Source organism: Falco punctatus, assembly GCF_963210335.1.
Source record: "Falco punctatus genome assembly, chromosome: 8".
Lineage (NCBI taxonomy): Eukaryota > Metazoa > Chordata > Aves > Falconiformes > Falconidae > Falco > Falco punctatus.
In genome coordinates, this window is record NC_137588.1 from 44,375,476 (window position 1) to 44,519,654 (window position 144,179).

Sequence of the window (144,179 nt, forward strand, 5' to 3'; positions counted from 1 at the left end):
GATGAAGAAGAGATGGTGTGTCTATGATGCTGAAATGCCAGAGCATTGCCAGAGAGTGTCAACTAAAGCTTCTTTGATTTCTTTCACTAGAGCAGTCACTGTATCATACATGTCTACAGTTTTGCTCATGTAATTTCCTAGGTAAAATTGTGCTCATTGATCTAGTCCAGGAGCGCAAAGCATCGCCGGTTCATCCCCCCATGCATGCGTTCCTTGTTAAGTGTTCTGCTCTAAAATGTCCTTTTCTGCCTTACAGCTGATGGACGTGTGCCCTTGGCTTAAGGAAGGGCTTGAATGTGTCTTCCGCAAAGCAATGTCGTCAGCTTCCACCTTGAAGAAACTGGTTTCAATTCTCTCCAGGTCATCGGTCCCAACTTTTATCTTCATGCACAGCAGGTTGATGTATGTCTCATAGCGGCTCTTCTGCAGGGAAAGAGGGAACAGAGAGCTTTGGAATGGGGATAACCCACGGTATACATGGAAAGCAAGAGGCAATGCCATCTGCTGCTGCAGCAAAACCCATCCCATATTGTCAGGATCCCACTAATCACAACTAATCAAACTGTTTAAACACAGCACAGTTCTTGGTCTATGCAAAGCCTGCAAAGACGATCAACCCATTGCTGAAAGGGTTGAGGAGCAAGGGGAAGGTTATGCAAGATTCTTACAGTTGCTCTTACAGGTCTTGACTGCCACTCTGACTGTGTAAGGCAGATACTGGAGGCAAAACAAGACCAAAAATCTGCTCCCTCCTGATTTAGGAGTGCCTCTCGACTGATTCAAATACTTCTTGATGTTGTCTCCACCCAGCGATTCACTTGTTACTGCTGAGTTGTGCCCCCATTGCTCCTCACAGAGCACAGCATAAAGGGAGGCATCTCCTCTCTGCCTGGCCCACACCATTACTTCAAGCTTAGATGGGGCCTCTTTTTACAGACGTGTCTAATATTTGTCCTTTCCCCTAACGTCTCAGAGGCAGCCTATACTTGCTTCTCTGTCAGCATAGAGAAACAAGCATTTCTAGAGCACATCTCACAAGACAGATGAGATGCATTACACTCTGGAAGTGCCAACTTCTTGCAGACGTGAAAAGGCAGCCTAGAGAAAATGCTCAGATGGAGACTTCTCTGCAGGCATCCAAAACAAGATGTCTGGAAAACAGGAGGCAGCTGCAAGCAACTATTTGAAGGGTTCATACAAAGACAAGGAACCAGCAGGCAGAAATTGTGTCTTTGGACAGTTAGGCTAGGCGTCACCCGAAAGGGTGGTGCAGCCCTGGTATGCAGGAGGTGGGACATTTCTGTCCTTGGAGATAGTTCTGAGACTCAGTCACAAAATGACACATTTAGCTGGGGCTAATACTGGGAGCAATCCAAGCTTCTGCTGGAAGCAGGACCAGAGGCCTCCAGCTGTCCCTTCTCACTGACAACTATGTGGCAGAAATCACACCTTCTGCTCAAATCTCACTGCAACAGATTATCCCGTTTCTCCCACAATTAAACACTTCTTAGACTTTGCAGAGAATTTATAGTTAGCTACATGCATCCTTTGTCTGTTACCAACTGTAATGGTTTTCATGCTTTTTAATGGTTTTTAACTTTTTTATCATTATTTACAGAAATGGTTGCAGCAAAACAAGATTAATTCTCCTAAGGATTCCCTTAGCTTTTTATTACTGTTGCTGAAAAAGACCGATGCACACCAAGAACTGAACCACTTTCTTACTTGGGACCTGAGGAAATGTCAAGTTTCAGCACAGTAAAGGAAGATTTTCTCTCATCAGTTTTCCCCTCCTCTGGTTAGAAATCACAGAGGGGAGGAAATATCTGTTGTTTCTTTTTTTTTTAGCTTCAGTGTCAAACAGTGAGGCTTGCTGCTGCCCCAAGATACCCATCCAGCCTGCAAGCCCTTTCAGTCTTTCTCTCTTGTTTCACACTCTCCGAGGCTCACAGCATCCTCTCCAGAGTTCTTAGTTCTCCTCAATCAGCCAAGGTATCATTTATCACAGAAAAGATGAAAGTTCCTTTACCTCAAATATTAGGTAATGTTCCTTGAGCCTGTATTCCTCAGCCTCTTTTGACTTGAGGCTCTTCTCTACAGGATGTAATTTATGCTCTGCTAATTCGTCTGCAATCTGCTTCATTTTATTTTCATGAGACCTCAGCTGTTCCTCCTGCCAAGAGAAGTGTGTCAGGTATTAAAATGCAGGAGTGCAACACCCGAGTGCACCGCCTGCCTGTTGATGTGGGGATCTGTCTCTGCAAGGATGTAAGCACAGCTATTGTGCTGGAGCCAAAAGTGTGCAGTACGTTTGCAGATGCATCTGATAAGGAGTAGCTGAAACACAGGTATTTGAGTAAGATCAAAACTCATGTATTACAAGTGCCAAGAGTAGATTTCTCTGGCACCTGGGCTTCTTTAGCATCATAAACACAAAATGCTCTTTAACATTTAAATACCTTTAACAGCCAGGTACAGCCACCAGTGTCCCCAGAGCTGCTCAGATTGCACTTTTTTGAGATAAAAGTACCCTCCCCATCTGGGCTCTGAGAAAGGCGATGTCTGGCCACATTTGTTTCAGAAGATAGATAGGAGCTGTATCTCTGCCCTGACTTATCACACTGCCCTCCCATTTGCTGGGGCCCAGCAGCAGTGTTTCCTATTTTTTGGAGGTGCTAAGGCACGGTGGGCTTTCCCTGGAGAATGCAAACAGCAGCTACTCTTTGGATGGCAGCTGCTCATTGCTCTTGGTTAACTGAGCCTTAAGCAGCTGTGTTCTGGTGCACCAGCGCCCCCCCCCCCCCCCCCCCCGTTTCCAGGAAACCTTCCCCACCAAGTGGCACTCGGACTCCCCCTTTGTCAGTGGCTTTTCGGCTTGAGAAACAACAACGTGCCACCTCCAAGTCCCGTGTTATAACCCAAGGATGTAGCCATCTTTTGGGCTCAGTAGCACCAACTTTTGCGACTCTGGCAACAGAAAGGTGCCAAGATGTGATAAGCAAAGAGTAATGGACAAGCCTGAATCAACAGCCCCTCAGGCAGGGGTGTATGCGTAGGGCTGCTTTATAACCACTGCAAAGGAAGCACTGACCAGACACTGGGATTTGCCATAGTCTGTCCAAGGCGCCCACCCTACTGCCCTGTTCCTGCCCTGAGCACCTGAACGTGTCCAACAGGCAGGGCCAGGGGAGCGGCAGACAGGCTCAGCCCGAGCTGCTGAGCTATGGGCTGCAGGGCTGGCTGAGCCCCAGGCACCCCTCCATCGCTCCATCTCTCACACGTTACCTGGCACAGCTTGGTCATGGATGAAGGCAGGAGCGGGCGGCAGAACTTCTTCATGGAGCAGATTGCAGCCGGGAAGGCTGGGGCAGAGAAAATGGCAGCAACAAGGTTGATTCGCAGGATCCAGGAGAGCATTTCTTCCTTGCTTCTGTCATGGAGGATGGAAGAGGAGAGGGGGTGTCTGTAAATGCTCCTGACCCAGGACCAGATGGCTGAGAACAGCCCTGGAACCACCCGCTCTCAGGTGGCCACCAGTGGCCTTGCTTTGAAGTCATTTCTGTGCCATCCTGGGCTGTGAGCAGAGGGAAACACTGGCTACCTTGGCTTCCTATGGTGCTCTAACGATTTCAGGGCTGTTGTCTGCCTCTTGAAGCCCTGGCAGTCCTGCCTTCCTCACCAGGTGACTGCATTCCCTGAGGAGCTGGGGAGAGGTAGCATGGTGGCAAGGGCTGAGGATCTCCTGCTCCTTGGAGAGCAAGAGCCACCATCACAGAGGTCCCACAGAGCAGGGTGGACCCCTAATCTGTGTCATTCATGGGACACTGCCCAGGGTCCTCCAACAGATCTGTTCAGGCACTGCTCCCCCCAGCCTTCAAGTGGGCTTTGACTGCACAAATTTGGGTGTCAAGCCATAGCTTGACGTTAGTACCCCAGCCCAACTTACGGACAATGTCGCCTATCTCAGCAGGACACAAGAAACCATCAGACAGAAGATGACTCAGCTACACCTGACACTAGCACAGCAGCTTTCCTCTGTAATAGACTAAGGAAGAAAGAAGATACAACCTGGCTGGGGAGACTTCAATGAGCTTTAGACAGTTTCCCCATCAAAAGCCTCTGAGAGGAACCACCAGCTCCTTAGTTCAATGCACCATACAGATTTTCTCCCTTCCCCAGACTGGCAATAGAAGTTAGTAAGTGAGCCCTCTACTCAGCCCTTTAAATGCCAGCCCATCCTGCTCAGCCTACCTCGGTGACAGATGAGAAAGGACCTCCAGGGCTGACACGCAGCTACCAAGTGACAGGTAGAAACTGTGACCCCATGACCGAGCCCTTGGCACAGCCCTACAGCCCTCACCCTCAGCCCTCCTGCCCAGAACCTTCCCCCCCCCCAGTTTGTCCCCTAACATGTGTGTTGGTCTGGCCAGGTTGGAGGGAGGCTGGCAGTGGCTGGAGGTCAGGCTGCCAGTGCAGGTGCTGCACGGAGAGCTGGCACTTACGGGGCCTGGAAGAGGAAGACTCTCCAGTCAGCTGTCTTCAGCTTGAGCACGTTGGACTTCTTGCTGTAGTCAGAGGCTTTTGTGGCTAAGGCGTGGTGCACACGGATGGCATTTTTCAGATCCACTTCAGAGAGGTCTTTGTCAGGTTTATATTCATCCTGAGAAGAGGAACGTTAATTGGATAATGACAACACTAACATTTGTGGGCTATTTTAATGATCCTGCCTTTCTCTGTGTGCTATAATCACAGAGTGCCGAGACCAGGAAAAGCACTGCTTTGTACAGTAAATGCTAGGAGCTGATAATAATAATTAACATCTGGCAACTTCTTCTATCATTAAATTTACTGAGAAGATGTGAAGAAGGAGATGAAAGTTTTAAGCATAATTATCAATAGTTATCTCTAATACAGCACATGCCTGAGGCTTTGGGGGAAGACACAAGACAGGGCCAGGTTTCTTCAGATCTTTACCCACAGCACAGAGCTCAAGCCGGGATGCAGCTCCTGGTCAATGGCAGGTATGAGTGAGCGCCTGCCCCGGTGCTCCAGCTTCGCGTGGCAGCAGATCTGGGCTCAGGCTTTGCACCGTCTCGGGCAGCCCTGGCACAGCAGCATTCCTGCAGCCAGTGCACCTCCATGCAGGTGTGGGGCTTGCTGGGCAGTGGCCAGACTGAGCGTGGCCCACCTGAACCATGCTTGGTCTCTCTTTAGTAAGTGTGCCCCCCTGGAATGGTCTCTCATGTAATTCATTAGGCTGGCACTTGCAAACTGCAGCAGAATTCCCTGTATTCCTGCTTGACTTTCTCCCTGAAGGACAATTTCATACAAGCAGGCAATGTAGCAATAACTACATATGTGTATATTTAATAAACAGAGAGAAAATACCAAACATGGTATTCTGAAAGGATGACCTTGGCACAGTAGTTCTTAGGAAAGAAAGGAGTTCAGTGCATCCTGTGCTTATCCTTTGCTTTCCCAGTGACTGAGCTCCTGGCCACTTAAAGCAATACTGTCCCTCTCACTCTGCTCCCTTGCCAGCTCAACAGCTGGTCCAGCTGGGTGGTGGGATGGAAGGATGGACAGATGAATGGATGCATGGGTAGGTGGATGTAAGGAAACCTGGCCCTGGCTAAAACAAACCACCATCCCCAGGCCATGTTAGAGGCCATGTCAGGACAGGGTGTCCCTGGAAGGGCCTGCCTTGCCCTCCTGATTACAGTTCAAACCTACAGGACTAATCCACTTTTATGTTCTGCTTTCCTTGACTCCTCCTTGGTTGTCAGCACAGGGATGGCTCTGTCCAATAGTGGTGGTCTACATGTCCCTGCCCTTCCTTAGCTTTCAAGCTTGAGCTTGGTCTGTTCTGCAGATCCACAAAAACCTGGGTTTTCTTCCTATGTCCTGGTGGTATAAACCCAGCCATTCAGGAAAAGCCATGCTACAGCCTCCTGGTTGCTAACCCTAGTCAGTAAGGCTGTTCTCTGGTGTAGGGTCTGAAAGGTCTCCCTTCTGTTGCTCTTCAGAACACCAGGGACCAGCACTGCCCAGCCCATGGATGTGGCTCACCCAGACCCTTGCTGCTGATGACAAATAAGCTTCTGAAGCTTTTCCTTCCTTCCTTTTTTTAAGCAATCATCCCATCCGGGAGAGGGGTTGCCATACTGTGTTCACTGGCATGTGACACCTGGTCTTGTGCAAAGGAATTCCATGGGGCCCAAAGCCCAGAAATGTCTGGCATGGACTCCTGGCTCACCCAACTGCCTTCTTAAGAGTGAACCCCAAAGAAAAGCCCTGGCTTTCCAGCAGAGGAGGGGATCGGTGCCACAGGCACCGCATTCTGGGTAACACCCAGATGGGCTGTGCTGCAGGGCAGAATAAACAGCTTTTCCACAGTGGGGACTTCAATAACCAAAGGAATGGGGTATTCGCCTTTTAACAAAGAAAAAGGAATGCTTTGACTTATGGGGACCTAACATGTTAGCCTACTTGGAAAGTTGCTTGGTGAAGACACTGTTGCTCAGGCCTCATATATTGTAGGGAGACTTCCAATTCTGGCTGGTTTTCCAAGCTGAAGCTCTTTGGATCTGAATAAATCTGGCTGTGATGCCCACGATCTCTTATTTCAAGACAAGCTTTCTGAAAATGCAGTGCAAACATGTAGGCTTAATGGCATGCAGCAAGGAGAAACTGGTTTGACTAATGCAGATCTTCACCTCAAATGGTATCTCCATCTATTGTCTCCACCAGTTTCAGGCTCACAGGCATCAATGCAGGTGTAAGGACAAGCCAAATCTTTTTCTTTTTCTAACACTGGGCCCAGTAAATCAGCGTAAGGTTGAATCAAGCAGATTGTCTCTCTACCTTCTGCCTTCCAGCTGGTGGAAACAGGCTGTGTTTGCAGGAGTGCATGGTGCTGGAAGCTCACTTTGCACTGGCCGGCTCTGCCAGGAAGTTCCTCTTAATGCCTGTGCTGCAGTAATCACCACACGTACGGCTGCCAATGCTGGGAGACCTCTGTGTGCTCTAAGCAGGCCCCCTCTGCAAACTGCACACATGACTGGAGCTATCACAGTTCCTGGCACTTACACTGTAGTGCAGGCAGGCCACACCACATAGCCTTCCCCTGGGGAATAACCCCACTACCCTTCAGGAAAGCACATCAGCTCTGCTCCAAAGCCTCCAGCAGGTTCTCTCCATTTTGCCTTACTCCCTTTCTGAGCTTTGATGTAAGTTTGTGTGCATAAACTGCTGCCAAGGAAGAGATATGTCCAAAACCGTAATGGTAACACAGTTGCTTTCAGTGACAAGATTCTGGTTTAAATCTCAAAAAAATGATTTATACTAAAACATAAGCAGTATCATCTTCGGAGGAACTGCAGGCAATGTTTCGTCCATGCTATAGTACTGCTAACCTCACTCTCACCTTTTTCATGGTGTTATCTTGTCATACACTTCCTGGCAAAGGGGTTAATTTGGTATCACATGGCTGTTGATTGTTTGTCTTCTGTGTTCTGCACTGTTCATGCAGGTACTTGCCACTGGTAAACGGGCAAGGTGTGCTGTGCCACACCATACCACCATCACCCTCAGCCCCCAGCCCTTGAATGGTTCATTTTCCCCTTGCTTCTCCAGGTGTAGGATGGTGGGGCTCAGCAAATTTTGGGGTCTGTTTTGGGGATATCTTCCACATTAACTGAGCCCAAGTGTGGACACTTTGTTTCAGAATCCTTCCCAATTAATTTCATTCATTTTCAGCTGTTAATGTTGATGGTGTAGACAGACTGCCCCATTCATGTGCCTCTCCTGTCTGCGCCAAGGCTCTGCTTAAACATGCACAACTACCCCCTTGCCTGGGGTTCCTTTCTGCCATGGCAATGCTCCATGGTGCCTTTGGCTTACCCTCCTGATGCCAGCTCTCCCCTACTGCCCATCCCTGTGGGCAGGTGGTGGGAGATCCACAACTAATATGGGCTCTCCAGCTCAAAGCTCGTTTTGTCAAGAAAAGGCATCCAGCTCTTGTGCCTGCCTTCCTTCATAGGGGACCCCGATAGGGTGAGAGAGCCCAGTGTCCTGTTGTCCTCTTCTCTGGACTCAGCACCAGCCCTGAGCAGTAATGTGAATATGGACATGGAGCTACAGACATTTCTCATGCTCTGGCTTGCATGGGTTTTCCTCCTTTACCTTTTCTTTGGCTCACATCTACCAGCCCGAACAAACCATTTAATAGGGAAAACTAACAACTGTACCCTTTTCAGTCTGGTCATGAACCTGGTGCTCCAAGGAGCACTACCATGGCAAGGGCCTGCCTGCATGGTACAGCACCCATGGCTTGGGGCTGTGCTGGGAACCCCTTCACAGCTGGGGGCTGCAAGAGCAGACCCTGTGGGAAGACCTGCACCTTTTCCAGTACTTCTATATAAAAGCACCTCATGCTTTATAGCTCTCCATCATTCCTCTCAACACCCCTCTGTGTGTGGTGATTAAAGGTTATTATCCCCATTTCACAGAGGTGAAGTAAGTTGCCAAAGGCCATGCAGTGAATCAGTGCCCAGTGCAGATTAGAGCGCAGGAGGGGTGCGCCCTGCTCCCAAGCCTGCATTTCTTCCTCGAGAATGTGCTGCATCCCTTTAGGGGATCAAGAAATTGCTTCAGCAGACTATGCTAGAACACGCTAATCCAGCAATTAACACTGGCGAGTCAATGACATGTGACATCTCTACATCAGCAGGTTTATGGCTGCTGCCTGAATTGCTTCTAACAGACTGACTTCTACTTGTCCACCCAGCCACCTACTCTTCTGCCTATCTTCTGTTCACCTCTCTCTGTATCTGCCCATTCCTCCTTCCTATATATGTATCTCCCCAAGCCTTCACACACACACACATGTGCATGCGCGCCTTCCCTCTCTCTCTTACTCTTATTTCTAGTCAGCTTGCTCCCCAAAACGAAATTGAGAAAAGTTTCCCATTAAAATTATGAGAATTTTCTATTAAAGCCTAGAAACTCGATTTGGTCTGAGCAAAAAACTGGAACAGGCTGAACTTGTGCTCCTTGGCATCAGGTGGGTCTTGAAGCAGGTACTTGCTCCTCTACCTCCACATCAGAAAAACTTTTCCCAGTGATCTGTGTTCAAGCCAGGTTCTACCTTATGTTTATCTGCAGGCATCTTCCGCTGAGAGCTTGGGAGGCTGGCACACCATCTCCTTCCTGCACTGTGTAACTCTCTTGCTCTGCAAACCATTCCATAGGCAAGAAATTGCACTAAGAATCAACAGGGCAGGTGAATGTTTATCCGCTCTCTGTTGTGGTGCTGGAAATGTTTGGAAGTGGCAGGGCGAGGACTTTGTCTTCATGGTCTCATCCTTCTGTCCTCTCTCTGCCAGCCTGACAAACACTATCTACAGCCAAGCCCAGCCCAAGAAATCCTCTGAAGAGGACCATTTACAGTCTGGCAGCAGCTCATATCTAAGAAATCCCTCTGCCCAAATCCTTTGCCCAAACATTCCTCAGGTTAATTTTTGCTGTTGTTCCAAATGCTACTTCCTTGGGGCACCCTTGGCAATTCCAGTCCCTCCTGCTAATTACACATCAGTCATGGGTGTTATTTATCAGATATTTCCATAACCTAGCCAAATCTTAGGTGTTTTGCTTCTTCAGTCCTTGGCCATAAAGAAAGCCTTCAGTTAAGATGTTCATGAAGGTCATCTAGATAAGAACACTGGTCTTCTAATTGCCACATCAATCTCATTCTCACTTTTTTTCTGAATTCTAAACACCCAGTACTAACACAACAAAACTATGTTAATATAACAGTCTGGATGGTTACTGCTGCTAGACTTGTACAGCAAAGAAAACCCAACGCCATCAGCAGCAATGACACTCAGTGTTGGCTTCATGGCTCCTTCTAGTGCTGTCCAAGCAGCCAAGAACATCTTCAGTAAACTGGATTTTGGTCCAGCATGGGAAAAAATTCTGTTCTGAAAGTATATTTAATTCCAAATATATACCCCACAACAGACGCACCCCGAGAGACATGCCCTAGAAGTCCTTGGTGAAAAATTCATCTGGATCCAAATGGTTCCTGGGATTTTGATGAAATTGCATATTTTTTTCCATAGAAAAACTGTCATAAAATAAAATGTTGATGGTAGCTCTGCACAAGTTAAATCCTTAGGCATCACCCATGGTCAACATCAGTACCTCTTTGGTGTACTCCATGTGAAGACTCATAATGAGACAAGAGACTGGATTGTAGGAAAAGTGCCACTGACTTGAAGAACGCCACACTTAGAGGGCTGCAGAAGATCTGTGCTCTCCAGTACGCTGCAGCTTCCCTCAGCTGCAGGGAAGAGTGGTAAGGCTGTAAAAATACCACTTGGCTAAAAGCAGCCCATACTGTAAGTTACGATCGGCTGCTGCCAGATTTCTGTTGGCTTTGTGACATGTGCCATAGGATCTGGCAAAACACAAGAATCATTGGGGTGTGCTATGAGCTCTGAGTCATAATTCCGTGCTGCCCTGAGGATCTTTCTGCCTTTCTTATATAATCCAATGTTTGTTTACTGTCATTGCTTTGGAGATAATACTGCAATACATAGGAACATCTATGCACAGGGAGTGCTGTTCCAGCAAGGTGAGTTCAGTGGGTTACTGCACAGCATGTGCTACTAAGGTAGTTCAGACCTAGTTCAGTGGGTTATGCTGTTTCATGATGAACAGACGTTTGGCATCTCTGGCTGGCTCATGCTGACATTCAAGTGAGCCCCTATCCAGACTCCTTGGATTTTCCCACAGAAAAGACTATCCATGAAAATCTTCCTAGCATCCAAGTGTCCTGAAAGGTAGAGAGCTGAACGCTACAGCATGCAGGGAAGCTCTTCTGTAGTGACTTTGCCTCCCATGAGGACCTGGGATCTATACTTGTGCTGACTAGAGGTGACTATGAAACAAACCAAGATGGAGACAGAAAGTGTCACTTGGCAACCCATGGAAGGACTCAATAAGGTCCTGAAGGAGAAGATAAACTTTAAGCATTTAAGTCCATACCAGCTTCATGAAGCTCCTCATAATCAGAACTATGCCAGCAAATAAAACAATAGGCAGGATAAGACTGGTCTGATGATCTGCCTCTTCATATTGCATGTCTCACCAACATCCTATTTCACCTATTCCATATCATCTGTTCAATCACCCTCCCCAATAGCTCCTACTTGCTGGAACACTTTTGTTGAAATCTTGTCTCAGCGTTCCCTCTTTCATACTTCTTCCTGTATGGTCCTCTTTTGCAGCTATGAATAGCATCCTTAGCATGACCCCCACTACCACCAAAGTTGACAGTATCCTCCAGTTCTGTATGCTGGTCTCTGGAGGAGTGCTGTAGATGTCCATGCATGAATTAGGGCATGGATTCACCTCTACTTGCATCTATGGGTCTCCTGCTTAGGAGAGCATGACTACTTTGGAGACAGAATGAAACAGCAAATGGAATAGTCCACCACAGTTACCTTTTGTAAATAAAGGACAGTCCCTTTAAGCACAGCATAAAATTTCTTCCAACCTCTTCTTCCTCTGGGAGCTAAAAAAGGAAGAACATTTAATGATACATGTCTGCTTCTGCCAGTGCTGCCTGACCTTCATATTTCTGGCCAAAACTAACCCTTCTTCTGACCCACTGCAGGCATGCACTGATGCTCGGACCTCACACACCTCCAGGCTATTGCCTATGAGTGGCTTGTCTGCAGGGGCACATGTCTGAGAGACACAGGCTGGGAGATGCAGCCTCCCAACAGGAATACAGGCAGGTCAAAACCAAAGAAAAGCTGGTATAGGGGTACCAGTGGACATGTGCAGAAAGTCTCTGCTCCTCCAAACCCATTTCATGTTCCTTGGACTAAATGCTTGAGGAGCAGAGACATTTCCTGAGCTCCTTTGCTTCAGATGAGTTAGGCACACATACCCTGGATAAGGCAGCTTCTGTTCCACTTAGAAGGGAGCATTACCACTAGCCATCTTGATGGATTCGGGGACAAAGAGCTTGCTGGAAGCTGGAGAGGGGTGGGAGGTGAGGGGGGAGCCATCTGCATCACCACAAGACAGCCGATCCTCCAGGCATGGGCTATTAAGAAAGTGCTGGAAGCAAACAAGGCCTTCGGTGGTAATCTCTACTCAAGACTTTTAATTGGTTTCAGTGACTGGGCCAATCATATCAATTAGCAAAAGGGGTTATCCAAAGTTTCATTAATCTCTGCTCATTAACAGTTCCCAGATACATTTTCCTTTACCATTCCTGTAATCCCATATGCTGGCAGCAGAGCTATGAGGCATCCTGTTGCCCAGCTAGCACATGGCAGCTGTGTCCAGCACATGGCAGCATATGGACAGGAACAAAGCTTTGAGGACCAGACTGTCCCCAAGGTCAGGGCTGGGGTGACAGCTGCTGTGGAACCAGCCTCACCCCACTGCTCAGAGTGTGGAAGTCAGGATTATGCCCATGCACAGGATGGAAGACCAGATCTATCTGTGTGGGACAGGCACTGTTAGGTTCCTTGGCAGTGAGAAGGGAAGACTGAGGCCTCCTGAAAACATTCATGTCTACAAATACCTCACAACACCCTCCTTTCCCTGTGCCCTGGCACTCGGGGATCTGGGAATCTCTCTTGTGTTCCCTGGGAAGCAGTGGGGAAACGCCTTCAGCAGGAGAGCCAGGAAGGTGGCTAGGGCAAAGCTCTGGGACCACCTGGGGCACACCTCCTCCTACCCCATTAACACGTACTTCTCTTCCCATCCATGTCTGCATGGGTTTTACGCGTGAGGACACCGTGCTTGTAGGTGACTGCGTTCAGTGCTTGGGGGATGTCCAGGAAGGGGTTGCTGCTGTCAACAATCCTTGTCATTTTCTTCGCACTGGCTCCAAATTTGTCATCTACCAGCTCGGAGAGTGATTTCCTCAACTCGTCCTCATCACTTGGAAACAAAGTCAGAGAAGAGATTGAGTGGAGGACACGTGGGTTGGGTCACAGTGTGCCCTATCTGCTTTGGTTCTAAAGAGAGTTATTTATTAGGAGACTAGTGAGAGAAAGAAAATGAAAGGAGATGCAGGGACTGTAACACACAGAGTGTGCCAGTGGCGGTGATCTGGACATAGCTGGGAGGAGCACAGGTGACAGGTAACTGTCCCAGTGGTCCCACTGCAAGGTTACTCAAAACAGGTAAGGGAGTAAAACTGCAGGCACACCACTGCTGAGGACTACAAGCATCTCACAGGGTGAGTCTCCAATTCTGTACCCTAAAATCAGAGCTTAATGAAGTCTTTTGCTGAAGACCAGGTACCACCGGGGTGTCTCACTCCCTGAGAGGCAGTCCCTGGGGAGATAGTTAGTAGATACTAAACGAGCTTGAAGAATATCCTCTGCACCTCTGAGGAACAAAAGCTCTTCAGACATTAGGGAAATAGGCCACTTGATCAAAAAATCACAAACCCTGGAACAGGTTACACATCAGCTCCCCATTTGTGTCCTCAGGATGGGCCAGCAGAGAGTGAGAAATGCTGCTCATTTCCATAAAAACTGCTTCTCCCCACAGATCTTCTGGTCCTGGACAGAGAGGGCTGAGCAACTTAGGGAAGCATCCGATGATTCCACCAAGCCTGCCTCTTCCCGTTTGGTGTAAAATCTACTCTGGCACATAGGAACTACAGCCTGTATGGGAAGTTACATTTCCCAGTGTCCCTGGGACACTAAGGAGGGAGAGAGCAAACGGAATTTCTGCCCTGTGTGATATGTGCTAACATCTAAATGGTATGAGTGGTCACCTTAGGCTGCAGATTAGACTGGGACCAAACCTCAGCTGAGGAGTGACCCAGGAATGATCCACCAGCTGGGATGTGTACAGTAAAATGCCACACTTCTCTCCTGAAGCAAGTAGATGGCCAAAGTATTAGACACCTCTTGGAGGAGAAGGATGGTTTCTCAGCCCTCAGCACCCACAGGAGTCCTGGGGCTCAGGCAGAGCCCAGACACTATGCCTGGGTGGGAAGTTAGTGGGGCTCAGTTCTCTGAGCTGTACTGGAGGGACTCCTCTGAGCTCCTGCTTGCTGCTCGGATGATGGTTGTCCACCTGCCTGTCCAACTGGGCTTTGTGAGCAACGGCACTTCAGTCCCCAGGATGGACAAGGGCAGAAGGCAGAGGCAAGCAGGGAGAACAGGGTCTTGCCTGTGCATGGTTACGACTCAGCACCACTTGGTGCCTTCTGAAAGAGAACCAGGTACCCCACGTCTGGGAGCATCTGTCCCATGGCAGAGCAGCCCCTCCTTGCAGCTTGTCCCTCTGCCAACAAGCAGGACAGCCTGCAGCACAGCAGGTCCCAGGCTGGCATGAGGTGAATGAGGAGGTGCAAGGATACCAGCAGGCTGGGTGGAGGAGGGCTGACGCAGGGCTAGATGCTGCTGACTGGAACCACACCGCTGCCACAGGATGCGGGGGTGCTGGCATCCCTTGCCTGTGCCCGAGCCAGGGAGTGTGCACTGGCAGGCATTGTGTAACCACTGCCCGCACCCAGCCAGCAGATGCACTTCTGCTGAACTCTTACATAAACCATCCCACCGGCACCTTCTGCCGAGCCACAGAGCTCCCTCTCACGACTACCGCCCCGCCAACCCGGCTACAGGGCTGGCGTGGCTGCTCTCCTCTCCCACAGTGGCCGCGCAAGATTATTTTTAAAGTGAAACTGATGCTACGTGACCTGCTAGGAAACCACTGCTCTGCCAGGGCCACTGGCTGGCTGCATCCCTGCCAAAGGAGAGACCAGCCCGCAGCAAGCACTGCTGCCGTGGGGGCACGGCTGGCAATGGAGGCTGCTGCTCTGCAAAGCTTGACGCGGGTAGCTGGGGAGGAAGGAAGGGTCAAACTGTCTCCAGACACATTTCTGGCTAGGACAACATGAGAAGAAGAGCAGGTGACGGAACTAATGGCCCAGAAGGTTCTGCTCAGTCCCATGACCCTCTGGAGACAAGACAGGTCTGAGGCTAAGAAGGGGCAGAGAGGAGAGATGTTTACTGCGTTAGCTTAAGGCCCTGGGGTCTGTCATGGGCTTTCCCATGGCAGCGGTGGGGGGGCGCTGGGGCTGGGGAGAACAGCACACCCCTCCCCGAGGGCCCTGTGCTCAGGGCAGGTGGTGGGTGGCACAGCAGGAGGAGGACTGAGGAAGGTGCTGTGTCAACTTGTCATGGAGGCCAGCTGTCCCCAGACTTGCTTCGGGGTTAACAAATGATCTGGAGGAGGAGACAGAGTGCACTTCACGTTGAGTTTGTGGATGACATGCAAGTGAGAGGTGCAGGGCCAGCGCTCGGAGGGGCAGAGCTTTACCCCAGTGCCGCACTAGGCTGGGGGGGCTGCGGGGGGGCGGCCGGGCTGCCCGGCTGAGGAGCAGCTCTGCAGAAAAGGCCCTGGGGCTCCTGGTGAAGACGAGGTTGAAGAGGAGCCAGCCTGTGTGTCCTGGCAGAAACAGAGACCAAGCGCATCCCAGGCTGTGTAACAGCGGCACAGCGAGGAGGCTGGGAGAAGTGACCATCCTTCTCTGCTCTGCGCTCACTACATTATGTCTTGATACAGCAAACGGTACTGGGTGCCCCGTACAGGAAAGGGCATCAGCAAGGTGGAGAGAGTTCAGCAGAGGCTGCCAAGATGCCTGAGGGCTGGAGCGCTTGCAATATAAGAAGGGACTGGACTTGTTCAACCCAGAGAAGAGATGGCTTTGGGGAACCTCATGGCAGCCTTCCAATATGTGTGAGGAGGTTATCCAGGGGACAAAGCCAGGCTCTTCAGTATGGTGCGTGGCAGGAGGACAAGAGACAGTGGCCATAAGTCAAAACAACAGCAGTTTCAAATGGGTAAGAAAAAAATGTCAGTCTCAGAATAATTAAGCACTGGTTCATGGATCCAGAGGGGCTGTGGGTTCTCTATCCTTGCAGGTTTTCAGGATCAAACTGAACAACAACCTGAGCACCCTGGTCTGAATTCAATGCTGACCATACTTTGAGGAGGAAGCTGGGCTGGAGATCTGGCAAGGTCCCTTCCTGCCTAAGTGATTCTGATACTATTTCCAGAAGAAACTATGTGGAAGAGATGGAAAGTCTCAATGGCCAAAATAACCCCAGATCGTCAGCTCCTTATGCAAAGACCTCTGAAACACCTGGACAGGGACCAGTATTTTATAGATGTTTAATAGCAAACAAAGACGGCATTCCCTTCCTTTAGACATGCCTGTGGAACCTGTGTCCACAGACTGCCACCAACCTCCCAGTTTGCTCTTGTGTCTAAGCCATAAGTAAACCCAGCTTGCCTATAGGAGGGACTTCAGTGCTTAAGGGTTTGGCAGGAAATATTCTGGGAGCTTCTGGGGCTACAAACAGGAGTCAAGACCTGTCAGCTACTTTGAAAGACACACTACCTCTCAAATGCTTAACATATACTTACATGGCCCACTCCAGCTTCTCATTCTTGATGGAGTTATATAGTGTCTGAAACAAGAACATGGAATTAGCTGCGTCTCTCATGGAAGACATGTATGGGTTGTGGAGACCATCTCCTCCACACCCTATCTGTGCTCTTGGAGAGATACCTTCCTTGCTGAACTGTCCTGGGGAAGTATTCACCATAAGCAGGACAACTGCTGTCCTGCTGGACCCTTTTTTGTCTATGTGCTACACCAGGTATTGGACTGAACACATAAACAGCTGAGGGGTTGCTCAGAAGCCTGTGTATGAAATTTGTAATTCTTGGTGTTGTGCCTAGTCCTGAGTGAATCCTGGCCTAGACAAAGATGGTAGAAGACTCCGGGGTATGCCAAGATACCTCCAATGTCTTGACTAGGGGAAAGTGACAGTGGAGGCTTGAATGCTGCCCTGAGAAGCAGGAGAGGGATGAATGATCTTGGGGATCAGCTTTTCCAGTTCCTCCTGTGCAAAATTTCAGTGGCTTCCTTGGGGCACTGGGAAAGAAGCAGGAATGGGCTAGGAAAGCAGAATGTGGAGGTGGCCCTGATCATACTGAGGGGAGGGGTGAGGTCTGCTGGGAGACGGGGGTATCATCTAAAGCATGACATGACCCCCCTGACGTAACACTGGTCATTTGAACCTCCTTCCATACAGAAAAATCCAGGTCAGGCTGCTGGACCTAACAGCAGGTGCGGACCACTGTGGTGCTGCTAAACGATATGGAAGGAGAAAATGCTCACTTTGGGGTGCTTAACCAATATTCCACAGTACTGAACAGAGAAAAGTATCAGTGCCAGATGGTCACATCTAGGGGTGAGGGGATAACTTGTGCATTGTCTGGTGCATCACAGAACTACCATGGGAGACAGGGACCCTTGGGATGCTCTGAAGGCAGATCTGCCACTAGTCTGGATAAAACATGACCAGGGAACAGACCTCTGGTGGATCACTGCAAGTTAGCAGAAGCTATCCATGTGCGTGCACTGGAAAATGCTGATTTAAGGGCTCAAAGCATCCCAGCAGGACAAGGTGGCACTACGGTAATAATGACAGCATCCCACTGTCTATCTATATCATGTTACCTTCAGCAAATCCTTTGCAAAGTCCTTCCCATCATTCAGCCCATCCAGGTTTGCTATGAACTGTTGACACGACATCTTTTTGCCAATATTCTGTAAGGCAAAGAAGCAGTTCATTAAACTTCTGGAAAGTTTACACTTTAATCAGTGTCTTATAAAGAACAATTGTACATGTGGTGGTGAAGCTTGCATTTGCCCCAAGAACGCAAAGCTGAAAGGTCTTGTGCTCTGATTTTCTATTGGGCTCTTTGCTTTTTTGCTCATCAGCATTCAAATGTTTCAAATTACCTCTTTCTTAATGGTGGATATAAAACGCCTGAAAACAACATCTCCAGTTCTTGCTCCAAACTTTCTAAGTGATCTCACCTCTGGTCTCCAGGTTGGTCCTGGTACAGGGCCTGTGTCTCAAAGCTCAAGATATGCACTCACTGCCTTGAAATTGCAATGCCTGAATGGGTCCCCAAGCCTGCTGTACGTGAAATTGCGTGTGTACTGTCAGCCTCTGAAGACAGCCAACAGTGGGCAATAGCTTGTCCTTCACAGAAACTGTTACTTTTTTATTGCCATTATGAAAAGAGATGATCCAGCTTCTGGTGCTGCGTGCACTCAGGTGCTGTGGCATGTGAGGGAAATGCACAGACACTGGGAGAATCCCACAACCTGGAGCACACTGATCACCAGCTAATGCCAAGACTATTTGGTGCTAATGCTGCCAGGTCATCTAGATTCCCTGATGTCAGTCTGTGGCGTCTGTCTTCCCAAACCCTTTACTCCTCACCATGGTCAGGTGAGACACTTTCCCAGCCTGTGAGGGTCAAGGGGCTGGAGGCAGGAACTCTTTTTCCAAGCCTCCCTCTCCAAGGGACTGGAGCAGAGGAGTGGAGCAGTCAGTGAGAACTGTAGTTTTCTGAAAGAGAAGTCTGACACCACAAAGGAAAAACAGGTGTCTCCAGTGCCATGTCATACTGCAGCCTTCACACAGTGAAATCCCCAAGGACAGACCCCATAGTGGCACCGCATGGAGTGGACAGTGGGGTTGGGAGAGGACACCATGAGCTGCCACCAGTGTTCTTAAGGATCCTGACACTGGGTGGGCTTTGCATCAAGCTATTGACAGGGTGGCAACCCAGAAGGACCTGGGAGAACGGCCAAGAACAGCAGAGCCAGGACCCTGCTTAGGGTCTCAATGAGGAAGAAGGGTCTCAGTGCATCACTGGATCACTGGGAGGGGATGAAGCTGCAGCAGATGATACAGGAGGTGCCCTGAAGGGGAAGAAGTGTTCTCTGTGCAAGAAAATAACTTCTTGAAAGAGACTGACACCAGAAACCCCTGCCCACAAACATGCACAACAGATGACCTGCAGGCTTCTCCCCCAGTGAAGTGAAGTGAAGGCTTCTCCCCGGCAGAGAGTGAGGGCTCGGGATGGCCCCACAATGGCCCCACACGCACTGGCCACCTGTGTGTGCAGACACACTCTTTGGCTACGCAGGGAGCCAGCACTGCACAGCTTTGTCTGATAGTCTTTATTATGCCTCTTGTTGAGATCAAGAAAAAGAGGAATAAAGCACTGCTACAAATCTGGAGTGCCTGGGGACACAACACGAGCCTCAGCCATCTTTGCCTTCTCACAGGGGAGCTTCTGGCTGCTGCCCATAACCAGACCCCATAGCTAGAGGCTACTGCCAGCTAGTGCTCAGTGGGTGCACACAAGCTGAAGAGCTGCAGGGAAACCTGCAAACACGCTAGGTTTTTCAGCAGAGGGAAGAGAGATAGCAGAGGGAAGAGAGATTTGTGTACTTGCTGGCTGGTGAATTACACAGGGGGGCAGAGGAAAAAAATCAGCAGCACAATGCCATGTGGATAGAGAAAGGAAGAAGAATGACAAAGTACATTAAGAAATGCAGTAACGAACCTCCACAAGGGAGGGAATTTGAAGGTGAGGCAGGGAGTTTGGAGGTGAGGTAGGTATGTTGCCTGAGACTGAGGCACCACATTACTTAGCAGAGAGAGAAGGTGACTACTTCTACCCCTGCCTTCATGCAGAAGAGCAGAGCGCACAGCAGATCTTTCTGCCTGCAGAGATCTTGTTGCAGTGATCCAGCAACGAATGCAGAGACCAACACATTTTAGCAAGAGTGGATACAGGATACAGACAGATAAAGTGCACAAGTTACCAGCCTCACAGATCCTTTTTTGGGTTTCTTGCATATTGTGTCCAGGACATATATTGATCCCAGGGGTTTTTATTCTGTGATCTTCCTCTTTCTCTCATGCAAGAAGATCTCTGAACTCAAACTGAGAAAGCAGCCACATCATGAAAAAGCAGCTAATTGCTGAGCAACTGAGAATGATGAAAACATACCCTTTCTCTGACAGCCAGAAGAGGTGATGAGAAAGCTCCAGTAAGGATGGTAATACTGTGACTCGGCTCATTGGGTAAGTGTGTTGAAGCACTGCAGAATTGGGGGCAGGATTCAGGCTGGCTGTCAGTAGGACTGAGCACAGGATACTGGGTGGCTCAGAGGCAATACAACCCCAAGTCAACAGTATCTTAACACTTCAGCTTGCTGCTTTGAGAAACGGGCTGGAGCCAGCCACTCAAATATAAAGCCTGCACGTGCCTGCAAATCAACACCAGCTGAAAAGAGAAAACAAAAAAACACTCCAGGACACAGACTTTGCAGCTTCATTTGACAAACACTTGCAAAGAAACAGTTCTATGCTCACAAATGCTTCATTATCAACAGCACCAGCACCAGGGACTGCCTGAGCCTTCGCATACTGGAATGGTATTTAGCAAGTATAGGGAATCCCAGGAACAACTCTGGAAAGGGCCACTGTGAGATCACTATGATGATCAGCAAGATCATCACATGCGGACATAATCTTCAGGGGAATGTATCTGCACACCTAAAGGTCAGATGTTGTATGTCCCTTGCAGATATATCCCCAACAGAGGCATTTTTCTTTTTTGTGGTGCATGAGTCACTTACCAGCAACAGTACAAGCCAGAGAGGCTGCTTTACAGCCACACATACCTATTATTCCTGATATGACCCCCTGGCAGAAAAGAACTTCATCCCATCTTTGCTTGCTCCAGAGCATGCAGCAAAGCATAAGAAATCACTGTCGGACAATCAGCAAGCACCCTGGTGTGCTTGGATGGAGAGTGAGTGAGCAAACAGTGGATTAAATAGATGAGAAGGGATGGATAGCTAAATGGAAGTTAGCTCTGGGGACATGAGAAGGACATGAACCTGTTGAAGTAAGTCCAGAGGGGGCCACGAAGGTGATCAGAAGGCTGGAGCCCCTCTCCTACGCAGACGGGCTGAGAGGGCTGGGGTTCTTCAGCCTGGAGAAGAGAAGGCGCTGGGGAGACCTTATAGCAGCTTCTAGTACCTAAAGGGGCTGACCACAAAGCTGGAGAGGGTCTTTATACAGGGGCATGCAGTGATAGGACAAGGGGTAATGGCTTTAAGCTTGAAGAGGGTAGATTTGGATTATATGTTAGGAAGAAATCCTTTCCTGTGAGGGTGGTGAGGCACTGGCACAGGTCTGGAAGTGTTCCAGAACACATTCCTGGAAGTGCTCAAGGCCAGGCTGGATGGAGCTTTGAGTAATCTGGTCTAGTGCAAGGTGATCCTGCCCATGGCAGAGGGGGTGGAATTAGATGATCTTTAAGGCCCCTTCCAACCCAAACTGTTCTGTGATTCTGCGATTCTATGAATGGGTAAAGACAGTATGAGAACGGATGGACAGAGGCAGGTGGGTGCAGACACTGTATGAGAACGGAGAGATGCAGAGACAAGGCGCATTGACAGTGGTTAGAGTGCATAAAAATAAATTAGGAAGTATGAGACTGATCTGATCGTCAGTAGACAAGGCTGATTCGGCCGTCCCACTGTTTCAACCCACTGTAACTCCCCTGCTTACATATGGGTTCTGGCATCCTCTGGGCCTCAGCCAGCTGCTGCTGAGCTGACTCACCCAAGATGATTGCAGACCATCTCCTTAAGTGCCCAGGATGGCTCTATCCACCTCCAGAAGACACTGGGCTGTAGCTTGGCATGCCTCAGCTGCTGCCGGGTCCCAGCATTAGGAGGCTAGGCAGGTGAGTACAGAGCTGGGTGATCAGTGGGAAAAGCAGGTGCTGTGCCAAAGTCCGAGGAGGAGAAGCAGGTTCCTGGGAGCCAGAGGCCGTGAAGGGTGGATGGTGGGGGTGCTCTACCCAGCGAGGTATTAAACCACTTGAGCTTCTGGGCTGGAGGCCCCAGGCATGAAACACCTCAGCTGCGAAGTGGTGAGTGAAGTACATCTCCTGTGAGGTCCCCAGTGTAAGTATTACTGTGCTTGTACTCAGGCTCCCCCAAATATTCATCTTCAGGGGAAAAAAAACCCAAAAGTGAGGGTCACTGGACCAAGGGATCTGGTAGTGGACGTGATCTAGGCTGCAGAAACAAAATCACTCTGATGCAGGGAATAAACCCACAAGACTTTGGGTACCAATGACCCCTGGGCCACACAAAGCTGCTGCAGGCAGACTGGTGCCACTCTGCAGGTGACACCACCAGATGCTTGTGCCTCAGAGCTTTTCAGCTCTGCCAGTGCTACCAACACAGCAGTATTGCTAACACCAAACCATAAGCTTGGTTCAAGGAGAATATCACAGGGTTTGCAAGATTAATAGCGATCAACACGTGGAGTTAGAAGCTGCCAGGGATCCCATTTCAAGCTTTGTTTGGTGGCCATGAGAACCGCTGACCTGCTCTCTGAACAAATGCTAAAGCTTGTCACATTACAATGTGACTCTAGAAGCTGGGCTTTACCCAAGTACCACAACGCAACCATGAGTGCCGGTGATGTGCAGGTGACAATTTGCCACTGCCCTTCCATGGCCAGCAGCTCTGAACAAGGGATAACAGTGACGGTTGAAAAGGAAAATCCCAGAGCTTTGTCTCCAAGGGGCAGAGACGGAGCAGAGGAGTAGGTATTTTGCTGTAAGATCTCCTGGGGTTCAAAAAGCACCAGCAGAGCCAAGGTAGAGAGTTGCAACAACCTGGATTATACCAAAAGGCCTGTAACGTCTGTTGGTGACTGCTGGCTTTTAAACACCAACACCAGGTGATTCTGTGAACATGGAATGCCTCACTTCAAAGACAGTAAGTTTTCTGGAGGATTTGGAAACAGAGTCTGGGTGTACTTGTGGTAGAAATTCAACAGTACTAAGGCAAAACTACAGTGTGGCCAGGTGCAAATATGTTTTAAAGCCAGTCTCATCACTTTTAAACCTGGCCTCGGTGTATGTCATGGTCACTACTGGAATGGTGAAGCAGCCTATTGTAGAGACACTGCTGCAGGGAACTGCCCCTTTACAGAGACACATCAGCCACCTTTTCCTAATCAAAAGGGATTTCCCACTCCATGGCAATACACAGTAAAACACTGGAACACGCACACACACAATATTAAAAAAGGAAATAAAATAAAAAGTGATATGCAATATCATGACGGCATCTTTAACAAAAAGGGGTGTGAGATCATGTCACCCATTCTTCTTTACACAAGCAGAATTTCATGTGATGCATATCAGCTGCCAATGGGTTGCTAAGTAGTGAAGGACACTGCACAAACACTTAGAAATCCAGACAAACAAAAATCCTTATTTTTTTAACACAGAAAAAAACAAGTCAAATGCCAGTGCTTTAAAGCAAAACACTAGAATGACTGCACTTACCACCTGGTAAAGGATTAAAGAGCAGAAAGAGAGGTTCCAGGAGCAGAAGGGAGGAAAAAAAAAAAAAAAAAAGAAAAAAAGAAGGAGAGGGAAAAGAAGAAATTAATGTTACACATGCAGAAAACTAAAGAGAAGATCTTTCAAAGAAAAGCTCAGGCATTTCTACACCTGGTCAGAAGCAAGCTATTTTTAATTTGCCTTGATAGCACGAGACCATTTCTTCTTACCAGGTCTTTTAACCAGCTTGTCAACAAAAAATTGAAATGGTAAAGTTTTGGAGGTTTAGGGTTTTGGGGCCTTTTCAATAATTTCTACCTTCCCAAAGACATATTTTGGAAATATTTTTTTTAATTAAAAATACTACACAAAATAAGACTATTTTGGAGTGAAGTTGCATAGTTTGCTTTCTGCCACAATGCTGCCTTTGCTACTAAAGGAAATGCTTTGACGAAAATACTTCCTTGGCTCCAACCACTGTGGCTGAAGGATGAATGCTTTGAGAGACCCTCCCAGCAGCCGTCCCCACGGCTGTCCCACTGCCTCCAGAGACACTTGGTGGACATTACTGGCAGCCACGTGGGTGGGAATGGACCCAATGGCCAGTGTGACGCTGGTCACAGGCTGCCTGTTCCCCAAAGGATGAGGACGTGGCAGCTGTAGCCAGCCTGGTGCAGACCACAGTGCACATCTGGAAAGGATGCTCTTGCAGAAACCAGTAATTCCCTTCACTGACTGAGGTGTTCACACTTCGCCACTGTCATGATGGCAGCATCTGTATGGTAATGATGGGGAGGGTCTCCCAGATGGACTGTCAGGATGGCACAGGTGAAGCTGGTGACCTTGGCACCTTTCCCATCACAGGTAAAGAGCACTCATGTAGTGTCCTCTCCCCACCCCCACAGTATGCAAAAAAAGAGCTGACTGTAGCCTACTGTCCCCTCTTTAACAGGCTAATGAACAGAAATACAGGGCAAGCTTCTGTAGATGCACAACAAGTTGTTACTAGCTGGAGGCAGAAGAGGACTCTGACGATACAGTTTGGAAATCATGGGTTTGTGGGGCAGAAGAAGGGTGTGTAGGTTTCACATCCACAGGCTGCTACCACAAGCCGGCCCCCTGTGTCCCCTCTATCTTCACACAAGTTCTGGGGACTCTTTGGCTCCAAGTCTGAGCTCTCAGAGGGGCTATGAAAGAAAGTACTTCAGTGACCTGAGAGGTGAGGAGCCCCCTCTACCCCTGGAAAGGAAACACATCCCCCTGAAGCTCACAGCCATGCTCTATGCCTCACCATAAGGCTGGAGAGCAGGGAGGAGATCTGGGGTCAATGGTAACTATCACCTCCCACAGCACCAAGCAGGGCACAGAATCCATGCGTGCTCCCAGACGTGTGCTATGGCAGGGGTCTGCAAGGGTACATGATGTCCCAGAGAGCTGCCCTCTATGCCTATCTCCCCCCACAGTTATTTTTCCTCCCACTCTGCTGTGCTCTCTACACTGTGGTTGACCTTTTAGGAACAAATCCAACCTATGCCACCTGAAAGAACCTCTAAAAGGTGGCCAGAGATCTTACAGCCTCTGCTGTTTTCCAGCCACACTCCTGGGCACTGAGCTCTGCTCACACTGCTCTCTGTCCAGAGGTCTCTCTGATAGGACACTCCCCAGTAGCTGGCTGTAACGACTTGGGGGAAAGGAACAGCAGGGACTTACTTCATGTTTTTGGAAGGAAAGATCAAATCGAGACCTGTATGAAACCACTGATCCCTTGCAGCAGTTTCTGGGATGAGGGAAGCCGCAGGTGTCTGCACTGCAAGAAACAGCATCACAAGTGGTGCTGCTGCTTGCCAGCCCCACAGAGACTGGTGGTGAGGACCTCTCCATGAGAGCTCCCAGGACAGGGCTGATGCAAGCAACAGGTCCTGGGTAGAAAGCTGCACTGCCTGTGCCTCTGTAAGATAACTGATGTCAGCAGGAGATATGCCTTTGGGTCGAGAGTGGAGCGACACTAAAAGGACTGTCCCCAGGTATGGGACTAGCACCCAAAATTCCCCCTAGAGCTGGTAAGAGGACTCTCTGCCAGCCTATTTCAATTTTCCAGAAACACATCCTGCATAAGGAGACAGAACTCGATACTGAGAAAGAAAAAAAGAAGGATGCATCTCCAACTACTACTTACGTGGCCATGAAGGTCTGTGTTTAGCAGCATCAGGGCACAGGTGAGCGTATGAATCCCATCTGAAACACACAACAGCCAGATGGCTGTGATTACTCCCCTTCCCATGCAGTTTTTGTGTTTGCTGTCTTGGCGGCCCACCCATTGCAAAACCAAGGCTAGTTGCTATGTCTGGGGACCTTAAAGAATACCTGTTTCTTTCAACCGCATAAGATGGTTAAAAAAAAAAAAAAAAAAGATAGCCTTTTTTCCCTCAGTCTTTACCTTTTCCTGAAATGATCACCAGGGCTTTAGACCAATTTTGTCAAAGGCTTTTTAAAGACCAGACTTTCCGCCATATCCATTTTGTGCCGATGCCATTGTAGAATGGGGCAGAGACCCTGGCAAACAGCTAGTTTGCCCCCCGCTGATCCCAGTCACCACAGGGATTTGTCCTGAGGTCTTTAGCCATCATTCCCAGGCAGCCTATAAGTTCTTGAGATGTTCAACAGACATTAATACTACAAATAAGTGCAGCACTTCTGGCTCTTTGACTTAAAACTCACATGAAGCTTTCCTTCCATTTGAGACAGCACAGCACCCTCTTCTGTACCAAGCAGCCTGGTGGCTTGCTGTTATTTCAAACCCATGCTGTGTCCTGAAGCTGTTCAAGGTCAAGAGACTAGTTAGTCTCCATGCACCACCCTCACACCAGTGAGATGGAAATGCACTCTGGCACATCAATTGGTCCTTGCAAGGACCTCACAAAAGGGCTAGAGAGCACCAGGGAGGAGGCAGGGGCAGAAATACTACAGCCTTGGTCTTTGGCCCTGCTCTTGGCATGACTTGATGTGCTCACACAGACAGGCTGCTCCACAGACCAAGCCAGATGTGACATGATAGCCCTGGCTTATTTCCCTTGTGCATGCTGCACACGGTGAATTGGCGACCTAGGGTCGGGCTGTGACATACCCCCAGGCTTGGCTGGGGAAGTGGCACTGGTCTCTCCTTGTGGGGACAGATGTGCAGCCACAGAGCACCAGCCACGGCCTGTTCCCATCCTGGTCAGCCACTAAACAAAGGCACCATTTGCGTGGAACAGTGGAACAGTGACAAGCCCCGAGCACCCTATGCTCAAGACCAAGCTCTAAACACTGCCAGCTAAAGGCAGCCAAACGCACAAGCCCAGGATGATGGCAACTGAGCACATGAGCTTCTCCCTTTCCTGGAAGAACTGTGGTCTGAGGAAGGAAGGGTTCCTCATGGGAACATGATATATTTCTCTTTGAGGGCTGACAGTCCTGAGGACATGGTATGACGAACATCTCCCTTCAAGAGATAGTAACTTTCTAAGAAAGATGCTTCCTGTGCTTTCAAAAGCAGCAGCTTCAGGCTTAGGACAATGTCCCTTCTCAGTGCATATTTTTGAGGCTCTGTGGGAGGTTCTGCCCTGACATCTTCACCCGGCTTTACTGTTATCACTTTGGTCAGGTAAATCATGTCCCACATGGCCCCAAGGTGGAGCTGGTGTCCCAAAACCCTCTATTCTCTCACTGGCACTTGGCTCAGTTGCATTCACTTTTTCTCTCGGCTCACAGGCTATCTCAACACAACCGTATAGTTCTTCCATGTCTGGGCTTCATCAGTACAGGAAAGCACTAACAGCATGTCCAAGACACCACCCCCTGGGAGGAAAACCAGCCACTGCACGCAGCAGTCAGCAAGTCAGTTTCTGCCACCTTCATTTGCAGCATCCCATCATGCAAGGCTGAAGTGACCCTTAGTGTTGCAACAGCCATGTCTCCATCAGTGGAGGAGTCAGTGGATCAGCAGGTAGTGATGCCCTAATACGTTTTAGAGGGCTGTAAGACCTTCTCAGCTGCCTGATCATCTTCAGACAGAACTGCTTTGATTCTATCATGCCTCTGTGCCCACAGGCCATCACAGCCAGAGCAGATAACACACAGTTGCTCGAATTTCATCTTGGTGGAACACCTTTTGTAAGTTTAGGCTGGTGCAACAAGGAATTGCTTCCTGAAGAAAGAGCTTGCAATAGCTTTCTTAAATTATCATGCATCTAGTGCATGCTTTTGCAGCATCTGCCTGCCCAGCGCGTGCCATTCAGGCCCAGCTCTGGGTGGTTGGTTTTACACTCAGGCTCTGTGGCACACGTGCACTGTGAGCGTGCAATGGACACAAGAGCCAGGGAAAGAAAGTGGTACCTTCCGACGTGCTCTCTTCTGGGTTGCACTGGCAGTATCGCCGGGAGAAATGAATTAGCACCCGCTCCCGCTCCTGCGTCTCTCCCATCAGCGGGAATGCTTTCAAGAACGTCCTGCAAAGTGAAAATGATAGTTAAACATGTCATGAATCTATCTGCTGGGCAGCATCCATGCTAAGGAGGGAGACGGAAAGGAGGTCTCGAGAGCAGCTAGGAAGGCCTTTGTCCTCCCCCCAGCCCATTCAGCCCTGGGCCCCTGCAGGTACAATGCAAAGGGTGTCTATGGAGCCAGCTCTGAGCTGTGTAGGGAAATGTGCTGTCAGCTGAGATCTGACCCACCTGTGGCTTGATGGCACCAGGATGGGTCGTCTGTCCCAAGGGAAGAAGTTGCTCCCACTTGCTCTGATTTTGTACAGGATGGGACTCCTGGGAAAGCTGCTCTCCACCATGGGGAAGCAGGCTGGGGGCCCTCTTGTCGAAGCCCACTTTTCATGGCAGTACTTTGTGCGAAACATGACACCAAAGCAAAGATTAAATGACAACCTGGAGCTGCCTCCAGCCCTTGTTCCTATCAGACAGGCAGCCCCCGGTGGCACCAGGAAGCCTGGGGGAGAAACCCACCACACTGCTCCGCTCTGCCCAGCCCGAGCCCTGCGTGGGAGCACCAGAGACCAGCTCACCTGAGTGCTTTGTCAAGGGTCAGGCCGGTGAAGTCAAAGAAGCTGAGATACTCCTCTGCTACCAACTTGCTAAATTCGTTACTGTAATTAAAGAGGGAGTAGTCAGCCCTTTCATTGGGGAAGAAGACACTGTCTATAAGAAGAGCAGCAGACTGCTGTCTCCTGGCCAGCCCAACTCCCAGCAAGATGCCACAGATGTGATCCCAGACCCAGGGGGACTTTCTCCCAGCTTGAAACACTGCTGGAGGACCCCTGACCTACAAGGGGTCCTAATGTGCCCACAGCCTAGCAATGTGTCTGCCAGCCTTAAACACCTGAGAATGAGAGGTGCCTGCCCCCAGTGCATCCCTCCACTGTGCTGCTGGCCAGGCAGAGCCTCCTCCCCAGTCAGCCAGGAGGAGGTGGCCATGAGGATGCTCTGTGCTCATCGAGCACCTTCTCTCTTACCTAGTCCTCTCCCATTGCTGGACACATCCCCTCCTCCTACTGCAATATTATTGCTCTCCACTTCACATTGGCCCCCACCCCACCCTCTCACCGCAACACCTTGCCAGCATGCCAGATGGATGCCGCTGGGGACTGGAGCAGGGTAGCTCAGGCGAGCTTCTGGCCCTGCTTATCCCTGGATGCTTCTCCAGAAACCATTCCCCTGCCACAGTTTTGAAGGATGGTCGGAGATGTGTTGCCTTTAAAGCTAGAATGGGTGCTAGTTATGTTCCTCTGTCTACACAACTCAGGCAGCAGAAGTGCAAGAATAATCAATGAATGCTGGCAAGAAACAGGAGGTGACCTCAATGCGTCAGCCTTTGCCATACACAATTCCTTTTCCTCCTCCCCACCAAACAGAAAGCATATCGCTAAGCATTGCACATCCAGTTTCAAGCAGGGACATGTTACAAGCAGAACTCATTGCTTTTCCTGCAGCCTTGTTTCATCTTCTCCTGTGAGGCGAATGCTGTAAAGCCTCTGGCATGGGTGCTGATCGGAAGCATAACACACTGCAGGATCAGGCAAAGCAGCATGTCAGCTCCAGGGGAGAGGTCCAGGCTGAGTTTTGAGGGGTGGGACATAAGTATTGGTGCTGGAATTTGTGCAGCAGACTGTTTCAAAGCCATATGAAACCACAAGGCCTCACACTCATAAAATAATCTTATAATTTGGGATTGCTAGCTCTGGCAAAGAGCGTGTCTTCAAGGGTCCATGGCCCCCCAGGTTAGTCTGTCTGAAGCAGTGCCACAACAACTGGCATGTAGATTCCTGGCAGCTTCCCAGGGAGACTTCTCCAGTTGTCCTGGAACTTCACAGCAAGGTGATGTGAGATGGGGAAGACGACCACGTGTTTGTGAAAGATGTCACCACATCTTCATCCCTGTGCAAAAGAACGAGCAGAACCAAGCAAACCCCAGGCCCCACTGGGAACCTCTCAGCTCTATGCCTGCAGAAGACTTCATGCATTGGCTGTGCGAGGGCTGGGAACTAGCCAGTGCTCTCCCTTCTGCAGGTCAGGTCCCACCTCACACATGCAGCTGTAGTCCCACAGAAGAAAAGGTTGGATTATTTCTGTTCTGGCACCTACTTACCAGGTCTCCTGGGTACCAACATGAGCACTGTGGGCACTGGGCACACAGCAACCACTGCCATGCACTGCAGCGATCCAGAGGGCAGAGCAGTGGCTGTCTCCCCCCACTTAACCTCAAGTTGAACTCAAAGGACTGGCCTTGACCAAGGTTCGCTAAAGCCAAAACACTTGGTGTGGCTATAGCCCAGCACATGTCTTGGGTGGGCTGGGTTGCCCTTCAGGTCTCTCCATGGCCTACACCCTAATTTACACTCCTAACTAGGTCTATGGTCAGGCAGGAAAAAGCAGGTGGGAGTTCCCCTTCACCTCACTCTTCCATCAGGGCAGCCCAGGAAGGCAGGCAGGCATTGCTGCTTGACCCCCAGCTCACTGGGTTGTGCTGAAGGCCAGGAGTCCACAGGGAACCTGTGAGCCCCAGGACGCGAGGTCCATCCCAGCTGCTGCAACGCCAGCAGTTCCCAGCCTGGGTGCCCATCTCGCCTTCCTGTGTGCCTCACTGGGTCCCGCTCAGCTTGGAAAACGTCCAAGCAGGGACACCAGCCCTGCCAAGGGAACGAGACAGTGCCGCAGGACACGTGGAGACAGCCAGCCCCCAGGAAGCAACAAATTCCTATGCTGAGCCAGGGGCTCAGTGGCATTGATGGGACCCTTCTCCCTGAGCTCCAGAGCCAGTTAAGATGCCCCAGGCATGCCTGTGACGCAGAACTCTGGCACTGGCCAAGGCAAGACCATGGCCTACACTAAGGTGGGCTTAGGTGTTTGCTCTTTTCTCCTCATTCAAGAACTGGCCTCCTCTCCCTCTGCGCCAGTCCCAGCCCCTCCTGCAGAACAGGTAACACCTCCACCACGCAGCTCAGACACAACAGAGATGTCCCCACATGAACAGCAAAGTGATTCCCACAGGGACACGCCTGGCATTCTCTGGCTGGTGGCCCTGCCACACAGGCAGCCTCCGCAGACCTCCTCTCACCTTACACCCCAGCCTGATGCTCCCCTGCTCTGCCTGGCTTGGGAAGGTCCAGGCACCAAGAGTGCTCACTGATCTGCTGGGTCACAAGCCACCCCAGGGGTAACACAGGAGCCCTGGCCTTTTCCCACAGTTTCATTCCTGCACAGCTGGACGTGGACAGATGCGTGCTGTTTTATAGCCAGGATCACACTATCCTACAGACCTAAGCCTGTATTTTCAGGGATCCTTTTTGTGCCACAGTCACCTGGGTCAAAAAAAGATTGTCCACAAGAAGTTTGGTTAAGTAAAATTCACCTGATCTAGAGAGGAGGTAAATGTGCTGTGTGCCCATGCCACGCTGCCCGTGGGACAGACCCCTGGTTCTCAGCGCACTGCAATGCTGAAACTGTGCTCTGCTGCTTGCTCCATCACTGCCTGTGGGGTTTTGTCCACACAGTGCTCCCTTGGGAAACCCTGCAAGGAGCACCTGGCACTGCCAGTGCTTCATGGCCTGGCAGCTGAAACAGCTCAGCCTCCATCCAGCAAGAGACATGAGACCGCAAGTAGTGATGGAGCTGAGACAATGCCACAGACCAGTCCAGGAACAAGAATCTTCCATGGAGAGTTCAGCTGCCAAAACACATGCTCTTCAGAGAGATGAAGGTGATTTCTGGATTTGAGGTTAATTTCACAGAATTTTGTCAGCTGCACTTTCTCGTTCATCAAGCCTTTTCTATTTGTTTGACAATGATGAATGGTTTTGGGTTTGGTTTGGTTTAGGCTTTGTTTTCATTTTATTTTTTTCCTGAGAAAATTGCCAGTGTTCACAAAGGAAAAAAAGGGGTTAAAATGAACTAAAAAGCTTTAAAATTAGATTTTACTTTTTGCACAATCATCCTAGCCAGCCCACCTCCTACATGGAGCTGGCCTGAAAGCATCACTTAAATCCTGCTCCCACCACTGTAAGTTGGTCTTACACTGTCTTAAGTGAGCAAGACCAACTTAAAACACAACTATCCTCGTCCTTCTTCCCTTCCTGCTCTGCAAATCCACCTGCTTGGTCAAAGAACCTGCAGCTCTATTCAGGTTTTGTGCTGGAAAATTACATGGATGACAAAAACCCAGCTGATCAAAACAAAAGTTTTCTTTTAATGGCTGTGTCAGTTCCCAAATGTGGGTGACCAAACAGCTTCCCGAGGCACAAGGATTGCAAGTGTGAGCGAGGGATGCAGAAACGAGCAAAGGGACACACTCAGATGCACCCCCAGAGACCCACTTCTGGGCACGTCCCCCACCCAGTGAGCTGTCATGGCAAATTTGCAAAAAAGGAGAAGGATGTTAGACCTGAGGCAGCAGCAGCCAGCAATGCACCTGCTACAAGAACCACAGCAAAAAAGAATGGGGATGCTGCCAGGTGATAAAAAGAGCCTCTCTAGGAAACCATTCACGGGCTCCTTCTGTCCCAGGACTAAGTTGGGAGTCACAATCTTTGGTACTGAAAGGCTGCGTATTTGTCAAAGATCAGTTGTGTTCTGCTGATCTGGACAGGAGTGAGACATTTTAAGGACATTAAAAAAACAACAGCAACACAGGTTATATCTGATCCAGAAGAAGGATGATGGGGATTGGTGCCCTCACACTCACTGGCATCCTAAAAAATCTGCTACTGCTACACTCATTACTGTTTCTCAGAAATCCTCTCTCACTTTTGATTAAATACTTTTTATTTCCTTTTCGTCTTATTCAGACAAATCTACCAGTGAGGTGCTTGGACCTCTGGTGTATACCTGGCTGTCCATCAAACCCTTCATACCATCTATACAGACTGGGTCAGGAGGCACAGCAGCAAGATTTTGGGGTGCAGACACGAAAAACCTGGGGACTGGCAGGGAGTCCAGCGCAGATCCAGGTCTGGATCCCAAACCCTTCAGCCTGGGGACTGCTTTCGAGGGGGGTCTTTCTGGGCCCTTACCAAACACAGGAAGCTCTTGATCTTGTGGCAGCCTGTGGCCATTGATGCCCAATACAGGTGGGCTGATTGTAGAATTCAGGCTGCAAGGGCATTGGGCTTGGACCAGTTTCAACTGGAAGGATCTCCAACAGCCCCGACTCCATCCAGCAAGACCTTGTAACAGCAGGCTTGTCCCTCTCTGCCTCTGTTCTGTCCTACCAGCACAACCAGTGCTCCCCCCAGACCCTACCCAACACAGCTGTTTCTGCTGGCCATGCCCAATGCTGCCATCTCCATCAACCCACCTGCAGGGCTGGCTGCCACCCAAAGCCCCACTTACTTCTTCCCAAGTTGGCGTGCTACATCACAGCGCTTGAACCCCTCAAGGTTGTAGAGGCGCTTAGCCAGCCTCTTGGCGGCCTCGCTATCTGCCCTGCAGCCGTTTGCCAGGGTGTCTGTGCTGCCCTGGTCAAGCTGCTCCGTGCTGCCCATGTCAGAGTCTGAGTCGGAGAGCGCGTCTTTCAAGCTGGCATCACTATACAGAAAGAGGAAACAACTGAATGAGAAGCAACGTGACTTGGAGAAACCCACATAAAATGCCACACAACAATATGTTTGCGAAGTGGACATTGGACAAACCCTCTCTCGTTTCAGGTCAAATGAAATAGTACAATTTATTTCAAATTCGTAGAAAAAGACTGGAGAGAAGGTGACTTCTCCCTGAGAAATGAGGATGTATCTGCTCAAAGCAAGCAGACCCATCACCTTTTTAAGCTTCCTCTCTTTCCACTAGTAGGGAAAAGGCTACCAAGCTCTTTCAGAGCTGTGAACACTCAGGAAACCTAAGGGATAGATGGCATGCTTTTCAGTTCAGGTTATTGGCTGAGGATGAGAAACTGCACTTACATAAATCGTGCCAATGGGACTGGCACCACATCTGCTGTCACTGGGGGGCTGCTCCTCTCCTAGCTGCCCACTGGCATTGTGGCCAGCCGTTGTACAGACAACATGCTGAGCAGCCCCACTGGCACCACATAGGTGGGGCTGTGTCCCTTGATTTTATTGCCCAAGGCCAGTCAAGGCACCTGTTAATGTGGTTTGGGGCAGTGGACTCACTGAAGGCCTGATAGTTAGCTGGACGCACGGCCTTGGTCCAGCTCTCCCACGCCCTCACTGCTCAGATGAATGGTGATTCCCTCCAGAGCAAATGTGGACACCAAGTGCCCAGCCTTGCTTTTCTGGGTTCCTGCAGGACCCTGCAACTCACCTGCAGTTTGGGGTCTTGGGTCTGAGAACAGGGAGGACTCAGGCACAAATCCACTGGGGACTGGCTGGTTTAACACCATGAGCACTTGGGTCCCCAAGCACCAGCCCTAATCTATGGGTAGGAAATTTCTTCCTGTTGGTGTTTGGCTTCTCTGCCATGACAGCACATGAGAGGAGGCATCAAGGGGAAAAAAAAAAAAAAAAAAAGCAGCTCCATCTCTATCATGTCCCCTGAGCCTTGCTCCTGGAACGGAACCCCATAAGACAAGGAACCTTGCCCAAGGAATCACCAGCCTGTCTTACCTGATGGAGTTTATGATCTTGGTGGCATCTTCCTCTGACCCTTCCACGTGGAACCCATTTGGGATACTCTTCAAGGACAATCGGCTCAGCACGTTCTCTGACCTGCTGCTGGTAATTGAGTGCCTGAGCGGGCTCCCAAAATCTCCCTCCACTGCCTTTGCTGCCGCCTGCTCTTGCTTATCAGCAGCCATGTGGTGAAGGCTTTCTCTCTGCTGGGCTACCAGTTTCTGCTCCAAGAGCTCTGGGCTTTCCTTGACCCTTTGCTGGATCAATGGGGTGAGTGGGGCCTCAAAACTGACACAGCTGTCTGTCTCATCTGTGAGAGAGAGGACATCCAAAGAGTCCAAGCTGCTGTAGTATGTACCCTTCATAAGGTCAGACTCAACGATCTTCTCAAAAGTCGAGCTGAAACCATCCCTGATGTCTTTGAATTGAAAATGTTCCTTGTCATCCTCACTGTAGATCAGCTTGGCATCTCCAGAAGCAAACCTGGACCAAAACAGGAAATGCAGAAAATACTGTCAATGTAATTGCTTGCACTGTTCCACCTGGAGCTAGGAGGCAAGCGAAAAGACAGAAATCAATGCTGCGATTACAGGCCCTTGGCATCTGTCTGTGGTATAACCTCCTTGGTTCCAAATTTTATTACAAGCTTCCAGAGCTGAAAAAGGCAGTTTTATGATGAGCAATCCCAGAGGCCTGGCCAACCCTTAATTTGGGCATGCCCCAGTAAAAGCCAGATCTCTGAACTGGAGATATTTGCACCTGACATCTACTACTGGATCCACTGCCAGAATGGATTTAATCTGCAGGTTATCTCTCCCTTCAAGTGCTCCAATTATAGCTACTTCAAAAGCATGAAAATCCTCTAAGATCGAGGTCAATTCATGTAACTTTGGATGTTGACAGCAAATGTCCTCGATCCCTCTTATAGCAAAGAAAAAGCAGCAGCTTTTAGGGAGCAATTCATATGCTGCAACTTCAGCCTTTTTTCTTACATGAGGCATCCTAGAAGTGCACAGCACCCTACAAACAGTTTTATCTCTCCTGAGAGGTATGTAAAAGGTGATGGACATACACCGAGGCAGGGGAGGCTCCTCACTGCTTTACAGCTAGCCTGGGGGATTCAGGCACAGCATTACAGGCTGTGAAATGCATGAACATATGCACCCGGCTTCCAGGGAAGCATGGATGACCCTCAGCAATCTCAGCTCTGTTTGGCTTTGAATGCAGGGGCATTCAATCCAGTGTACTTCTCAATATGAACCTACACTGGGAGAATTAATCTGAGTCAAATTCAGCAATACCCACTGTGCTGGGAGCCCTGGAGAGCTAGGAGGGCTCAGTCCCTCCTGGAATAGATCAGGCTGCAAGAACCTGCCTGAAATATCGTGGTTTCCCAGATGAAACCTACCTACCACCCCACTTCCATCAGACACTGCTGTCATTTGCTTTGTCAGAACCAGACATTTTGTGCTGGGATACAGGTAAAAGCTAGGGGAACAGTAAGTTGTTTTTTTCTCCACCTGTGACAGAGTTAACTTTCTTCATAGCAGCACGTATGATGCTGTGGTTTGGATTTGTGACTAAAACAGCGTTGATAATGTATCCATGTTTTATCTGTTGCTGAATACGCCTGCGTATTCTCTATTTTTCTTTCTCTATTTTTCACTCCCTGGCAAGCAGGCTGGGGGTAGGCAAGAGGGTGGGAGGGGACACAGATGGGACAGATGACCTGAATTGACCAAAGACATATCCCATGCCATATAATGTCATTCACAGGAAAAAAAAAAAATCAAACCCACTAAACTTCACAGCCTTAATTACACCCAGCAGTGGGAACTAGGGACCTGCCTCAGCAGCTCATCCCATTGCTAAACTTCTTGTGACAGCCCCCACTGTCAGTGAACTGCCATCTCACCTACAGAGGGTCTGTGTCCTCTCTACACCAAGGGAAAACCCTGTCCCTTTGTGATTTCCTCAGGTCCTCCAAGAGAGCAATCACACCACCCCTTCGCCTGCATTTCTCCATTCCCATTGCCAGCATGTCTTTGTGCAGGAGCACCCATGCAGGAGGGCATGCCCTGGCTGATCCCTGTGAGGTCTGGTACGCAGCATGTGTTTCCAGAGGTGTTGCACCCTGCACCTCCTGAGTATTTACTTAGCAGGTCCCACACTGCCATAATCCCAAACCAGACAGTTCCCACTCTCTCACCACACCAAACAGAATCATTTCCATTAACTGTTCACATCACAGATTTTGTATTTTCCAGCCCTTTACTTATGCCTTGAGCCCAAACTTGTACAGCAGCAAAAAAGTGAGAAAACCTGTGACTGTACAAACGCCCCAGCAAAGGCTGCGTGGGACAGACTGCAGCGATCAGGGCTGGAGCCGTCATCTCGGGTGGCTCAGTGGGCACCAAGTCAGGCACGCCACATCTCTCCTTGTGTGGTCCCAGAGAAGACGAAGGACAAAGAGGCTTTCTGCAGCTTACACCATCCCAGGAGCACCGTCTGCATCTAATTCAAGCAAAGCCAGGCTGAGGTGGAAGACAGCAAAAGACCTTGCTCGTGTGAATGAACCTGACATAGTGTCCCCACAGAGAAGCCTTGCATATTTATTGCACAGCAGGGAAGGCAACTGCTTTACATAAATAAGGAGCTGTGTATTTATTTGCATTGCAATCACAAGGTTTTATAAGCTTATTGAAGTAACACTGTATCTAATCACCTGTGCTGCTTTTCCCAGTCATCTCTGAAATGCTGTTTTATTGCTCATGGCAAGGCATGCAGAGCAATGCGTTTGGTTATTATTGCAGCTGAACCGTACTGGGTTTTTATGCACCGAGTTGTTTATATTTCACTTCTCACTGGTTAATTAGTTGTAATAAAGTACAACCTAGTTTGCGGTGTTGGTGGAGTGGGGAGTCCTGACAGAGAAGGACATGATGGCAATCAGGACTTCCTTACCTATGCACTGCAGGCTTTCTGCAAAGTTTTTCCTGAAACTTTAACGGAATTTGAATTGCTTGACAGCTATATGTTGCCACAGGAGGAAATGTGTGGGCAAAGGCAGCAGTCCCAAACCTACAGGTACTACACATGTCCACAAGCCAAAGGTGGGGATTCCTCTATTAAAAAGTTTGACCTTTTTGATGCGTTGATGGGGCTGAAAGCAAAGAATATCATTCACTGGTGATGCTCTCAGTCTGACTGCAGAGCTGTGACCTCCCTGAGATCAGCAGGGACGATGCTGTGGGCTTCTGGGAAGGTGAAAGACCTCTAGGGAACACAGCCAGGATGATAAGAAAAGGGGGTTTCGACAAACAGCATATTGGCATGCCAGCGCACGCACGGTATAAACTAGAAAGGGGGTAACAGGGACTCAGTTAATGCAAACTGCAGGACAAGCTCTAAAGCTTTGGCTTTATTTCCCTGACTCTTTTTAACAACAGTTTCTCGCACAGAAGCACAAATCTACCTCCAGTGGGACAATCGTGGTTTCTTTCTCCAGCTCCACCATGGAGTTGATGACCTTGGGTGACTCTTTCCCCTTTAATTCTCCATTGGTTCAATGGGAAGAGCAAGACTCAACATCTTGTAAAGTACTTTAGGATCCAGGGACCAACTGCATCATACAAGCACCAACATGCAGATGGTAAGTGATTCCCTTCTTCCCTTCCCCACCTCCTCACCCCCCCCCAGCAGTGAATAGTTGTCTGCTCATCAGTAAACCATTAGTCCCACAGACAGAGAAACCCCAGGTTTTCTCATATCCAGAATGGGTTGTAACAGAAATGGCAACCTACCAAAGGGAAGTAAAGAAAGAACTGGGGAAACTCAGAGATGATGCAGGATGGCAGTGACTTCCCGGTGCCTTGGTCCATCTGTCAGCTTTGTTAGTCCTGACCCACACTGATCCAGGAGTCAGACCGTCACCTATGGTCTGGAAAGACCAGGTCCGTGCTGTATTTGGCCCGGCCACCTGTTTCTGCCATTTACCCTGAAGATAGGTGGTCAAAGTACTAAGGAGCTCAAAAACAATGAGCTAACCTGATCCCCAGGCAATAAGCAGTTTCCCAGATTTCAGCTGTGTCCCTGAAGTTTTCCAGCTGCTCTTCTGCCTTTGAATACAGTGTGTGACTTGTCCCTTGTGCATCCAGCTCCCCAAAAAAATCATTTGCTATGTAAGTAAGTTTACAGCATAAGATCATGGCCCATGCATGTAGAGTCCAGTCATGTTGCACCATCTCCAGATTGTCAGCCTGCCACTTCTCCCAATTCATACTCCAGTACCTTAAAATAACTGCACTTTCAGTCATTGTAGCGGCATTCACTGGCCACCCTTAGCTTCCTCGTGAACTCACTATCTCTGCCAGGGAGCCATATACCAAGCAAATACAATTCCCTTGCAACCCGAGAGACCTGCAGACATCCAAGACCTGACTGCATAGCTTATGGGGCTGGCGGGACCTGCCTGGGGGTAGACTCCCCTAGCTCTCTGGACATCAGCAGCCTGCACTGGACCCTCTTCCTTTTCAATACTTTCAATTGAGCTTGTTGAAACAGTGTTGCTCCTTCTTGCTGGGGGCCTTGAGTACAGCAAACCACCAGCTTTTTATAGGGGAGCCTGTTCAACACTTGAGAGGCAAAGAACTAGGGATGCCTGTCGTCAGCCGACACACTGTGCAGCTTCCCAGCTCTGCTGACGCTCCTGCCTACATTCCAGACAGCACTGAACAAATGGCTCAGCCTGAAACCTGCACTGGACTGAAACCAGGAGGAGATTCACTGACCTCTCTTAGCAACTTGTCCCTTTCACAACTTCTCCTCTTAAGAAGGCCATGCTCCTCCGTGACAACCCCTGCTGCTCTTCTCTAGCATGCAGCACCTCTCCCATGCCTGGGTAGGTACATAGGCAGGGCCACAGGATTCACAGCAGCCATCATCCCCAGGTGGCTACAATATAGGCCCCTGCATGATTTCTGGTGGCAGAGGAAAGCATTTGTACTGTTCCCACAGGAATGGCACGGGAAGCACTCCACCTGGTCCCAGTGACCAGGCATTTCCCCTCAGTCCCTAACCTGCAGAGCCCCGGGGAGGTCTAGGCACTTGCAGAGGCATAACACCAGCTGTGGACACCCCACCAATGCAAGCGTCTCCCAGCCTGAGGAGCCCTCCTGCGCCCGGACAGAGGGCAAGGGGCTGAGGCGCACTGCGCACAGGCTGGCTTGTCTCGGGCACCTGAGAAGATGGCAGTCATCTCCCGTCTCACACTGCTGTCCCCGTGTCACCCAGGCACTGGCAACACCTGCCACAGGTGCAGCTGGGAGCAAAGCTCCGTGCCTTGCCCTCCTTCACTAACGGCAGGGACCTTCGGACACAAAGTCGTTGCTAACCCAGGGGCTGTCAGAGCGAGCCCAGCTGCCGGAGCTTCCAGGGCGCAGCAGCCCCCCGCCGGCCAGCCCGGCGCTCCCTGCCCTGGCTGCTCCAGGTCACCCTGCCCGGTGCTGCAGAGTCTCCCACCCGCGAGCGCGGCACCCCCGAGGCGAGCCCGCCCGGAACTCTGCGCCCCCCCGGCGCTTCCCCGCCGCTGCAGTGACGGGGGGGTCGCAGCGGGGGAAGGGGGCGCGCAGCCCAGCGGGAATGGGAACCCGCAGCCACCCGCTGGCGAGTGACACGCGGCGCGTGGGGCCCGAGCGCGACACGCGTTACCCGGCCACGCCGCGGCGCCGGACTCACCCCAGCTGCGCCTCCGGCTCGTCCGCGCTCGGAGCTCCCGGGGGTCCCCGGCCGCCGTGCCACCGCTCCTGGCCGAGAGGCTCGCCGGGCCGCTCCTGCCCGTGGGGGCTCCTCCGCCCCCCGCCGGCACCGCCCGCGGCCGGCGCGCCCGCCCCCGCCGCCCGCTCGCCGCGCCCCTGGTCCACGGCTCCCGGCTCGCCGGCCGGCGGGTCCTCACGGCCCCCCTCCGCCCCGGGCGGGGGACCGGCGCCGTCCCAGGGCCCGGCGCGGCGCGGGGAGGGCGGCGGGCAGCAGCTGCTCCCGCTCATGGTGCGCTGTCGGCCCCGCGCTCAGCTCCGGCTCGGCGCCACCTACAACGGAGAAGAAACCACGTCAGGGGCGCCCCGAGGGCCGGCAGCGGGGCGCGGGCCGGCCCGCAGCAGCTCGGCCGCGACCAGCGGAGCGCAGGAAAGTCCCCCCGCCCCCCGCGACCCCCGGCGCAGAAGCAAGGGAGGACCCCGCCGGGTCCGCTGCCTGCGCGAGGGCTGGCGCTCGCTGCTCGGCGGGATCCGTGAGGAAACCCGCCGCCGTGGTGCGGGGCCACCGGGGGCTTCGGCCTCGGCACCCGCCTTCCCCCCGCAAGCCCCAAGCGCGGGGCCCTCCCCGGCTGCGGCTGGCAGCTGCCCCGGGCTGGGGGCAGAAGCATGGTACGGCTGCTCTTCCCAGGCTGGCTGCTGAGGTGCCGTTCCCACGTACTCCCTGCCCACCACAAGCAGGGGAAATAGGACATAGGTGTGATTCTTATTTTATTTTAACACTTCTAAGAAGCTGTGATGTGCCAACTTGTGTGATTCTCCCTGCTGACTTCGCATTTCTGCAGAGCTCCTTGCCTGCCAGAGTAACGGGCAACTGTCTTTTCCCCACACACCGGTACTGCTGAAGGGTGTCATAAGTTGCCAGCTAAGGGTGGCAAAAGTGTCCTTACTGAAGATACTCTGGGATCTCTCTGTGCAGCAAGGGAAGGATGCTGTATTGCACCAAATAAGACAAGTAGCTTTTTCATTAAAAGGCACCTTATCGGTGGACATGCCCATCAATGAAAAGTCTGCAAGTCTTACAAGCACTACCCTTAACTGTAGCCCCACAGTGCCGTGCAACCTTTTCTCCACTGTAACCCCTGCAGCTGCAATCAAGTGCCACCAGAAATGCTCTCTTCTGGAAACAGGAGGTTCTGTATGGTGCCCAGACTGAGCTGTGATAACAGCTGACTTTGTTTTCAAACAATATCTCTTTTCACCTGCACAGGAAGCGTGGCTAATCAATGACAGCAGGCAGATAGGACCCCTGCGTTCTCCCTCTAATTCTGTTCCTAACTCACATCTCAAGCAGATCATTTAAATGCCCTTCCTCAGCTTCCCTCACTGTAAACCAGGGATTATACATCACCTCTGAGAAGCCATGAGGGTGCCCAGGTGTCAGCAACGGGCTCTGGGTGCTCTGGCTTGCTGAGCTGCAGCTTTTGTTAGCAGCAAAACCACTAATTGCTTGGACAGTGCAGGGAGCTGCTAATTTCTTGGTAACAAGAGGTGCTGGGCTGCATCTGCTCTCACAACCCCTCACCCTGTGGAGATACCAGCAGCCCCTCCCTGCTGCTGATTCTTCTGCACCTGGTCAAGGAGCAAGGGAGAGGTGGGATTTAACCCTGAACACCCCTATGTGGCCTGGGTAAGGGCAGATCCACTTGGGTACGTGCTGAGCTGCTGGCTAAATGGGACAGATCCTGAGGGGAACCCCAGTCCCCAGCTGGTTTTGCTCCAGTCCCACAACCCAGACAATTCAGGACCCAGGATCTAGCCTGCTCTCCACATCCTGCTTCCTGCAGCTGGGGGACGTGGTGGGCTGGGGAGTTCAGAGCCCAGCGGGGGATGAGTCTGGGGAGAAATGCTCCTCAAGGTTTGCACATGCCACAGTCATGAGATGGGGCAGGTACATCCTCAAGGCAATGCTGGCAGTTTTACCTCTTTTCCACGTGCATCTCCTGCTGTCACAGAGCACGAAGCATCGCTGCGCCTATCGCACTAGGCACAGCCAGGCGCTTCCGATCCCTGCACAATCCCTGCCTGTAACAAGGGATCAAAGAAAGTGAGACCCAGGCTGGAGAGGAGACCCCCCTTGACCTCCGGCCACCCTGCTGCTGCTCCATATCGGACTGTTTCCCAGACCCACCCCATGGCCAATTTTTTGCAGAGAGCTGTCAGTGGTCTTCCCTCTGCACACCTTGGTCCTCCCTGGTTTTCAGCCATGGCAGTGCAACAGCCAAGTGTGGGAGTAATCCTTAGGAAGGGTTTCTAACTTTTTTCTTTATGAAGTTCCCCCCTGACCAATTAAAGGAGAGCAAAGGGACTATGTGGTTGCAGGTTTCAGGAGAAACTTAACAATGAGCCCACGGAATGTCCAATTTCACCCACCAGATCCATAGGGGAGACACCTGTGTCACAGATGGATGCCCCTCAACAGCCCTCCCCAGCCCCACCACAAACCAAGAGCCAGGTTAGGGTCTTTGAGCTCATCATAAGCAAATCTGAACTATCAAAAACATTGATAGCAACATTTTCCTTGCAGAGCGCATTGTACAGTGCAGACTGGCAGGGACAGTGGTGCTCTCCGTGAGGTGACCCCAAGCTGGAGAAGCAATACTGGCCACAGATGATGTGTCACCTACAGACAACTGCCTGCCTTGCTATAGAGCTGATAGAGACAGACAGACAGGGCACCATTGCCTGGGTGCTATTAAGCGTCTGCCTCCGGCTGGGTGGGTACTGCCCCGGTTGTGCCACCTGCTTTCCAGTGGCTGGAAAGAGTCCCTGGAAGAGCTTGACAGCAGCTGTCTTTATCAAGTCCCTGTGAAGGCATCTGCTTATGCCCTCTCCTAGGCTCATCCTTATGGGCCTTTGACCTCTCTCTCAGCCAGCCTGCCTCTCCCTGACAAGAGAAAGGCCAGCCTAGACTTCTGGGACACCAGCACATCAGCCTTCTGTGGCCCAGAACCTCACCCACAGGAGCTGAGCCCTCCCAAGGGAGGTCAAAGCAAGCCCCTGGGACAGCCCTCAGGTTCACATGTGGGCTGAGTCTCCTCTAGCTTGTCCTCCCGCCACCCCAAATGAAGATGAAAAACCTGAAAATCTCTGTTCCACCAAATCCAGCACAGAAAATCAGTCCCAGGCTTTTGGTCTTCCCATGTGCCAACAGCAGGGCCAAGCCAATGCAGCATTTTCAAGGATTTTGCCTGCAAAACTACCAAGACTCTCCTGAACATGACCACACTAACCTCGAGTAATACTGAAAACCTAACATTTTCCAATTTCCAAGTCCAATTTTTTTTAAACCCGCCAAAAGGTTTGGGCTGAAATTCCCCAGCTCCTTGCCATCCATCCAAAAACTCCAGTAGGAACCAGACACCACTCAAGCTAAATTCCAGTCCATTAGCTAAAGCTTGGCCCAGCTATATGCAACCAGAAAACAGGAAACTAAATGCGGTTAGAAGATGGGCCTGAGTAAGAAATGTTGGCAAACTTTAGTAAGTGTGAAGTCCCATCTATCCCTCCTAACTTTAACAACTTTTATTATTAATATTAAAAAACCACACCAATATTTTTATTATTATGTATAAACTACTGCATTACACCTACTCTGTTTTACCCTCTGTGAAGTCTAACTGGGATGTTTATGGTCTGGAGTCAGTAGTTAAACCCTTAGGCATGCTCTGCCTTGGCCTGGATTCCTGCTGGAGAAGAGACATGAGGGGAGCCCTGGGAGGATGCATGCACATCAGACTATTGCTGAGCCAGGAAGATCATCAGCTCCCAGCCTCCAGAGTACTGGTCTGAGCAGAGTGAGGAGGGGAGATCCAGGCCTCTCACAGCCTCCTGGTCCCTCTGAGCTTTGTATATCTCCTGTTGGATCCCTCCTCCATTGCACACATGTGGATGGAGGCTGTCATGTGCACCTGAAGTCTGCAGGCAAGCTAAGTGTCTATCAACCCAGGCCAAATTACCCAAGAAGTCATTAGCTATTTGATTTATGCTTGCAGTGGCAGTCACTTGAAGCACACCCAGGTTATGGGTGGTTGAGGCTTCCCAGAAGCTCCAGAGAAACTGGGAGGTTGGGTCATAATGGGCTGGGGCTCTGCTCCCAGCTGCTCACGGTGATGCCTTGCACTAGTCATGCAGCTGAGCCACATCCAGCTGTACAGCCCAGCCAGCTTGTCCCATAGTAGCTGCAGAGCATCCCTCCCACTCTGCAGCCCATGGGGCAGCCGTATGCAGAGGGCTCATCTGTGAACTGCCACCTTCCCCAGCTGTGCAGGGAATGTACATGGACAAAGGGAAGAGGAGACAGGTTGTCTTGCCACAACTTGGACTAGAAGGAAGACAGCCAGAGGCAGAGCAGCTGGTTGCAACTGTCCACATCTGCCTCCAGCACATAGCTGGAAGGTTACCAACACTGGACATTGTTCCAAGACAGACTCTCTACACCCTTCTGTAAGCTCAGAGAAAGTACCAAAGTGCAGCTCAGCCTCTGGACCAAAGGAGCCACAGCTTCAGCCAGGCCATCAGGAGAGGACATGCTGCAGCACTGTGGGAAGGGCCAGGTGGGCTGGTACTCCAAGGTTCCCCTCTGGGGCTCCCTTCCATTGCCCCAGAGTGGTACAGCCTGGCAGACAGGAGCCTGAATTGGACTGTAGGCTGACAGTCCCTGCTTGTTTCTTTTTGTTTCTGATGCAAAGTGCTCTCTGGCACAGGTACGGGCTGGAAGGTGGGATCTGGGTTCCACCAATGGATTTTCACATGACCATAGGTCCTGCACTTTCTGCAGACTCAAGCATCCTCTCAAGTGACTGCTGCTTCCCTAGGTTCTGTGGGTAGAGTGGGCATCCCTTGCATGTCCATGGCTCCCAGCCTCCCACAAATGTGACATTGGTTAGTATACAAAAAACAGGTCTGGCAAGAAAATGGAATGATGTGGCATATGTCCTAGCCAGGACTGCTCACATCAACGGCTACTGTGGCCCTGCTGAGTTGTAGACAGTTATTAAGCTGCAGTTCCACATCTTGGACCAGACTAGCTCTGTAAGACCCACTGTTCTGGTTTCAGCTGGGATAGAGTTAATTTTCTTCTTAGTAGCTGGTGCAGTGCTGTGTTTTGGATTTGGTGTGAGAACAATGTTGATAGCACACTGATGTTTTTAGTTGTTGCTGGGTATTTTTTATACTAAATCAAGGACATTTCATTTCCTTGGGTCCTGCCAGCGAGAGGGCTGGAGGGGCACAGGACACTGGGAGGGGACACAGCCAGGACAGGTGACCCAAACTGGCCAAAGAGGTATTCCATGTCATATGACATCATGCTGAATATATAAACTGGGGGAAAAAGAAGGAAGCTGGGGGACATCCAGCGTTATGGCATTTGTCTTCCCATGTAACCATACATGTGATGGAGCCCTGCTTTCCTAGAGATAGCTGAACACCAGCCTGCCGATGGAAGTGGTGAATGAATTCCTTACTTTGCTTTGCTTGTGTGCGCTGCTTTTGCTTTGCCTATTAAATTGTTATTATCTCAACCCTTGAGTTTTACATTCCTTTCCGATTCTCCTCCCCATCCCTCGGGGTGAGGGGGGGTGAGCAAGCCTCTGTGTGGTACTTGGTTGCTGGCTGGGGTTAAACCACGGCACCCACTTAAGCAGAAGAACATGGATTCATGCTGGAAAGAGGCTATTACTGCTGTAGGAAAGGTTAAGTGAAGCCAAGGCATCCATGATTCAGTGCTAGCCACAGCCTTTCCATCTCCTCCCCAATGCTGGGGCTTGGTGCTTCCACCGCAAGATGGGAGAGAGGCAGAAGGGACTGAGGATCCCATCCCCTGCAGCACTCTGATGCTGCCCTTTCTTGCAGGGCAGATCTAAGCAAGCCAGCTGCTATTAGCTTCATTTACCAGAAACCCGGCAACATAAGCCCACCAACTGCCATGTGCCCAGTGCCACAGGAGAGCAATGCAGGACAGCCACCAACTCCTGCTCCAGCCTTGCTCTGCCCCTGGGGTCCTACATGGCCCCTGGACCACGAGATGGGGCAGGGCTGGTTAGGGGGGACAGAGAGCAGAAGTGCCCCACTGGTTACTTTGGGATGATGGCTGGATTGGCAGTAGGGCTAGCAAAGCCGGGTTGGCATCCACTGCAGGAAAGCACCAGTCCCGAAGAGGCTGGGCAGAGATGCAGCAAAGTTTGCCCTGATTGTGTGAGGGGCTGGACACCACACAGCAGCTCTTTCAGGAACTGGCTCTGCAAGTCTCCCAGCTTTTGTTGAAGCTGAATGGCTGGTGGGAAATGATTTATTTTTAATTTTCTTCCCTGCATTAGGAACTGGAAAGACTCCCACTTCAGTTTTGTGTAACCACTTGGCTGCTGCAACACAGGAAGGCTTGGAGAAGAATCCTGCTGCTTAGTCGAGCACAAGCTTTTCCTCAAGCTCACACTGAGCTGGGATGCTTTGTGCTGCAACCTTGCTTTGCCTTGCTGCTCTGCATCCCATTCCCTTGGGCTTGGTGGAATTGGGGTAGCAGCTTCTTCATGAGGGCTTTGCCCTCACCCTGGCACTGAAAAGATGCAAAGAAGTCCAGGGGGTGAGCAGGAGACACAGAGATATCAGGGAGGAGAAAGGCACATTCTGATGTGGTTTCCGTGGTGGCGGAGGTGAAGGAGAAAACAAGCAGATCCTGTGCTCATCTGACAACCTCAGAGTTGAGTTAAGAAAGTGGGGGGGAGGGGGAGAAGGCTCGGGCTGTCAAGAGGGGGAAGGGGTTGCAAGGTGGGTTGCCTTGCTCTGGGATACACTGGAGTGCAGATCCCAGGGGAAGGAGGGCACCACGACCTTGCACCTCCTTGTGTGTAGCCTGCAAGTTTGGAAGATGCAGGGCAGAGCAGGACTGAGCTCTCTGGGACCTTCAGCAAAATTGTAGAAGGAGGCCTGACCCAGAGCATCACCACGCTCTGCTGGACCTAAGGTGGTGGCAGTGCCAACAAGGGGTGTTGTAGCCCTTGCCCTGGGCCTGCTGCTAACAGGGATGAGCCAGTTCTTGTGAGTGGGCTCAAAGCAGCAGCTTTGCCCACAGTTTCTTCTGGTGCATGGGGGTGAGGGCTGTCAAGAAGAGAAGACAGAAGATGCCTGTGCCACCACTCAGGTGCCACGAGCCCCTTGGCCTCACAAATCCACACTGGCACCTGGAGGCACATGTAATCCTATAACCAGCTTCAGTTCGTATATTTCTTCCTCATACCCCACAGCATAGGGTTTGCTCAGTGTAACGTGAATGTAGCATAGACATACCCAGACAGGAGCATCTCAGGATTTCCATCCTCTGGGTGACTCCCAGTACCACACATTCAGACAACCAGGTAAAAAACACTTAATCCTGCTCTTTCTAAGTTATTTTCATCCCTGAGGCAGGAGGCACCCGCCTCCCTCCTTGCTTGCTGACCACCACGAAATGCAGTGCTTTCTGTGCCCCAGGACCCCATTCTAGGCCATTGCAAAGTGGCCACAGATTTCTCAAGATGTTCTTAAAAACACCTTCCATCCTCTTTTTGCAAAAGTGAAAAGCAATTTTAGGTCACAGCTTTTATGGAGGGAAGAGTTCTTCAGCAGAATTCAGAAAGATGCAACAGGCAGATGTTTCCTGCTTGGCCCTTTCCTTGATGCAAACTGTGCCGTGCAGACATGGAGCCACCACTGACACATGCGGCTACAGCTGGGCCTTGTCCCTGTCTGCCTTACGCCCAGCCTGCTGCAATTGCCTTCTGCTTTTCTTAGAGAGGGAAATACTAATGAGCTGAATCACTTTTTCTGGGCACCTGGCTTGGGTTTTATAAGAGCTTAAAAATTCCCTTGGTCACTCTTGTTGGAGAGAGCCCTTGAACTCTTTGGGCTAAAACGCCTACACTAATGTCCTTCACTGCGATAAGCCATGTGCTCTGAGTTCCCATCCCCTCTGAGCAGGAGCAAGACATGCCGCACAGCTGTTTGATGTACACACTGTTGATCCCATCCATGTTGTGGCCGGTGAACCGGAACGGCTGTGTTTTTATGGCCCAACTCACCAATTAATTTATAAAATGCAGGTGCAACACATCACCCTGGGAGGAAGGTGTATGCATGGGCACAGTGAGGAGCCAAACCCATAGAGAGATGGAGAGATCATGGTTCTTCCTTTTGAAGCATGTCTCCTCCCTCTTATGTCTCTGCATTGACTTCTGCCCTTTCAACATGGCTGACAATAAAAACTTTTTACCATTCTCGTTGTGAAAATCCTCTTTTATTTCTCTCATGGGCTGAAGGCTTGTTTTTATATTATTTTGGTTTTATATGATTTTGAAGACCTCAATCATATCACCTCTCACCCTCTCCTCTCCAGACTGTAGTCCCTGCCACCTTAGCTTTTTCTCATAAGACAGCTTCTCCACCCCCTTGAGAATTTTGACTACCTTCCTTTGGATTTTCCCTGACTCTATTACTTCTATTACTCTGTTACAGTCTAGAGATGGGGAAAGCAGCACTGCATAGTGAAGTCAAGATGTAGGCACACCAAGGATTTATACACCAAACTGTTCTGTACAGCAGCCTCTGTTCTATACACAAATCCCTCCCTGATGACATCAAGCTCTAACTCATCTGCAACAGCTCTTCTGAAGACTGGGGTCTCAGGAGCAGGGCTGGGCTGGGGTCTCAGCCAGACACTGATTATTTCAAAGGTGCTACTGCAAGTCAGGATAGAAAGGAAAGTGGGCAGAGCTTGAGGGATTCAGTACTTCCCCACTCTGTTCTCCCCTTAACATTCCTCTGACCATGTTACCTTGGAGACTACTCTGTGAAGCCCTTCCCTGTGCTCCCAGAACCAGCTGGACCCACCAGAAGAGGTCCTCCAACATCTAGTGGAGGGCATCTGTGACTGCATTACCCATCCTGTGTAACAGCTAGGAGTTGATGTGTGCAACTGTTCATAACCCACACCATGTCCTGGTTCAGGTGTGGCGCCCATGGGTACATGGAGGTGCCCTTCCCTCTGAAGATCCAGATGGGACCCATCTGCCTGGGTTATTCTAGGAGAGATCCTGACAGTTTTGGTTAGTCTCAGCTTGTGACTTGAGAAACCCATACCATTCTTCAGTTCCCTGCTTTGCAACAGCCTTTCTGAGACAAGACAAAGCATTCAACCTTGTAGTTCTCTTGCTCCTGGAAACCTGGTAGAAGTGCACTGCTCTGTGCCCTGTGGGGGGAGGCCTGGCAGGAGCGAGAGAGATGCTCCAGATGGGGAAGGACTGGACACCCATCCTGGGGTCAGGTCTGCGTACTCTCTGCTCCAGCCCACATCCCCAGGCAGTGAGGACTCGGGCTGGACAAGGGCCAGTGTGGTGCTGTGGGAACCCCAGACCAGGCTTCAGGGAGCCACCTGTGAGAGTCACCAGGGCCAGCCTGCCATGCCAGGGCCAGGGTGTCAGCTCTCCTGACTGGGTGTCACTGCACGCCAGCACGCGCCTGGCCTGAAAGAAACCTTGGGTCAGCAAGGAAATCCGAGCACTCACTGATGCTAGTGTTTTGCTTTAGAGAGCCCCTGGGGCACTGCTAATCAGTGCTCATGGGTAGTACGCTGTCCCCGTGGTTTCCAGCAATCGCCGACAGTTTAAACTTCAGGTCCTATATCCTGCACTTCCAATGTAGAAAAAAGACCATGGATAAAACATACACCACAGGCTAAAATAAACCAGCTACATGCTAAAAAAAGAGCCTCTGGGTAATCAAAAATCACTGTGCATTGAACATACTTTTTCTTGAAGCCAAATCCTACAGCTCCTTATTTTGAGTTTTTATTAGAGTCCCCAGAGCAATTAGTAAACGTTCAGATCCAAATGACTCCTACAAAACTTCATCTTGAGGAAACAATGACAGTTTTTTGCCTATAGAAAACAATAAAGTGAGTCTTAAAATTCTTAACAGCTTTCTGTTTGCACTCTTATGCGGTTACTTAAAGGGGGAAAATAAAAGAATATACTTAGTATTTTTCACATGTTCCCTTCTTTGTACTGACACCCTGGCTACACAGCACTTCGTGCACTGAACCTTCCTCTAGCCCTGTGTGTGCATCATGCAAAATGGACCTTTTCATGGGGGAAACAGAGTCACAGTCTGAAGCCTACAGTGGTGAAAGCCTGGACTGCACCATCACTTTGCATCTTGGTGAAGTGGTAGGAGTTGCCTAAGCTTCCACGAAAAAATGGGCCAAAGCATAGGGACAGTGAGTTTATGAGTTCCCCAGAAGAAGCGTAAGCTTGAGATGGAAGGTCCGGGAAGCTGATGAACACAGACCTGAACATCCCTCTATTCTAGACAGTATGTCAGGGCTGTATTCTTCCTGGAACAGGCTGCTTTAAAACCCCACCCAGGGCTTCCAAGTTTACCTATGGAAGGACAAAGGTCCTATCAGTGATAGAGCAGCCAGCAGGGTCTGTTGGACCCTTAGATCCCTGCTCCTGCAAAAGCAAGCCTTGACCCCCTTGGAGAGCTCAGAGGGCTCCCCATGGGCTCCGCCTGCAGGAAACCACTGCAATTCACAGGAATCCTGTGGCTCAGGAGTCTCCAGAGAGGGAACAGCAAAGGAGGGCAAATTTTTACTGCATCTTAGGTGAAGGAGGAAGAGGGCATCTCCCACAGGGCTGTCGATCCTGCCTTCGTAAGACAATGCTCCCGCTAAGTGGATCTGGCCAAGGTAGTGGTTTGCTGCAGGAGCTCAAGGCATAGGCCAGCACAGATGTAAAGCCTGCGGGTGTAAAGGCGGGTCACAGGGACATCAAAAGACTCCTGCATGTGCAAGGGTCCCTGCCACCCCTTCCCTGGCATGGGAGCAAAGGCAGGGGAAAAAGGGCAGAGGCTGTCTGTGCCCCAGCACCCAACCTTCAGGCAGCTCCTGCAGCTCAGAAGACAGCTTGAGAGCAGGGTGCCTACCTGGGAAACAGGTGGGTCCCAGTGGCTCCAACTCTGCCTTAGTGTAGAACTAAGTTTGTTATCAGTCCATGCTGTTCAGGATAGGAGTTTTCATAGGGTACTTCCAGACAAACCTTATTCCTCTTTGATTGTGAACAGCAGAGTTTCTTAGCTCAGCTCAGAGCTGGCTCCATCCTCACCTCTGCCTATTTGTTCTGGTGCTCACCTTCTCTTGAGGGGGAGCTTTATACCTTGGATGACTGTAAACTGGGCTTGTGTCCTGGTTGTCTGTAGGTTTTATTATAAAATCAGGCTGCTTATGGGGCCTTTCCACTCAGTTCTGCGCAGCATTGTAATTGAATTCATTAAACCCCAGCTTTCCCCACAGCTAGGGTTACCTTCCATAAAAGTCCACAAGAGCTGTAACTGCGTCTCATAACCCATAAATGGAAACATCCTTCTTCCCCACTTTTTCCCTCCCTTTGCTTTGATCCTCCTTCCCTACATTCTCCCCATACCCAAAATAATAAAACAGGTCTGGCAGCTGACTCAGACCCCAGAAAAGGAAAATTCCTGCCATGCCATCTACACTAAACCTATGCAACGCCTCACTGCAAGACCTTAACAAGATTTCAGGAGGCAGCAGGCAAGCCTACTTGCCCACTAGGAGAAGCATGATGGAGACCAGTATTACAGAATAAGATGGAGTTTTGAAGGGGAGGTAAACTTCTCTTCACACTCCAACACATCAATAAACCTCTCATGTGGGGGGATACAGAAGAAATCCTTTCCTGACAGAGGACTAGTAAGACACCAGATCTTTGCAGTGCTGCTCTGTCCAAAGAAGTTGGTAGACAAGTTGGTTGAAGGCAAATGGACTCCAGCCCAAGGGATACAGAGTCCAGCAGCGCTGGGAATCCAGACGCACAGACATGAGCAGAGATCGCCCGACTGAGAGCAGAGGTCACCCTTCAGCTGCCAGGGTTGTTAGCTCTCCACAGACAGGCTTCTGCTTTTACAGCACAGCTAATGAGTAAGGAACACACCTTTCTGAAACTGCAAGTCATCCTTTTTCTTCCCACAGACAGTTCAAAGCAGATCCAGGTTACACTGCTGTGTTTTCAACTGGAGAAAACAGGTGCTTCAGGAATAATCAGTGAGATTTTATGAGTGAGTTTCTCCATTTTGGAATGGCTGTTGTTGGGAGGACCCTGGGAGCAACAGCCCCCAGGAACATCATTTTCCAACATGACAAAAAATTATTTCCCTAAGCATGGACACCTTTGAGCAGCACGAAATGTTGAAGCTGACTTGTTTTGAGAACTAAGCAAGTTGGCCAGAAAGCATACTGAAAACCTGATGGAGCCATTTTGCAGCTCCTGTGCAGAGGTTTCATCTGCCCTTAATGGATGTGCTGGATAACCATGCCAATAGGAGTATGATTTTACTGATGAAGAAGTGTAGCTCTAACAGGCATGCTCCTACACTGACGTAAAGGTGCTTTATAGGGACAAGGCCATTTCTTCTCCAAAAGGAAATTATAAGAAGAGCAAGAAGCACCATCAGGGTGATGTAATTGCATCAGGACAGTGCACTGTTTTGACTAAAGCTGCTCTGGGACCCAGAGCCTCTTCTAGCTTCCCAATGTGCAAGACGCCCTGCACTAGGTCTTGTGACAAGGCTTCAGTGTTGCTACACCAGACAGCAGTAGGTAATTTTGCCTTTTAGTGGGCTTTGTTAAAGTACAGAATTCTCACGGCTCTCCTCTTGCTCCTTAGACATCATTGTATTTATGAATCAGGCAATGATTTTGGGAACTGATGAATTACATCCTGGGCTGAGTCTTCACCAATGCACAGAGAAGCCAGAGGGGCCTGCCAGAAGTAAGTGTGTTGTAAAGATGAAATAAAGGTTCAGGCAATTAATGCTGTTCAGCCTGGTTCATTGGATGACACAGTGACATAGTGACACAAGAGGAGTGGCAATTAGGCTTGCTGTGGGAGCATGGAGCCTGAGAAAACTGTGCAAGCTACACATTGTACGTCTAAGACTGGGAATCTCTGATTTTTGTAGTGTGCAAAATTAAAGGGACAGTGTCACCAAGGTGCACTCCTTACAGTTTGCTGTTATACCTGTAGTGGATTCTCTACCATTCTGTTTGTGCTTACAAAAAACACCTAGTCATTAAAGCACACGTTTCTGCTACAGGATCGTTCCCTACATCTACCAGGAGCTGCTGCAATTTTGTGGCCACTTTTGTTCTCTCTTAGTCTGATGGCAGTAATAGTAACACATCTGCATTTTAGGTGTTGCTATCATGCTGTTACTTTGTTGTGATATTGCACATCCAAGTCTCCTGCACTTCACCTGGGGTTCTTACTCTGCTCCTGGACCTCAGGCAGCTCTGGTCCAAGACTCCCACCAAGCAATGCAGAGCCACCTCCTCTCAACATTATCACAGTTCTCACACCAGGTGCACATGGGAAATCCAAGCACTCTGAAGCCACATCTGAACACCCAGCTCTCCCCCTTCTTACGCACAAAAATGAGAAGACTGTGGAGGAAGCTGGGAGAACACCAGAGCTCACAGTGGCAAAAAGAGGCAGCTCCAAAAGCTTGGGATAAAAATGTCTTGCTCTTTTAAAACAGTCTTGTGATTTGTGTGGTGAGGGATAATGCCCATCCTAGTGTCCCATGTTGTGGAATGCTGCATCAGAGGCAGGTCCAGCTGTATGTGCACTGAACAAACTTGCACAGCACCCAGGTGCTGTGGATAGCATGGACACTGGTAAGCACCTGCAGGAGCAGGCACCATCCCTGACAGAAGTGATGCAAGACAGGCTCCATGGCTGTGGTGGGCATGGATGCTGCTCAGGAAGCTGACAGCTGCCTGTGAGGAGCAGACAACAAGGACCACCCAATGAAGGGGTGCAAATGAAAAGGTCATGCTTTATTATGAAGCACATTCATAAATAGTTCATAAAGGGTTAATAAATGATTTGGAGATGCCTTAGTGCCTTGCAGACAGGCGCTTCTAATCACCTCAGAAATACTCCCTGCAACAGCATCTTAAAACCACTCATCACTTGCCTTAATCCTTTCAAAACAACTCCTAATGAGATGGAGCCTAAAACTGAGGGCTGGACTGACAGGTGGGATGATTTTCTGGTTTTAAAGACAGTTGTGAGCTGTCCTTTCCTGCACTGCTGGGCTCAAGACATCTGCTGGGCAGATGAAGCGGTCCTTTGCCCCAGCTCCTGGCAGGCTCCTTGGCCAGGAGGCACAAGGGAGGCTGATGAGCCTGCAGGTTTGATGGTGAGCAGGAACAGCGGGTCTGGGAGAGAGGAGGCTTCATCTCTCAGGGTGGGAAGGAGCAGAGTGGCAAGGCAACATGATGCAGGGGCTGCAGAAGGCATCTTACAGTAGCAATGGCTCTTCTGCAGGAGCCCCACTGCTCCCAGCTCCATGGGCAGACACCAGCATGGGCTCACAGATGTACTGGGCAGGTGGGGCTGGAGAGCAAAGGACACGGCAGACCAGCAGAGTCAAGCCTTCAGGCTTATGACCCTCAGCCCACCCCATCACAGCACAGCTCAGAACAGCCCAGCACAGCTCAGAACAGCCTGGCCAAGCTCAGCACAGCCCAGTTCAGCCGTGCCCAGAACAGCCCAGTCCAGCCCAGCTCAGCCAATCCCAGCTCAGCCCATCCCACCCTAGCACAGCTCAGGATAGCACAGCACAGCTCAGCCCACCCCATCCTAGCACAGCTCAGCACAGCACAGCACAGCCCTCCAAAGTCCAGGCAGGGGGGTGGCTGAGGGTCTCTCAGCCCAGCAGCCCCCACACCCCATCCCAGTTCAGCGAACCAGGCTGGCCATGGACAAGGACACCCTGTTGCTGCTGCCATGCCTGTGACTGGCTCCATGTGCGGTGGGGGCTGCCCGGGCTGAAGGAACCAGCGTGGCTGGGCAGGGGCCGGAGTGGCACAGAGCCAGCTGCGCTGTCCCCCTGCACGGCCACCCAGCCGAGGCCACTGGAGGGCTACAACAGGGCCTTGGGCCAGCAGCACCTGGCACCCATCCCGCCGGCCCCGAGGAAGGAACCATTGAAGGAAACCACCTCAGCTGCTGCGGTAAGTGGAATCTCTCTACTTCTGGGTGGAAAAACCGCCCTGTGATTATCTGCTGCCTCAGTTTTCACACCTATGCAATGGAGAAAGCTGCCTCTTGAGACCTGGGGAAGAAAGAGAGCTTTAACAGTGAAAGAGTACCAGGAGACCTGGATAAATAGCTTTGAAAGGACACAGGATGTCCTTTCCTCGAAAGGCAGGTTAATGTTCCCAGATGCTGGCAACCAGCTCCTACCTTGGCAAGCTAGAGACTCTGGTGAGGGGTGGTTTGAATAGCTGCCCTTGCCTGGTGTTGCTAACTTATGAGATAAAACCTAAACACTCATTAAAGCAGCACTTGGCAGAAACCCCATCCTCAATTACAAAAATAATTTCTTTTTTTTTTCTGAGTCTGAAGCCTTTGGGCCTCATAATCTAATTAAATAAAGCTTTCTCAGTGTTCCCTTGCCTGCTCCCCTAGCTTCTGTTGTACCAGCAAAGACAAATATATATTTTTAATTTAGCAAAATCCCCCTGCATTGTGTATCCCCTTCTGACCAGAAACCACCTCTGTTCCCTGCATGCTTGTGTCATGCTTGGGCAGGCTGTGTCGTAGGTTGCTTTTGTTCCTAGAAAGTGCCCAGAACACCAGGCCTCCATCCACTTCCACTGCCGGGGCACCCAGTGCCCTTTGGAGCAGCAAACACGCAGAGCCTGGTACAAGCAGACCCCCACCTGAGGTGGGCTCTGGGCTGGGAGCAGGGCCTCATGCTGCGCTGGGTACAGATCTCAACCAATTCTGCCAGATCCATCTGCCAGGATGTGTGGGAAGAAATGATGCTGCTTCAGGATATGCAACAGGGAGAGGCTGCAGGTGAACTGGGGAAAGTGCCATCCTCCCTTTCATCAGCCAACATCAAGTGGCCACACACAGAGTGGACAGAGACCTCTGCAAGCGGGATGGGGGCTTGCTGTGAAGGATGCTATCCAGGAGGATACCTGGAGCCAGCAGGTCCTGCTTGATATAGAGCAGCACATGGATATTTCACCAAGCTGTCCTTGGACTATCCAGTTTCAGGTCAGGTGCTGGAGGACAGCTTGCTGAGACCAAGTACCAGTACCACAGTGAGCTTCCTCTCCACCTTTATGAGGCTCTTTCCCAGAACGATGTGACATTTTTTTCCAAAGACTGTTCATTGGCCAAAAATTGCAGTTATAGGTCAGCTAAATTTTACTCAGATTTGTGATGCATTTGTGCTGAAAGCACTGAGGAGCTGGGTTTAAAAAAACATCCCCAAAGTGTTAAAAAAAAAAAAAAAAAAGGTTGAAAGAACTGAGTTTTATGCTTTGACTTTGGAGCATGTAAGCACTGAGCCTCACATGGAGCCTGTCCCAGCACATTCTTGGAAGAGGCATTTCACTGCTGAAAGGGATGCAAGGAGGATGTTTTCACCCTCAGAAAATCTGGCAAGGAGGTGTCTACATGGCAGAGACTGTCAACTAGCAGAGCAAGCAGCAACCTCAAGAGAAGTGGCCACTTACAGGAGTAGATCGCCCACTCCAGTTACTGCTTGTGTACAACCTCCACCTCAGCAAGGAATCACTCTGCCAACAGCCAGCACTCTGATGGCAGTAGCAACAGCCCCCTCCCAGCCCAGAGAGCATCCTTCTGGCAACACCATCAACCTGTGCGAGTCAGCAGGGCCACATGCAGATATGTGAGCCGATCAGGCCTTTTCATTTCCTTCTGGTAACAAGGACCAACTCCAGCTTTGGGCAGAACCACTGACACCGCCTGGGGCAACTCCACAGATGGTGAAAGCACTGCGGACTTCAAAGGAGGCTTTTTGTTTCAGTGCCTTTAAACCTGACATGCTCAGCACCGCGTGCCTCATGACAAGCATAGCACATAGATCATGGCATGGGCTGCAGCTTATGGCAACACTGGATGGAGGGATCTTCATCAGTGAGAAATTCCATGGAGGAAGGGGACAAAGAGGTGTTGGATGATGGGGTGGAGTGAAGAAAAGGGATTGGGGCTATAGGCTGAAGTCAAGAAGAGCAATACGGGGTATCACAGCATGGGCGATGAACTTTGAGCAGCATCAGAGGGGAGAGCAGAAAGCCAAGACATCTGTAAAGGCTTCACACTCAGACCTGGGTGCAACCGTGAAGAGAAATAATGCGGATACCTCCTGCCAAGTGCCAAGTGTTCAACACCATGTGAAAAGCCATGCGATAGGTCACATAGTGGTCTTCATTTCAGTTACCCTGTAGGTTGGATCGGAGGAGCGTGTCCTCACCTTGGACGCCACAGATGCTGGTGTAAAACTGCTCAACTCCCTCTGGCCACCTGCTTTGCAGCTCTAATGGGTGGCCTCAGCAAAGAGCACCCTTCCTCCATCCACCCAGTCTCCATGAACCAGTGCTGCTTTCCATCACCACCATCTTCCCACTGCACCTACAAACAGGACTGCACCATCTGGATACTAAGGGGCCTGACGGTCCGAGAGAGGATCTTGCTGGCAAAACTCTTGCTCCTCTGGCCAGCGCTGCCGCTGCCACCTTGGCAAAGTCACTTGACCATTCCAAGCCACAGTTTCCCCAGAGAAGAATACAGCCGTGTCCTGGGATGGGCCAAGAGCAGTAATGTCCTGAGATAGGAGAGAACTTAGTATTGATTGAGAACTGTGTGGCTTCCAGCCTTATGGATCCAAGGGGATCTCCAGGGAAAACCACCCACTTCAACTCTACTTGTGCCTAACTTTTAGGGGGAAAGAAAAGACAAAATGAGTACCATCCATTTTGTGAATCAGCCATCTCTCAGACTTCCCCTCTGGGCTTGGCTGCCCACTTCCAGACTTTATCCATTGTTTGCTTGGACTCTTGTACAGGAAAAATCACATTAAAGAAAATCCTAGCTGAATCACACACTTCAGAGCAGTTGCAATGGACAATTTGACAAGGACATGGGGATTTAGCATACTTGTAATACGAAAATATCTGATGATAATATGCTACACTTCTGGCTAAAAACATTACCTACTGGCATGGGGGGAATTTAAACCGTAATACTAGCTACTATAATGCAGGCCTGAAACTCCATGCAAATATTAACCTGATCCAACAGCTACAAAGCTCTGTTTATCCTAGTAATTAATTCTCTCTTATGTTTAGTGATACAATTAGAGAAACACTGCCATTCTGATGGGCTTGTTTCCACCAGTGCCTTTTACTATATTTACATCCCCACAATGGGCTTGGTCTTACAGAAAAGGGTGAAATTGCATTTATGGAGACAATGCCACATGCATACCCAAAGCATTTTATAGATGTAAAGTTGGGCTCCAAATTGCACATTTATTGTTTGAGCACACAATGAGCTCGGATTAAATATTGACTAAAGCCAGCCTAACACCCAAAATAATGAAGATGAGCACAATAGTGTGATTTACTCCCAGCCACTAGAGAAATACACATCTGTAACATATAACATGCCCTTCCCACAGATATACTCTTTGTATTCTAGCTAGCCTCAGGCAGGAAAATTTCGTTCTCATAAATTATGGATTTTCTTTCCCAACTGCCAACACATTCATATTACCAGTTGCAAAGGAAACAAATACAATAACAAAAACCCAGTGCCACATCCCTGATACAGTGATGAGCAGGTGACTGGCTCCTCGTATCCTCAAAGTTGAGGCAGGAAAATGGAAGATAAACATGGCTAAAATCAGAGAATCCTTTCCCTTTTGTCCCCCAAGACATGGGAGCCAGCAAGGAGGTGTGGGCATGGCAGGTATCTTTTTGGAAAGAACTCCCAGCCCTAGCTGTGCTTGGAAAACTATCTGTCCTTCTCACGCCTTCCTCCTCCCCAGACTTGTAGAAGAAATTCAGGCAGACACAGATGCTAATATAACAATTACAATAATAACACAGTGCTGAACGGGGGCAACACACACCCATCACAGCAGCTTGACCTCTAAATCCTCTAATACGGTACTGCTTCATTCAGGATTAAAAGAAATTGTAACCTAGTAGAGACAAAAAGACACGGGAGGCAAGGCAGGCTCTCACTCGGCAGTGAAGCCCCACTCCAGTCCAGATGCAGTCATATCACTTCAGCTTCTCTGTACCATCTCCATGACAACCATGTAATTTGAATGCAATAACCACTGTCGAATTGATCTTTAAATGTAGCTTTGTTATAAAACATAATACTGAGTGTGTCTGGCTCAGGATAAAGAAAAGTAGCCCACTTCCAATGAGGACTGTGATTTAAGAGCCCTCCTTTAATTTTTAGCTGCTGAACAGTCTTGCTCTTTCAATAATTGCATGGATGAACAGATTTTAAAATCAGTAACAGCAAACACCATTTGTGTGTGTGTGTGTGTACGGCATGCTGTAGTATAAATGACACACCACACTGAGAGCTGGAAAAATGTGTCAATGTATATTCAGAGAATGGGCATCTTTCCACATGCATGCATAGGCACACACACACACACACACACACACATACACACACACGTATCAGGAAGATTCAATCTCTAGCAACTGAAGCATACAGCTGCTGCATCAAATAATCGTAATAAGAATCCAAACGGTATAACTAAGCAAAATATGATGGAGGATCAATGTACCGCATGACAATGAGAGCAGGGGAGCTCGCATTTGCACTTACCCAAGCAATGAGCTGTTTATTTTTTGGTCCCTTCACAAATGCAGCTCCCTTTTCTCTTCAACAATCCATGCAAAATAATCTGCAGTCCCACCGACGGAGGAGTGGCCCCGTCCCTCCCCCTCCACTGCCTTCCTAGACCTCCCCGTTATTGGCTTCCTTCTCCCTTCCCTCCTGCTCTGCCTCGCTCTTGCTGGCGATGGTTACACCTCCCAGCCTTCCCCCAAGGTGTCAAGAGACTGCTGGGGATCCAGCAAAGGCAGGGTGGGAGGGGACGCGGAGAGGAGGCGGCGGCAGAGAATGATGGTGAATAGACCCAGTGAAAGGATGCAATAAAGCCCTTGCTAGCAAAGCCCCTTGAGGAGTACAGGCAGGAGCAGACCTGGCACTTGCCTGGGAGGCTCCACTCCTGCTCTGGCTGCACGGAAGCTGCCAACAATATCCCCCAGGGTGCTGGGGCTCGTTGCCCCACACACACTTGCAAAGCTCTGGGGGACAGCTCTGCCTCCTGCCACCAAATTGTTGCTTTTTCAAGCTGAGACTGGCTTGAAGTTTTGGGTTGAAAGGCTGCCAAATACTTACACCATTGTTAACAACTGACACGCTTCCGTACGCACACGTACAGCACTGGAAATACCTCAAGGACCCACCCTGGTTCAGACCCCAGCACTGCAGGTCAGCTTGCTCTGTGCCTCTGGGCACTCCCACCTGCTGCAACCCCATCTCATTGCATCACATCACATCCCACCCCCCACGACCAAAGCTGCAGCAGTGCTGCCCATGTGCCTGCTTGCCCAGCTGGCTCCAGAGTCACCTCCACCATGCTGGGCTGGACCACGCGCCTGCTTACCATCACTGGGACCTTCCTTGGCAAGCCTGATGCATCTCACTCCTGACAGGTCTTGGATGCAAAGGCAACAGTTTTGTCTGTCTAAAGACTAGCACAGGCATCTGGCTGACTGAGACGGCTGGAGACACGGTAGAGGGTGGAGATGCACAGGGACACAAAACCTTCCCTGTTTTAGGGCCTGTCTTACTTGCAGATACAACGTTGTAGGGAAAACACTACCTCTTGGCCATTTGGTGGCTATAATGCAACAGGGGTTTCTATGGGCGCGCAGGTGAGAGGTGGTGGGTGCTCTTTGGTTCAAGTTGCCCAGCTGTTGCCCAGATGGAGCACAAGCCTGCAGTTCCTCAGCCTGAGGAGCCATGGCAGTGCCCAGCTGCCAGGATCCTTCACCTGGAGCTGGCCCACACCTCTGCACTGGGATCACCCACATCTTGACAACCCACACGACCCAGGATGCTCACCCATTTGCCTGACTGCTTCACAGGGATGCATGCTGCCTGTCTGCCCTCTGCCTTGTGTCTCATGGTGCCCAGAGCACCACTTGCATGCACTGTCCTCCCTTCTGACAGCCCACAGGGGACCGTGGGATCCCTCAGCAGCACACAGAGGGAGCAGTCCCAAGCTGGACCTTTAGGCCGAGGAAGAAGGGTTTGGTGGCTGCCCCAGACGCATGTTCCAAGACAGACAATGGCTTCCTGATTGCTTGGAGAAACCCTCTCCCTAGACTTCTGTGCCTCTTTGAAAGCTTGTTCCAGAGGATGCACACTGCTGAGTGAGCAGACAAATCCCCAATACCTCAAATTAAAAACATCATTACAATGTATAGCCGTACATCCAAACACTGAAGTACAGCCATTAGATTAAATAATGTCCTAGAGTAGCTCAGCAGAACACGTCCGTATATTCTTCCAGAAGGGATACCCCACAGCACAGCACACGGGGTTGTTTGCCAGGGATAGTATTGGTAATGAACCATGTAATGAGCCACCCTGCAGCTATACTCAGGAGTTATCCAACAAACCCAAGTGTGAATGAAGGTTACTGTGCTGGAGAGACATGAAATGGATCTTGTGGCCAGGGACAAGGGCAGTAAGCAGCCGGACAAATCCAAGTGTGGGACTGCTAGCCTCTCTCAGGGTTCCTTCATCCAAGAGACAGGATCCGCATTACACCATCACAAAAGTCTGTCCTACTCCTCTCTCTGATCAATTCTAATGTATTTGTAATCAACCAATTACCAGGTTAGGGTGCTTTAACAACAACAGAACAAAAAAAAAAAAAAAAAAGCACAATCAATATTCATCAGTCCATTGTACTGTTCAGGTCTGAAGGCAAGTAACAAAATCCAATTTCTGCACAGCCAGCCCTAGGAAGTGACATTTTGCAGCGTGAGAAAATGAGGTTCTAGTTTCTAAGAATACATCCACTAGTGGGTTCCGAATAACTGGGTTATCAATCATTCTGCTTCTGGGAATGAGCAGATCAACAGCTGGATTCAGAGAAAAACCTCCTGTCATCCCTCAAGCAGGGTGGTGTGCTTGTCCTTAACATTTATGAGACACTCCTAACAGTAACAGTACTAAGATTTTCCCTGGATTGCTGGTAGATTGGTGTTAGATGCCTTGCACATGTCATAATGTTGTTTTTTTTTTTTTTTAATTAAGAAATCTCCTAAACTATTACAATTTTGGGCATGCTGTTTAATGCTGGGATGTGCGTGTGAGTGTGCAGATGCCGTTTGCCACCTGTGACATGAGTTCTGTGGGGAAGCAGGAGCAACATAGGGAGAGGCCACCTTTCTTCCACACTGACATCAAGGGGGGCACCCCCCAAGCAAATGAAAGCACACATCTGGGGGTCTTCCGGGCACCACACCTAAACTCTGCAGACCTCATGACAGGCACGAAAGTTAACAGGAGCTACACTGTACAGACCATGGAAACACCCCAGCTAGGCTGATGGGAGAGGCAGATCCCTGGAAAAAGATGGGAGCTTGTGGTCCTGAGATTGTTCATGGCCAGGTACCCCTGTGGAATCCACTGATAAACCTGAGGTCCAAAGTTGCTGCAAGGCTGGCTGCCATGCAGCCCCAGCTCTGCTCCTGCATTGCTCCAAGTGGAGAAGCCAGGACCATTTACCCTACAACACCACAAGGTTTATAAACCTCACCTGACAATTTTAAAAGTCTCTTAACTGCAGCTTAATGCCTAAGTTTGAAATGCTCCATCCCCATAACAAGTGGGTTTCCAACCATGCCCACCATGATCTCCAGTGCTCTCTGGAAGTCCCAAGATGAAACTGCACAGCATGAATCTCTTGTGCGAGGATTAGTCACCCCTCTCACTCAGGCAAAAGAAATCTTGATGGGCTCCGGAGGTTTTTGATCCCCTGCCCCTTGTAGGCATTTCTGCCTGGGAAATCCCAGCCTGGAATATGGGAGACATCATCCTTGGCATTTCAGGTTTTGGCAAAAGGCAAGACTGATGCTGCTGGATGATCACTCTGTTCACTCTCCATCTTCATGCATATCATGAGTCACCATCTTCCCTCTGCTCGTGGGGGTTCCTGAATGTATGAATTTGCATTTGTCTTCCTGAGAGCCCATCATTGACGTAAAATCAGCTCCCCAAGCAGACACGACCACTCTCAGCATCTGACTTGTCCTGATTTTACTAACTTTTCTTGTATGAAAACTGTATCCTCAGCAACTGATTTGAGCAAACTCTGGGAGGTCCAGTAGGGAGCCTGCTGTTCTTCTGGCTACAAGGGATCTGCAGTGTCTCTTCCATATTTTGTCATATTCCAGTGCAGTGAGTCTCCCCCTCTCTGCTATTCACCATCTCACCTAAACAAACGTCATCCTACTTTGTCTGCCTAACCTGTCCCCAGGTTATATATGATATATATGAAATATATACATGAATATCAACATGAAAGATATACGTGAAATATCAACACCCTAAAAGGATTTCGCTCCCATGTCTTATGAAAATGTTCAATGTAGTTTTTCTAGTCCTAAATTTGTACAAGCATTTCTGTTTACCAGGTGCCATTTAACATGGTGCCTGGTTACTACTGGAACAAGAAGTTTTCCATTATCTCTATAAGATACAAACCCATCAGAGTGCTTTTCTCCAGAGCTATGGATCTTTGGCTGGACACTTTTTATGCACTATCAGATCAGACTCTTTTAGCACCTTGATCTAAAAATGACACACAACATTTATTTTATTCCTGACATGTATGTGTATAAATACAGCACACTTTCTTATAGTCCTTAATGCTGGTAAACATAATTTTTATTGACTGGTCTTTCAAAGTAGCCTTCCAGGTTTCTGCATTATGTAACAGTTAATTCATAGCTTTTGTTACCAAATCCCTTCTTTTTCTAGTTGTCTTTTTCACTACTGTTATTATTTCTGCTTTTCTCTTCCTTAACAATGATAGATCCTTAGCTAAGAGTATGTTTGATGATTGCAAAATAGTGTGCATGCTGTGGAAGACACAGCGCCTATCAAAGTTTTCTTAAACAACCCTCATGTATAACACACGTTTTGTCTCAGTTTTTCCTCCAAATATTTCATGCTTGTAATTGTTCTCAGCTTAGGAAAATTGACCACTTTAAAGTGCCTTGCATATATATCATCAATTTAGGATTACATTCTACTTGTTAGCAAGTGCAATTAGTTCATTTAAGCAACCACTAATTCTGAGTTCAGTAATCAATTCACCTTTATCTGTCAGACTGAGGTCTGATACAGAATTACACCAAATTCACTGCAATACCTTTGGTAACAGAATATTATCATCCATCATTTTTAGAAACTCTGGGGCTGTGTTACCGGCAGCAGCATGAGTCCTTCAGCATCTATCCCTAAGACTGAAAAGCTGTTCTGGGAACATGGATTTTCTTTCACTTTGTTATGAAGCTGTACAGGGAAGCTATTTGTCAAGCCCCCTAGTTCAGCCTGGTAATCTGCAAGGACACTTCCATGCTGGGGAAGATCAGCTTGAGCCTGAACGGAGGAGCAGCCCTTGGCCATACGTTAGGACAAGCATGGGGACAATGTCCCAGGACAGGCTGAGGACTTGGAGGCAGAAAGGCTATGATGCTGTTATCAATCCACTCGCTTCACCCAAGGAAACGTCACTCCCAGAGGTGCCCACAGCTCCACCAGTGCCGGCTGGGATGTCCCTAAGGCACTGTGTCACACGAGTGCCACCCCAAGGAGGCAAAGCTCTGCTGCGTCCCCAGTGAGCCCTGCAGAGCAGCACCTCCCCAGCTTGCTGGGATCTCCAGCGGGCTCTCCACCAGCTGCACGCCAGGTGTGACAGGCAGAGCATGGCCTTCTCTGGACACTGCTCGGCTCTTGGATTCCTATGAAGGTCTCATCTCCAGCTCTCTGTCCTGTCACCCCTACATGATTTGGGTATCCTATGATTCAGGCCTCTATCAATGTGTCTCAACACTGCCTAGGATATCCTGTTTATTTTTGGAAATGAGAATTTCTGATGTTCGTCTGTTGCCCAGGCATGTGGCATTGATGCATAGGACAACTGCACAACCTCCTTTTTACCCACTTCTCCACATTTCATGCTCAGATGGCAGTAAGGGTACTACTGATAACTTTGTTCATACAGAACTTATCGTTGACTGTGATGGCCAAATCTGACTCATGGTTCGGAGCAGTCACTCTCCTTCTTTAACCACAGGCATGTGCCAGGTCCACCTCTGCTAGGGGCTTCTGCAAGCCCCAGCACCCTGAATGCTGTGTTTGTCTCCAGAGCTTCCTCACAGCCTGTCGCTGCAGACTCTGTATCCTGCTTCATGCATGAAACAGCCCCCCCGATCAGGCAGTGTACCCAGAGACAGACATGCTCCGGCTGGGTCATCTGGACTTGCTGTGAGCTGCCCGGGACCCAGCGCTGGCTGCTCGGCATGCATGACTACAGTGCAGGGAGGAGCCTGGGGAGCAGCAGCTGCAAAGAGATGTAATTTATGCATCCTCACATCAGTCAGGTTGTGTAGGGTCCTAACATCTCTGGGAGGTTTTCTCTTGCCAAACTGCAGCAATTTCACCTCACCCAGCCTGGGCCCTTGCTCCGTTTGAGATGTCTCACATGCTGGGCTGACAGCCCTGCACGTGGCATGGCAGCACATATTTGAAGAGGGTTTTGCTCAGAGCTTATACTTGACCGGGGCTTGGACACAGCCTGAAGCTGGGAGAAGGGCATATGGAGTTATTATGCTGCCTGTGTGCAGGCTCTGGAGCACTGATGAGAAGGGACAGAGGATGAAGAATTTGCTGTTGCCTGAGACAATCCAAGGCACGAAAACAGAGAATGCTTCAGTGGTAAGAGGGAAGAGAGCCCTGGCCCTGGCTTTTCCAGGTCAAGGACTACTCAGCCAGTAGGATTAGGTATAGTGACCAAAGATGCTGAAAATTTTGGCCAAGCTAAGCTACACTGCCCATGTACCAGGGAGCATGGCCTCTCTAACCGTAGATGTTGGCCTGGTCATCACACTCCCCTTTAAGGCACATTGCCAGTCTGGATCCAACCTACAGGCCACAGTCAGGTGCTCTGGCTCTGATTTTTCAAAGGCTTTGGATAGGGGAAGGGGGATTAAAGACAAATTTTGAAATTATAAATGTGATTTGTATTATATTGTCTATAGCTATAGGTTTTCAGATGATGACAAGGGACATTTAAATGATCTGATGTTTCATTTAAGCTCCAGAGTTAGGGCCTGGCTGGGAGACACGGGGAACAGAAGCACAGAGGGCAGGGGGCTCCCATGTCTGGGGAGGTGTTGGGTTGCACTGAGACAACTGGCAATGATGCAGCCTGCAGCTACACAAACCTCTACAAGGAAGACCTAGCATCTTCTCTGCTCGGAGTGTTCCTGGGTTGCTAAAAGTGGATTCAATGAGAGAGACATTTTGGGCTGCTGATGGAGAGATGACACAGATGCCAATGAATTACCATTAGCTATGTGTGCCCTTAGGACTATTGTAGCTGTAGCATTTAATCTTTTGAAATGACCACTGGGACAGGGAGGACGAAACTGAATGGCTGAAGCCATTACGGACACCTAACAGCACTGTAGCTAATGGCACTGGAAGGGGCAAAGAACAAATTATTCAGTGGCTGGTCTGAGAGACTAAACCAGAATTATTTCTGATAAAGCAATTAGTTATAGCCCAGAGTTTCATCTCTTTTGAGCTAGAAGTAAGAGGAAGATAGTGATCCACAAGTAGGGAGATGAAGACTGGTTGAACAGTTTAGGAAAAAAAATCAATTTCAGTAAACTATCAGAACAAGACTATTTGCAACGGAGAGCTACAATTGTATCCTTTATGACACAATTTTCCCCCTTGCTGACAAAACATGTTTCATTTGCAAAGAAACGTTGCTTTAATTTTTGTTTTCATTCATTTCACTTCCAGATATATTGCTTACATTCTAGCAAAGCTGAATTTATGTGAGGCATCGGGAAGGGACAATTCACTGTATGGGGACTGGGAAGGAAGCTGAGCTAGGTCTGGAAAGGCTCTTACTGTCCCTCATGCATTAACACATCTGCTGCTCCCATCACTGACAGCATCAAGGGCACAGCCATAATCAGGCTTCCTTTCTCCATCCTTCCAGCCATTTATAGATGATCTCACCAGGGCTCACATTTTTCAAAAATCTCGATCGCAGGACACATTCCCATAGAGCTGGCATCCCTGAAGCTACTCCCCACCATGAGCACATGTCTGTAGCACAGAGGATGGGAACTGTGTTTTCAATGGGAGAGTTTATCGTTCCTCAGCCACAGGTTGGATTGGGACTGCGATGCAGTTAAGTAGTTCCCCAGCCTGCACCACCATTTAACTCAATTTCCATTCCTAAACCACTGCTGACGTCTGTCTAAATCATCATTATCTCTACAACCATGCTGAGTGTTAGCTTTTGCTGAGTATGGCGTGGAAGATTTGAAGCTTTTGAAAGGATGTTGAGCTTAAAGAAGCTGCTGCTCCAAGTGGCTCTGGGTGTTTGTTGCATTTCACTGGCTGTTTTTTCCCAGTGCGCACACAAGCACACACCCCCCATGCACATGCACTCTCTTTCATGTGAGTTGCCTAAGTGAATACTTGCTGTCAGATCTTCCAAGCCACAGCACATTTTTAATCAGTCAGATAATTCAATCATTCATTTCAGACCTGCTCTGCACAGCTGTCATTTTCAAGCATCAAAGCTTCTCTGTCAAAAATCACACAGGCTGGGGATTCATTCAGGCATCACTGTTTCAAAATGCTGGGGGGGAGGGGGGGAGTGGAGGGGGTGCAGAGGAAAAGAACTAACAGAATAGTTTAAATAAACTGATTATAAAAACTTCCAAAGCTACCAAAGAACCATCCTCAGCAGAGAACACTGACATGGCACGGTTACGACCCAGGCTTCTGCACAATTTGTAAAATTTTTGCAAACATCACTCCTGAAGTGTAGAGTGAGGAGAAGCAGGGGGGTGTCAGATGAAGCTTCCTGCCTGAGATGCTCAAAGCCACCGAATGGGATTTGGATGTCTGGTTCTCATTAAAATTAATGGAAATTGGGTGCCCAGATCTACAGGCAGCTTTCAAAAGCTTCGTCTCCATTTATAATTAATGTTCCCAACAGAGTGACTAAATATTTATACAACAGGTCATGTTATATGCAAAATAGAAGAGGTGCCTATTAGTATATCAGGGACCAAGCGGATGAAAATCTGATAGTTCAGTCTGCATTGTCCATTGTTTAAAGCTCTTCTACTTGCAAATCTCCAGCAGCTCCCACTAGGTGAGCAGCTGGAGTGGTATCTCCAGCAGCGATGATGTTCTCAGGGTACAATACAGCAAATTAAAATGACAGTTTTAGAGCTTTCCTGAGTTTTTTTCCTCTCCCGCCCCACACCTCTGACTTCCTTCAGCAACCTCAGTTTCCAGTATGAAGAACACACAGTATCACTTTAGGAGGAGAGCAGTGAAGCTTAATTCATGAACACTCCTCTGCCTTGGTCAAAGATGTTTTAGATGGCAGATGCCAAGTAAAATACTGACACTAACCTACCTCCAGACATTAGCAAAGCCATGGCTGGATCTGTACAATTGCATTTGCTCTGTAGCAAAGAGTAACTCAGTGCACAAAGCTGGTGGGTTGAACCCTGAGAGTGTCCGAGTCTATGATCTGTGGGTGAAAGTCTGGCACTCCTGCAGAGGAAGTCCAAAGCAACCAAGTCCTGTCCTGGTTTGTCTGTGCCTTGGGGGAATCCCTTCCTTGGCTGGGCCACACTAATCCAGAGAGGGTGTCCACAGAAACTTGAGTCCTGTGTACCAGGTAGCCTTGGGTTCCCACCCAGAAGAGCTCCCAAGCTTGGCTTTACACAGCCAGTTGGGGTGGGCTTGACTGTAGTATTTACAATGCTTTAATGGAGGAGATCCACCTCCTTTAACCTTTGAGAATTTGCCTTTTAATATATTTCTTCCATGTCTCATCGAAAGCCACCAGACAGAGAAGCTCTGCTGGCTCAGGGAATATGGAGTCCCCTGCAGTGTCCTCCCATGCTTTGGCATCTCAAGGTTTGTCAAGCCCAGATGAACATACTGAGTGGTACCTCAGAGCTCATGTGGGATTCCTCTGTAGGTCCCCAACTTCTAGGATGCAAGCTATAGCTCCAGCTTCCTTGAAAGGACGCAAAGCTCAGCTGAAAGATGAGTGGTCTGGTCTTGTGTCCATGGTCAAATCCCCTCTGTTATAAAGGTGTATCTTGTGCTCCTAGCCACTAGCTTCTTGTCAGCTTGCTCTTCTTCGCTCCTACAATAGAAATCACCAGTAGCTAATGTTGCCTTTCTATGTGACCTTGGATGCATTACACAGATCTTTCTTTCATTCTCCTGACCACCACAATATGGGCTGTGATTAGTGTCAAGGTTGGCTTAACACAGGTGTAGAAAGCTGCATGCAGTCACTCAAAAGGTGAAACTGAATGTGAGCTACAGCCACATCACCTGAACCTCACAACCCTTCGGGCAGTGCAAAGGGGAAAGAAGGCATCGTTCCTCTCTAACACCAGGGCCAGTCTGCTTGGCGTGGGACATTTGCTGCTCTGAGACTTTGATCCCAATTAAAACAATCGGCTTTGCAAGACAAAAATTCGAATTCAAGACTTAGAGCTGTTGTCCCCAGACAAGATGTCAGAAGAGCATCAAAGACACATCAAGAATAAAACAGCTTAATTTTCCTTGTGAATACCTGTCTGCTTATTTTTTAATTAAACAACAGCTGGGTGTAGACTTGTGAGACAGCAGAGGGATCCCAAGACAGAGGAGATTAGGCAACCTATGTAATGCAGGGATGTAAACCCTTCCTACCATTGCCAGTGTGGCAGCTGATGCTGGCAGAACACTCTCCATCACTGAACTCATCACTACAACAAGCTTCTGAAAAGGGTCTCTTAGCTTTCGAGCATTTAATCCCAGAATCAATTATGTACCCCAATTCACAGTCAACTCCCCACCTTGTAAAAGAGATAGTGGTCATGGGCAGGGATTTTAGGAGCAGGTTGGAGAAGCCTCTGCTGGCAGCAGCCTACATAAAACTGGTTCCATCTTCAGGCATGAGCGTGGACGAGGCCACCTCTCAAAATCTATCACTTGTTGATATACATGTCAGTGAAAGTCTGAAACTCTATGTCTTCTTACCACACAGACCCAGGAACAAGGTAAGCTTCCCCATGTGGAGATCCCTCAGGGCTCGGCCACGCAGGGAGGGCTGTGAACCCTTGCTGCCAAGGAGCCAAGCCTGCACGCTTCTGATGTCTGTGGTTACAAAGGAAAGACTGGGACTGAGGAGCTGTACTGCTCAGCCCCAGTAATGCACCTTCTCAGACACTGAGCCACTGACCCAACCATCACCCTAAGCCACAGATGCGCCCCCCCCCCCCTTGCCACCGAGGACCGCCATGCTGGACACCATGTGGGGAATACAACTGTGCTCCCAAAGAGAGCGGTGCAGGTTGCTGCACTGTCAGACTGCCCTAGATTGGAGCAAATAAGCTCATTCCTAAAGGAAGATAATTGTTCTATTTTAAAACTAAGTGGTTCAAGGAGAAAAATGCAGGCAAGAGGGCCTGATGCTCTGAGCTTGGGGTGGGAAACAGGAGGTGTGCAGGGCAGAGCAACTAACTGCACAGCTGCTTTGCTGGATAGTTAAAGTGCTGGATGAAAAACAGGAGTCAGGCTGCTACTGTGTCTGCAGCCCAGCCAAATCGGTGCTGCTGGAGACAGCAGAGACCTTGGCAGGAGAAGGGGGTGCCCCTCCTCAGGGTACAAAGCTTCAAGGCTGGGCACCCTTAAAAACCAGAGGGGAAAAGCTGCTGGTGGAACAAAGAGGCTCTGTCACCTCTTGCCTGTCCTCCCTCCCCTCGCAAGTTCAGGTTTTGTGGCCATAAAGTAGATCCCTAGAGCCCTTTGGGTCAGCCCATCAAGCCAGTGCCACTCCACAGGCTGGGCAGAGAGCTGGTGGTGTACAGCCCAGCCATGCAGAGAGGCAGCCCCCACCACAGGGATGGTTTGCAAGGAAGCTTCTCTGGGGAAAATAGCTGCTGCTTTGGCAAACTGTCTCCCAGAGCAAAGACCAACAAACTAGAGCAGACAACAACAGAGTCATTAATAAGGCCAAGCCTGGCATCTTCCCGGACCCCCCCCACCACTGTGATCAGTGATTTCACCAAGCAAGCACAGAAGAGGCCTCTTCAGCAGAGTTTTGTCTTTGCTGCTTAAAATTCAATAGCTCCACTTCCCAAGTGGGCAGGAAAGAAACAGTTTTTGTACGTTAACAGCCTGCCCCCCTCGTCCCCATTTGTATGGAGGAAGCTCCCTGGTTTGAACTTGGCAGACATGCCCCTGGCCTGCAAGGGAAGGACACCAGGAGGCTGGAAGGATGTGTCAGCAGCTCCCTAGCCCTGCTGGACCACCGCAGCCCCAGCCCTGGCAGAAACAGGTCCATTTGAACATCCTTCAGCTGGAGGTCAGACAGATGCACTAGGTGCTCCAGCAGCCTGGGTCCCACCAGGGATGCCAGTGAACAGCTCCCCCCGAGGTGGGCACCCTTGCTGACTCTCCCTGTGTCCTTTCTGCTCAGGCTCAGGGACAGAGCTGTACCACTGGCAGGGTCCGACGTGGCGCTGGCCTCATGCATCCACACCAAGAGATAACATGCACGCGGTGAGCGGAGCCATGGCTTGCCTTCAGACAGCGTCACAAGATGATGACGTAAACCCCATTTTTGGGGGACCCTGTGACCTGCTAACAGTGGTGAAAGCACTCAGATGACCCCTCATACAGGAGCTGAATATTATTCATGTAAAATTTTGCTTTAAAACCAAGGCTGGCTGCCCTGTCTTGTCTGAGAGCTATTCGCTGCCACTTTAGGTCAGAGTTAAGGTTACTAAGAACATAAATGACACGTTTTCTCTCACAGACAGCCAAGACTCCTCTTTTGCACAATGAGCACCCAGAATGAGTGGGAGGATGCGATAAGTGCCCTGCAAAGCTTTTTTCACCTTAAAGTAGTTTTGCAGTTGACAATCTACAGCTGTAACTTAGCACGTCTGGGAAAAGAGAAGTCCTCAGGCCTTGCTTGTGTAACCCGGCCTTGTGCCCACAGCTCTCAGCTGCCAACCTGCAATAATGCTGTTGGGTCAGCCAAGCTGTTAAGGCCCAGCTTCCCTCCCAGAAAGCCAGGGTCACTTCCCTGGAATGGTCACCTGCATCGGTTTGGGATGCTGCAGTCTGGCAGAGGCAGAGCTGGCTGTTCCCTCTGTGCTGGATCACTGATGAGCAGGGCACAGATGAGTAACTGTACCAAGAAGGGTCAGGGCTGAAGCACTGGGGCCAGAGGAGAGCACACCATTCACCCAGATCACGTGTCCTGCAGAGCTGGCAGCAGCAAGAGCATCAGTGAACAGGCAGAGCAAAGGAGAGCGTTTGCCATCTGAGTGCTGGGCACCCTCCTAGCAGCATGGCTCCAAAGGGAGGAATGAAACATGGGAACAAGTGACCTGGTCTGGGCATAGACGTTGCACTCCGCGAGGGATGTGCCTGCTTTGCACAGATAGGAGGGATCTTCTGCTTTCAAATCCTTTCTGACTACCATCCCCTCCCTCCCCATGGTCTGCAGCCCCTCCATCCACCTCTCTCGCTGCAGTAATCATGTGAGCCTTATCTTAGCCACACATAATCTCAGTCCTTTGTCCCTCTGGACAGGGCTTGGAGAACTCCCCAAACTTAATGAAGCAGGTCCACCCCCTCATTAACTAACGGGGCCTGTCTTCTTTCATTAGGTTGTGCTGACTCTGCTCACACATCACACTTGCTGCTCTAGATGCAGGGACACTGGGGCATTTCCAGCTGGGACACAGACAAAAGGAAGAGATAGCAGAGCCTTGGTTACCACCAGAGCAATTCAGGACAAATAATTAGAGGCTTTCAAGGCTAATTGGATCTGTACTGTCAATCCAGGACAGGAGATGCCTTAACCCACACTGCCTGCCTGAGATTGCTAAGCGGGCCATAAATAAACTGCAGCACTGAACCAAAGCTCATCGGCCTTCAGCTTCCACCCTGCATGCTCCCTCCAAGCCCCACTATGGCACAGCCTACCTGGGGGGCAGTCCAGCTCCCTTGCCTTTTCCAGGACTGCAGCCTTGCAGCCACACCAGGACACTTGGAGTCCACCTCAGGCAGCTCAAGGACCCTTCAGGCATGCAGAATTCAGCATGACCCAGAAGCTACTGCTTTCAAAGTCAAAGGGTAAATGGACTAGTGGTTAGGAAGAGCCAGGGTGAGAGATCAGTATTAGCAGAGGCTGGCAAGCCAAAGAGAAGCTATTTTCAGAGGAAGGCTTGTGAGTTGGAAGGAGGTTCCCTGCAGTATTCAACCTGCCTTTTGTTTTCAGTTACAAGAGAAGATTCCTGTCCTGTCCCCAGCTGACTGTCAGCCCCGAAAAGTCCTTCTTCCCTTCCCCACTCAGATGTCTCTTCCAATCCTGGGAGTGCTGGCACTTCAAGACAAGATATGCCTAAAACAAGAACAACCACCTTTACGTGACTGCCAGCCAGCACAAGGACATCCAGACCCTTAAAGCAAGCTGGAAGCCTTCCCTCTGAGGACCTTCAGCATCTAATCATCTTTAAGGAGGCAGGCTCAAAACTGTGCACTGGGGCCCCAAGCCTTTGACCTGTCTGCAAGGCTGATTGCTGTGCAAGGGCCCAGAGGCTTCCTGCAGGAAACACAGCAAAGGAAAATGGCTTGTACTGCTTGGGACCGTGACCTGCAGGTCTTCTACCTCTGCCACAGGAAAGCCAGGCGCAGGATGCGCAGAAAGGCAAAGTCACAACAAAAGACAGTCCAACACTCTGGGCCAGGCAAAAATAGATTAACCTACTTGAAAGTAGGACGATGTCACTAAAGAGTAGGACATCTGGTCACCACAGCAGGAGGAGCAAATACAGAGGAGGCAGCTTGCCCATGCACATGCTAACCTGATAGGAGACAGCTAAAGTGCAGATATGTAGTGTGTTCAGGCAAGCAGCTGGGATGAATGGTCCTCAAAGCAGAGCAGCTCTCTGTCTCTCTGAGATGACTGCTAGACTCACTGCTGACAGTCAGTCTACCTGCCTAACAGAAGAAATGTTCTGCCCCCAGGAGCCTGTGGGATGCATGTGCCCAAACCTAATGGCTGGTCCCCGTCTTCCTGATTTGCTAAACCCAGCGTTTTGCAAGAAACGATCACCAAGAGAGAAAACTTAAGAAGATTCCTGATGTGCCTGACCACTGAAGTGCCAGAACGAGTTTAATGCTTGTAACCTGCTTCAAGGCTCCCTACTGCTGAGGCCATCTCCTCTGCTGGCCTCAGCCCACCTACCTCTGCTCGACTCCTTGCACCTCAGCACCTTTCCCCCAGCTCACTTTTCAGCCCACTAGCAGAGAGCGCTGTTCAAAGAGGACATGAGAAAAAAAAAGTTATTAAGGATCATCACTGAGCTTGTATTTAGCATCTTCAAAAGCTCCACAGACCACCAGCCAGTCAGCAGGCTGCAGCTGAGGCAGGCGTGATGAGTCCCCAAAAAAGAAACAAGAAAATAAGTTCTGCAGATAGCATGTTCATCAAAGGAGCCTCACTGCTGTTTGTAGAGAGGAGTTAAGGCTACACCACTGCCTGCCTGCTCCAGGGCCGAGTTTCCTACCCAGCCTTGGCAGGACAGGCAGTTTTCTTGGCTTAGGACCCTGTGCTGGAACGGAAACACAGAGCACCAGATCTCAGGGCACCATTCAAAATCCTGTTCCTTGTTGTCGCTGCTCTCAAAGGAGTCAGTAGGAAACCATCCAGGTCCATTTGCAGAAAGCTGTGAGTCCCTCCAAAGAAAGGTTTCCCTGCCAGGTGTGGTTTGTTTTCTTAAACTCTGACTTGCAAAAAGCAGTCTGTGGGAGCCATGAGCTCAGGTGTGAACCTCAGCAGCCCCTAAACTGAGGTGAGTGTTTCTGGTCTAACCTAATGTCTGAGTCCACCAGCTGAGAAAAGCCATCAAGATTGTTTTGCGGGTATCCCCATGTCAGCTTCCTTTTAACTTCGAAGTTATCAGCCACCCACAATGGTCTTTTAACTGTCTTGAATGGAATTCAGCTGCTCAGCCACTCCCTCCAGGCTAGGGAAACGTGCACACCAGTCTAGGACGAAGTTGAGAGGTGGAGAAAGATTTTTGTCTTTCCTAGGGCTGTTAACGGTGGCTGCTTGCTAGCACTTGTCATCAAGACATTTGGGGCAGGAGCGATGACCCTTATGGATCAGGCAGGGCATCCAGGCAGCAGTAAAGCAGGAAGGTGGCCCGCCTGCCCTGTGCTGGAGAAATACCATGGTCCTTCCCCAGGGACAGCAGCCCAGGATGGCAAGCAGCGCTGCTGGATGGGGAAAGCTCAGGGGTGACAGGAAACACTGGGACAGAGGAGACCACCAGCTCCAGCCCTGGGCTGCCCGAGTCCCTTTTGTGGTGCCAACAATGGTGATGATGCCTTTGACTTCACAACAGTGAAATTCAGTTTGCCAACAGCAGGGTGCAGGCTGAAGCTGCTCTGGGCTGCAGAGGCCAACCATAGGTGCACAAGCTGACTGCTCAAGGTCACCCCCACACACCACCTCTGCCAGCCTGGGCAACAGCCCCAGAACTGCCGCCTCCCTCATACTAAACCTAGAAACCATTACTCCCCTTTTCCTGCCACAAGGAAGCCAATTTTTGCCAGGCAGAAAGAACCAGAAGTGCTCACTTTGGGACATTTTAATTTTTTTTTACTCTGGAGTGTCTTTCATCCTACACAAAGTCATTGCTAACTGAGGAATCATATCAAATCCACAGGCAAATTCTGCTGTCCTCCTATGACCACTGCCCAGAGGTACTGACATGGAACTTGAGGCTGAAGCACCAGAAGACTGCTCCTCATAACAAGGCTTCCCATCCCACAGAGAAAGCAAGCATCCTATTCCTGCAACTTTGCCAAGAGGCTACTAACTTTGCTTGCCAAGAAAGACCTTAAACCTTCCCAGTGCAATTCTTGTCCATCAGACCAAGGTGACCCACATGTCAGCTTGAATGAGGTTTTCCACATGACACCTTTTTAATTCTGCTTCTCAGCCTTCCCTCTAAGTTAGGGAATTACAGTGAGCCCAGTGCCTCTCGCCCATGTCTGAGCAAAGGAGCACTGCTTACAGCCTGGCAGGGATGCTGCCTCTGCCTTACATACCACTGGGTGGTGGTTGAAAGGATGTTTCTGCCACCCCGATGAGCCTGCTCCATTACACAGAAGAAAGCCAGAGAGGCACTGGACCAGGAAAGAGCTGGCCAGGAACCTGACAGCAGAAAAATCCTTGCAGCAAACCCTCTTCCAGGCCTCAAATCTTCCAAAACCCGTACAGCGAGTCCTTCCCTGAACAGCCTGAGAAGCACTGCAGCCCTTTGAGATAGCATGACACCACTTGAGCACAAGCTTAATCCCCCAGTACTCCTTCCCGGAGACTCTCAGGAAAGGACAGTCACCTTCTAACTCGGTGAATGTCACTTCACTGGACACCACTTGTACGAAGATGGTGCTCCCGGGGGTGGTCGCTCCAGCTTCTGCCACTGTTCGGCTTATGGAGAGGCGTACGTGCAGCGCCTGCACAGCCCACCCTGCACCCTGCTGCTGATACAGGGGATGGCACAGCCCTCTGGAGCAGGGATAACACAGCCACGGGGGCACCCATCCCTCCGGCACGGGGGCGGGGGGCTGAGCCCATCGCTCGCCCCCAGGAGCCCTGCCCACCCCCACTCCCGGAGATGTTCCCCGCGGTGTGTGCCTGCGTGGGGGGTGCGCGCACTCACCTCGCACCTCCGCGCCCTGCTCGCCTCCGTTTCCACGTCCCCGCCACGCCGGGCGCCGGCCCCCGGGACACGCGTGGGGCCATGGGCAAGCGGCTCCGCTCCGCTCGGTGCATCCCCTGGGGGACCCGGGACTGGGATCCCTCCCGGTTGCAGTGCGAGATTTGGACGCCAGGGGACGCCAAAGAGTGCAGCTGCTGCTGTCGCGTCCTTTGGCTCCCCCTGGCGTTCGCAGCTGGCGCTGCTCCCAGCTCCGCGGGGCGGGGGCAGAGGGACGCAGAGCCAAGCGACAAAGGTGTGGGCAGGCCGTGGGCTTGCCTTCCTCTCCCCCTTCGGCCATCCCAGGACCTGTGCTCTGTTGTGGCAGTAGAATGCTATGTGGGAACCCCAAAAAGGACTGGCTGCTGGCTCTGTGGATGTTTTCTCAGTGGGCTGAGGGTATTGGGAATGAGGCACTGTTTTCCACCCCCACGCTGGCAGCATCAAGATGGCTGCTCCAAGCAGGCAGTTAATTGGGGTCTCCCATGCTAAGGGTGTGCCCGCAGGGACCCCCCTCCGCCTGGGGCACAGCTGCAGCTCTGGAACCCCTGGCTGCCTCATCCCCACCACGGCACTCTTGGGGCAGGGGCTGCCTGAGCAGCTTCTCAGGGCCTTGTCAGTCATGCGGGAGCAGTGGTAGAAGGCAGGCAGGGAAGTGGGATTTTTGCATGTCCCTGGTGCAAGAAAGGCCCTGGAGAACTCTGCAATTGGTGGGGTACCAGGCTGCGGTCCCCTACATTGATGCTCAACCTCCCACACCCCTCGCCTACCTCACAGGGCCAGGGGAGAGAGGAGGTGGCATGTGCAGGAGGATACAGCCCCTTCCTTCCAGGCAGCAGCTGCCCTCTGCCCTGCGCATGAAGCCCCCATGACTGGTGGACCAGACATGTGCTCAGCATCTACCTTCTGGGCTGGAGCGTTGCTAAGAGACAGGATCCCACGGGAGGCTGTGGTGCCAGCCACTGAGCCCGGCACATCAGCAGAAGGGGATGCAGCCACCAGGGAACCTCTGAATGAGGGAAGGCCGATGTGGGAGATTATGCAAAACGCAGCAAGGTACCATGAGAGACACCCCCACACCTCACAGAGAAACCTCTAATGTGGGGAGAAAGGAGGCAAAACGAGGAGGAAGAAAGAGTTCAGCATCAGCAGGATGAACTAGTCTGGAGAGAGGTCTCCAGAGGATTTCAGGTCAGGGAGATCACACTGAAGCGATACATTTCCGTTAGCAGCCCGTTCCCTCTCCCTGGACCGTGGAGGGGGGTCTTGCTTGGCTTGTCAGGGCAAGCAGCTGGCATGTGCAAGCCACAGTGGGGGGGGCTGAACAGGCAGCCTGGCAAGAGGAGGGCAGGAGGACAGGGCAAGGCTGGGAGCTGAGCACTTCAGTGGCCAAGCTGCTGCTTGGGTCACTGCCTGGGGCATTCGGGTTGGGTTGAGAAATAGTCACTTTGCTCTTTTCTCTCCTCTTCTTTGATGTGGCAAGGAATTCATGGGCTGTGGGGATCTAAAACCCAATGCAGGGGATGGTGAGAAAGATGACCGGAGGCGATGCAAGACCCACCTTCCAGGACTTTCTCCAGTGCAAGTTAGTTGGACAACTGTCCCAGAAACTAGACAGGGGCAGTGGGGTGTCCCTGTCTGACACATGCTCTGACATTGTACAAGGTGAGTAGCTGCCCCTCAAGCCCACAGTCGGCATTTTTCTACCTATGTACAAGTCCTTTTCATGCTTTTCACAGCAATTCACACAAGCCAAAGCTTTCTTTGCTTTTTAGGTGACCAACATTCCTATCATGTGATTTAAAATTGGAAATGAAATCATATATTGTGAAGTTGGCAGCACCACAGACATCCCAGAAGAGAACAGAAAGCAGCCCAGAACAAAATAGGCTAACAGCCCTGCCCTGCATCCTTTGCCATTGCCTTGCTGAGCCTCCCATGCAGTTGCAGGCACTGAATTTAAAGTCCTGGGCTGCAGTGACAGACCATATTAGGGGACGGCTACTCTGTGAAGACAATTAATTGGGCTCTCCCAGGCCTCTGCAACCTCAAGTGGGTGCCTTGAGTGGTCCTCAATGGTGCTGCAGGCTGGGGTGTCAGTGGGTGCCACAGCCTGGCTTGGTTGCTAGTGCTGAGCTGCCCATGTGGCTGTGTGGTGCAGCATGGAGCGCGACAGCGTTGCAGTGGCAGCTGGCGGAGGGATGCACAGCCCATCTGCCACCAAGCCAAGCTGAGCCCCACACTCTGCAGGGACCCCATCCTCTTTGCACGAGCTTGGTGAAAAAGATGGTCCCTGGCATCTTTACTACCCTTGCTCTGATGCAGGTACCTGTTGAATGATCCTCAAAGCAGAGGATCAAACCACAAGAGTCCTTCCCTAGTTCATTGAATCTTGACCCCAAACTTTGATATTTTTGATGTGGTCATTAGTGGTAATTTAAAACTATGGGCTCCTTTAACATCAGACTGCTCCAGAGTGGTGTCCAGATAAAGTAAAAAGCTTTGCTTTGCTTGTAATTCTTCCCAGGTGATAGCTCCTTCCCCTCCTTGTTACCCTTCTTCTTCTGTGCCCTTCATCCCCATAGGCCATGTCTTCCTTTTCCTGGGTGCTCCTCTCCCCCACCCTATTGCCCTTGGAAGTATCCAGCATTTTGCAGGGCATTGCTCCTGGAAGCACAGGACTCCCTGTTTGCAGAAGTCTCCAACTGAGGCCCAGTCAGGTTAACAATTAGCTTCAAAAGTTTTTTCCAGCTAGGGAGATCTGAGAGACAAAAGACTCTTGCTGGCAAAATGAAAGCTGCTAGATCAGCACAGGAGCAATACTTGCTTTCCCTTGTTTGCTGGGAAATGTAAACAGCAGCTGTCCAGCTCAGTGCCTTCAGGAACCTCTTGCCATCCAGACTGCTTGAGAGCTCACTTTTCTGGACTGACAACTCAAGTAATGTGACCTGGCTTTACCAGGGTGCAAACCCAGGTACCCCAGAGGATGCACTAGATGCCACAAGCTGCTGTTTGGAAGCAATGCTTCCCCTCCCAGCACTGCTGTAAGTTCATGGCACAAGCATGGGAAGGTCCCAGCCTGACCCAGAGGCAAGCAGACCTGTCCCACCTGCTGGGCACAACACTGGTCCCTGGCTCCTGCCCCACACTGCCCAGCTCTGATGCATGTTTTCAGCGTCACCTTCCCCACAGCTCCCATCCACTCCTTTCTGGTGTGTAAGACCCCGGGTGGGAAGAGCTAACAGCACACATCAGTAAGGCACAGCCCTGCTGAGAGACGCTGAGCACAGCCAGCACCATTGGCAGCCCTGGGTGCTGCATTACCTGACAGGAGAGGAGCCTCTGGCATACCCAAGATACTGACGATCTGGCTTTCTCTGGCAAAATACCACTGAACACACCAAGCCAGAGGGACCAAAGAGGTTCCATCCTGGCTGGATGGGTGGGATGCTCCATCCCCCAAACTGTGCTGCATGAGAAACACACCCAGCTGTCCCCATCACCCCCAGCCTCATTTTAAGAAGCTGGGGCATCTCAGTTCCACTCATTTGGAAAAAGGGTGCTTCAAATCTCCCAAGTGACTCCCCTCTTCCCAGAAACATGCACTGAACTGCACTTTGAGGACTCTCAGTCACTGCCAGAGACAGCCCTGTTCTTGGGTTCCCTCCTTCCCTACCGTGACTCGAAGTATATGGCAAGCGGGGCCATTTGCCAATGTTTGTGTCTCGACAAACAGTCTGTCAGCATTTTAGTGTATGGCTTCAGCTGGGATCAGCTATGCGTTCTCTCCCCATTAAATGGCAGAGCTGTGTGCAAACACCCTGGCATCAAACCATCTGGGGCATGCTCGGGGCCAACTGCTGATCTCCCGGTAGTATGTGTCAGGCACCTTCTCGCACCAAGGCGAAGGATGACTGTGGGATGGGTACTCCCATGCCACTGCCTGCACAGGTAGCCAACCCCCATCCTGCCCTTGAGGGTCTCCTCTGCCACCAGTCACCTCTCCCACTAGGACTGCCTACCTGGATCCACTCTGCTCCAGCCTCGCCCACAGAGGACCTGGCATGAGTAAGCTGCAGCAGATAGCAGTCCTGAATGGAGCAGACTATTGAATGGTAGCAGAGGCCAGTGGAAACAAATTCTGGTTGCTGATAACAGACAAGTCCCCCACTCCTACTAGCATGATAGCAAGCTTTCACGACCCTCATTCATGGAGCTGTTGAGCATTCATCTCCCTCCCTGGCTTGCTGGGGAGCTGTGGCATGGGGGACTGGGAACAGGGCAGACTTTGTCCTAAGATTACACCCTGACCGAACAGAGTCTTGCTTACACAGGTACTGTTCAAGCTCAGTGGTAAGATACCTTGGATGTACAGGCTAGATTCTGTCCAGACCAAAAGGTTCTGGAAATGGTTTCTGGCCCAGGGAACCAGGATTCAGGTGCCTTTAACTTCAGCCTGACCTCTGCTATGTCCTCCAGTCTCAGCAGTTTGCACCAAGAGCAGAATCTGGCTTTTTTCCCAAGGTTACATTCTGGCTTGGAGTAGCTGTTACAGGAGAAGAGCAAACTGAAAGAGTAGACACGTAGGACGTGATGCATCCCACCTATTTTCAGCTGGAGGAGACACCGCCTCTTGCAGCAGCCACAGGTCTTCTAAGTTAACCCAGTGGACCCAAAGACACTGCATCCATTTACACCAGAGCTGAGTTTGTCCCCAGTAAGCTGTTAGCATGTTCACCTGCCTTTCCTAGTGCACTGGCTCCTCAACGCTCATCTGTGACGGCTTTAAATGGTACCAAGATGGTCACCTCTGAGAAGATTTCCACATCCTTGTCAGACACTGGGAAGACCCGAGTTCCCCAGACCCATTTCCTCTGTACAGCACTTAGCATAGTAAGGGCCTCATCTCTGTTACTTAGCACAAAATAAGGATACTTACTAGCTAAGGCCAACAGTGGAGCTGGTGATTTATTTTACATCTCCAAACCTCCTCTTGCTTGGAGGGGACTGACTCTGGTTCACCACAGAGTGGAAGGATTCAAAGCCGCAAGGGTAGGTGACACTCAAAATGTCACTGGTGGTACCCAGTAGGTAAGTCACCCCTTGCAAGACAAACCTGAAAGCTTCTTTCTGCTATGGTCTATCCTCCCCTGGAGTTCAGGAAAGTCAGTGATCAGCCCCAGGCACTGATTCCGCAAACGGCACAGAAGGTAGCGTTGCTGGCAGACCAGCCAAGCCCACCAGTCCCACTGCATCTAGGCTCAGAAACCTTCCAAGATGTGTTCAGCAGAGCTTGGGCAAGCTGCTGCCTCCACATAAAGCTGGAGATGGAACAAGTGAGCTTCAGAAGAGCACGCACATAGAAAGTGATGGCCACAGACTGCAGTGAGATGTATCTCCACTGTGGTTTACACTGTGGATTTGTAGGTAGCGTTGCCTGAAAGCTGGTGTGACCAAGACCAGGTCTGCACCAGATCCCAGTGGCTGGGCTGAGCTGCAGATGCACTGATGCCACAGGCACCACTGAAAGCAAGGTGCACATCTCCTTGCTGGGCAGACCCCAGACTCATGCTTGGTACTGAGGGGCACGATCTCTGTCTAGAGGAAGGCCTAGGTTTTATTGTGGTAGTATTGCTGGTGATGTGTTCATATACCAGCTCTATTTCTTTACAAAATTACACACTAATGTTTCCCGAGGATACAAGGACAGAGCAATCAGCATCACCACAAAGAGAGGCCATCAAGAACTGCAGATGACAAACACACAACTCAAAGATCAGGGTTACAGCAATTATTTCACATCTGCCACCGAAGGAAATACATGTTGCACCTATGATTATCACTACACCACAGCAAAATCCATGATCAAAACAAGAGTAAAAATTGAGCCAGAGCAAACACAGAGCAGCCATGGCTAGCACCCCTTCACAGAAGCCTGATCGGTTTGCCATTCCTCCCCCAGCCCCAAGCTGAGCACTCCGTGGGGGTGTCAATGCCTGATTCCACGAGTCAGCTTGTGCTAAAACAGCAGCAGTGGCTTGCCTCTATATCTGCTGCTCTTCAGAGGGTCATGAGCATCCCTAAAAATCCAGTTCCTCACGCTTGCCAGGAACAGCAGCCAGCAAATGGATCAAGCCCAGCCCATGCAGGGTCCCAGCGGGGGAAGGCAGCGCTGCAAAGATGCATGGAGGCCAGCTCTGGTATTGGGATGCACGGAGCAGCAGCTGCCTGTCCCTTAGTGTGGGCTGGCTGGGAAACACTGCATGTGTCACCCAGGTGTCCCCCGCATGGCAGGGATCTGCTTCTTGGGCTGCGACTGGGCTGCATCAGGCCTCAGCAGTGAGCATGGAGTCTGCGTGTCCATGCTCAGGCGTTCATCGACATGACAGTTTGATCACACCTGTCCAGAGGCAAATGAGCATAGAGATGAAATGTGTTCATGGGGGGATGCATGTAGCCAGGGCGTTCCCTGCCCCTGCACAGGGAGGGAAGGGCAGGAATAGGGTCTGTGGGGCGGGGCGGGGAAGAGGAGCTGCATGAGACTAAATCAGTTTGGGATTAGAAGGTCGCGCTGGCAACCTGCCATGTGACAGCCAGGCTTGCACAGCCAGAACCCCAGCTGTCAGCCTGGTGGCAGCAATTAAATGAGGTATCGATTGAGGAATTGTTGTCTGCAGGGTTTAAAGATAAGATCGATTGAGACCAAAAGGTTTAGGCTCCGTTTACTAATCAGTCGAGTGTGCTTGCAAGAGAAACCTTTGGAGACACGGAGAGCTGAGCTGTGTCCGGGCAGTACTGCCAATGTGCTGGGGTTACCCCCTCTCTGGCATCCAGTCTTCACCACTCCCGACTCTCTGGTGCCAGAGGGTGGATGGGTACTGTTGTGCTCACGCCAGGGATTTAAATCAGCAAGGAGGCAATCTGCTGGGCAGAGTGGGTGGGGGCAGCGGGGTGGCGTATTTTGTATGTGCTGGGGTGACAAGCTGCTTTTCTCCCAGCGCAGGGATGTGGGAAAGAAGGGTTGTGCATGTGTCTGTGCATGGGGAGGAGTAAACCAAGAGAAGGGCTGCTCCCTTTGCATTGCAAATTGTTTGGGGGTGAATTGATCCATTTCTTAGGCTCTGGCATTAGTTACAGCCTGAACACATTTCTCTTCCCCCTGCTCCTTGTGCAGCAAGCCCAGAGACACAAAGGAGACAAATGTGGCACAGACTTTTTGTGGCTTATGTGCTGATTCTGCCTACACTCCATGGAGCTAAATTGGAGGAGAGCAAGGCAATGGCTTTATGCCCACCCTGCTTTGTTCCCTCAATTCCAGACAATGTCCAGGACATGGTCAAATGGGGACAAGCAGGCAGTGGCCTTGCTTGGATGTGGTTTGGGTGCCCTTTGAGACTCTATCCTTACTTGTTGTTGTGGTGGTGGGGGTCTGTGGATTCAAAACGGAATGGTTTCTAAACCAGCTGGGGAGCTGGGCTAGGTCATGTCTCCCAGGGGACATCTTGGTGTCAGCTCTGCATTAGGAAGAGGCGTTGACATGGCTCTCCCTTACTGGGGCAGCCAGAGGATTCCTCGTTTCATCTCAGCTTACCAGGAAAGTTCAAGCCTAGCAAACCGGGGAGGGTCAGGAGCTGTAGCAATGGGTCCTGTGACCCACAGCCAGCCTGGGGGCAGTGCTTCATGGCCAGCATAGCCATGGGTCATGCATTGGCTCAGACCTGCTCCCCACCATGTGACAGGACATGCCAGAGCACTGTCAACCACATAACCTAATGTGAGCCCCAGGGGAAAACACCCGCCAGTTTGCATTCCCTGCACTGGCCAGTCCTCCCAAAACATGACAGAGGGGAGCAGGGCCCAGATGCCACTGCAGCTGGCAGAAGTGCAACACGTCCTGCTGGAAAGCTTGTCCTTCGGCTGGGACTGCCCTCCCTCTGTGCCAAGCTTGGCGACTGCTATTAGCAACTGCAACCTGACCCAGCCTGCCATAAAACACAGCAGGACAGGAGAGAGCAGCGTTTGAGCAGGCTGAGTAACCGTAGTCACCAGGAGACAGAACGTGCCTCCGGGGGTGGCAGGGATGAAAGGAGGGGATGGAAGAGAAAACAGAGATCAAGGACACTGTGACGCCATGTGGCTGTTCCGGGTGTCTCATGCTTTTGCAGCAGGGCTAGGCAGATTTATAGCTTTGTCTTGAGGGTCTGGAGCCAGCCTCCAGTTATTTCACATTTAGGAGGCAGTTTCCTTTGCTTTTCCTCTGTCTCTGGCTTGTAAAGCTGCATGCCCCACGCTGGACCAGACCCATGTCCTTGTTCTCTGCATATAGCATCAGTGCCTGGGACAGATACTGCATCCCTGCCAGTGCAGGACAGAACTGACTAGGGTCTAGGGGATTGTTGTTTTCTTGCTGTTGTTACACAGCTCCGTGCCACTGCAGCATCCAGGAACTGAATTTAACAGTGCTTCTCTATGGGAGATGCAGATCGGGCAGCAGGCCCTGGGCTGCCAAAGCCATAATGTTCTTCCTATGTGGATTTTGCTTTCCTTATTCTTCCCCAACAGTCAGGCTGACCACCCTGCTCATGGCCACCTGTCCATGCTAAGAGGGAACAGGAGACCCTGTGGCTTCTGTGGGCTGAAGAGCCAGCAAGCCTCCTCTAGGCTTTCCAAAAGCCATTCCAGCCCACGCCACCTCCTACATATGGCTGTGGTGGAAGAGCAGTGCAAGAGTCTCCCTGTCTGTCTCTCTGGACCAGCATGGCTCAGAGAGCACATCCAGGCTCCTGGTTCACGCTGTGACTGCACGTTGGGCAGGAGATCAGAGCATTGTTTCCTAAATGCTTCCTGGAGAGGTGGCAAGAACCACTCAAGCTGACCCACTTGTCTGCCAGGTTGCTTGCTTTCCAGTATGGGCCTCTGCCAGGAGTGAGGTTGGTGGTTGACTGATGATGGCTACCTCAGTGCCACTCTGACCCCATAAGCAGTTCTGGGGAACCCATAGCTATCTTCCAGGCCTACTGGCCATGATAAGGTACTGAAAAGTCCCTCCAAGGGAGATGCAGATAAGGAAAAACACATCTGCAGAGACATAGAAAAGTCTCCAGAGATCAAAGTGGATCTCCTAGCAAACGCAATGGGTCCCCTCCATATGTGATCATCTCAACTGGTCTGTTGGATCAGAGGTGCCCAGATGGCACCTGCTATAACATTTTGTTTGCCACCTGGCGTCAGGCTGGTATCTTCCCTAATCAAGTCCATGCTGTGGTTTAAAGCCCAGCCAGGAAGAGAAGTCCAGGCTCCCCGCATATTCCTACGGGTTGGACGCTGCTCACAGACAGGAAAACTTGAGATCAAGACAAATCTCCAGGAGCCACGGGGGCATTTGTTTCCTATTTGGCTGCCCTGGGTGAATAAATTCTGCCTGTGCAAGCCAGGGTGTGTTTGCCCGCACACAGGAAGGCTTGACTCTTGCAAGGTGAGGAGAAGCAGCAGGTTGTGTCTGTGCAGCGAGAAACTGTTTCTGCACCACCTTTCTGTCCCGCAGCCTAGGTAGGATGAGGTACAGGACGGATGCAGCGGGGTGCCAGGCTGCCAGAGCATTCAGGAGGCACCCCTGCCTCCATGGGTTACCATGACAAAGGGACAGCAGAGCTACTCCCATCTCTCCTCCATTTCCCTTGTGGCATGAGGCCGTGATCCAGCAGCAGAGAGAACAAAGAACAGCTATTGGGAAAGCTGTTCACAGCTGCCCACTGAGGTTGCTGTGAAGCAATGGGGAGTAGGAGTAGGACTGAACCCCAGCCTGTGCCAAGAGCATCAGCAGAGGCACAGTACTTTGCTAGGCCTCCTCACATGTATCGTCTCAGTGTGGTCATTACTCTTTAGCAGAGACATGCATGTCCACAGACAGATAAATAGAGACAGATAAAGACAGACCCCAGCAGCATGCAGGAGGTTTCTTGTCTGTGCACAGGAAATCTCCATCTTTGAGGCTCAAGGGGGATCTTATCAGTGTATACAAAGACCTGAAGGGAGGGTGCAAAGAGGATTGAGCCAGGCTCTTTTTAGTGGTACCCAATGAAAGGACAAGAGGCAACAGGCACAAATGGAAACACAGGATGGTCCCTGTGAACACCAGGAAACACTTTTTCATTGTGAGGGTGACTGATCACTGGCGTGGGTTGCTCAGGGAGGTTTTGGAGTCACCATCCTTGGAGATATTCAAAAGCCATCTAAACACAGACCTGGGCAACTGGCTTTTGGTGGCCCTGCCTGAGCAGGGGGGGTGGACCAGAGAACATCCAGAGTTCCCTTCCAAGCCCAGCCAGTCTGTGATACTGTGATCTTGCTGGAGGCTGCATTTCCAGACCCTGGCTCTTCTTTCCAAGTCAAAGCCTTCTTCTAGCTTCCTTCTACTGGTTTACCTAGCTTGGTGGCTGTCACAGATGCCAAACTGAGCTCCATCCATTCCCACCCGTGTGAGGCCGGGCAGACACAGTTTGCTCCCACAGGCAAGGGAAGGTGTTTGCCCGCTTGGCTGCAGCCCTGGGAGAGCAGCAGATTCCGTGTATGGGCCAGAGCCATCACATGCAGGAAGCTTCACCTACTCCCTCCATGCCAGCAGGGACACGCAGGCTGGGAGCTCCCACACAGGCCATGAGCTGGCCTCAGCTCCTCCAGCACCAGTATTGGCATAGGCCCAGTCAGGGACGTATTAGAGACGGGCTTTGCACAGAAAGAAGGGCTGCGCCAGGGAGAGTGCCCCATGCCAGGCTGTTCCTGCTGCCCGGGCTTCCTCCCCCCCAGACTTCCCTTCCTCAGATCCAGATCACTGCCTCTTGCCCTCCCACTATCAGAGATGGTGAATAATTCACTCCATTTATGTCATTACCTTGAAAGTATTTATAGTGCGTGATCAGTGCCCCTAGAGAATTCTGTCTCCTGAACTCCATAAATTGCGTTGTCTCAATCTCTCCTCCCCATCCACCTGTGCTAATTGCTGCATTGTGTTTGCTGACCTCTTGCATTTTTCCTGGTTTCTTCCATCCTTAGTCTCTGGGGGCAAATGCTCTCTACATTTCTCCCCAGGCTCTCCACTGGGGCCACACATCTTTGTTGGTGACCGATCCACAGGTAACAGGGTCACAGCAGGTGTTGTGAGGCTGTAGGGTCATCTCTGTGCTTGCTGGACATTAAATGTGTTTTTCCTCATGGACACATCCCACCACAGAGGAGCAGCTTAGCCAGAACAGGAAGACATATTTCTTTGCAAAAGCAAGGGCAGCTGGAGTATGTGGTGAACTGATGGTACATATGCAAAGTCTGGATGGGTCATTGCTAACTCCAGTTCTGTCCCTACAGGTTCTGGGAACAGGAGGGACCTAGGCCGATGTGCAGCTCAGCATGAGGATAGATTTCTCACAGCAGTTTCTGTTTTGGGCCATGCTGCTGTACAGGGGCATGCACTTTAGAGCTGTCTCACCTTCCAGTGGGAACCATCCATCCCTCATGCCCATGGCAGAACTCACTCAGAAACAGAGCAAGTGTGTCCCAGACTCTCAGGGTCTGCTACCAGCGTTGTTCCAGAGGAACATGCAGCTCTGAGCCGTCCCCCATGGCTCAGGAAACACCACAGCAGCACAAAGGCCCTCTTACAGGAAGCCCATGCTCAGTGATGCCTCACTGCAGCAGAGGTAAGCATAGCAATCTAAACTTGTAGCGTTTCCCTCGTTCATGCTAGACAGCGTATAGGGCATGGTATGATGAGGAGCAGGAGACAAAGGTACCAGGCATGTAGTAGCATTATGCCTGTTTTCCTCAGTGATGCAGTTAGTTCTTGGTTGTAGATTGATTGTATTAAGTCTTTATTTCTTTATCCTTGGCTCTTACCACCACTGGTCTCTCATGGCATGGGGTCCCTTGGATAAGACCTTCAGGAAGAAGCCTGCTCCTCCCCAGGTCAATGTGAACATGGCTGCTTTCAGAGTTGCTCAGGGTCACTTCATCCCTCTCACCTAAGAGAGGCTTACAAGCCAAGCTGCAATGAGTCTGGCAGGTCTGAACACTGTTGGTGGGGCAGGATACAAAGCTGGCTCAACTGGACAGCCACTGGGTCCCTGGGGCAATCACAGGGTCCCAAGGGAGAGTTCCGTTGGCCCTGGGGCTGCTGAAACTGGAGAGGGGCTTTCCTGCAGGGTGGGTTTGGCACAGCACTGTGCAGCAGACAGAGCACGGGGGAGGATGGGGCTGAGTGGGCCAGGGAGGACCCACAGTGCAGGCTGAGCTCCAGCCTCCTTCTGCTAGCCCCAGCTGGATGGCATCCTGGGAAGCTGCTCTCCTGGGGACCATGCACAAGTGATGCTTGTCCAGCGCTGCCATGCTCCCTTCTCAGAGCTGGTCCCACCGGGCACAGACTGTCCTGCTGCAAGAAGTGGGGAGCACCACCAACCACTTGCAGCCAGCGCCCCCCAGGCCCACAGCAGCTGGCCTGCTCTGCCCTGTGCTGCTTTGTAGGGACCAGGGACGAAGTCAGACAGGCTGTACTGCTGTGTAGATGCTAAACTAGACCAGCATATGGTGCTGTAGGTCCATGGTATAGCTTGCAAGACATCCTACTGACCTGGGCTATGGGAATTACTAGGAGTCAGCCCAGTAGCACTGGGAAAGCTTGTGGGGGCTGTCTCTGGTTTTGCTTGTTTTTTGGGAGGCCAGATTTCTAAAATTAACAAGTCCTGCCCCCAAACACTGCTAAGCAGAGGATGAAACTTGTGTAGTGTGTTTCTGCAGTAATGCTGCTGTGTTTGGGAGCCCATCCTGGCTACCCACATTGGGCTGTGTATCCCCAGGCTGCTTAGCCCATGGGGGACTGATGGCAAGGAGCTGGTGCACCCAGCCTGTGCCTGGCTGCCTGAACTGTGGGAGATGCTGTGGGCACAGGCCAGTGAGAGAGGAAATGAGTGCAGTGAGAAATCTCACTTCCAATAAGGTGCTGCACAGCATTTCCTAGCTGTTTCCATTATAGAGGATTTCTTCCCAAGGAGAAAAAGGAGGAGTCAAGTTTTTCCAGGGACAGCATGCTTCATCCCACGAACCTACTGAAAAAGAGTTTTGCTGAGTGGTTTTCAGCTAGCCACACCCAGAGGATCACTGTACCCTTGCTGTCATGGGGAAACCCACCTACTTGCCCTCACCTCAGCCACAGTGATGGGCATATTCTCACACTCCTGCCATTTATATTCTTGCCCCACAGATGCAGATCTCAACAACAAGCTCATCTGACCCCTGTCAACAGCCCCTCTGCTTCTGCGGGTGCCCAAGGATGCCTCTGGATCATCAGAGAAGCCTGTGTGCCTTGGGGACCATGATGGCTCTGAGGTGGTGGTGTGAAAGGGACAGCTGCTGGAGGTAGTGATTAGACCTGGCTCCGCACCCACATCTCCATGGCCAGCACCAAGGGAGATGCCAAGAAGCAGAGACCTCGCCCATGCCAGGCCCTGGGAACACGGCCAGGCATCGCACTCACTCCGGCACCACCGAGAGCTTCCCAGGGCAGGGGGCTGCGGATGCCTGCCAGAGCTGCCCCTCGCAACACACTGACTCTGGGTTAGGGTCTCACACCAGGCGGGGACCCCTCACCAGCCCCAGGCCAATGCAAGGCATCGGCACAGCACAAGGCCACCCAAGCCACCCCTCCCTCCCTTCCTTCCTCCCTTCTTCCTCCCTCCCAGCTCACAGCCCTTCCTCTGAGCATCCGAGGGGCACTGATGTGAGATTAACCCCGTGCACTCTGCAGCCTTGCCGTTATTACAGCCCTCTAAGCGGGAGGAGTGCAGGGGTTGGGTCAGCCTTTTCCACGGGGTACAGCTGTGGGCAGTACTGGGGTGATACCGGGGCAGCTCTGAGAGCCCTCTGCTCTCTGCTGTCTCCTCTCCAGCCGCCCTTTCCTTGCTGCTCTGGTCCCAGGACTGCTCCCCGGGCTCGGGGACCGCTGCCCTCCCCATGGCTGGAAGCAGTGGCTGCTCTGCTCCCTGCACCCTGGCAGAGGGTGCACCAGCGCTGGCCGAAGCCCGGGCAGCTCAGCTCCTTTGGGTGCTCAACTCCATTGGGGCTTTGCCCACGTGTAGTGATTTAAGGCTCTGGCTGGAGCCTTCAGCATTTCCTCGTCGACGGTGCAGATGCCACGTCTAATGTCATCCTTTGTGTTTCTCAGGCAGGAAGAGCTGTGTGTACAAATAATTAAAGGGAAGAATTGGAGTGATTAGGGCAGATGATTATTGTCAAATTATGATTTATCTCAGAAGGAAATTAGTACCCCCCCTCCCCCAAAGGGCTCAGCCTAGCACAGTGAATGGGCACTGGTTTTTTGATTAATAGATGCCTTTAGAAGGTCACCTACATCCATTGCAGATTAACTCAGTGGGAAAAGTTCTTTCAGTAATTCAAGCTGTTGTTCTCACAAGCTGTCAGCTAGCTGCGAATGGGGAAGGTCCATCCGTTACAGGGCTGCTGGGTTGGAGGGGATCTTTCTTTCCTCCGGACACATAGATGTGATATATGATGCACAGAGACATGGATGACCAAGAAAACGAGCTGTGGAAAGAAAACAAAAACAGCAGTAAAGGGAAGCGAGGAAGCTGAGTGGGCAGAGAGCTGGCCCAGGCAGCATGGGGCCTGGGACTGGAGGGGCAGAGCTCAGCTTGAGGCTGATGCTGGAGCAGTGGTCCTAGAGCTGGGCTGCTCAGCATGGTGGAGGAAGGGTTTAGATGTCCTCCTTTCGTGACCATGATGAGCTCCTCCTACTGTGGAGACTGTAAGTCATCCTGTGTTTGCTTCATCCGTGCCTGTATTTAGATGCATCCATGGAGGTGCCGGGCAGGCTGAAGCCAGTGTCCCACAGGATCTGACAGTCTCCTGTACATTCCTGGCAAAGATCCCTCAGCATGGGGGCTTGACTCTTCCACACTGTGGACACATCCCACTTGGCTGCCGAGGAGGAATGACCACACTAGGATCAAACTGCCACTCAGGCAGGAGCTGGTGATGGCGAAGTGGAAATAGGACCTGCAGGGATGGGATGAGGAGAGGCTGGGACTTGCACCACTGTGAAGAGAACAGTACAACAGCATCAATCCACAAACTGACGAGCAGTATCAGAAATGCTCATTCTGGTACAAGCTGTTTTTCATATTGACCTTCTGTAGGTGCTCCCTTGTATGTCTTTTGAGCTCCATAACCACTGTGCTTAAAAAAAGACTACAGATGGGATCGCTCCTCTCCTCATGTGCCTGTCCTTGCATGGACACATGCAGGTGATCTCACTGAGGTGATGTTCTGCATGGTGACTTTCTGCCATTAGGTTCTGAACACAGACCAAGGCCCAACATTGCTGATTGTGTTGGAATGATGTGACAATGGCATACCCCCTGCAACAATGCTGCATGTACAGTTACCTATTTTTAACTTGCATGCATTCAAGGCAAAAGGAGAGGCAGGAGAGCCCAGGTATCCTGCATGTTAACATGGACAACAAAGAGATGAAGAAGACTCTATTCCCTGATAAATAACTGTGATGATTACATTTAGCATTCTTTTCACAAATGAATGGTATTTCAGCACAGTCATCAAAAAATCCCACTAACAAATGTTTCTTTTGCATCCATCTAGCCTTCATCGTAAATCTATGTGCCAGGCATTAATAATATTTTCAGCAACAGATTGATTGACTAGAACATAGCTTGGTTGTCTCTAAACACTAAGGGGTTCTCAACTGATTTATCACTTACTGAACTGTACATATTTTTATATGTACCATATTCCTTGTTATATAGGTACCCCTCCTCTACCCAAGCTTTCTCCGGCAGATCCATCATGGTGGTGTCAATGGCTACTGTAGATTTGGAAATTTTGTTGCCGAATCTATAATAGAGACTTTTCTGGCACAGTACAGAGTCAACATACTTTTAATAAATTAGTTTTAAGGCCAGAAGAATCAATTAGATAATTTTAAGTGTCAGAATCCAGAAGCTTTTATCCAGTTGCCCCTGTACAATGTCCAGTAACGTGAAAAGACTCAAAATTTCCATTCCAGAAATACCTTCTGTTTGAGGCATCAAGAGGTTGCTGGTCTGGCTGATCTTAATGCAAGGCTTTAGATATTGGAGAGGCTTTGGGGTATGTGAGAATCTTGTTTTGATGTATTTTAGTTAGATTGACGCTTGCTGGGAAGAATTTAAGCCTGTGTGTGACACTCTTCAGGGGGCTTCAGGCTGGAGAAGAAATAAAACCATCTTCTGATGAAGTTTTCTAATCTAGATTTTGAAGGATTTTTCACAGAGTGCTTCTTCTCTGGAACCAAGAGGTAACTCCGGAGTTGGTCCCTGTATCCACCACACTCTAAGGACGCAACAGAATGGAAGAGGAAAGAGAAGTGAGACACTGTCATACCAAAGCAAGGGCCAGTTTGCCCTGTATAGCTAGACTTCCTATGTTGGATCTCCATGACAGCATCAGTCATCATGGGGCTTCAGAAAGCCTATGGCAGGTATAGAAACAGAGACTCCTGCCTTTAGCACATCCTGTGGTCTGATTTTGGCTTTGCATGGAAAGGTTACCTGTGAGCTGATGATGAGAGCTTTAGGCAGTGGCTGCCCAGAGAGCTGAGCACCAGCTGGAAGGGGCATTCTCTGACATGGGCACGGCATCCCCAAGACACTGTGTCTCTACCAGCAGGAAGAAGAGGCAGCTGGAGATCAGGTTGAGTATTTTATTTTTACCCCTTTAATATCCTTTGATCCTTTGGTAGGTGCTGGGGGGACCTGATGGTATACTGCTGTGCCCAGCTCTGGTGGGGAAGCATCCGCTGGTGTATGTACCATTACAGTGATCACTGACGTGATTGACTGGCTGTCTAATGGGTTGTTACAGCACTGCAGAGTCTGTCTTGCTCTACAGGTTAACTGTGAGGAGCTAGAGAGATGAAGCAACACTCCTCTAAATTGGGCTGTGCATTGGGAGCAGCAAGAAGGATCTCAAAAAAACACCCTACTCTTTGCAAAAATTTCTTGTATGGTCTTTCACAAGGGAGGCCACAAACAAATGGATGAGACGCCAGGAGTCAAAAGGGAGTTTTCAGGAGGGGGTGGGGGGTTCTTTCTTTAAATGGCCTGAGATGTGCAAGGCAGGTTTACTGCTCCTGGAGGTCCTATAAGTGCAGATATGCCCAGCCTTTGCCTTACTGTCCTTTCTGTGCTGCAAGGAAGAGGATGACTTGGGGCTGTTGCACCCCCGAGCATTAAGTCAGGGGCTAGGTGTTGTCTTCTGCAAAGTGGCAAAGCTCTGCAGAAGACCCATACTGCTTTACACCCCCTGCAGATCTGCTCCTGCTATTTAAAACTACAGTCATTCCTCCCCAGGTACATAAATCTGCTAAGCCGGGTATTTCATATGCACATATGTCCTACATAGGTTCATGCATGTCACCAACACAAGAGCACCTGGGCTAGGCATTCTACGCCTTTAGCTACAAAATCAGCTCTCCTCTCAGCAGATATGTTGTCACAGTGTGCCTGGCTCACGGCATCAGTTGCTGCACTGACCCACGGCACAATGCCCCAGCAGACCAAGAGGCAGGACGTCTCAGCATTGTGGACCTTTTTTTTCCTTCCCAAGTCTTCACATGAGTCCCACCACACAGCAGCACCAATGTGGGAGCCACAAGCTGGTGCAGCCCTTGCCCCAGGTGACCGAACCCACAAACCACACTGGGAAAGGGATGGATGATCTCCCTCCCTCATGACAAGAAGGACTCAGCCACTGGGGGACAGATGAGTTTTGGCTGCAGGATCGCTTTGGAAGAGTAGCCCCCTGAATTCACTCCAGTAGTATGCAGCTGAGAGCAGCCCTCCCTGGAGGAAGGCAGGAGGGATGGATGATGGAGGAACCTGTGCTAAGCCTGGAAGCAGCCCACCTCCGGCTGGCTCCTGGAGGGACATGGAGGACCATGCAGCTCCCGCTGTTGATGCCATGTGTGGCAGAAGCACACTTGCTGTTTGTTCTGGCTTTCAAAACAGCAGGCTTTTGATTCCCTTGGTAGAGCTCATCTGCGCTTCTTTCTGGCCTCCTCCTTTCTCTGTGCCAACCACGTGCCCCTCAGCCCGTGGGCTCTGCTGTCATTGTTGGCTGCTGGTTCCACTGGCCTCAGCTTATTGCATCTGTTTTGATTTGCTAGGTCTTGCATTCAACCATCCGTTCAGCTTTTATTGTACATTTCTACACGTCAGCTCTGGGTGGTCATCGTCGGCTCCTTTCACTCAAGCCCATGCACCAGCTGCATATTAATTGCTCTCCTTTCTCCTCTCACTTGCTCTCTCCCTGTCTTGCCGCATGACATTTGCGGTTTGCAAACTTTGTGCGAACATATTGCAATCCAAGCCCAGCTCTCCTCTGGGTGAAGATGTGAGGAAAGCTTGGCACACCACCTCTCGCAGAGAGACTGGGGAGCTGAAGATTACACCAGAGGCAAATCTGGCCCCTCTCCTGCAAATCTACATGAGGAAATCCTTCCTCCGGTTGTTCTGCCCGTGGTCAGTGGCAGATTACCCACCGTTGTCTACTGGCTGATGCTTTGTGCAGTCTAACTTCAGTGTCCTGAGCAATGGGGCTCTGACTCTTTCTCTGGCTGATCATTTCCATGCCAAGTCAATTCCAGTTTCTAGACAGACTCCCTTGTGCTAAGCCTGAGGTTCCCTTTCCCTGGTACACCTCTGGTACTGCCCAGTGCTGAGCAGAGTTTCATTTCTTAATATGAGCTGTTGTACTGAGAGGGGAAAACCAAATATTCTTGCTCACATGCATGAATGGGCTCCTTCCACCTGGCCTTGCGCTGCTCCTCTGGCCTACAGCACTCTGGAGACTGGGCTGTCTTGACTCATGAGCCTGCCCTGATTCTGAAGTATTGTGTTGCTTAATGACGGATGATAATGACTCTGTATGTAGACTTGTAGCCTGGCCATCCATCTTTAAATTGCAAAATCTTTCCTCCTCAGCCATTACCTCCACCCCCATAATCATTCCTGTTGCTCTTCTCCGCATTCCACGTCGTTTGTCCTTGTTTGAAGGCAGAGCACAATCAAACCATCTGATTGGGAGCCTGGGTGGGGACTGAGGTCTGAGAGGGGTCTACCTCCACTCCTTGGCCCTGAGCTGTCCAGAGGTGAAGGCAGGTCCATTGGCCTGGGTGGGTCTGGGCTGCTGTCCAACAGCCCACCCAGCCGTGGGTTGACCTGGGAAGAAAGGCATTTCCCCAAAGCTTGATGAGGACAGAGGCCGTAGGCTAAGAAATGCTTCCAGCATTTAACCTGCTTTTGTATATGCTCACCTCCCCCCCAAGAAATCATTGTACATAAATGGCTCTGTGTTTTTGCAAGGTCTGCCTGCTCACAGGAGCCCTTAGCAGAGGATGCTACACCGGAGCTCACTGAAACAGATAATGGCACAGTCTGCCAGACTAAGGCACGAAAATAAAACTTCCAAGAGAGCCAGTCTCTTGGGAGATCTCTAGTCCAGCTTCCTGCCTGGAACAGGACTGTTGTCAGTCACATACAGTTTTGTTTGGCCAGTTGTTGAAAAATCTGCATCTCCATGGCCTGACCCAGGGCTGCACCACCACCTGAGGAAGAAATTTTTTCAAATATCTAACCTGAAGATTCAGCCTCTAGCCATTGCCTCTTGTTATCTGATCTACCGCTACTACTACTGGTTAAACACGGTGGCTGGTGCTCTAGGTGCTCTAGGGAAATAACTTTCTGTCTTAAGGCAAAATAAAGCTAGACTGACTCCCCAGCATGTAAAGAACTGCCTCCTCCTGCCCGTATCTAACTTGCTGTTAAGCATCTGAGCCAGCTGGGATCTCAGCCCAAGCTGATACCCGCTGCTGCAACCATGACTGCTACAGACCATGGCATTGCTTCTGTGGCAAGATGGGGCCTGGCAGCTCCACTAAGCCCCAAATTTTTCTTTGCCTGGAGTAAGACTGGCGCGTTTTCATCATAGCAGGAGAACCATGGTATCCAAATTAAGCACAAGCTGTAGTGTTTAAAGTCTGAGCAATAAGCTTTCCTCAGCAGTGGGTGGGTTTTTATCATGGGGGTAGGGAATTCCTTGTCTGTCCTTGATGTCATTGCAAGCAATTTCTGTTCTGTGCCCTTACCTCTGTTCACCTGATGGACACCAGTGGGGTAAGCATATCACAATTAAAGCCACAGTTAGGGGAGCTGGTCAAAATATTTGGTAGGAATTTATTTAAATGGAAAGAGTGACACTTTTTAATAAATAAGTGGAAGTTGGCATGAATTCAATATGACATTTGCCACTTTGCAGAATTACAAGTGTTCACTTTTTTCAAAAACCATATTTAAACAGAATGCTGTTGGTCGATGACAAATTTTGAACAGTTTTGAAGAGGGCTGCAGTAAAAATAGACAGCATGTTAGCAAATGAAAATCAGGTCTTTTGTGAACTTTCTGGGAGACCTTTGCAACTTCAGTGTGTTCACGGGCAACCATTCCAACCATTTTTCAACATCACTAAGACAGCTCCCAGTGCAACCCAGGACCTCTGGGCAAAGATGATCTTGTGCCTGCCAATAGGTAAGAAAGCATGTGCATTTTCTCAGTCTCCCCAGCTCCAAATAATGACTTCTAGCACATGGCTTCAATTACCCAGCACAAAGAAGCTTCTTGCCAGCTTTTGCCATGGGCAAGAAGGCCCAGCAGGAGGGGGAATTCTGATGTGTGGTGCTATAAGCAAAGGGGACATGTCTGGAGCCACTTATGTCTGTACATGCACGCCTGGCCCCAAACAGTAAGTTCCTCTCCTGCACCTCATGCTTCTCTCTTCTGTGTTCTGAATGAAGGACTTTCGTAACCTCCAGCCCCAGGAAGTGGGGTGTCTTAATCTCTGGATTTTATTTAGCTGTATCTATCAATGCCTCTGGAAATGTTTGGGGTAATCCCTTTGCCAAACCTCCTGTCCTTGGGCCCAGTAACATCAAAACTCTTTCAGCTGCAGATAACTTGGAGATCTTGCTTAGCAGTTGCACTTGGTTTTGACAATTTCTTCCCAGATACAGGCAAACTGGACAGGACTCAAGTGACCCTGCCACAGTGTCAGGTCCTGCCAGAAACAATCTGCTTAACACCGCCTATTGGATCCTCTCCCATTTAGTGTTTGAGCATCTGCAGTCAGGGCATGACTCCTGACTGCCTGCTTGGTGAGGTTCTCAGTGCAGGTTTTTCTTCTGAGAGCTTGCCAATCCCCATCATAAGGCCCCATGGAAACCTGCCTCTGTTGCACACACCGTGTGGGATGCATACAGACTGATACTTTTGCCAGCATCTTCCATTCCATCACTGTATAGTAGAGTCCTGTGGAGGCTAGAAGTTGGTCAATCAGTGACAAATAAAACAAAGGACAATGGCCACAAATTTTGCTTGAGACATTCTGGTTGGAAAACATCTTCTCCATATGGGTGTTTCTTCCCCAGGACAGGTCACCAAAGAAGTGATGCTTTCAAGAAGCAGTTAGAGCAAACCACAGCCAATCTGGAAAGGCACTGGCCATAGTCCAGCACTGGGCAGATTGGATTAGAAATCTTCTCAGAGATCCTTTCCTATCAACATTTCTTTCTGTCTGTGATGAATATAGGCAGAGAAGACACTGGGTTTCCTTTTGTCAGTAACAAAGCTTGGATGCATCCTTTTCCTTTATTGTGTCCTTGCCTTGGCCCACCCTTGGATTTCAGCTCTGGTAGAAACCTCATTTGTGCAAAGTGCAAAATGTAGAAATTATATACACAAATCACAGGGCACTTGATTTACTCTGATTTAGGCATGTGTTCAGACAATTTGAAAGTGTGTGAGAATCTTTCAACAGTGGGCACAAAAAATGGGCTAGTCCCTGACTCAGAACAAGCTTGACCTGGAAAGGGTGCTGGAGAGTTTCTGGATGTCAAGAACAGAAATACTTCAAGAAGCCTTAAGCTACTGGATTTGCTCAACAGAGACTTTTCTCCTCTTGCCCTCTTGAGTGAAGTATGCCCAAACAGCCAGGTTAGGGCCAGAAACAGCACGGGACAACTGCTGGGGGCAAAGGGGGACTGATCCACCCCACACACCATAAAGCCAAGAGTTGTCCCAGCTAGCTTCTCACACCAATAGATCCTTACTGAAATGAGAACTTGACATCTGAGCTCCTTTTACAGCCAAAGAAACAAACACCAGTGTTTTCTTCTCCCTGGGACAAACTGGTCTCTGAGGTGGGAAGTCTCCCTTCCTTACCAAGGAGATCAGATGGATCACTTGCTTAGGCAACCAACATTTCATTTTCTAATGTCAGGAGAAGGATCCACATGGTCAGGGCAGGAAAGCAAGACTCCCCAGCTCTTGGGGAAGAGGGAGGTGTAATCTTCCTTTGACCATGATGTTGCCTGCTGGAGAATAATTTGGATGAGCAGATGGTGGATACTTCCCCCAGCTTCCCTGGGAACTCTGGTTGTGTCTTATCAAAGGCCAATGGTCATGCACAGCTTTCCAAATTCACCTTCCACCCAACAGTCCCTTTGTGGTGTGTCGTCTCCTCTACTGACAGTTCAAGGAGTTCTCCTGCTCCCTGCTAACTTTTGTGTTTTTCTGGAGACATTTGCAGCAAGACATGTCAGTGTTGAGGTCCAGGTTTCCGTAGGGGATAACAGGAGATGAGAGAACGCAGCAACTGATTTATTTCTAGTGTACACCCCCCTCACCGATACGTAGCAAGTCCTGATCCTCTGTGCTCGGAGTTTTATTTGCTGAGATACTGTAAAAAATACTGTGAGAAAAGTCCAGCTCCTGCCTGGAAAGCAACTGTGTAAAAACGGCACCTTCTTACTCAACCCACCATCTCCCTTGTGCATCAGTCTGAACTGATGTGGTAATGACAGGAATAAAATCTTGCTGCTTTGCGTGACTCACAGCTCTGCAGAGCTGGACTGGTTACAGGGGAGGGAGCTAGGAGGATGCATTTTCTGGTGAATCATCAGAAAGAGCAACCTACTTTCAACACATGTGCAGACCCTTGTAAAGTCCATGGAGCAGCCATGCTGTTATGAGTACAGAAAAGTGACCAGTACTTTTCCCTTTTACACCTGTCCTTTCACCTCTTGCTTCCCTCTTGAATATGGAGGAGAGGTGGCATGGGGGGGAAGAGAGGCAGGGAGGCTGTGGGCTGGGACACCCTAGGAAGGACTGGCCCTGCCTGGCTAGCTGATGCACTTAGGCCATGGAGGCAAGTTTTCCTCTACAGCAGGTCCAACAGTTGTGTAGAGGATGAGAAAGGTCTTTCTGCAATGGAACCACACAAAGCCTGATCCTTCCTTTGTACAACTGTGCAGTTAGGAAAGACTCTTTACTGTGCTTTATGTTTTCTTACGTGGCCGGTAAGAGATAATCACCATTGATTGGTCTTGCCACAGAAGTCGTGGCTCTCCTCCAGTAAAATCATGGTGGTTGTTCATAAGTGTGACTGTTCTTTCCAGCTGTCTGAGCTAAGGTGTAAAGAGGAACACTAGCTCTTTAGGAAACCATGGGGAAGCATTCAATTTCAGTTGGAAACATCTCCAAGAGATCTGGAGAAAGACCGAAGGGTCCTGTAACCAGACAATTATGTGATAACTAGCATTGTTGAGTTTACTTATTTTCAACTCTGCATCCTAAGACAGCATCTGCAGGAAGATGGCATGACTAGGCCTTTACAGAAGGAATACAGGGTGAAGGGCTGAGCAGGTGTTCAGTGAAGCCATCTTTTATCCCAGAGAACCTTTAGTACTGGTGGTACAAGCGATGGAAAAAAAGTCTGAGTCTGTTTCCTACTGAGCTGATGGGCTGGAAAAACATCTGTTAGCTTTAGGCTGCATGCATTTGATGTGGGATCCTTGCAAACAGAAAGTGGGAGGCACCTTGGATGAGAGCAGCTGTGAGAGTTCACAGCTCTGAGTGGCAGGAGAGTGGCAGGAAAGTGGCAAGAGAAAGACAATGGGCTTGAGCAACATCTCCTACGGCCTTGGAGAGCCAGGAGGTGAGCTCCCAGGGGGTTAAGGGGGACAGAGACGAGGGCTGCTGGAAGTCCCTTACAAAAATGATCTTAAGGATACAGGTACAAAGTAAGGCAAGGTAATACAGCAAATAACTAAAGCAGCTGAATCCTGAACTCTTTGCTGATCTGAAACTCGAAAAGGAAAAAAAAGCTGAATAACTACAGCTATGTAATGGATAAAAGAAGAGTACAAAAGCATGGGTCAGGCTCAGAAAGGCTGAGGCTCAAAAAGAATTACAGCTAGTCAGACCCTCTTGCCCGCCTGGGCACATGCACATCGCCCACATTGAGAAGCCCTTGTGGGTGAGCTCACACTCTAAAGCTGTATTCCAGGCTGCTGGCTGGACACAGGGAGAGGATGTGTCGCCCACCCCTGCCAACACAAGGCCAACACTCAGTCCAGAGCTCTTCCAGGACCCCAAAACTGAGAAGGACCCTGCTTGGTGCAGACCTACATGACAGTATAATCCGGCACAGGAGCTCCAGCGCAAGACAAGGTCTTCCTAGGGCTACCCGGTACACCGCCTGGCAGTGGTTCAGTTAAAACCTGACTCAGGCCCCATCTGGATGCTTGGAAATGAGTTTTGGTGGGTGAGACTGGCTGACTGTTGAACGCTTGTGCAGAGATGTGTGTAAGTCAATGCCGACCCAGAAAACTGGCAGGAGAGTAGCAGTGATGCTCCCTTCTGGTGCTGCTTGTATCTCTTTCTGTTTAGTTCAGAATTATGGAGATAAGTCCCATTATATATGAAATAAGGAGATCTGAACCATATGTTGTGCAGGTTCACATCACATCTTGTGGCACAGATCTGCGGGGAAACTTCCGTGAGACTTAAACCAAATCAGTCCACATCCAGGTGGAGATTACATCTTAGGGAGGAGGCAGCTTAAAGATACACAAGGGCAGAGGAGACATGACAGAGTATCTATGCAACAGAGCCAGCACCAAGTGATCTTACACAGCCCATCTCCCTCCTTGATGTCCCTGCATCTCCACCACCCACTGGAACACAAGCACTGCTAGCTTCTGCTCTGGGCACCAGCAAAATGAGGCATGGGGAAGGTAAATGACCCAACCATTCTTTAGGACATCAAAGTGAAATGGAGGTCACCTGGTCTCCTAAATTGAGGGGTAGCACACTCTAGCCACTAGCTCTTCCCTCCAGCCTCAGGCTACCTGTCCCTTTGCATCAATAGAAGATTTGCAGGGGAAGACAGTCTTGATGGACCTGTTTCTGTATGTGACATCTTTAGAGCCTTGCAAAGGTTTTGTCCCTGGCAGACAGAAAGTGATGCCGCAGGCACAGTGGTGCTTTGTGAACTAGAGCTTTGTGGGTACACTGGATCTGGCTGGGATGAAGTTAATTTTCCTCACAGCAGCCAATATGGTGCTGTGTTTTGGATTTGTGACTGCAACAGTGTTGATGGCACGCTGGTGTTCTGGCTATTTCTGAACAGTGTTTGCATTGTGTCGAGGATTTCTTTGTTTCCCATTCTCCCCCCCAGGCAGAAAAGAGGTTGGAAGGCAACAGCTTACCCCAAATGACCAAAGGGATATTCCATACCATATGATGTCAGGAATAAAAGCTCAGGTGAAGGAGGATGAAGTGGGGATGTTCATGATTATGGTGTTTGTGCACAGCTTCATTTTACTTCTTACACTGTCCTTACCTTGACCCACAAGTTTTCTCACTTTTGCTCTTCCCATTTTCTCCCTCATCCTGCTGGCAGAAAGGGAGCAAGCAAGCAGCTGCTGGCCAGGGTCAATCCACCACAGTGGGCTAAAATACCGCCTTCAGGCTGAAACACATCCTTACACAGTGAGACCACAGTGAGGGCTGTCATCCCTCTTTTAGAGATAGGGAGCTATGGGGTGATGATCAAGGGCAGAGCAGACAAGGCAAGCTCCTCAGGTGTCTACTAGACTCATAAACCCCCAGGGACACACCATGTTCCAGCTGTCCATGAAGGCATCATTTGCATCAATACCATGTGTTTATCTAACTGCTGTCAGTTCCTAAGAGCCTGAGAATTATTGAGCTATTGCAGCTCCCAGTAGCGTTGGGGACAGGTGACATGTGAGTGGTATGCATTCCTCCAGATGGGCCTGGGAGCTGCTTTGGCATGAGGGCACAGATCAGCTCTGTTCTCCCCACTTCAAAAAATCACCCTGGGCCCTCTTTAAAGACCCTCCTCTGCAGTAAAGAACAATGCTAATGAAAAACAAAAGCAAATTATGTGTTACCTGAGAACATAACTCCCTCAAAGTCATCAGTGCATGGACTTTTGGGTTATGGATTCTCACATGCAAAGTCCAATCGATATCCTATGGATCAATGGAAAGAAGCCAAGCAAGGAGGAAAAACTCCAGAGAATGATTTATCAGCCTTTGTCACTCAAACAATATCTCCCTATATGAACTTCTGTGTGGAGTATTTGTTCAGCTTTAATACAGTGACAGTGCCTGTCTGCTTTTACATGTACCTGGGGAGTTCAGGTCCCTCACATGGGGCAGGAATCTGAGGCTTCCAAGTACCTCAAGAACTGCTCTGGGAATCAGAAAGGGTTTTGTTTTCCAGCTCTTGTGATGTGTTGCAGCTGCCCACCGACTTTTTTGTTTCCATCCTTGGCACAGAGAAGAATTTCATCACCACACTCTTTATCATGGAAACATGTCATTCAGTGGCATTCGTACATACTGTTCACATCAAATCAGAAGGTTGGCTCGAAACCCCTGCAGAGATGGGACCTTTCCAATTGAACCTGCTTCCATAGGTTTGGTGCTGGGCTGAATGCAAAGCCAGAAGGAGACCGATTTTTTTCAGACAGGTTTTGAGAGACGACAGAAGATGCATGGAAGCCTCCCAAGAACCGCCTACCCCATGAGATGTTCACCATTCAGGATGTTGGCAAACTTGTCAGATCAGAAGGTTTTGCAAGACGCCAGCCGCTCAGGGCCAGAAGTGTTAGTGAAGTTTTGGGGACTGTCAGATTTTTGCTGAAGAGCTACCTGAGGCAGCCGTATGGCCAAGCACCAAGAGCTGAATTGAATCTAGGTCTTCCTCAGGATCTGACACCCACTGCTCTCTCTTTCCCTGCTTGGGATTTGGAAAGCCAGACCTGGAACAGGATGTGATTTGTTCATGTTGGTCTGCATGATGCCAGCTGAGGCTACTGGTAAATTCTGCTCTCTGAAAAATTATCTCGTGTAGATGAGGGTCAGACGATTAACTCTGATGAATCTGAAATTGCTGCCAGTGCTAGGTATGAGAAGGAAACATTGGCAGAGCTGCCTCTCTGCCATAAGAAGGATCTCTTTTTCTCCTTGAAAGTGAAGCAGGGGTGCTATAGCAGCCTTAGCTGGACTCCTCAGCAATGATGAGAGTGCAGGGTTTAGTTCCAGTGCTTCTTGCCTTTTCTTCTGAAGTACTTACACAAATGAAGTATTCTGCCTGGGGAAAGAGTCCTCAGCGGATGGCATTTCACAACAAATCCACTGGCTGCCACACATGAGACAAGGGCAGTGAGAATTGTTGCATTTGATCAAGGTTCTTTTCATCTGGTCTGCCACCCAAAAAGTGCCCTGGCGCAGGAACTCCCTCTGGGGATATCAGAAGTGAGGGACTGATAAGGCTGGGAAATGTGCCTTATCTGCCAGACCCCAAAGCCCACACCTGCCACCAGATCTGTGGAGTCATGGGGGGTCCTCTGGGAGGCCAGAACAAGCGTAAGTGCAGGTGGCTGCTTGGTTGAGGTGGCAGCCCTATGCAGTTGTCCCAGGTGAGGTTTGGGAGGGTGAAGGAGGCTGTTACCAGGCTGTTACCATGTCTGAAAGGTGCGAAAAGGAGCAGAGAAGAAAAAGATACGCAAGACAACCTGTACAATACCCAGTACGGTGCCATCACTGCTGTGTTCCCACCAGCCTGTGCAGACCTGTGGAAGCCCACACTGTTCTCGGGATGCTTGAACTGCAGCCACACAGTGGCTGCTGGTTGTCCTGCAGCAGCAAGTGTTGGCTCATTGTGACTACCAGGAGCATTACCCCAAAGGGTTTCAGCTGAGAAGAAGTTTCTGGAGGGCAGCCACGTGCAATGATACCAGCAGTAGGTGTCACAGGGCCCTGTAGGAAGTCTTAATGCATTGGATGCTTGGAGAACAGGCACAGATGGACAGGTCTGCTTGTGGGACCCTGAGAAGAGTGGGACCACTGATCTGGGGGAGCATGGGAAGGCAACATGTCCTAACTGCAGCCAAGTGCAGCTGGGCTCTCACAGCTTTTTGTTAAACGTCAACCAGTTTTTGTGATGACACCAATCAAATTTCCAGCCGATTGTCTCACTAGGGGGACCCAAAGCAAGAGCAGAGAGACAGATGAATCAACTATAGATTTGCTTGCTGTAGCATGCCTGTTGCCAGTAGATTTCCGTGTTTCCAAGAGCAAGCTTAGTTCATTCGCTGAATAGCGGGATGCTCTACCAGATTGTCTACCTTTGGAAATAGACTCATCCAAAACTTCTAGGCTGGGCATCTTTCAAAAAGCCACACTTTATCTCAACTGCAAGTTTACCAGGCATCACATATGAAAGTCAGGGTGAGATTTTGTGCCCTGTTATGCAAGAAGTCTGATGAGACGAGGACAACAAGCTCCCCAAGACTGTGTATAGCTTCTCTAACAGAAACTTTAGCTTTACAGTTGCAGAATGAGTGGGAAGTTTTCAAAGCAAAATGGAAAAATAACCTATAGTATGTTAATTTCTAATGGAGCCATGCTTTGTGAAATCAGTATCCTGTCTACAGCCTGTGCTGCAGCTATTACAACCAAACCATCTAGATGAGGAGAGAAATTCATGGAGCAGCCACTCTTCCCCAAGTTCACATGCCAGAAACTTACTGATATTGAAAAGCATAGAGACACTGCTGCTCAAATATCCCTGTGAGTAACCGATGTGTCAGGGAACAAAGAGAAACCTGCTGAAATCATGTCAGAGACAAGCAGAGACAAGGCACTGATGGTGTCACCAGCAGCGATAGGAGAGAGTCATCCAGGAATAACAGTCCTGCTTAGCCTGAGAGAATGGCACACAAAGGACTTGGAGGAAGCTGAAGAGAAAGAGGTGAATGGTCCACAACTTGTAATTCAGAAAATCATACAGAAAGGGAGAGTGTGTCAAAGGAAGAACAGGGAAGCATAAATATTGTGAGGTTCCCAGTGCTGCTCAGTCATTATGATAACTGATACATATTTACCTCAGCCACAGAGATATGCCTGGAGTCCATATGAATGAGATCCCATAGGTATAGTTCTTGTCTTCCTCTAGCTTTCCTCCTGTTTATGATCTTCACTCATTACAGCAGGGCAACCATAAGCACTGTCAGACCAGAAATAGTAGTTTCTTTAGTTTTGGGAAGAATCTGTTCTTCTTAAGCATGTGTGAAGTAAACACTAATGCATGTGATTGCTCTGTTCCAAGCTGCTGTCCATGCTCTGTCCAGAGCAATGAAGCACAGAAGCTCAGGCAAAGTGGAAAAGGTCAGACTGTGGAGGAGGGAACGAAAGAAGAGAGGGAGTAAGCTCTGGACTACCCTTGCTTTTGTATGACGACTGTAGTCAGTGTTGGTCTGTCTGAATGGGTCCTTTCTAAACATACAAGATGGACTGAGAAATCTGATAGGCAGGAGGTGAGAGGAGATGTTCCTGATGTCAGTTTGAGAACGAACAAGACACCAAGTACTAGAGAGCTGTCGCTTTCCCAACATCCCATTCTGAGCTGAGGGGGTGCAACAAAAGAAACCTTCAGGCAATGCCTGACATCATCTGGACGTCCACTATGGAGACAACACAACTGATGGCCAGGTGTACCTTCTTGACTCAGCCACTCATTGCAGTGGAACTGTGCAATTGTTCCCCTGCTAGATTTCCACTCTCACCCTGCCTTTAGTACCTCCTCTAACTACAGTGACTGTTCCCCAAGGTAAGGGAGCTGAGCAACTCAGCCCACACCACCTCCTGCGCTGTTGCTGACACTGCTGAAGTTCCCCTGGGGTTTCCCGTATCATATGTGCCAACTGCACTGGCGACAAGCCTGCTCTCTCATTACTTATAGGTATTGTGCTGTCAGAGTGCAGCCTGGATCTCAGCTGAGGCCTTTATGTGATACTAAAAATAATAATGGAACAAATCTTGGAACAGAAAATAATGCAGAGTATGAAAAAATGTTATGGAAAGTGAGAGCTAGTGGAAATGATCTTGAAGGTTCCTTCTTCTAGAAGAAACTATGAACCAGTGCCACTGGGGAGGCAGCATCTTTCATAAGCTTTCTGGAGCAGGGGATGCATCTGTCCCAGCCTGCTATTGGCTTTATGGAAATGCACAATCATTAATAACAACCGATAATGAGGAATCTGGAGAGCCTCCTTCTGCACAGCTGCGTCTGTGGCACACACACGTCAGCAGTCGCCTGAGACAGGAGAGAAAGCAGTGTTTGACAGATCAGTGAGAGCAAGTCCAGACTGGAGTATCGGCAACTCTTTAATCATTCAGGTGGTAAATCAGGTGGTAAATGGAAAGTGGATGCCGTGGAGCACACCACAAGCACAGACCATCCACTCACCCATGCCTATAATGGTCTGGGCAGCAGGCAGGTCCTCATGGAGTTGCAGCAAGATGGGAGGGAAGAGCAGTGAGATGCCCATCACTCAGAGCAGCAAGGACAAGAGAGAGGATGAGGAAGCTACAGCTGTGACCACAGAATGGTCTGGAACAAAGTCCCAGGGTCTGGGAGGGAAAACACTGCTGGACCTTGTGCCTGAGCTACCCCACGGCTCTCCCACTGTGGCAGCACCACGGTGACGCCAAAGGATGGAGACACACTGAGAAGAGACAGTGTGGCCCACAAGAAAGGCAAAACCAGTGCCTTTGGGATGAATTAATACTTCTTCACCACTTTGCCCAGTGGAAGGTGGTCCTGCTGCCACGGTGGAAACAGAGCAACAGCCACACGAATGTGCGGTGTTCTGGCACTGTCCCCATAGCAGCCCAGTGCTCCTGGACTGCAGTGGTCCACACTCACTCCAAGAGGGTGCACTGCCCTGCAGTGCAGGTAGGGTCACAAGCCCAGCGCTGTGCTGGTGGGACCATGGGAAAGCAAGCTTGTGTGCCCACGCTGGAGAGACTGCCAGACCTCTTTGAGTCACCCACTCATGCTGGCTGCAACCATGGCTGGGAGGTCGACTATTACAGTCTGCAGCTTTGTCACTCTCCATTATTTAATTGATAATTTATCATGCCATTCCAGACAGAGAAGAGTTCCTGTTCACACCACTGTTTGTTCCCTGTCACATAGTCAATTCCCCAATCCAATACACCAGTTGTACTCTTATTTTATGAACCATACCTTAGGGCCTAATTAATGCAATTAATCAAACTTTTACTTAGGCAGACATATCTTCATTTCTCCGCTGACTGTCTGCTTGGACAGCTGGGTGTGTTGTCTGCATAGTATTCATCATCTTAAGCCATTACAATGCTCTGGAGTGCACTGAAGAGTACAGAGAGGGGAGGGGACTGTTGGTAACCAAGCACTTGTGATTAGGTTTTAAGTACAGACACGGAGGGCAGATTCTTCTCTGTCTGAAGCCGGTCACCATCACGAGAAAATCCCACAGCTCAGCACTAGGGAGCTGGGGTAATGGAGAACTGAGTGGTAACAGAATCAGGCTCTCAAAACCAGGTCCCTGTACCACCTGGAGCATGCCTGCAATCCCCACAGAACGTGCTCCGAGCACTTCATCCATCAGCACAGCCTCCATCTGCTTGGGGGAGCCACTGGCCAGCAGTGTGTCTGCAGCCAGACTGCACATGATGCATGCCGCAGGGCTAGAGACCCTGCTGGGGCCACACAAACCGTCTGGGAAGATGATGTTTTGATGTCTTCTCCCACTCGTGGCTGCTCCTTGGAGTCAGAAGATGGGCTTAGGGGCATTGCGAGTCTGTTGAGGGACAAAAAACAAGGGTTTACATATCTGCAGGACATGCCCAACAGACATTTATGTGAGCGAGAACATGAAAACTGATGAGTAGCTAGGGATCCTTCAAGCCCTCCAGAGCTCCCTACAGGAGACATCTACATCCCTTGGCTGTAGAGGGAGGTGGAGGTAATGAGCTTACAGAGAGATGGATACTTGGTCCGGTGGTCCCACACAGGGTCCATGTGCTGACTTTCTGGAGCACATGATCTAGTGCTGACCACAGCTTTAAAAATGGTGTTTCAAAGGCACTTTTGACACCTCACTCACAGCAAACTTGAGCAAATAATCACTTTTCAGGAAAAAATGCTTGGAAATATTTCTTCATTGATACTATTGAAGAACATAGAGAACAGTGGATGTGCAGGTCACTCTCCACAGAAGATGAAAATCTAATTATAATTGGAAGTGTTAGACAGAAACATAACAGTGATTTTGTGACTAAAAGACCCATGAAATAGAGTAAACTGTCAGTTGGGACAATTTTCTAAGAAGCCATTTCACATCTGGTATCCCAAAATATCAGTTCCTAAGGACCCAGGTAACCTTTCCTATACAACCACATGGCTTTATTCCCTTTAATTATCTGTCAGAATCTAGAAAGTGACTCAAAAGAGGCCTTTTGCCACCAAAACCAGTGCTATCCTCCATGCTTTCCTAAAAACAATAGACAGACAAAGCAGTGAAGATAATGTTCTAAAGTGTCTTGGAAATGAACACTTGGCTGAGTTGTGACTTGCTGGTATGGTGGACCTTGGTGGAGTCATGGTTAGCAATTAACTATGTCCAGCCTTCAACCTGACATTCAAAGATTATCAGACAAGGTTATCTCCCACGTCTGTAAACACCTAAAAACGTGTTCAGGACTCAGTATTGTGTTGAGCACTTATTAATCGGATACTCTTGAAAGCACCACCAGAAAATACTAACACCAAGGATCACAGAAAGGACTTGAGGATATTTATAGTGTTTCCCCCAAAGTGGCATCCATTCCACTGTCAAAACAAGAGTAAAAAGAGCTCTTCCCATAACTGGCAAGTTTTATAAGGGAGAACCTTAAAAAGCCAAGCAAAGCAGAATCATAACTAAAACCAGTCAAAATACATTGCCTCACCACTTCACAGCATCTCGAGAGCTTTCTGTAAGGCAGCAAACCAGACAGCAGGGCGCTTCAGCACAGGAGCCACCGCCGCCAGCCCAGGACGTCTGCTGTGTTAGTGTCTGGACCTGAGCTAGCAGTGCAGTACTTCTTGACACTTCAGCAGTTATAAATGAGAAAATTTAGGACCCCCTATCGCACTTGGCATGGAAAAGGCCAAGCTGATGTTCACTGATTGTGAAAAAGCTGCTGGTCGGTGCATTAATTGGTTGTGACATAGTTTTGTTCTTTGCAGATCAGGGTAGGCACGCAGACTGTGTTTGACAACGTCGTGGCTGCCTCAATAAACCTAATGAGCCACTGATGGAAATCCTTCAAAGACTGAAAATATACATCTAGGATTTTTCCCCTAACACTGCAATGGCCACTGTGGCTGGATCAGCCCTGCTGCTCATGGACAGGAACATCCAGCTGCTCCTGCAATGGAATGTAGGCTCAGCGAGTGGCCCTACCCATCACCGCTTGCTAGTGAACACCTCTGAAGTACAGGTATTAGACAATCAAAACTGGGAGAATGAGGAGAAATGGAAGAACTATGACAGCCCATGGATTAAGAGGAGAGAAGAGAAGGTTCTTAAAACACCACCTGCCAGAGCTTTAAGAAGCTGTTCTGGTTTTGAAAGGTAACTTCCCCACTCTCAGTCCATTGTGGCAAAATGCCAGCATAAGAACCATCTGCAAACTTCCAAAGCCATCGTATGAGTGGCACCATTAATTTCTGGGATGTACTGCAAATAGGTGTTTACCCCTAAGAGGTGACTGAAAGCCCAGCTGCTGTGTAGCTGTGGGATACAGATTAAAAAGCAGCCTGAGCTGATAGGTGAAGCCACACGTACACAAAATTTGACAAAGTTCCTAAGAAGCTGAAGTAATTGTTGCTTGCATTCAGCATTAATAAAGCTATTACAACAAGCATTTAGCTAAGCACAGTTTTGAAAGGTATACTTCTGCCTGGAAATTCAGTTTCTGCTCAGACCAAAACCAACATTGTGGCAGCAGTATGATACAATAATGATGTCATGCTGCATCATTTTAAAGGAGCTTGAATCAGTCAACATATGGGCTTGGTCCATTGCTGTGCCAAACTCCATGTTATCAGCAACCAGACCCCCATGATGTCATTAGAGCACTCTGACTGAAGTACTAGGATGGAGAGAGGGTGTTACAGCACTCTTCACTGTGGAGGAAAAATGAGGTATTTCCCACCAGTAACGGGGTAGATGTTAAGACTAGTTATGAACCAGGGAACTTAACCATTTCTTAGAATACAGACATGGAGGAACAACCATAACTAGATCTAGGCTTCAGTGAACCCAGTGCTTGCAATTTTAATGAAAACAGGAGCTGGGAGACAAACACTTGATATGGCCAAGTACAGCCCAACGCAGATGTCTTACAGGAAGAGAGCAGAAGAAAACACACCAAGCTGCTCTCTTGTGTTTGAGGCTACGCTATTTCTGCCTCTTCCTGTTCTTGCCTTTCACCTCGCGCCTTCAGTTGGACCTGAAACCTGGTGGAAACAAATTGGTTTCCCCTAGAGATGGTGACTGTGAAAGTTAAGGTCAAACTCCAATTGTGGAGTGCAGAGCTCAAGGCTCTCCCCTTTAGACTATCTTTTTTTCAGGGGTATAAAATTGATCACCTTACCTAGAGCAGAAGTAGAAGTGAAAGTAATGGATCATAGAATCATGAATCATAGAACCATTTTGGTGGGAAAAGACCTTTGAGATCACCAAGTCCAACCATTAACCCAGCACTGCCAAGTCCACCACTAAACCATGTCCCCAAGCACCGCATCTACACGATTTTAAAACACCTCCAGGGATGGCAATTCCCCCACCTCCCTGGGCAGCCTGTTCCAATGCTTGACCAGCCTTTCTGTGAAGAATTTTTTTCTAATATCCAATCTAAGCCTCCCCTGGCACAACTCGAGGCCATTTCCTCTTGTCCTATCTCTTGTTACCTGGGAGAAGAGACTGACACACACACACACCCCTGCCTACAGCCTCCTGTCAGGCAGCTGTAGGGAGCCATAAGGTCCCTCCTGAGCCCCCTTCTCTCCAGGTGGAACACCTCCAGTTCGCTCAGCTGCCTCTGTTAAGACTTGTGCTCCAGCCCCTTCTCCATCTCTGATGCCCATCTCTGGACATGCTCCAGTCCCTCTACGTCCCTCCTGGAGTGAGGGGCCCAAAACTGAACACAGCATTCAAGGTGTGACCACACCAGTGCCAAACGCAGGGGGACAAAAACTGCCCTAAATAGCTGGCCCAGCTCTTTCCAACACAGGCCAGGATGCTGTCGGCCTTCTTGGCCACCTGGGCACGCTGCTGGCTCATGCCCAGCCAGCCCAGCCAGCCCCCCCCGGCCCTTTCTCACCAGGCAGCTTTCCAGCCACCCCTCCCCAAGCCTGCAGCGCTGTGTGCGGGTGCTGTGACCCACGTGCAGGACTCGGCACTGAGCCCTGTTGAACCCCATACACTTGACCTTGGCCCATAGATGAAGAAGGTGAGAAGGAGAACACACTGCCTCTGGGGACATGGCCTAAAAGTCAATAGGAAAAGACTGTTTGGGTCTGGGGATCTCTGTTAGCCTCTCTGGCGGAGCCATAGCCATCTAGACAAAATCCATCTAAGGGTGACATGCCTTCTGTAGACTTTAGAGTATGTTCTTCCATGGGAGGTTTAAGGAGAAGAACAGGTCAGGCTGCTGGGAACTGGGAAGTTTGGGAAAGGAATCTATCTCTTCCTTAGATCCTGGTACCATTAACACAGCATCTTAGCAAAGCACAGTCTTACCCCACAAACATTACACCTCCAAGTAAATATGTGCTTCAGTAGTTTATACTCTTTGCAGTCATCAGGTGCTGAACCGTTGTCACCCCATGGTGACAAAAACCACGTGCCACCTAGCATCTGCCGCCTTTCAGGTAAGGTCCTGAGCACTAAAGGTCCCCGATCCTGTTTGCCTCGTTTGCATTATCCCAAGCCAGATACCAATGTGGGTAGCTTTGCCTAAGTTATTCGTGTGGAATCAGAAATATCACTGTATATCATCAAAGCTCTGAAGCCCTTCAAGGCAGAGGCTGGATCCTCCCTGTAGAGTTTTCACTGGTGAGCAAAGTGAGGTTTCACAGGTAGTTCCTAGTCTAACAGATACCTCCTTACAGGCAGACACTCACTGTTATACAAGCACCAGGACTCTCAGGCAGCAGATATTCCCTGCAGGGCTGGGGCAAGGCTGTACCAGGGTATGTGGAAGTCCCTAGAATAACCAGCACCGCCTAACTCAGGAGGTGAGGGGGGCAAATCTCCACGAGTGGAGCTAGATGGAAAGATAGCTTTGCTTTTTCCCTGTTACTGCCAGTAAATGAGCTGTCTTTTCAGCTGCTTATTACCAGGCAAGTGGAAAACATCTGCATAGCGTGAGTAATTACATGATAGCAAAAGCCCAGCCCCACCTTGGGGAAGCCTTGCCATGGCTGCCGGTTACAAAGGGTGGACAGGAATATTTCCAGCTCATGTCTTCAGATGCTCTGGAAGAAATGAGCTGTCCTTTCTGGAAACCACTTTGTGGCAGTCTCATGGCTGCTCAGAGCCACACAGCCACCCTGCTGCTCCTCAGCTTACCCTCCCCAGGGGCCAATAAATCACCATTTGGCAAGAGGGGGGACGCCAAGGACAGCACACATTGGGGCCTGGGCTGGATCTCCACCCCAGCATTGCAGGAGTCGAGCTCCTTACCAAGGATGCAACACCATCACTGCTGGCGGCTCAGGAATGCAGGAGAGGCAGAGCTGCCAGGGCAGCACCTCTTGTGCCTCCCACAGAACTGACCCCAGCCCTGCTTCTGCCCTCATGGGGCAGCAGGGGGACCTGCTGTCACCCGCCGTGAGGGATGCAGCCTCCCCCCTGCAGTACTGGAGCTCAGGCTGGTCCAAAAGGCCTTGTTTCCATCGGTTCAGCCAGCTTTGGCTCAGCCCCAGAGGGACCAGGTTTCCGATGACTCACAGCTCTGGCCAGCGTGAGATCATAGGAAAAGTGGCTGGTAGTCCTTTCCATGAAAGAATGCATGTAGGCAGGCGCCTGGCAGGACCTGGGTGCAGGCAGGGGCTGTGAAGGCATCTCCAGGCTGGGCACTTGAAGCAAGCCGAGTGCTGCTGCAGCCTTTTGGCTCGGCTGCCTGCAGCTTCCCTGCAGTGTGGAAGTGGCTCCCCTGGAGCGTGTGGGGAAAGTTGCCCCAGCAGAGCTGCGTGCAGGGAAACAGGCAGTGGAGGCAGGGCTGGGGGCAGCCAAGCGAGAGTGCTGCAACATTGCCCTGGATGAACTGGTAACTCACGGGCTGCCCTCGGGAAAAATGATATGGGGTTAGGGGATCCTGCATCTCTGCCACAAACCACTGACTTTTATGGCCTTCTGGGTCCTGAAGGAGTCAGTCGTTTTGGGGAAGAAAGAGGGAAGCTCCTGCTGCTGCCTGCGTGGCTGAGGGCAGCTGTGGGAAGCATGGTGCATCCCTACCACAGCATCTGAAGTGACAGCAGCATGTGCCAGTGGTGCCTAGGCTAACCCTGGCTGACACCTTTCTCCCTGGGCACTGACAGCAGTGTCACCGTGTCAGGCTGGGATGAAGGACCCCATCAGGATGCAGGGTGTGTTTTTAGCCCATGTTTCCAGGAGTTCGATGTCTGACTGCCTCAGAGGGCTTTGGCCAAGCAGTCTCTTGCTCCCTGAAGAACAGAGCTGAGTGGCTGAGGAAAGCTCATGTGCAGGAACACGCATGATTTATGGACAAGCCTGACCAGTCTCCTCCCTATAGGACACCTCCCTGGTATTGCTGCTCTTCTGAAAACCTTGTGGTTATTTTCTCTCTTCCCCCCACCGTCCCCACCCCCATATCATTTTGCCTGCTAACCTCCCAGACTGGAGGGCTATTCCCGGATGGCAAGAGATGCTTCAAGTACACAAAGCACAGTGCTCACTGGAGGGAGCTGCAGGAACCATGATCTCACCGCTGCCTGGGAGCACATGTACCATGCCAAGAGCCCCAGCCCCACCAGCATGGCCTCCTGGGACGCCGGGGCATCTGTGCTGCATGAGCAAGGACTCAGGCCTCCAGGGTCCCTCTGGCTGGGTGGGAATTGCTGTTTTGGCATTGCCCCACGGAGCAGGGTGGGTGCTGGGCCAGGAACGGAGCTGGGAGGGGGTATGGGCAGGGCAGCCAGGCCAGCGGTCACACTCTGCCTGCAGAGCCAGCAAAAGGCAGCGGGGTCGGGGGCCTGGCCCAGAGGACATTGCCTGCCAAGGACTGCGGAGGGCAGCCGCCACTCGCTCTCCATTAGCATTCAGCGGCACTGCCACCCTGCGAAGGAGAAAGCCACCCTCGTAAACATAAGGAGAGGAGATAGAAGCACTTAGCACACGCTGGTGAGTGAGACAGCGGCACTTCGGCTCAGGTGGCTGGTTCCTTGTCGGGCTTTTGTAGTCTCACTGCAGCCTTCCATGCGGCACAGAAGCAGGTTTGCACCCCATCACTCGGCTATTGCAGAGCTGCTGCTATGCCTGAGTGGCACTGCCAGAAGTTCCCCAAAAGGTTAATTGATGCTGCAGTTCTGCAGCCACCCTGTAGACAGCCGTCTGCCAGCAGCTTCGCCCTGTCAGCTCCTGTGCCAGAGCCTCTCCTCCCTCTGCAGCATCCTTCCCTGAGGTGGACTATCTCCTGGGCAGCCAGTCAGCCCTCGCACCCACAGGAGAAAGCCAGCATCTCTCCCCCAGGCCATGGGGCTGGGAGATGGGGCTCCTTGGGTTCCCGCACTGGGATCTCTCCTGGGACCAAGAGCACAGCCAAGAACAGGAATCATTGTCCCCATATGCACACACACACTCTTCCTGTCCCTGCAGACAGCAGCCTGGCAGGCTCCATACCCTGCGATCCTCAGGCAGGAGGAGGGACATGCAGCTCCAAGGCCTGTGGTAATGTTTGTGCTGTCCCTCACCTCACTGCAATGGTCTCCACATCCCACATCCCTCCACCCCCACATCCCCTGCCTCATAAGCAGTGGCAGTCCCCCTCTAGGAATACAGTTTGATGCTAAAACCTGCAGCAGTACTTTCAATGGCTGCAGAGCATATCAGCAACAGTATTTAACCCAAAGGAAGACAGAGGATAGGATTTGGTGTGCACTCTGTGCTGGTAATCTCCCTCACTCCAGACCCTTTGCATCCCCTTGGTACCCGGTGAGAGGTGGTGCAGAGATCTCAGGCTGTGCCCTGGGGCAGCCTCAAAGGAGGGAAACAGACTGTGCATTTCTACTTGAGCAGCTTGCTGGGGGGCACAACACAAGCTTCTGGCAGGGAAGCCAGCAGTCCTAGGTGGTCATGATACCAGACTGGGTGGCCCTTTCTTGGTTTGTACTGGAGTCACCATCCAGGAGCCCTCTCCTCAGCTGTATTTCTAAAATCTCCATAATGTCAGCTTGTCACCCTGTCTGCAGATTTTAAAATAAAAATGACCCATCTCTGAGGTGTCATCCATGTTCAGTCAATATTTTAATTGTCCTGGACTCTGCCCCCTTGTTTACTCCCTCAGAGCTGTAAAAGAAATAACACTGGCCTTTTCCCCTCAAATCAGAAAGATCTTCCTTTGTTCTTTCCTTAGGGACTGACGGCTTGCCCATCAGAGGCAGATTGTTACGCTACAAAGTCCAGCAAGCCCCTCCTCACAGCAAACAAGGTTAAAATTCAAAGCCCACCAAGGTCTACATGATGCTGATCATTTATACAAGCACACTGCCCTGAAAAAGGGCTGCATGAAAGCACTGCACCTCATTGGAGATGTCCCCATCCCCAGGAGCTCACAGCCTTGCCTGGAGACAAAGGCCAGGCAGAAGATAAGCCACAGTTTGTGGCAGCCCAAAGCAAAACACCGTTTGATAAAAGCACCCCAGAAATACAGTGGGAAACCATCTTTTGCATCGCTTCAGCCAGTGATCAAAACCAGAATTCAGAAAAAATGACACTTGTGCATCAGCAGCCACTCGTGTGTGTGCTAGCTTCAGGCTTGTGCTGCACAGCAGCGATTGTCACGTCCTATGACCCAGCTGCACTTCTCTAGCGAGCTGCTGGGCATGCTGGCATGTGCAGCGGTCACTGTGGCCATGCCAGAGGGTGCTGTGGGGTGCAGGGGTACAGTCTGTGGTCCCAAGCACAGGGACACACTGCAAGACCTGAAGGGGAGGCTCCCTCAGCTTTTACATCCACAACAGCTACAGAAGGTGGCAAATTCCCCCTGCCCCTCATAGCACGTAGAGCTTTCCAGCACAGCACAGCAAAGCTGCGACCCTGGCTGAAGAGTGAGCTTCCTGCATGTGAGCTCCTTGCCACGGGTGCTGCCATCTTGCACTGCCAATGTCCCCATTCAGTGCCAGCCCCTTCTCAAGGACACACCTGGCTCGTCCTCTGGCTCGCTCCGTTCTCCCCTGGGCTCCGCAGCAGAGCAGCGCTGGGACAGCCTGGCAACGCTGGCCTATTGGGATAGGAAACTCTGCAAAAGGGGCTTTGTAAACTAAACAAATACCTGTCAAGGAGCCAGTTTCTTCCATGTCCTGTGTACTCTCAGGGCAATCTGGCAGGGACTGGTGCATGCACGGACTGAGGGCTGCAGCTGGCACTGGGAGGAACTTGGTCTCCTACTGAAACACACTCAGCTCTGGAGCAGGACAATGCAGCTATTTAACATACACAAAAATGTTTTGCAGCAAGCAGACCTGATTTGTTTGCTAAGGGCAAACAGCAGTGAACAACCTGAAAAACCAAAATCCTCCTGTAGAACTGAGCTCAGCTTCACCTTCCACCATCCACCAGATCACTCAAGGGACCAGGACCTGTTTCAGGTGGCCCGAGAGTGTGAACCTCTCACAGGTCTGTGAAAAGCTTGCACTGGCAAGGTAACAAATGATTGAGACAACCTCAGCTTTGGGAGCCTTGATTTTCCTTGAGAGGGTTCCCAGCCCCTGAAAGCAGAGAGCTCCCTGGTACATAAGATCCCAGGTACAGCCCACAGCTATTTCTGATCCTACCATGGAAAAAACACTGCCAGAGCCTGTGAGCTGGAGGGCCCGCTTTGGATGGGGTAAATTCCTACTGCCTGCCTCCAACACTGCTTAGCTGTGCATCATGGGCCTCGTGCTGGCAAGTGCCTGCCCATTCCTAGCTGCCCTTGACTCCGCCATCTCCAAAGCGCTTGCAATTCCATCCCAAGAGATCTTTTGCCAGCTGTCCAGCACTAGGCACTGCTGCAGGTCTTGGTCCTACCTGGACTTTTCCAACGTGCTGATTTATACAGCAGCTGAGCAGCACAGACACAACATGTTTGTGGAGCACGTGAGAAGAGTCTGATCCTTTTTAAAGATGGTAATCAGAAGAACATAGGGTTGTCTCTTGGTCATGATCAGAGGCAGCTTCATTCACAGAAGAACTGGAACAGTGCTGCGTGCTTTTGAAAAATCCCAGCCCTCATAAAGGCCACATTTGGTATAGAATAGACCCCAGACCTGCTAGTTTCTCATGCTAAATTTCAGTCACAAAACTCCTCTTCATTTAAACAATTGGGAAGTGATCCTCACTCCTCACAATCCTTGGAAAGTCATTGCTCTCACAATGGGGTCAAAGAATTGATACTTCCTATTGCTTGGGGTCTCCTGGAAGGAGATATTTTCATCCTAGAACATGTTATTCACTTCTATCAGACAGGCTTTGATTTACAGATACTCACAGACTTGGCCCAGGTCAATGGAAGAAGTGTCTTTGTGCAACAGGAAAAGACATTGGAGCATTCAGTACTGGTAGCACTGTGAAGAACCTATCCAGGTAATTCAACAGCAATTGTGTCAGGTGGAATTGCCAGTGCAAGTAATCAAGAAAAAGCCTGCAAATGAGGTAGTCTTTTATGGCCATGGGAAGAAGCTAAAGGACAAAGTCCTGGGAAGAGGACTGAGCACATGGGACAGGTTCTGGGAAGCATCCTGGGTTTTGAGTCTAATTGTACTCAAGAAATAGGATCTTGTATTCATCATAATACAATGGATTGACCCAATATATATTATTAATATTTTCCCTTCCCATAAAAAAAAAATTTCTTCGTAAATATAAATATTATCTTATGTTTCAGGTCAAAAAAGAAAGGAACAACAGTTCATACGCTAATGAATGGTTTAGAGCTGCTCCTTAGTCTGTATTAAGTAAAAAAATACACTTGATTGTTCGCTATACGAACTCTTCTGTACACACTCTGCAAATGTTCTGCACCTGCAGAAAAGTCCCACTGCACTGTAACAACGTGCACAGAAAATACATGAATGCATTTGGAGTGGAAACTGATGTTGAAAGGACTGTTTCAAGGAACTTTACCAGTAATGCGTCCAGAGAAATCAAATGCAAAACAGCACTGCTGTGAGAGAGAAGGGCAGGGATGCCTCCAGTGCTGCGTGGAAATGCCACATGGAGAAGGGACCGGGCAAGTCAGCCAGAGCAAGCTCTCAGCAGGTCAGCCACTGCACGGTGCCTGGGCGCGTGCCGGGCAGCGAGTGGCTCACAGTGCTTTCACTGAGGAGAGGAATGTATGAATTACTCTGCACTTAGAATTGGGCAAAAACATGCCAATAAGCAGTTACTACAGCACCTAGTGCACAGTGATCAGCGTGTGTATCCATGTCTTGTGATATAAATTCATCCAGAAATATGCAGGTTCCTGCAAGATAGGGAAAAATTCTTACAGGACAATCTACAGCACCAGTGTCAGGAAGATGCTCTGGCATTCTAATTTCACCTCCCGAGCATGTGGGACCTGGAGGAGTAGCCTTTTGGGACTGCAAGAAGAAATTAAGTCCTTCTTTGTACTGGTGTAACATGAGAAACTCAGACCAGAATATGATGCTACAAATCATATGTGACTCAATTGAGGCAATGTGACTAGCCCTCTCTTCACCAAGCAGAAATGGTCTGATGTGGCTCAAAGCCATCTTTCCAAAACAAAGATAATCTCACCTCCTCGAGTACAATTCCCATTTACTTATTTTGCCTGAAAGAAGGCTTTTGGAAAGAAGAGTAGTAAAAGAGGTGGGGGAAGACCCTTCACATAAATTCTTTTTTGTTTGGTTTTGTTTTGCCTACACACAAAAAGGAATAGACTACTGGGTAGAAAGGGGAAGGGAGAGTTGGACATTGCCTGTTTCTGAGGCCAGCGAGAGGAACAGTGGTGAAGATAGTCCTCCAGATATTGGGGTATGATCTCACACTATTCTGGAACTGTTACAAAGCCTTATGGTGGGGAGACAAGACAGGGATGCTGGCTGCTGACTGTGGAAGCTGACCTTTCCCACTTAGAAAGAGGTGTCCCTTAGTGATAGGTGCAACACAAAACCCACAGCACACCTGCTCTGCTGTCCAGGTGCCCCCAGTGAATTGCTTAAGAGGTGAAAAAGAGGAGAGCAGCAAAATATAACAGCAGGTAGCATCACTGATGGAAAAGGAGAGGCAGCACCTGGGTCCCTTAGTAATTGCAGGGCAGATTCAGATTTTGCCCTAACTTGGAGCAGCTGAACCAGACCGAGAAGAGGCAATGTTTCCACTTGCCCAATAGGAAAGCAAATTTTGCTGAAATGAGGCAAATTCTTCAGTGAATTAGATGCATTAGCAGGGCATGGGCAGATTCCCCTGGACAGAGAGGATGTCAATGTCTTCAGCACTCTTTGGCAATCTTCTCCACTTATTGCAACTGCTTTGCAGATGCGAGCAGTACAGCTTCTGCTCAAGTGGATGGTGTCCCAGATTCACCATGGACTCTCTGGAGTGAAAGGCTACAGCAACAATGCAAGATGGAGAGCACTTCTCATCACTACTGGCAGAAAACTTACCCTTGATTCCTGCACACTCCCATCTGTCCATCTCCACTTCTTCCTGGCTTATTCTTCACTTCCCCTGCTACAGTCTTTGCAGCAATAACCAAGCCCTGAACAGTTCAGGGTAGTTCAGGTCTAAGACAGGAGCTTTGAGAGGTTGTAATGATGAGGAAGAGGAGGATGATCTGGACAGCTATGTTGCGGAAATACCAGAAACGATTGCTGCATTTCTGTGGGGGAGAAGAACCTTGTAGGAAGTCCCAAGGAGATGAAATGATCTTATAATGATGGCAAAGGGCTAGAGATGTGGACACACATCATAGTTACAAGATGTATCATGCAGAGACTCTTGAACACAAGGACTTGGGGACTGCAAGTCCCCCCTAAAGCAGAACAACAAGCTTACAGCCAGCTACTGAGCTCAAGCAACTTATCTTTGTAAACTCCTTTGCCATAGTAGAAAGAAGCCCAGAAAGGAGAATTCAGTGCTTTGAAGTGAGTCCTGAGGTTATTGCCAAGGACTTATGGCAAAAGATCATGGGAAAAGACTTTCTGTTGATGCTTTTTTTTTTAATTAGTTACTTAAAGCTTCCTCATCTTGGCCAAGGAAATGTAAACATTCATTATTGCCTGCTGTTCAGAACAGCTCCTGTATCCATTTATCATGTACCAGGAGATGCAAGCTACTTGTTCTAGGGTTGCAACTCCATTGAGAAAGTTTTCAGTTAAGGTGAAGGCAGCTCTTCAGTTCTGGTTAGATTATGTGTATTTTTTAAAAAAATATTGGGGATCTCAATCCCTCATGAACAATTAGGGTATTGCAGTTGCAACCCAGGGGCCAGCACCAGATGCTAGGAAGCAGAGGTGAGAACCCCTTCTAAAAAGGGCTGAGAGACATTTGTCCCCCAGCACTAGATCCCATCCCAGTCTGCATCTGATTTGGTTACAAAGAGGAGGTTCATTTTCTGAACTGTTGTTATTGCTTATGCTGGGGGATGCTGGATAACTAGTTAAGTATGTGAGTGTCCAGGAGAGTCAGAAAAAGCCCTGGGAGATCTGACAGTGTCAGCCAGCTGGAGTGCTTAGGAGTACTCCCCTCTAACAGCAAGATGCAATGGGCCATTCTGGCTTCCTAGGAAAGATTTCAGCAGATCACCAATTCCTACATGTGTGCTACATCTCTATGACAAAGTGAGTGCTGTAATCCACCTCCAAGCACCAGTGTGAGCTATTGCACCAGTAACAATGTGTACATTTCACCCAGAAAAAGGCTTTGTAGTGATCTGCCTAAAATGGGACATCAAGAATCAGTGATACTCACTGTTAATTGAGGAAAACGGAAGAAATGGTGTTCTTTTGTGCAGGGGAATACGATGGGAGTGCATGGCTAGGGACAAATCAACCCGGGAAAGAAATGGCAGCTTGTACTCCCTGAGCCAGTAGGTAGGTTTGTGTCCTGCACCTAACGCAGCCAGTAACCTTGGGGAAGTGGCCTTGGCCTTATCTACACAATCAGGAAAATTAATCTGAATTAACTGCTGCAAATTGGATTAGCTAAACTTCATTAAATTGTTTATATGGACATTCTAGTTCAGAATTCAAGTAGTCTCCACTTATCCTACCTTACCTCATATCCACAAAAAATGAGAACAAATCAAGCTCAGCTTTCTTCCATTATGAGTAGGACCATCCCTAAACCTGTTCTCAGTGCAGTTTAACTAAACCACTGTAGCATCCAACTTTCTATTCCTTCAGATTTATCATACCTGGTGGTCTCATGTTTCTTTGTCTCCCTACCATGCTGTCTATTTGGACGAGGAAGTCTGGAGTCTCTAGATGAAGGAGCAACTCTGTATGCACAGACCGTGCCTACTGCAGGATAAACATAATCTGTAGGTGGGTCTTTTATATAGGTAGTAGCAGTGCAATGGAAAAACTGTTGATCTAGGAAGTGGAATGTCTGCCAGGTATGGGCTGATCTGAATCCAGCTGAACAAAGCCTGATGAATGCATGCCCTGGTACACATAGGGGACTTCAACCTCCCTACCCCTGTAATTCAGGAAGCTTCTGGAGTGTCTTGAGGACAATTTCCTGCAGGTACTCAATGAAGTAACATGGGGAAATGTTCTGCTGGAGCCATGATTCACAAACCAGGAAAAGCTGGTCAGGTATTGGAAGGCTGAGGGCAGCCTTGGCTGTAACAACCATGAGACGGCAGAGTCTCAGCTACTGAAATAAGGATGCAAGGCACATCCAACCCCAGGTGCAGAGCAGGTTTCAGCTTCTTTGGGGATCTGCTTAGCAGGATCCTGTGTGAGACTTCCCCGGAGGGCAAAGAGGCCAAGACAGCTCATACATCTTCATGGACCACCTCTTCCAACTACAATAATGGACCATTGCTATCTGGAGGAAGCCAAGCAAGCAGGGCAGAATCTAGCAGTAATTAACAGGGAATGCGTGGCTGAGCTCAAATGCAAGAAGGAAGTGCACAGAAGGTGGAAGTGGGCACAGGCAACCTGGGAAGATTGAGAGATGTTGTCCAAGTTATATGGGGCACATAGACAAAGCTCAGCCACAGTGGCAACCAGTGAGAGATGCAAAGGGGAATGAGGAGTGTCCTAGAAGTACATTGGCAGCAGAAGGAAAGCTGAGGGAGAGTTAGCCCTGCAGCTCACTGGGGCAGGACCTAATGACCACAGACCCAGAGCAGCTGAAGTACTCGAAGCCTTCTTTGCTCAGTTGTTATTGCTGAGGTTTGCCCTCAAACCTCCCAGGTCTCTCGTCCTAGCAGCAATGAAGCATTATCCATGCTGGAGGAAGATTGACTTAGGACACATCTGAGCTATTTGAGCATGCACAAGTTCATAGGACTGGGTGGAATGCACTTGAAGATGCTGAAGGAGATGGCCTGTGCCACAGCAAAGCTCCTCTCTCATCATTTTGGAAGACTGTAGCAATTGGGAGTTTCCTGGTTTGTGGGAGAAGGCAAACATCACACAGCTTCCAGCAGGGGAAGAAGGAGGGCTTGGTGAACTACAGCCTGCCCAGTGTCACCTCTGTCCCTGGGAAAATGATGGAGCAAATCCTGCCAGCAACCACTGTCAAGCACCTGAAGGACAAGCAGGGAACAGCCAGCAGGGACTTACAAAGGGCACATCACACCTGACCAACCTGACTGCCCTGAAAGAAAACTGGCTGTGTGGATCAGGCATGGATAAGAGGAGAACAGTGGAAGTGGTTTCCCTTGCCTGTAGTAAAGCCTTCAATGCATACTCTCCTTATAGCCAGACTGGGGAGATATGGACCTGATAAACAGAGAAGGCAGCAGCTAGAAAATAGGTCAGGCTATTGCTTTCACTGGGTGACGATGAGCAGTACAAGTCCACTTGGCAACTCATTACTGGTGAGATCCTGGAGGGACTGGTACTGAGGCCAGTACTGTTTTACAGTTTTACCGGTGGCCTGGCTAGTTGAACAAAGTGCACTCTCAGGAAGTTTTCAGATGACACCAAAGGAAGCGGTGGGGAGGGAAGCACTCGGTACCCAAGAGCCTGCAGTTGCTGTTCAGAGGGATTCAACGGACTGGAGAAATGGGCAGACAACAAAAGCATGTGTATGGTCCTAATAGCATAACCTCATGTGGGAACAGGTCAGGCTAGGGCACGGCTGGCTGGAAAGCAGCTTGATAGAAAGCAGCTTTGCAGAAAAGGAGATGGGTTTCCTGCTGAGTTGAACAGGAGTTGATACTGTGTCTGCAGGAAAGGCTAACTGCACCCTCAACTCTTGTAGCAAGAGTGTAGCCAGCATGCCCAGGGAGGTGGTAATTCCCCTTTGTTTGGCCCTTCTGAGAATGCTGCTGAAACATTGGGTCCCATTTTGAAATTCCAAGGACAAAAACAACGTTGACAGATTGGTGTAAGTTCAGTTGAGGCCATAAATATGGTTGAGGGGCTGAAGCACAAGAGGCACAATGAGAGGCAAGGAGAGCTGGATTGTTCAACCTGGAGGAGAGCAAGCAGAAGATCTTAACTGCTTTCTTTAACTACCTGAAGGACGGGGTAGAAAGGACAGGGGTACTCTTGGAGGTACAGAGCAGAAGCGTGAGAGGTAATTGGCAAGGCTGGAGTGCAGAAAATTCCCAGTGGATACAAGGAAAAACATTTTCAGCTTATGCCAGAAAGCGAGAGCAGGACTGTTTTTTGAGAGAGGATGAGCCAGGAGCCAAGGGTGGCCTGAGAGCAGACAGTACTGTCACTGACCAGGGCATGGTCCTGCAGCACCCAGCCAGAGTGGGAAGAGTGTGGTGACGGTAACAGGGTTCATCAACAGTTCCAGACAAGGCCAGGCAATGAACCAGGTCCAGAGTCCATCCAGGGAGTCCAGTCAGGAGCAGTAGCAGAGAGGGCCAGAGACAGAACTGGAAACAAGTCTACACCTTGATTCAAGGTCCATCCAGGAGACCATACTGGAAACAGATATACCTACAAAGTAGGTCAGGCAGGGACTGAAAGCCCAAGGCTAGGCTTAAATGAGCTTCCAAGCCTACGGAAGGGACTGTGGGTTGAAGCCCCAAGTCAGGGCAATTAAGCTCAGTTACAGCGTCGAGGTGCCAAACACTGAGACGAGGCCAAGAAGGGCCATGGAGTCTCCATCTGTGGAGGTACTGAACCCTCTACTTGGCACAGCCCTGAGCAACCTGATCTAGGCTGCCCCTACTCTGAGCAAGGTTTGAACTGAAGACCTCCTGAAGTCCCTGCTGACCTGAGTTGTTCTATAATCTAAGTCTGGGCTTTGACATCCCAGACACAGTGCCAGGCTTACCTGCAGGTGCTCGCAGGAAAGGGATGCTCACATCACAATGGCAATCTATTTCAGGATTTGGGGATGGTCTCCATCATCATGTTTGGGCACTGCTGGTGAGGGATAGAGAAGTACTCCATATCTGTATAACCTGGATAAGTAGAATAATAAGTACATAATAAAATAATAGTAATAACTGTAGCCCCTTTCTAGATTGATTAATCTAACTGCTAATCAAGGAATCAGTCTGATCTCCATTGATATGTAAAGGTGTTTGCCAAAGCTAAGCCTTTGAACTTGCTTATACCTTTCCATCAGTGGCTCCACATATGTCTTCAAAGTTCCAATGAAGCCCATGAGAGATGTGTCACTGAATTCACCCTTGCTCACAAGTGGGGACAGTGAGGTTCAGAGAAGCCGAGTAATTTGTTTGGAGACATGGTGAGCACTGCATTAGGTAGATCATCAAAGCATTGAATGTACCTGCCTTGTGTTCCTGCTTCAAGTATGTTTCACCCTGCTTTTTACATCTGGACACAGTGCACTTTCACAGCTCGGCTGATGGATGGTAACACATTAAGCAGCAGTAATGCAAGTGGGTCTCTGTGCCCTGCAAACAATTCCCTAAGGACACACAGCCTCCCCTCTGATCATACAAGGAAACCACTTTTATTTCCCTGACTCTCCTTGAATCTCTTGCTGCTTCCAGTTTGAAGTCCTTTCCTGGGGCACTTTCAATAGAATGCTGGAAAAATCAGGCTTTTTTATCGGTCTTTTTTTTTTTTTTCCCAATTTAAGGAGATAATAATTATGGAGATCATTGTGTTGATGCTCTACTAGACAATCAGAGAGGCTCAGTGACTGAACTGCTGGCAGCAGGTGGACTGTGAGTTGCTATCTGCTCCAGTTGCCTGCCAGGAGTCCCCCACCCCTCCTGAAGCAGATCCACTGATGGGTTGTTGTGTATTTTTTGTTGTTGTTGTTGATTGCTGACATAAATAAGCTGAAGCGACACCGTTTTAAGCTGAGTATCCAAGGCGACCTCATTAACATCGCTGCAGAGGAGCCCTTTAAAAAACAGCAGTCACGTTCAGTAGTCCTGAGTGGAAGAGAAACAGTTCTGTGTTTTCTTGATCAATTGCTTAAAATTCAAGGTCGGGGTGCAGAGCAGGGAGGGCTCCCCGCCAGTCACTGCAGGGTTGGGCTGAAGGTTTTTTTTGAAAATAGTGATGCTATCGTACTGGAGAAAATCCATGCGCTCCCTCAGAGGAGCACTATTGGGAATAAATGCTGGAAGCTGTTCCACTTGAGCAGATGGCTGAAAAACTTTGGCTGAGAAATAAATTGAGTATGACGGTCTGAGGGCCAATCACAGATGGATGAAATTCTAGTGATGTCCCAAATGTCCTGAACATAGAAGGTTCTCTTCTTTCCCCTTTTGTGCTAAAAACCATAGTAGTATTTTTAATACAGACTGAAAAAATGTTGATGGAGTGAGACACAGAGATAATGGTTTAATGTCTTCTGAATCAGCACTGTAGTTAGAGGAGCCCTGAGATTCTGCCACCTCTGGGTCAGCAGTGGAGGAAAGAGCTGATCAGGCATGGACCACAACAGAGGGGCTGGGAAGAGCCCCTGCTGCACAGCTGCAGTGGAGATCCTGCGCTCCTTCAGGCACAGCCTGGTGTCCCTGTGCAACACCAGACATTCGAATACGCCTGCTAAAGACAAGCCTTGCAGAACCCAAAAGCAAATCATTCTTTCTTCAGGATCTTTAAACCCTGTCTCAGAGTTGACCGGAAAGCTGTGCTCCCAGCATGGAGTTAAATGGAGAAGTCACTGGGAACTCCTTTTCTTGGTTTCAGGCCGCCTCCGTAAACCCAGGGATGATCATTGAGGCTTATAGCCTTAACAACCAATCTCCCTCCAGTGCAGCACATAAAAGGAGCTGTGAGCACTGGGTTTTAAATAATGGGCTCTGGGATCCAACCCAGTGTGAATCCCAGGCTTCAGCTCATCTCTGCTCAGGCTCAGAAGTGAGATGTGGCACGTCTTGCATGTCTTGAAAACACCCTGAGCCCAGATCCTCCCTTCCCAATTCCTCAACTGACAGGATGCCATAAGAGCTGGTGGAGATCAGCTGTTTAGTTAGCATTGCCTGGAAAGCAACAGTACTCGAGCCTAGTACAATTCCCCAGGGACCCAGTCCTCTGTAATGTAAGGACAGAGCAGTCCTGTGCCCTTTCTAGCAGACAAAGCCACACATCCACCATATTCAGATTTCTTTCCTGGCCCCTCCATTCACTGCTTCTCATGATGGGAGAAGCTCACGCACGTGAAGGCTATCACAACCCAGCCCAACATGCAATGTCATGGGGCAACCTCAGCAACTTCTGACAGGAAACATCTTCTATGAGCAAGTGACCAGCTGGGCCAGTTATGGGGGATTTAATCATTGCTTCAACAACACAAGACACCAAAAAACGATGGAGCTACAGGAATACACTGCCTACGAAGTCTTGGTACCAGCTTGCATTACGCTGTGCAATTTCCTTATGTATCAGCCAATGAGGTATGCTCAGGTCAATGGCAGCTGTGACACACAGGACCACACTGTGAGTCCTCACTGGAAGCTGTATGAGAGGTAGGCAGGGTTAAAATAATTCCTGGCAGCACTGCCTGAGAATGCTGCCTATGGGATTGAGATAGATATTAAAGGCTGAACTTAGCCTGCATCTGCAGTGCCCAGCAACATCTTTATCAAATGAGCTTATCAGCAATGCTGCCTATTCCTCTCAGCCAGTGGCTGGCATGTGCTGTATTAACTACCTTCAGCCCTTTGTGTCAGATGCCCCTTTAAAAGCCATGGTTTGAAAACAGTCTTTGCAGCTCAGGGATCTGTTTGCCTTTTTCTAACAAACATGTTCACACTCCAATCATCTTTGTGGATTCTAGTCCCAAGAACAAAGAAGACAAAAAAATGCCTCACCAGGAAAAGTCTTCATTGCCGAGAACCTAGGTGGAAAAGGATGTGAAATCTGCTCTGTCTGTGCAGAGAGCAGGACTTTTCGTACCTCTCTGACTTCCTTGGCCAACCTCACTCCACTTTATATTTTCAAGCTGAGTCTGACACTCAGAGTGCCCTTCTGGGTCCCACATCGAGCTGGCGGAGCTGGAAAAGACTTTCCACTGGAGGCAGAGGAGTTTCACTCCTGGGCTGAGCCCTGCCTTTGCACTGATCAAGCAGAAAGGGGGAATCCAGGTTTGGAGATGGTTTTGCCATCTGCTCCAAGGGCACAGGTGTAGCTCCCACAGGGCATGGCCAGTGCAAGCAGAGAAGGCGGTAGGCACACCAAAGATGGTGCTTCACTCCTTACCTCATCGTATGTGAGCAGGGCCTCTTGCCATCTGTCTCCATCATTAAAGTTCTGCAATTCAGGTCATGACTGTGGTGTGACACAGGACTAGTGGCACCAGGCAACACAAAGGTCCACCTGGGCTCAGCAGCCTGCCTCCAGCACTGACCAATATAGAGGACAGGATGATCATGGTCAAACACTTTCCCACAATATTCTTCTACTCTGCAACAGTTTGTGTTTTGGAGACTTCCCAAACCAGAGGTGAAGTCTTCATATTTAGTCATCCTCAGTGGATTTCTTTTCCCTGACCTTGTTTGTGAGTTTTTAGCCCCCAGTAAAGTCAGAAATTCATATGCTTCATTATAAGCATTTTCTTTACCATTTCCTGATTAATCATCCCCACCACTATGGTCATTACAGCGGTTCCTAGAGACCAAGCAATTGTAGGCCTCATTGATTAGGCACCACGTAGCACACAGTTCTCACTTCGGAGAGTTATGATGAACCGTGCAGAACCACCAGTGTGATGTGGGCAAAGTCACATCCCCAGGAGGAGGACGTGGGAGGTATGCAGCTATGAGGCACACACTGAGCAGCAAGGCACTGGAGGAGATGCGGGAGAATGTCAGAGGAGGGTGAGGAAAGGGAAATAGAGAAGTGAAGCTGGAGACACAGATGGATTAAATAGTTAATCAGCATATAAACAGCATAGGTGAGTTTGTTACTGAATCTCTTAATCCAGTTATCACCATGCAACATGGTCATTTCCTGCCATTCTAATGGACCGCTCATACTTTAAGTCTGGAAAAACAACAGCAACAACAACAAAAGAGCACTTTGGGTGTTCATGCAGTTTGAGATTTCCTTACTATAAAAAGGCACCAACTTTTGAAAGAGAGAATATCTTCAGGAAGAACCAGGCTGCCTGGCTTACTCATGCCCTGATGCTATAGTCAACATTTCTGAGTTACTCAGAAATGATGAAGTTATGCTTAGGTGCAGGGATCCTGGGCTCTTGTGCACGGTACAAATGGGCCAAGACACAAAAGATGTGACCTCGTGAGAATTTACTTAGATGTGGATATAGGGGATTTAAGTAATGATGCTGCCTTTACCCTACAACACACACGTCAGCCAGCAAACAGGAGACTCAGCACATGAGAAAATACAAGGGGATGGATGGGAGGATGGAGGACAAACTTTGAAAAGACCAGTGCAAAGAGGCATGGATCTTCTCGTACACAATTCACGACTGAAAAAGGGGAAGCAAAACTCCTGGACTGTGCAGCCTCAGCTGCTAGTGCCTCTTTCCATCCTTATGCAGACATGAGTCCTTCCCACTGCGGGAAGTGCCAGCACTACCGTAGCAGGTGGTGTCCCACATGCCATGTCAGAGCGAGACAGCAGCATTATAGTGATGGTACCGTGGCTGCTGGGAGAACCGACCCAGGTGTGACCTAGCACATCTGAAAGGCAGGAATGGGGGAACCCAGTGTCTTCCCCAGGGGTGTGTGAAAATCAAATGAAGCCTTTCAGAGTAGGAGAGGGGTCATTGGCTTGGGAATGTGAATCTATCTGACACACAAAGCCCTGAGTCTCTGTTCTGTCTCAAGCTCCTGGAACCGTAGGTACCCGTGCAGAGAGTGCTGCCCTCGAGTTCACATCCAAGTGGTTTATGTCTCAGTTAGATGCCACTGAACATGCTAAGACCTTTATTTGAGAAGAGAGAAAAGCAGAAATGTGTTGATCCTGGAATTTCAACCAGTTCTGGAGGTGTGTTTGAAGGCAGCAAAGATTGTCCAATGCAGAGACAAGGACTTGAGGTCCAAGACAGAGCAGACCAGAACCATTCACTAAGCTGAATTCAGACAGCATGTCTCAAGAAAAAAGACTGGATTTTAGCTGCTTTTTCAGGAACCACCTAGCATTTCAACAGTCAATTTGATTACATGAGATCAAACCGCCTCCACTGACAGCTGCAGTTGCTCAGAGGCAGGCGATAAGTTGCACCAGCAGCGCACAGGACAAAACGGCATTGGTGGCAGGGGCTAGTGTGTCCACCGACCCTGCGGGTCTGCAGCACAGCCAGGCAGAGCTCTTGGCTCTTGTGCTGCTGCTTAGACATGGCCCAGCTGGTCAGAGCAGCAAACGTGCAAGTGTGGGAGAGAACCAAAGGGAACTGTTTAAAGCTTGGTGTTGTGTTCAGTGGAAACCAGAAGAGCACTGGTTGAGGGCTCTGCAGCTGTGTGGCCTACCACATGCCATCTGAGCCAAAGTTCTCAAGGATTTTGTGAGGCCATGAAGGGTGGGTCTACATGGTCCCTGCCAGCAAATAGGTACTGACTCTTTCCACATCAGAAAGTATATGAAAGAGCATGAATCCCTCACTGTTACTGACTGCATGGTACTGTGTAGATACTCCAACACTCCTGCAGAGAGGCTGAAAGGGTGCAGGGTGTCAGGAAGTCTGAATGCTTCCCTTAGCACCTCTGAGGGAGCAATAATGCAGAGGACAATACTGTGCTAAAGCAGTATTGTTCCAATTCCTTTGGTAATTCTTCATTGCCTCATTGGAAAATTATCTTCTCTAAAAAAACATGCTTATTAGGAGGTGTTTTCTCACTCCCACTTGGCAGATTTGTGATATAGCAGCAGCTACATCTTACTTTACATAGCAGCTGATGTGGCTTTCTAGCCCTGCAGAGATTGTACAGTCCTCCTGGAGGGACCCTAGTCCTAGGACCTTCTGCCTCTGTGATGGGCACAGGAAGCCTAGGCCCAGGAGAGATCTCTGATTTCTCTCTGTTACATTTCTGGCTTCATGTGCAGGGCTGGGAAGAGTGTTTTTCTCCCGAAAGCCAAGGGAAGCTATCTGGGTACAACTTCTTGAGTGGCTCTCTGAAACACAAGTTACCAAAAGCACATAACAAAGAGAACAGAAAGCTGCTCCTAAAAAAGCTAATGTGCATAACCCAACCTGATTCCTTTAGACAAAAGCACCTACAACATCAGCTAAACATTTAATGTTGACAGCACTGCCTGGAGCACGCAGCCTGCGGCACTGCAGCAGAGCTCCGACAACCACACTCCAGCAGCAGAGCAATCAATCTCCTCCTGTTGCTGGCCTCGGCACCCGTCAATGTTTCTCAGCCATTTCTCCAATACCTGCAGGCTCAGTAACCACCGCTGTAACCAGTGGTTCCACGGCTGGTGTTTAAGGAAGGATGATCAAACACTGCACAGCACTCACCTCACCACTTCTGCTGCTATGGACAGTAAAGCATCCCCCCAAAACGTGAGAATCAAGTCTGGCATACATCAGGCTTTTGCTAATCAGGCTAAACATATGCAAATTATTGAAAAAGTGGGCCTATCAGAGACCCCTTCAACACAGGGGTATGGCAAGGGGCAATGCTACCCCAGGCTCCTTCCATGCTCAAAGGACTCGAGGCCTCCAGTTTAGGCTGAAGATGCTAAAATGTCACAGGACTCTGGATAGGGCAAAGAGTTGGTGAGACACAACTTCTGACGCCACTGAGCAGACCAGTAGACTGACTGGTTGGTGCTCAAAGGAAAAGACCAGGAAGGGGTGATAGGGAATTGCACCAATTCTTGCCTTGCCAATGTCATCCTGAGAAAGGAGCAAGCATGGACAGACCACAGAATGTGTTACAAAAACCTCCAGCTGAGATCAGTCCCCTTACAAACCATATCAGCTACAACAGCATTCCTCACACCAGAGATGGATTAGTTTGTTTAAACTCTCCTTGCAAATCACTTCTAATCAGCAGCTAATTTTTTGCTGAGCCAGGGCACGCAGGTTGCTCAGGAGGGCTGGAGCTGCCTGTAGAAATATGCAGTCACCTGACCAAGTCTCATCATCTTCACAGGCTGTTTTGTAAACAGTCATTATAAATAATAAATCAACAGCATGCAATGAAATGAGTTCTTTTTAGGATGCTTTATAAAAAACCTCCAATCTGATATAAAAGAAACTCTAATCCACTCTGGCAAATTACAAAGAGGACTAAACTATCTTCAAATAATGATAAAATATTCAGCCTCTGCCTTAATAGCACCGAAACTGAGGGGGGAGGATTTAGAGGCACAGGGGAGAGTTCCGTTCCCCAATCCTGTAGCATTCAAAGGAGAGCTGTTTTACTATGCTGTCTTAAAAAGCTATTAAAACACTCATCCTATGTCCATGAAAATCACATACCTGCAATCAGTTTGACAGGCACTGCCTTCACCCTTCAATGAATTAAAAAGTCTTTCTAAGTCAGTGCTACCATGAATTGGTCGTGGCCAAGTTTATTTGTTTTTTTAATTTAAACATATTGTTTAAATATGTAGAAATTTGTTGTTCCAGTTTCCAAGCAAAGGAAGGACCTGAGAAAGCAAGGACCTAAGGGACGCTAAGATCAAGAAGGTAGGGACTGGGGGACAAGAAGGTGAGTTGTATGACTTTGCAGTAAAATCTTGGGTTCATTTAACAGTTAAGCTAAGCATGTACGGAAGAGAGCACAGGTCTGCGCATCTCCTCTTCCCTCTCTTTTTGAGAGTCAGTCCTGAGAATCAGAAGCTGGTCTGTGAAATAATAGCAAAGACACAGACACACAAACATCTTCCTACATGGTCAAGCAAGTCATCAGGAGAAGGGAAAACAGAAGTAATAAGTGAACACAGAAACCTGGCTGTCATGGAAGCTACTGGGAGAAAGCTGCATGAGGGCATCAGGGGGGGTTCTCAGTGGGGCTCAGCAGCATATGGACTCGAGAGGACTGAGAATGACTGTTCTATACCACTCCATTGGTCCTTATGTGGGAAGCAACGTGAAACAGTTTCTCTTTAAAAGCCATTCATGGACTGATGAAAATCTCTGCCAGCACAGCACCTCAGCACTTCCCTACAAACACAGACAGGGCCAGACAGCAACAGGTGTAAACACACAGATTATTAATGGTCTTTGTCAATGGAAATGTCACACAAGTCTCTTAACGACAGGTGTCAAGAGGATGGGACCAGGCTCTTTCCAGTGGTGCCCAGTGACAGGACAAGGGGCAGCGGGCACAAACTGCAGCACAGGAAGTTCCATCAGAATGTGAGGAAAAACATCTTTGAAGGTGACGGGGCACTGGAACAGGGTGCCCAGAGAGGCTGTGGGGTCTCCCTCTCTGCAGATGTTCAAAATCTGCCTGGGCACAAGTGTGCAACCTGCTCTAGACAAACCTGCTTTAGCAGGGGGTTGGACTGGATGGTCTCCAGAGGCCCCTTCCAACCCTGACCACTCTGTGATTCTGTGATAATTCATCACAGAGAGTTTTGAGCTGCCAGCACAATTTAGGAGCTCAAATCTGGTTATGAGATGGTGGATGTTCTGGTTCAGTCTCTCTGCAGCATATCCATACTGGGGTGCATTTATAAGCCAACGCTGTGAGTCCCCTGGAGTGAAGCTACCCCAGCTGCCTGTGGGGTATGCAGGCAGGAATGGAGCATCAAATTCCCCTCACCAGCTATGGAAGTTTCTACTGCTCTCTTTCTCAGCCAGTAATCCAACCCATCCAAACTGCTCCATGCAGCACACAGGGAGCTGTGAACCTGAATGCTTGAGCTGTGTAACTGCAAGAAGGAAAGCTTGAGAGACACTCTGGAGGGATGGGGAGTAAGAAGGAAGTTAGCTCTAGCTTATGAGTACATAAGGAAGATCTGCACAGTTATCTCTGGGCGTGAAGAACAGAAAATGTCCAGCTATAGCAGCTAGATGCAGAGCTTGATATCTGCCAGCAACTCTCCCAACAACTGAAGTTTTAGCACATGGATAAAGTCATTGATCAATTTGAAAGTGCTTTACAGACACATTTCAGATTATGATAGTCCATAGGAGAATGCAAGATGCAATAAATGAGGACCTGACTCAATGCACAGAAAAGTGAGATGCAGTTGTACTCAGGCTGCTTGGCCTGAAGTGTCCTGTTGGATCATCGGTGCCCGGTTAATCTTGGTACCCATCACACCACCCCGACTAAAGCAAGACAGAAGGTAGTCCAGAGTGTCTGGACAACACTAGAGAGCTGGTGGTAGATCAGAGGTCTCAAACAGCTAACAGTACTTCAGCTTCTGACACTGATCAGTGGCCAAAGCAAGGCTGAAAGGAGCAGCCAGCACTCAATGCCTGATTATTTTCTCTCATTTCCCATGCAAGTCTCTTATCGTCAAGTCATTCCCCAGTGACCCACAGCTGCACTGATATGCGATGCTGTGCATGCACTGGCATTGTACACCAGGGAGTGCAGCTGTTGGATTTTATACTCCAGCCTTTCTAGGTGCTGCATAAAACACAAAAACAGTTGGTCCCTGTCTCAACAGAGCATGCAGCCTTTTGCAGGGATACCAAAACCATGCTCCACCTTCATGCAAGTTTTTAATAGATAGAGTGGCTCTTGTCTGATTCATAAGGAACTGTCTAAATATGCATGGACTCAATAGAGCAAAACAGCTATCTGTCTGCCTGGGAGTTTGAAATGGCTCCAGGTTATACTTTATTCCTTTATTTAAATTTTTAAAAAGCAAGGTACTCCAGTATAACGAAGTCTTCCTGTATTATATTTACTGATTATTGCATGGAATTCTTCTTGAAAAAATCGGGCTGGGCTTGGCCATAGAAACAGCATCTTGACCTGAAAGGCAGACCCAGCAATGTCTGTCCCATGCTCCCAGGCACACTGGCTGTGACAAGAGCCCCTGCTTCACTCAATTTGTGAGCTTTGCTGGCATATGAGACAGGTTGCGGAAAAAGATAAGAGAGTCCAAGAGGCTGGGTGCTTCCTTGCGGAGATGCTGAACTTCTGTGGTCTGTTGCACTCAGTGGGAACAGAGAGGGCTTTTGTACCATGTCAAGTACCTGGGACTTGACTGGGGTCTGTCACTTTACAGGGATTCATGGCCACCTCCCCCTCGCCTGTATCAGTTCAAAACTGTGAGCTATCCGGTATGGAGGCATGCCTAGAGACAATTGTAACAAAAGTAACAGGTATGTTCGTTCTTCTTGAAAATCTACAGTCAGCCATTACAACTGAGTAGCATCTTCACAAGATTCCTATCTCATGTGTGAGACCAGGACATTGATCAGACACTGCTGGCTTTTAGCTGCATGGACAAAAATGATGCCTTTTGAAAGGCAGCACCAGGATTGCCAATGAAAGGAGCTATCCTAGGATCAGTGCAACCTGTGATGACTGAGATTATTTTAAAACAACCACTGTTACAGTAACAGAAGAGATTGTCAAATTTGGGGAACCCGTGGTGAGTTGTCACCAAGTGCATTCAACTACAACTTGGAATAGCAGCAAAGACCTTATGCAAACCCTGGGACAGGTTTGTCATCCTCCTTTTCACACTGCTGAGCTCTCAATGATATCAAAGGCTTTGGTAGGAACCTCAGAGACCACACATTCTTTAGCTTGATGATAAGCTGCCCTTCCGTGATGCAACACAACTCTCCTCATAGCGTACAGATCTACCCTCCCTTTGAGACCTCAGCCACGCTCCAGTCTGCTTCTGCAGGAGGACTGATGCACCTTGTAGCAGGTCCTGAAGATAATTTGCTTGAGATTCATGGAGAACAAAGCAGGGTGCACTGATGAAGTGGCAGGCATATGGCCAAAATCACCTTGCTACAGCCCATAGCAACTATTATAATAATACAGTAGCCATTGTTAGAAAACCACAACAGCTACTCTTAATGGAGACCCCAAAAGGAAGTATGACATCAAAAGTGTTATGAGGAAACCGATCAGATTAGTTTCTACTGATGGTGCTTAAGTTTAAACATATTGAATATACCTCTGGCAAGACAATTTTACTCTTTTTAAAAGGACTTGTGATATAGAATTGCTACAGTCCTATACCACATCAGCCCAAAACTCTCAGCCTGCACTCCACATTTGATGCCCCCTGGGAGACTGGTGATAACCACAGCAGACAGGGCTGGAGGAGCCAAGGCCAGGACTTGGCGAGCAGACATTGCAGCACAGTGCTTCTCAAGGACAGCTAGAGCCATCTAGCAGACATGCCTGGGTTCACGTCCTACAGAGGTGTCTGCTGTTGGCTGTTCCTGGGACCAAAGCCCCCACAGGCGTGCGTGATGGAAGTCCTCCCAAGCTATGCAGTGTGACAGCAAAGGCCAAGCAGTTCGTGCATCAAAGGAACTGACACAAGCCTCCCAGTTTCCCCAGCCTTGCCTTTGCTGACCACAGCCCACCAGGCAGCTCTCAGACAAGTCCTGGGAGTGCCTGCAGCACTGGAGTTATGTGCCCACGGTTAGAAAGTGGTTTATCCACAGCTAGAATTGGAGCCTTCCCATCCCACAGGAGGCTGAACTGCTGCCTCCCCAGCCTGGCCACAAAACCCAACAGGAGGCCACTCTGCTATGAACCAGCAGCTCCCATGTCCCCGTTTGCACAGCCTGCGCTCTGAACAGTCGCTTCAAAGCTGATGCAGCCCCTGGGGCTTCCTTGGCTGGCTAACAGTGACGCATGAGGCACTAAAAATTACTTGTCAGTGCTCAAGCCTATGGGCTTGAGAGCTGGGAAGACTTATAGTGACCCACCCACCTAAAACACTGTTCCTGGAGCCTCTGTTCTGTCTGTGAATGAATGGAGAGCCCTAGGCTGTCAATAGAAGTAAAAACTCAAATATAACATTGTCTTTCAGGTTTATTCCATATCCTGTCTTCCCTCCCTTTTTCCAGCCCTTTGCCATCTCCAACTTAAGCAGCAAAGTTGTCGTGCAACTTTGATATTTGCTGTAAAAATAATTCATAGTAGCACCAAACTGGCTGTCCATGCTGCCCCGCTGCCTGTGTGTTCCCAGTACCTCTCACAGGAGCACTTTAATCAATGCTAGCAGCATCCAACTGTCTGTATGTTCAAAGAAAGAGAAGTTATGATGTTAGTACTGTCATGACCTTCAGAGAAAGGGCTTAATTATTCCCAAGCAGGCAGCTTACTGCTGGGCAGCTGCTAATGAACATTGATAGGGAATGAAACGCATCCAGATGCAAATTGCAGAACTGGCTTAGGAGGTTTATGACAAAGATGATCCTGTGCTGGCTGCATTTTCATGTTTTTGCTGTGGCTGAACCTTTCCAGATATCTGTCTGTCTCAGATGCCCCCTTTCTTCCCCTCTCTCCATCTCTCCCAAGCCGTTTACAAACCAAATAGCTGGGGCCATTGCAGTGAGCAGACTTGTGTGCTGGAGGCCCCAGCTTTCACTTGTGGAGACCAGGTGCTGGTCTTCAGGGAGGCCTCGGCAGCGCAGGGGATGAATCACCATCTGCAGCATCGGCAGCTGCAGCAACTGCCTTTTGTTTCAGGATGCATGGAAAGCAAACAGCACTGTCTCTGCAGAATGGAGCCAAGCTAGCAGCAAACTGGCATGCTGTTTCCACGGAGGACACAGCTGTCTGCAGTGCCAAGCTTTGCTGCCTTGGATCCCCAGGTGCCCTTGGCGATAGGGGCAGAAGTGCAGCAAAGTAAGGAAGGCATAATTTTGGGGAGAGGTAATACTGTGAGAAACAGAGGTGGGTCAGAGCAGCTGAAAACAGCCTTTGAGCTGGTCAGGTTGCAAAAGGAGCAGCTGCTGGTTCCCATGTAGTCAAACTGTATCTGTAAGGGCTGTGCACGCTTCTCATAGAAAGCTGTGCTGGAGGCTATGATTGCAATCACCCCTGGCAAGACCCTTTCTAGACATGGGAGGGGTGATAATCACTTGTCATCAGCATGCATTTGGTGCCTGCTGTATGGCTGCTTGTCCAACTCTACCTCGCACAAGAAAACAAAATGACAGAGAAGAGGTTGCAAAAAACCCAAGCGCCCTGAAGACAACTGTAAAAATTCAGGCTGCCCGCTCAGCCTGGCTTTGGCAGACCTCTCAATGCCAACAGGAACAAGTCTTTCATTTTACAAGGGAAAGCATGCCTTCTCCAGTATTGAAGAGGTTCAGTCTGTGGAAGGTTGTTTAATGTTTTGCTTCCACAGCATCTCCAGTGTGTGTTCTGGCCCTCCATGGGGCAAGCCTCCCAAATGCTGTCCTGGTGATAGAGATGTTCGTCCCCTTCTCGGCTGTTCTGTAGGATTCTGTGGATTCTATTCTGGCTGCTTGAGGAAAAAATATCAGTAAGATGCCCAGTGTGTAAGGATCTCAGCCTGCACTGTCCCTGAGTGGCAAAATGGACAGGCCACTGGTGTTAGAGCAGAGCTCCTAGCCAGCATGGGCTCTGCCAGGGCTACACCTTTGCCTCTGCCCTTGCATTTGACCCCTTTAAGAGACAGGACACAGGCTTAGGAGGACCTTGGTTGACCTGCCATGGACACACTTATGTGCTTGTAACAGCACAAGATGGGGCATGAGAAAACAGTTTTGCACCACTTTTTTCCTCTTCGCAGGGAAATTTCCAGGTGCCAAGGAGAAATTTTTCTCAGTGGACAAGATGAAGCTTTCTTTTCTGTTTGGGCAAGCAAATATCCTAGGTCCCCAGACCACCCACCCATGGCTCCTGGATAGATCACCATCCTGCAATATGACTCTGAATCCAGCACAGTCCGATCAGGAAATACCTGTGTGCCCAGTCACTCCTGGGGAAGAAAGAAAGTGCAAGTCAGTCTGCTTCACAGAGACAAGCAGGCATGTAATGCTCCCACTTAGCAGCCACGAAAGGAACAGAGAAGAGGTGGTCTAGCTTGGAAGTTACTGGGTTAATATGCTGAAAATGTAAAATGGTCTTGATCTTGGCAGCTGAAGTCCCAGGATTCTGACTCCAATTCAAGTTTGATCTGAATTTGGTTTTCCCACTGGTAACCAAACTTAATCCTCAGTCACAATATCAAGAGAAAACTTTTGTAAAATGGTATGGAACCACAGGTGAAACCTGTAACTGGCATAAAATAAGCTGTTTGGCAGAGGTGTGCTCATGATTATAAGACAACCTGAGCAAGTGGACACTCGCTTGAGCTGATGAAAGTTTACAGCTCTGTCATTTTGCCAAGGCTGCCTTGTGTGGCAAGTTCACACCTTGCCACAAATCCAGCATAATACAGGATTTACTCATTATCACAGTCAACTCTTCTGTTTGAATATTGAAGACCTGATTTGAAATTCAAGATCAGAATTAGACTTGTATTTTTTTTAGGCTCTAACCCAACCCAGATATTATGACCTGATGCCATGAGCTGATGTCACACTTTGCTGATCACTGTTGGCTCAACTCAACTGCTCATATTAGCCTCCAGGAGCTCCTGGTGTCTCAGGACCTTACTATACATTCACCCTTGTGTTGACTCATTTTGCATGTACTTACCTTGCACAAAACCTTAGTCCTGTGGTATCTGTAACTGTGTCTTCTTAGTCAGCCATGTACCTGTCCAAGATCTTTGACCTGTCCAAGACAGAAAGCCAGTCATCCTGCTTACAGCTGATGAGTTCAAGTATGTTGCTCTCCTCTCCCTGTATGAAAATCCCCACTGTTGAGGATGCAGTCATACAGCCACAGAACTAAAGACAGGCTGAGGTTGGAAAAGACCTTTGAAGGTGATCTGGTCCAATCAGTAGTCTCAAGTAGGGCCATCTACACCCATTGTCCAGGACCATACCCAGCCAGCTTTTTAATATCTCCAAGGATGAAGTCTCCGCAACTTCTCTGGGCAACCTGTGCCAGTGCTCAGTTACCCTCACAGTAAAAAAGTGTTTCCTGATGTTCAGAAGGACCCTCCTGTGTCTCTGTCTGTGCCTGTTGCCTCTTGTCCTATCCCTGGGCACCACTGAAAAGAGCCTGGCTTTGTCTTTGTTTCACCTCCCCTCCTGGCATTTATATACATTGATTTTCCCCCTGAGCCTTCTCTTCCTCAGGCTGAACAGTTCCCTCAGCCTTTCCTCATGAGAGATGCTCCAGTCCCTTCTATGTGGCTCTTCACTGGACTGTGTCCAGTAAGTCTATGTGTCTTGTACTGGGAATCCCAGCACTGGACACAGTACTTTAACTGTGGCTTCACCAGTGCTGACTAGAGGGGAAGGATAGCTTCCCTTGACCTGCTGGCAATACTTTGCCTAATGCAGATCTAGTTACCATTGGCCTTCTCTGTTTCAAGGGCACATTGCTGGCTCACTGTCAACTTGGTGTCTTGGTGTCCGCCAGGACACCCAGGTCCTTTTCTGTCAAACTGTTCTCCAGCATATACTAGGTTGTTCCTTCCAAGGTGGCGGATGGGTACAGATGTAAACACCTGCTTGAACTGACTAAAGGCAAACTGGGCTTCCTGCATCAGAACAAACTTAACATTTTCAGGCTTAAGTGGGAATATCAGGAATACTCCTGTCAAATATCCATAAAAATGTAGCAAAGTGCATCCATAAGACTGGACACTTGGAACATCCACCAGGCAGGTACAGCTCCAAGAGCTGTTGGACTCAGCTGCAAGGTTAGAGCATCCCCATGGAGTCTTCAGCTTACAGACATTGAGCTGAAAGGGACCTTGGGCAGTCATCTGCTCCATCCCCCTCAAAGCAGGGCTAATTTAAAGGCTAAATCAACTTGCTTGGAGCCTTATCTTCCTTATAGGTTATAAATAAACTGGTCAATTGCAAAGCCAATGCAGAAGCAAGGTTATTTTCTTGTCAAAAGCATTTACTAAATCTTGGTGTTTTTCAGGGAGCAAGAGTCTGAAGTTTCTTGGGCTTTTTTTTTTATATTAGTACTAGGTGATGAGTGACAGAAAAATTGGTTGAATTGTACCTTGCAGGTCTTCTAAGAGATACTCAGTTTCATGGGGAAACACATCTTGACAAAATGAAGCTGCTTGGTCATGCGGTGATCTTAGATGACAAGTCAGAAGGGATAGTTTCCAAAATAATGGGCAGAGATGAATATGTCCCATTAACTACCTGAATGAGATCAGAGGACTGCTTCAGCAGGACAGAAACGTGGCCACCCTGAGGAACCTGAATATCCCTGAAGTTACCGGTAGCAGCAGAGCTGACAACCTGGTAAAACTGAGATTAGACAGACCCCACCTGGGCATCAGGGTGACGTTTACCTTGCAGGAGGAGACAGTTCAGCACAAACAAGTTGTGCAATTGGAAAGGATATTTGCTAACCAAATAGTACAGATCGGCTTTTTATGGGACTTGATGCTAGAATTTCCACATCATTTCTGGCTGGAAAACAACAGCAAAATGTCCCAGTTTAAACCAATCCCAGCCTGTCACCAGCACACTTTCTGTCCAGCAGAAATGCATGTTTGTGTTGCATCAGCTGGCACCCAGTTGACTGTAAGCTTTACATCTGCAGATGGCTTGGCTTGGGCAAAGTATACTTAATCATGAAGAAGAGACTACTCTTCCTGTTCACTTGGGAGGAGGTGGCACCAGCCTCCCATCTTTGTTTCTTGATATATCTGCCTTAACATTTAATGGACCACATGACATAGCCCCACACTTGGGGATGATAGGTCTAGACATCAAAAATGCTGCCCAGCAAAGTATCCACTTCATTAACATGGGCCTTAGAGTCTGCCCTGAATCCACTGATGCTGAAGATGTGTGATCAAGGATGCTCTGTAATGAAGAAGTCCCATTTCAGCAGAGAGGTGGCTGTGTGCTCACGCTTCACTGCGACCAGAGCCTCTCCCTAATACGTTTTCCAAGAAACAAGTGAAAAAAACACAGTGAATCTTTCCTACTTTAATGGTGCTAAGTTGTGGCTCTGGAGCTGGGCCACTGGTGCATAACTGGGGGTGGCTGCACAGCTGCAGTGCAAGCAAACTGTCCTGGAAGGAGGCAGTGGAGAAGACTGCAGTGATTGCATTGTGATACAGAAGTGTTAGAGCTAATCCATTGCCATCTGTCTTTATTTTGCTAACCCGTTCAGTTGGACGCCACATAAGTGCATTCACAGCAGATGAGCTGGGAGAGCCGTGGCATGGCTGCTCTTGGATTACTGGCATGAAAAGAATCCTTTTGTTCATGAGCCAGAAAGATTAGCTGCTGCCACGTCTGTGTCTGGTTTGTAGGACAAGAAAGAGAAGATGCAGCTCTCTTGCTGCCTTGGCCACTGCTTTGTGGCATTCCAGCTCCAGCTCTTTTCTCACCTCCCTCTTGCTTTATCCTTCCTCTACTCCTTCCTTCCTGCTCTCTCCTCATCTTGAGCTTTCTCTGTCTTTTCCATCTGCTTCTCTCCTCTCTTGGCATCTTCTCTGCTTCTGCTTGAGTGCACACAATATCCCTTCTCCTCTTCCCTGAGTTCAGGCGGACAACAGAAAAGTTCAGAGCAGCACAGCTCCTCTCCACCAAGGTGCTTTACCTGTGGACCCTGCTGTGAGAAAAATTGGCTAGCACCACCTGATCCTAGGCAATTTTGTTCACAGCGGGTGCTGGGGATAAAGCGCTTCAGTGCAAGGCGGCTGTATTATTCTTAATAGTGGGGCTGCTGGTACCAGTTGGGCAAGCGGCTGCTCATTGGGCTGCCTTCAGGAGAGTGGGGCTGGGGAGGGAG

At 49.7% G+C, this 144,179-nt stretch overlaps 1 protein-coding gene across 5 annotated transcripts; it reads right to left on the reverse strand.

Moving 5' to 3' along the window:
• Positions 1-216: 216 nt before the first annotated feature.
• Positions 217-84,871, reverse strand: PSD2 (pleckstrin and Sec7 domain containing 2; the record flags this gene model as incomplete). 5 transcript variants are annotated; one of them, XM_080399327.1, is made up of 16 exons in its annotated part: positions 77,237-84,871; positions 42,148-42,249; positions 40,151-40,500; positions 34,409-34,897; positions 33,180-33,374; positions 28,361-28,441; positions 27,682-27,794; positions 25,484-25,542; positions 17,579-17,668; positions 16,477-16,520; positions 12,776-12,966; positions 11,508-11,578; positions 4,503-4,660; positions 3,286-3,430; positions 2,030-2,173; positions 217-423 (listed from the first exon to the last, which is right to left on the reverse strand). In XM_080399327.1, exons 3-16 carry the CDS (start codon positions 40,456-40,458, stop codon positions 217-219), a joined length of 2,295 nt encoding a protein of 764 aa, XP_080255453.1. In that variant the 5' UTR covers positions 40,459-40,500; positions 42,148-42,249; positions 77,237-84,871. The 5 variants fall into 5 exon arrangements, with proteins under 5 accessions (XP_080255453.1, XP_080255451.1, XP_080255452.1 ...); XM_080399325.1 differs by lacking the exon at positions 77,237-84,871 and adding an exon at positions 59,952-70,761 and having other exon boundaries at positions 17,579-17,669; positions 25,482-25,542; XM_080399326.1 differs by lacking the exon at positions 42,148-42,249 and having other exon boundaries at positions 17,579-17,669; positions 25,482-25,542.
• Between the last annotated feature and the right edge of the window lie 59,308 nt (positions 84,872-144,179).